This window comes from Nuphar pumila, chromosome 12, assembly GCF_984573655.1.
Source record: "Nuphar pumila chromosome 12, dmNupPumi1.hap1.1, whole genome shotgun sequence".
NCBI lineage: Eukaryota > Viridiplantae > Streptophyta > Magnoliopsida > Nymphaeales > Nymphaeaceae > Nuphar > Nuphar pumila.
The window spans coordinates 60,042,714-60,186,892 of NC_143260.1; the positions used below are offsets into that span (position 1 = coordinate 60,042,714).

Here is a 144,179-nt window from a genome sequence, read left to right on the forward strand (position 1 = left end):
ATCGGTCCTTCCCAAAAAACCAATCTTCGAATTTGTCCTTTCGAAACCCGATTTAGCATCGGTCTTTCCCAAAAACCAATCTTTGAATTGGTCCTTCCAAAACCCGGTTTAGCATCGGTTCTTCCCAAAAACCAATCTTCAAATTGGTAATTCCAAATCCGGTTTAGCATCGATCCTTTCCAAAGTCCAATCTTTGAATTGGTCCTTCTAAACCCAGTTTAGCACTTGGTCCTTCCAAATCCGATTTAACACTGGTCCTTCCCAAATCCAATCTTCAAATTGGTCCTTTTATAAAATCTAACCTCGCATTGGTTATTTTTCCAGTTTCTGTATGTGTATTGGTCATTCTTTTGAATTCAATTTTTATATTAATTTCAATTCCCAATTATTTTGAGAGCACCGGTCTCTTTCAAAAATTCAAGTCTCAATTTAAAAACAAGGTTCATTTTCAAAATCTAGTGCTTAAACTGGTATACTTTCAAAACCCAGTACTCGAACTGATTTATTTTCAAAATCCAGTGTTCAAACTGGTACATTTTTTAAAATCCAGTGTTCGTGCTGGTAATTTTCCAAAACCCAGTGGTCGTGCTGGTAAATTTTCAAAATCCAGTGGTCGTGCTGGTAATTTTTCAAAAACCCAGTGTTCGTGCTGTTAATTTTCCAAAACCCAATGTTCGTGCTTGTAATTTTCAAAATCCAGTGTTCGTGCTGGTATTTTTTCAAAATCAAGTGTTTGTGTTGGTAAATTTTCAAAATCCAGTGTTTATGCTGGTAAAATTTTGAAATCCAGTGATCGTGCTGGTAGTTTTTCAAAACCCAGTGCTCGTGCTGGTAATTTTTTAAAAACCCTAGTGTTTATGCTGGTAATTCTTCAAAAACCTAGTGTTCATGCTGGTAATTTTTTAAAACCCAGTGTTCGTGCTGGTAATTTTCCAAAATCCAGTGTTGGTACTGGTTTTTTAAAAAAAAAAAATCCAGTGTTTCTGCTGTAATTTTTCAAAACCCAGTGTTTGTACTGGTAATTTTCCAAAAACCAGTATTCGTACTGGTACAAACATAATGCTTGTACTGGTTCATTTTCAAAATCCGGTGTTCACGCTGGTACACTTTAAAATTCAGTGTCCACATTGGTCTAGTTTTCCTTCAGGATTCGAGTTTCAACTCAAATTTTCTTTCCTTCTAATTGATCTAGTTTTCCTTCAGGATTCGAGTTCCGACTCGAATTTCCTTTCCTTCTAATTGATCCAGTTTTCCTTCAGGATTCGAGTTCTGACTCGAATTTCTTTTCCTGCCAAATTGATCTAGTTTTTCTTCAGGATTTGAGTTTCGACTCGAATTTCTTTTCCTTCCAAATTAATCAACTTTTTCTTCAGGATTCGAGTTCCGACTCAAATTTCTTTTCCTTCCAAATGGATTCAGTTTTCCTTCAAGATTCGAGTTCCGACTCAAATTTCTTTTCCTTCCAAATTGCTCTAGTTTTCCTTCAGAATTTGAGTTCCGACTCGAATTTCTTTTTCTTTCAAATTGATCTACTTCTCCTTTAGGATTCGAGTTCCGACTTGAATTTCCTTTTCTTTTGAACTTTTCAGTTTTTCCTTTAGGATTCAGGTTCCGACTTGAATTTATTTTCCTTTAAATCCAAATTGGAGAATTTTTTTCTTTAGGGTTCGAGTTTCGACTCGAATTTCCTTTCCTTCTGAAATTTTCCAGTTTTTCCTTTAGGATTCAAGTTCTGACTCGATTTTCCTTTCCTTTAAATCCAAATTGGATAAATTTTTCCTTTAGGGTTCGAGTTCCGACTCGAATTTCTTTTCCTTCTAAATTTTTTTAGTTTTTCCTTTAGGATTCGAGTTCTGACTCAAATTTTCTTTTCTTTAAATCCAAATGGGTCTAGTTTTTTCCTTCAAAGATTTGAGTTCAGACTCAAATTTTCTTTTCTTCAAAACCAAACTTTCTAGTTTTCCTTTAAAGACTCGGGTTCCGACTCAAATTTTGCAATTTTCCTTACAGGATTTGAGTTTCGACTCGATCGTTCTTTCAAAACCAACTTTTGAGTTGGACTTACCTTCAAAATTCAGCATTGCACTAGGACTTAATTTTTCCCTTCCTTTAAATCCAAATGGGTCTAGTTTTCCCTTTAAAGATTTGAGTTCCGACTCAAATTTTCTTTTCTTCAAAACCAAACTTTCTAGTTTTCCTTTAAAGACTCGGGTTCCGACTCAAATTTTCTAGTTTTCCTTACAGGATTTGAGTTTCGACTCGATCGTTCTTTCAAAACGAACTTTTGAGTTGGACTTACCTTCAAAATCCAGCATTACGCTAGGACTTAATTTTAGAATTCCAATTTTGTATTGAATTTACCTTTAGAGTTCAGGTTCGTGTTGGACCTTCATCCAGAATCTCACTGATGTGTCAACTCGGCTATCAAGCAATTTCTTTCACCAAAGATTCCAAGAATATTTTGCCAATTTATCATTAAATATTTGTTGATTTCAAAACCTTTATTGAATAAAAGAATTACCTCAAAATTACCTTCAGTATTACTTCCAAAAGGACAAAGCTTTTGTGAAGAAGGATTCAAAATTCAAAATCTTTCTATTGGCCAACCAAAAGGATGAAGAATAAATCCTCGATATGGCCAACAATGAAAATTCAATGTTGTTGCAATGCCATAAGTGATCGGTATTGGTCGTAGTCAATGACACATTTTTAAGGATCATTCTTGAAAAATAAGGCAGTCAAAATATCCTGGGTAATACAAAAAAGTTTACTCAATTTCCATATCTCCTCAATCACTTAAGCTCTAATTAAATATCTGCAAAAGGGATCTCTCAATTGTCGTCAAGATAAAGATGAATTATGCGAGTTAGACCACCGGGGCCAAAAAAGATTTGGATCATCTCCAAGATGAAGGAGTTTGTGACGAACCCTTTCAGGAAAAGTTCAGATCACCGCCAAGTTGAAGGTGAGTGTGATGAGCTTCCCGACAAACCCTAAAAGATATTTAATTTCGGCTATCAAGAGATTTTCAACCAAAGAGCCAATACCGTCAAGATAATCCCTAAGGCAAAGAAGGATCAGAACATCTCTGAGTTGAAGGAGTTTGTGATGTACCCTTCCCAAAAAAAAAAGAGAGAGAAAAGTCAGGACATATCCAAAATGAAGGATGATGTAATCCTCAAAAACCCAAGAAAGCTCCAATTCTGCCAAAAAAAAAAGAGTGCAAAAAGATCATCATGAGAAAAGAATCCCAGGATATCAGATTGTCAAATCTGCCAAGAATCCTCTTTAAAATTTATGAAATTTTATTATCAATATTCTTTCACAAATTGCTTTCATAATATCAAGAATACTCTCTTTTCTGTTCATATCAAGGAAATTGATAGCCTCCTTGAAAGAAAGTCAATTGCAAGTAATTTGAATTTGAATCTCGATTCTACGAAGTAAGCCCAATTGGAGGTAATACTTTGGGTAGAAAAGAGGAAATATTTTCATACCAATATACATCAGTTTCAAGTATTTTGAATCAACAAACAATTTTTAACATTTTGGCAAAATTTTCTTACTATCTTGACATGAAGTGAAGAGCTCGATGTCTATCTTGACACATCTTGGTATCACCTTTTACCTCCTTGAGAGAGTTACCTTTATCGTCTTTCGCATTGTTGAAAGATTAGCCTTATCTCCGAAAGGATAGCCTTTGTCATCTTTGGGGTTGTCAAAAGAATCACCTTGTACCTTTGGATCACCTTTGTCAACTTTAGCGTTGCTGAAAGAATTCATCTTTTGCATTGTCGAAAGAATTCATCTTTTGTGTTGTCAAAAGAATCACCCTGCTCCTTTGGATCACCTTGTCATCTTTCGCGTTGTTGAAATAATCGCCTTGTTCCTTTGGATCGCCGTTGTCATCTTTCATGTTGTCGAAAGAATTCATCTTTCGCGTTGTCGAAAGAATCGCCTTGCTCCTTTAGATCACCTTGTCATCTTTTGAGTTGTCGAAAGAATCGCCTTGTTCCTTTGGATTGCCTTGTCATTTTTCTCGTTGTTGAAAGAATCGCCTTGTCCCTTTGGATCTCCTTTGTTATCTTTCGCGTTGTCGAAATAATTCATCTTTCGCGTTGTCGAAAGAATTCATCGTTCGCGTTGTCAAAAGAGTCATATTATTCCTCTTTAAGAAAAGTTGTCTTATTCGCCATCCAACTTACCATTTTCTATCTTCCCGGTCAGGTTAAGGGTCAAACTTGAGCCTCATTCTGATGAGAAATTTCAATTCCCGGTCAGGTTAAGGGTTAAATCTGAGCCTCATTTTGATGAGGTATTTCATCTCCCTGTCAGATTAAGGGTCAAGCCTGAGCTTCATTTTTACACAAGGTATTTCTCATCCCATCCAGGTTAAGGGCGAAAACCTGAATCTCACTTCTTTGAAGTAAAATTTTCTTCTTCATTCTCCATTTCATATCTACCATTTTCCATCAGGGTTGATTTCTTCACATCCAGTCAGATTCTTCTAACCGGGGCATTTTTATAGCCCAAATTTAGTGTATTTTTCGTTGCCACTAAGCTCGTCCTAAAACCAACTTAGTAGCAAAGAGGTGCATCTGTAAACACCCCAAATTTTTCTCATCCATTCTCGAACACACCCCTTGTGCAGTGCCAACCCTGTTAGGTCAGTGTAGGAGTCCAACCCCAAGTCTGTGTCAGAGAATCCCCTAGGTCATCCTGAACCCCAATCAATTGGAGTCAACCAAGTTCATTGGTCAGTTTAGAACAGTTAGAATATCAGTCATTTCAAGCTCATGTAAGCTCACAATGAACAAATCATTTCCATTTCTAACCATTCCTGCCAAAATGGGACTATTTCTTTAGAAATGAACTCATTTCTCACTCAAATCCAAGTCAATTGTCTCTGAATCAGTCATTCACAGTCAATCTTATTCCCCAGAGTCTAGCATGATCTCACCAGGAGTTCAAGTGCTTCAGTTTCAGTTCAAATCTACTTCTAAGTGTCTAGGAGCCCATTTCAGCTCATTTAGCTGAAATTGAGCTGAGTCTAGTCAGTTGAGCTACTGTTCGAGCTTCAATTTTAGTTCATCTCAGTATTACCGATCTTTATCCTAGCTCAAGCCCAACTCTGGTTCGTGATTCACTTCACTCTGGTGACCATTCCGTACCATTTCTCTAAAAATGGTAGTTTTTCTTGAAAATTTAGTCGGAGAATCCAGTTGAGTCAGTGTCTTGTCAGTTAATTTGAGTTCTAAAACCCTAGAACCCAGCTCTATCTAGCTCATTTTAGTTCAAATTAGCTCAAACCCCAATTTTCAATGTCACTCTGGTCCGGTAGAGCCCGAAAACCATTTCTTGAACCATTTTGCAAATTTTATCAATTTTAACACTCTTCAAACTGGTACAAGTATCAATTAAAGTCCAATATCCAAAATTCTTCATCCAGGGTCTGCATTTCGCATAGCATTTCATGTCATTTCTCATCATTTTATATCATTTCATAACATTTCATACCATTTCATTTCATTTTCAAATTCAAAAACTCCAATTTTATAAATTCCAATCCAGATTGAGTTTTAAAAGTTTTCACAACTCAATTTTAAACCCTGGGTTTCCAAAATAGACATTTTTACCCCCAGGATTCTAAATTTGAAAATATTTTCTCAAGAAAAATAATTTGGATTTCTTTCAAACTCAATTTTTCAAATTCTAAACTGGATTTGCTTTGCAATGGGGTATTGAACTTCAAATTTCGAGCTCATTTCAAAAATTGCCAAAAATAACTCATTTCGTCTAGAAATTTTCTAAAAAGACCATTCTACCCCTAGGATTTCCAAAATGAATTTCAAATTTGAAAAGTGAGCCCACTTTGAGATTGTTTACCTACTTGTATTTTCTTTTCTTTTTTAAATATAAACATTTTTTTGATTTATTTTATCATTTTTTATTTTATTTATTTATTATTATTTCTTTTCTTTTTTTAGAGGTGGTACCCACAAGAGGGATCGACCAGCCCCCTCTAACTTCCTCTTCTTACCTTTCTTTCTTCCTCTCCTTTCCTTCTTCTTCTTTCTTTTCTTTCCTTTTTTTTTCTTCTTCTTTTCTTTCTTTCTTCTTCTTTCTTTCTTTTCTTCTTTCCCTTCTCCTTTCCCATTCACGTACAACACTCAACCCCTTCCTCCTTTTCTTCTCTCCTTCCTCCTTTCTATTCTCCTTCTTCTTTCCTTTTCCCTTTTTTTCTTCTTTCCTTCTTCCTTCTCCTTTTCTTTCCTTCTTCTTTTCCCTCCCTTTCTTTCTTTCCATTTTCCTATTGTCCAGCCACCATAAGGAGGCCCATTCACGTAAACCAGCCTCTCTCTCATTATCTCTTTTGAAACTTTAGCCCTATTTTATCAAAACCTAGGTTTTGGTTTCAATAAAAAAGAAAAAGGAAAAGAAAAACACTACACGGCTGGGCTTTTGAGGAGCAGCCCATCTCTCTCTCACGCTCTCTTCTTCACCACCTCTACTTCCAGCTTCCTTCATCACCTAACTGCACCAACCAGTTGCTCCAACACCTTGAAGAGAACGCCCAGCCATTGCAGCCCCCTTTGTTGGAGCCACAACCACCTCCTTCAAGTCCAGCTGATCCACTCCACCAAGGTTGCAACTGCAAGCTTCACCATCTTCAGCACTACTCCAGTCGACATCCAGCTCTTCCTTCAAAGCACCTCCAACGCCTCCATTGCAGCCGATTCCTACCCAAATCCAAGGTAAGCTCCTCCCACTTTTCTAGTTTTTCTCGAAAAAAAAAGAAAAAAAAAAGAAAAAAGAAAAGAAAAGATTCATTGTATTTCCTTTATAAATATGTTCATTTTGTTATGTGTTGCACACCAATGCTACATACATGAGATGATTCATCCGGTAGATGGATCAGTTCTCTCATGTTAGTAGCCAATATCAAAATAGAGCATAACCCCTTATCATTTCTCATTTTATTTTCATTATCATGTAGTTTTTATGTTGAATTTAGAGAAGTTTTCGATTTCATGAGCATTTAATTTTTCTTTTATTGATATTTAATTTAGGTTGATTTATGCATCGAGTCCAGTTATGATCTTATATGGAGTTTTTTATTAAAAAAATCCAAAAAATGCATGATACTTTTAGTCACTTGTCTTTGTTTTTCTGCTGAAAGTTTGGATTAATTCGGGTTTAAGAACCCTCTCAAACAAATCGGATCCCAAACTTAAATTTTCTCCTTTTCGAAATTCCAATTTCTGTTTTAGCAGACAAAAACCTCTAAGATCTCCTAGATGAACGATTCAAATTTTTCTCAAACAAATACAGTGAGTCCCTGTTAGAGTCTACTATTTTCCAGTATTTTTTTAGCTTTTTCCAAGTAGTTTTGATTCTTGCTAAAAATCGATTTTCCCAGACCTTTGGGAAAATCTCACTTTTTCCATGTCAGGGTCTAGACCGACCCTAACGTACTGTGTCTGTTCAACACATAGGCTGGATGCAAAAACTTTCAACTTAGAAGTTGTTTCCAACTTTTTCCTCTTTCGTTTCTCAAAATGTAGAAATTTTTAAAATAGTTTAAGTATTTTTCTCGGAATTAATTTTCTTGTCTGTAGGATTCCTATGTCTGAGAATTTCAAAGATTCAGGTCTCTGATAATCCTCTGCTCTCTCCCAAACCATAACCCAAATCCCAATACTATAAAAATAGAAAATCTTTCTCTATTTGTCTAGGGCGTTTTTCCAGAATTTCATATATTTTCTCATCTTTCTGTTATTTTCCCCATATTTTCCTGAAACCTGTCTGTCTGCCCTAAATCCTAGAGTCGCTGGATTCTGATCCAAATTGTCAGAGCTATCAAGCTTCGACCATAGGTAAAAACCAGAATCTCCAAAAGGAAAAAATATTTTCCTAACTGTCCTCTATCACCCCATAAAATTTGGAAAATTTTTATGGAATTTTAGTACCCTAAATCCAATTTAGAATCAGCATTTTAGGAAAAATTTTTATTTTTAGGATTTTTAGTTATTTTTCATATTAAAAAATAACAAAAAATAGATTTTCGAGCTTCATTCTATTTTTAGGGTTAGTCTAGGTGTCCATGCCAAATTTGGCTCAATTCTAAGTTCATTTTCTTTGTATGTTAGTTTACTTTTAAATTTAGAAGCGAAAATCAAGTTAAATTCGATAATTTATAATATTTTGGCCATTTTAAGGTTTTTATCATGTAAATAAGCATGTCATGCCATATTAGGGTTAATTTCAATGTCATTTGCATTTCAATTTTCCATTTTTACAAAATTTATTTCAGAAAACCCTGGTTTCAAGGCCATAGTCTGGTTATTAGGGGCATTTTGGTCATTTTGACCCCAATTTCGAATTTCCAAACTTCAATCTTCCAAATTTTGGTGCATATCATCATATTTCATCATATCTCATCATATCATGTTTAATTTTATTTCATTTGATTTTGAAAATTCCAAATTTTACAAAAATTCTTTCAGAAAACCCTGGTTTCAAGGTCATCAGGGATATTTTGGTCATTTTTACTGCATTTTCGAATTTCCAAGTTTATTTTCCAATTTCATTACTTATTTCTCATGTCTATATCAAAGGGGTATGAATTTGGGTTTATATCTGAATAATATCCGATAATTTCCAATATTTTTGGATAAATTCAGAAAAACTTATATTTCTATGCTAACATGTTTTCTAGTTTTGCAGGAACATTCAAGAAGAAGACTTTTATTTGCGTATTTTATTTCAATTCAATGTAATATCAAGTTGTAATAATTAAGAATAAGAGTTACTTTTCAACTTAGAATTGGACTGCATTGCATATAGTTTAATTTCTGCAATTTTCAATATCTGATGCATGATGCATAATATTTTCCAAAATCACTATGGTTGACACGAATGACACGTGCACAAGCTCTTAGGGATTTCATAAACTCGATGGGATTCATATTTATGACCATAGTCAGAATACGAAGAAAACCAAGATTTATGATCTTTGTATTAGCCACATTCAGTCTACACTTAGGCTAACTTTAAAAATGCACTGCATTTCTCAAAATTTCAAAACGATTTCTCAATTCCTCGATGAAATATATTTCAAATTCTTATTCATTCATTCAATTTGCACCATTTTCAAAATCATATTCCAATTCTTTTTCAAAAAAATCAATTTTCCAAAAAATTTCCAAGTCTTTCTCAGGATTTGATTTTCTTAGAATTCTAAATTTTCAGATGACATTTCAAAGTATTTCCCAAGTTCAAATCATGATTTCCCAAAGTTTCTACATTCTCAATTTCATTTTCAAATCCCAAAATCGATTTTCTCAAAAACTTTAAATTATTTCTGAAATTGATTTTCCTAGAATTCTCAAATCCTATTCAGAAATCGATTTTCTTAGAAAAAGCTATTCTGATTTTAAAAATTGATTTTCTCAGAGTTCTTGTTTTCTTGAGAATCCATTTTCCATTTCAAAAATCATTTTCCAATGAATTTTCTGATTTTCTCTAGATTCTCAAATCCATTTCCTCAGAAAAGCAATCAAAATCTCAAAATCAATTTCCCCAAAGTTCAAGTTTTTGTTGAGAATTCATTTTCCGATGCAAATTTCTAATTTTCAATGATTTTCCCAAGAATTCCATTTTCAAAACACTTTCTCAAGCATTTTCCAAGTACATTTCAATTTTCCAAGCAAACAACATCCTTTTAAAACTTGCATCTTTTCAAAATTTCATAGCACATGCCAAATTCTCTGTGCATTCTAGGAAAATAGAGCATAATTTAGATAATTTAACTTAGTCAAAGCACACATTTGATCCTTGGTTTGATTACCTCTGGTAAAGGCGCTAGGAACGGTTGAACCTCGTATCGACAGGCGGATCCCATTCCACGGAATTTTCTCGCAAATTTTTAAAACGGAGGCAAGTAATTTTTAAAACCATTTTCAAAACTTTGGTCGAGTTTGACTCACAAAATCATTTCTCTCACTCTCGTAGAGGGAGTGAAATTTTTTTTGTGATGATAATAGTATCCACTACGTCATAACCCACAACCTACTCTCAAGCTATAAAAGATAAGCATTGGAAAGATGTCATGCTCTCAGAAATACAAGCTCTCAAGGAGAATAATACTTGGTCACTTACTGAACTTCCACCTAGAGTGAAACCAATAGGGTGCAAGTGGGTATATCGTATAAAGTATAAATAAGATGGTTCTATTGAACACTACAAAGGCAGTTATGTTGCAAAAGGATTTACTCTTGAAAGAAGGTCTTGATTATCATGAGACCTTCACTCCAGTTGCCAAACTTATCACCGTTAGATGCTTATTGGCACTTATGATACAACCCTCACTGAAAATGACAATGAAGAACCAGTAGAAGCAAGCCGTGCAAGTCAAGAAAGGTTGGACTGGTTCAGTCAGCTAGTTAAGCATAAGGACCAGTAGGCACAACATGAACAAAACAGTGAATTGCAGATGGGTTAGCAAGTACAACAGGTCAACAATGATGCTGTTAAGAGGAAATTAACATGTGCAACAATTTTCAGCTACACGGTTTCAGAATGGAAGATAAGGCTGACACCAACACGTTTTAAAGCAAGAGCCACCCGAATCCATTTTGACACCATTTAGTGTTCAACCTATAAATAGCTAAGTCCTTTGTTGTTTTAGGATTCTATCATTTTTTAGTAATTGAAACCTTTTGTAACGTGAATAGTGAATCAATAAAGCTTTCTTTTGGCTCCAATTGGAGATCGGCCTCCTTGTGAGGAATAGGCTCTTCCTATATCACTCGTGATCTAGGAGAGATAATCCATATCACCTCATCTTCTACCGTCTATCACTTCAGTTCCATTCTTTGAAATTCTTTAATAAATTGAATTCAAGAGTTTAGCGTGTTCTTACGGAGTGCATCAGCAATAGCACAACCAATCGGCTATTGAAGATTGGCCTCCGATGTATCTAAGAGTTCTGTGGACCCTTGATCATCGAATTATTTTTTGCAACTAAGTGCATTCTTATCTCACACTTGAATTCTGTTGTAGCATGTACTGCTATATACTTGATCCTTTGCAGTTGAAGTACATCGCTAATCATATCGCAACTACCGCAATTTGAAAGGAGATCACGCAGCTGAAGGAGTCTCTCAATCTCCAGTGAAAATGAGTGATCACTCACTTCACTGAATTAAATCTATCAGTTTAAGTGCATAGATAAACAAAAAATACTTGATTGTTAAAATATGAAATCGTTTCAGCCACCTATTTCTGTGACAGATTCAAACGAGGCCTGAACGACGTGAAGAGTGATCAACATTTTGCTGACAGTTGATCATGAGCAGCTGTTGCATTTTGTGCAACATCAAAAGTCTGTAATAGTTCATAAGAGGAATGCCTGAGAGTGAGATAAGAATTGCTTATGTCCACGCTAATAAGCACGTGCCTGCGAGTGCAATCCTGATTGTGCCTGTGAGCGTCGAGTCATATGATGTCTGTGTCTGAATAGAATTGCGACTGCGTGCATTGAGCAAATAAATATCATATGTGGACCTAAGAAGGTCTGAGTGCCTGTGTGCACTATCTTAGGTAGTCCAAGGCAGTGAAGATCCTAGCGAGGGCTTATCAACTGGTATTAGAGTCGTTGCCACCTAAAGCGATGTCGTTCAAAGAGGATATGCTAGAGCAGCTCCAGCAATGCTTGGATGAGAAGCATGAGTTGATCATAGCTCGTACCGCATCAATTGAAGGGAAGTTAGATTAGTTCAACAATAAGCTTTCTATTCTATAACAAGATTTATTAGAAAAACTGGCGAAGATCATGCTCCAACTGTGTGCAGTGGGAAAACAACCTCTGATAGAAGATCCAACAGAGAAATAGGCTGCACCGGATGAGGACCCTTTGGTTGGAACATCCGAGAGACAAGCACATGAAGTACCTCACACACAGGCTGGGGTACCGTTGATGTTTGATGAGTCCAATGAATGGACTATGTGGAGCACATAAGGCGCAAATGCCTCTCGGCATTGCACACCAGTGCATGAAACATTGGATAAAACACTAGACGCGCGTAGCATGGCGTAAAGTGAAGACGTGCAACATGCATGGTATTGGTAAGCATGACATATGCTACGTGGTAGACGTGTGCAACGTGCATTATGTGGCAGATGTGTGTGATGCGCACTTCACGACAGATGTGCGTGATGCATGCTACGCAATATATGCGCATGACAAACGCTATGTGACTGACATGCATGAAGCACGCGATAAGCGGGGTGCACGTGGTGTGCACAATACGCATGGTGGCATTGACGCGCTTGGTGTGCGAGGCATGTGTGATGCGCAGGATGCACATGGTGCAGGTGAAGGCTTAGCCATAAGGGGCTATAGGCGTGAAGTACCATTGCATAACGCACATGGCTCATTTCATAATACTGGCAAAGCGGTGCCTACTTATGCAGTGTGTGGCAGTGTGCTGACCATGCACAGCCCGCATGGGCAGAATGAGTGCAGACAAAGGAATCCCATGGATGCATCCTTTCCAAACAAGACACATCTGAGAGACGAATATATACACGATGAAGATATGCATGCTTACGAAAATGTGACAGGGTTTATGAGCCATGGTAGAACTCAAGCACAATTTGAAAACCAAAATGAGGTAAACTTTTTTAGATTGGTAAAGCTTCCTTTCCCTACATTTTTGGAAAAAATCCCATTGAGTGGCTTTACAAGGCACAACAGTTTTTCATAAGCCACAACGTGAGGTTTGAGCACATGGTAAGATGCACCATTTTGAGCTTTGAAGGAGAAGCTCTTAGATGGTTTTGATGGTTCGATCAAAGGAATGAATATCCAACTTGGGATATTATTGAATAAGAAATCATCAAAAGGTTTAGTTCTACACCTTTCATCAACCATGGGGTTGAGATAAAACAACTTCGTCAAATGGGAACCGTGTAAGAATATTAAGCTTAATTTGAAGACTTATGCTCCTTATGTGAAAAATAGAATGAAGGAGCACTCTTGAGCTCTTTCATAGGAGGACTTAAAGATGTCATTCATCATGATCTCTTGGCTCAAAATCCTAAATCACTTGAGGATTGCTACCTTCAAGCATGCATAATTGAGGAAAAACATAAAAGAATAAATGGAGTGCACAATAGCTCATAAAATTCCACTTCAAATTCCAAATTCATTTCAAGATTCACATCTAATAAGGGAGTTAAGTTTAAGGGTTTCAATAATCCTAAGGTAGAGTGCATATCTCCGGAAGAGGAGAATGAATTAAGAAGAAAAGGTTTATGCTTCAAGTGCAAGAGCAATTGGAAGCCCGGTCACAAGTGTAACTCTTTCAAATGCTTAATAGTGACTATGCATGAAGGAGAGAGTGAATCGGAAGAAGAAGAAGAGATCATGGATGAATTGAACCAAGAGGAAATTGATGATAATCAAGGACCAATTGGTCAATGCTATGCTTTGGGAAGCAAATCTGCTCCAAATTTCATAAGAGTATCTGACACCTTATCCGGCAAGAAAGTTGAAGTGCTTATAGACCCAAAATTTTGTAAGAGAGGACTTGGTGTCTAAATTTAAGTTTAAGCCACATGAACACCCAAAATTTGTTTTCATGCTGGGAGATGGAAGCCATCTCAAGTGTAGTCACCTTTGCACGGATGTTGAGCTTAACCTCCAAGGTTCTCATTTCAAGCTTGACTTGTTTGTCTTGCCTATGCATGGAGCTGAAGTTGTACTTGGAATGTGTTGGATACACTCACTTGAAAGTGTCACATAAAATTTTACTAATATGGAGATGACATTTACCAAGGCGGGATAACCTATGAGCTTGAAAGCTAATAAAACATTAAAGGGAGAAATTGCTGATAGCCAAGAAGCACACAAAATCTTTCAAGCTACTCATATGACTTTTATATGTTTGGTACAACCACTTGCATCTAAAGAAGAGTCTAAGCTAGAAGAACAAGTTTCATCAGATATGAATGATTTACTTGAGTCATTCCAAGATGTGTTTGGAGAACCTAAAGGGTTGCCTCCTTCATGATCTCAAGACCATCATATTTCTCTTGTGGAAGGACAAGGGTCATTAAGTGTACAACCATATCGATATGCTTTTGCACAAAAAAGTAAAATTAAAAAACTAGTGCAAGAGATGCTTGAGAGTGACATCATTCACTCAAGTTCAACGGCTACTCTTCGTCGGTTCTACTTGTATGCAAGGACAATACATGACGATTTTGCATCGATTATAGAGTACTAAATGAAGTGACTTACAAAGACTGGCATCCAATTCTGGTCATTGATGAATTATTGGATGAATTGTTTAGTGTCAAATATTTTTCAAAACTTAACTTAAGAGCTGGTTATCATCAAATTAGAATTGCAAATAAGGACATACATAAGACCGCTTTCCGCACACATTATGGTCATTATGAATTCTTAGTCATGCCGTTTGGGTTGACAAATGCACTAGCTACTTTCCAAAGAACTATGAATGACATATTTAGACTAATGTTAAGCAAGTTCGTGTTGGTCTTCTTTGATGATATTTTGGTCTATAGTGCCAATTGAGAGGATCATCTCAAACATGTCAGAATTGTGTTGAAGATTTTAAGGAAACATATTTTCTTAGCCAAGCAAAGTAAATATAGCTTTGGACAAGTAAGTGTGTCATAACTTGGGTATATAGTTGAAAGTAAAGGGGTTAGTGACGATCTGAAAAAGATCGATGCTGTGGTTAGTTGGCCAACTCTACACACCATTAAAGCTTTAAGAGGTTTCTTGGGTCTCACCAGATACTATCACCAATTCATTAGACATTATGGTGTCATCGCTCAACCTCTCATGGTTTTTTTAAAGAAAAATGCTTGGGAGTGGAATAGTGAAGCAAAACAAGCTTTTCTTAAGCTTAAACAAGCTATGGTAGAGGCATTGGTTCTTGCCTTACCCAATTTTGACAAAACTTTTGTCCTTGAGACCGATGCTTGTGACATTGGTATTGGGGTCGTACTTATACAAGAACAACATTCCTTGGCTTATTTGAGTAAAACCCTTTCAGGAAGGAGCAAAATCCTTTCTACTTATGAAAAAGAACTCCTTGCTATTGTCTTGACTTTAGAAAAGTGAAGGCCTTACTTACTTGGTAACAAAATGTTGTGATCACCTAAATAGGTGATGATTCTGCCTTCACCGGCAAGATACTCGAGTTGGGTCGAAAGACCAGAGTATGTAGAATGGGTCTTCAGTTAACTACCCCTGATGTACTCATTCAAACCGTTGACTCCTGTCAGGAGAGAGGACGGGAAGGTACAAAAACTTCGATGGACAAGCCATTAATGGCAGTTACGAGCAAAAGACTCGCCTTCCCTAGTCATCAGAGTTAGAGGAAGAGGACTACCATAATTATCCTAGGTGGTAGCCCTTCATGTTCAGGATGCATCCATTGTTTATGCTGCTTTGGGGATTTCTCTCTTGGTCACCGATCGTCCCCTTAGGTGCAGACTCAGTCAGCTATCCGGGTTATCATAAAATACACAACATAATAAACCCCTGGATCAGTTTAGATTGTTTCTAGAGTCGTGCCTTGTGCGTACCCGCTTGGCCAGTTAATATCGAAACATAATTTAAATCCGATCACACAATTTGTTGAATTATGCACGTATGAAGGTTATAGTGTGCAACGAGTTAAATACTTATGGAATTGTGTGTGTGGTTGATGTATCATTGTATTTTGCTAGTTAAATTTTGTAGGCAGTTCTTTGTTTGTAATAGTTAGCCTACTTGTGCGAGTAAAATGCTTGTAATAATTTTTGCATCGTGCTTATGATAGTTTGCTCCATGACTCTGCTAAAAGCAAATTGTTATTTAATTGTCTGTCTACTTGACATATTAAATTATTCTGCTTAATTATGTTCTATATTGTCCTGTCTATGCACCTACCAGTTTTTAGTGAAATTGACCCATTTTATGAGCAGGTAATGGATAGGTAATACAGTATGCGATGGCGTGATGAGATTAAGATAGAGCTATTTCCCTGACGTTTCGCTTCTGAGGACATGTTGGTAAAATTGGTATGAAGTGTATTTCAAAAATTCTCTTTTAATTAAACTTTGAGTTACTAAAACTGTTTTAGTAATTTTTTATTTTGGGTTCAACAAACATAATGAGTTGTAAAATCTCATGAACAAATTCTTAATTATTGAAAATGCATTTTGAAACCATTTGATTTCAATAGTTGTGCGGAATTCGACAAAGAAAAGTTTATGCTGGAAGGCGCTCAAGGTCCATTGACTTATGGTTTTAAAAATATCATTTTTTACTGAAGTACTATTTAAACTCTGATAATCGTATGATTTTCAAAGCTTTCTAAACTATTCTAAAAGTTACAAGTCCTGGATTTTGGGGCGTTACAAATTAAGCGTCGATGAATTACTCATAAAAATACTGGGCTAATCCATTATTTTCTGAAAAATTCAAAAAAATTATGGACTGTACAAAACCCTCTTAGGTTGATCCAAATTTACTTAGTCTTAAACCAAACCCAAAATCAAAGATTTTCTTTTCTGTTTGACCTAGGTGCTACTTCAAAAACCCATTAAGGACTTGGACCTAGTTACAAAATATTTGGATTCACTTAAACTTAATTGGATCCAAAATAGTTTTCAAGTGGATTTTTTTAGCTTGGCTCAAAGTAAATATTTGGATCCATTTAAAACCTTTTTAATCAATCAAAACTCAATATGATCTACATATTCCATTTGCTTGGATCTTTAGCGCCATGCATATCAGATATCCATGTTCAAGTTGTATCAGTTAAATGGTCTACACAAATTGAAAGAAAAGAAAGTGAGATCAGACTCGAGGTGGGTCTTCTCCAACACGAGAAGAATGATACAGGAGCAAAGCATGGCCGGCCGGGTTTAAGAACCATTTGGATTTATTTATTTTTTTAGACTTTTGTTTTATAGTTAGGTATTGGATCTATCTCAAATCCAAATTAGATTAGGGTTTTGGATTTAGCCTATAAATATTTTTTGTAAAGTGTTTTATTTTCAGAATTGATGAATGAATTATTCAATAACTTTTTTTTGCTGCTCATTTTTCAAAGATTCATAATTTAGTATAACTATAGACTGATGTGTATTTTGTAAGCGTTATTTTAAAACATTATTTTATCATTGAAATGTTTTAGAAAATCACCCATCAAGTAATAATAAACCGACTTTCCACGAATGTGGCGAGTACGGGTCGAATCCACAGGGAACGGGATACATTCGCATTAAAATCTAAAACTTCAATTTATTAATATCACAATTTTTTACAACTACATTAACATTACAATTCTAATTAAATGACAATCAAAAAATGAAAATGAACTGAAACATGGTTGCTAAGTCTTCTCTGGATCACCAGGGGTAATTCAGTCTTTTCACCACACGTGCATCTGCACTTCATATTGTAAATACACCTGTAGACCTGTTTCTAACTTATCAACCTATAACAATGAAAATAAAGAGTCAGTAAATAATCACTAATTAATTCTAAGTTACATCTAAAATTATTTCTGAACTAATTATTAAATTAAACTACAATTAAAAACAAAGAAAACTAAAACTATAATTTCTAACTAAACTAACTAATTAAATACATTCTAACTAGTCTAACTGATGTTAATTCACTAACTACATGCTAGGAAATACTAAAAACTACGTAAAATCAAGCAACTAGCTAAATGACTCTTTTGTCCCTGAACAGTGCAAAATCGGATTCAAATAGGTTTTCGCAAACAGGAACTATGAAGGAGCAAACTAAGCTCGATTCTAAGTATTTCTCTTTTGTTCTCTTTCTGACAAACTCAAGAGTCTGTCAAATTTTACAGAATTGAAAAACTCATTCAGGAACTCCGAATATAAGTGTTTCAAGTTCGATACAAATTCTAGAACCATTTGGCCCAAAATCTAAAATCGCGAAAAAACTAATTTTGCAAAACGCTTAAACGGCAAACCAAATCAACTCTGAATGAGTTGATTTTTGGTTTGCACACAATTAACACACTAATGAATAGCATAGAACAGTAATTTCAAGAAAACTCAGAATATTAGCACAGAATATAACTAGTGTAAGTCTGAGAAAAAATCTGGTTTTTACTTCAGTCCACTATTCATTTGAACTAATTCAATGTTTGCACTATGTATTCAAAATATATGTAATATCAGTCATTCACAATCCTAAGACTAACATAGAAGTCAGTGAATGACCTCAATTAAACTAATTACTCAATTATTACAAGAACTTAAATAGTTTAGTTCTAGATTAAATCTAATTTAGACATTATACTAACTACCTTAACCTATGCTACCATTAAGAGTTAGAATAATCTACTTGATTAACTTAATGACATCATCTTAATATAGGCTAATTACATAATCCTAATAAGCCAATTGAATCTACAACTACGTTTATATTAAAGCTAAAAACTAGTTTAACCTAATGAGGAGTTCACATAATCTAACTATGTTCTAAACATGACCTCACTAATTTACACAATTAAAACGTAACAAACTACATATATTCTAGGCTAAATTAGGCTAATAATTAACAGGCAACAACACTACTTCTAAAACTGAAACAAACAATAAACGACTAAAGGGCCAGTTACATTACACACATAAATCAAAATTACATATAAATCATATTCAAAGAAAAGAAAAAAGTTAATCTAATGTAACATTAACCTATTCTGTAACATTCTAATTAGACTTACTACGTAACTATCAAACAATTACCTAAATGTTGATAACATAAACAATCATAGTTAGGACTATGATGCCTAAATCAGGTGGAATAAGTTCACCCGATTTTGGGCTTTTTACCTTCTTTCTAACACACACAACACGCGATAATAAAACAACACTAAAAACTAATTAAACACCTAATAAAACACGCCTAATCTTCACTGTTTTATTGAATTGAACTCTGCACTCCACGGTTTCAGTCGGCTAGAAGTAACCCAGCATATTTCAACGCAAAATAGGAAAATGGATTCTAATTGATTCAAACACCTCAAAAACATAAAAACAACGACTAAGACTCGATTTACATACTGGTTTCAAGCATGGACAGCTATGCTAAGGCTTGAAAACAGAGTAAACAGAAAAAGAATGCAGACCATTCAAAATAAAAACAGAAAATTGCACACACATTGGGGATTTATCTAAAAGAAGGTGAAGAGGAAGACACACCTAATTCCGGACGTCCACAATTGGAGGGGTAGATGGGGAGCGAACTTTGCCTTGAAGATGTGCCGAAGTAACCCTTGTTGATGTTGTGCTATACCCTCTTTTCTGCAGATTCGCTGGAAGGGGCAGGATGAAGACTCCGAAGGTGGTGTGAAACTTCAATGGTTGAGATGATACAGAGAGCCGACGGGGAAAGGGGCGGCTAGCCATGGAAGGGTAGACGGCGCCCTTGCCATAGATGGAGTGCTCCATTGCTGCCTCAACCTACAAAAATGCATCATGGGGTATTAGTCACAACAAGGGGAAAATCATGGGAAGTTCTGAAAAAGAAGGAGAATGAAGGGAAGGAGGGTGGCGGCTCCAATGGAGCTGCGTTTTGCTGCAACTCCCACGGATGGGAAAGAAAATGGCTGCAAGGGGCGGATGGGGAAGACAATGGTTGAAGAAGAATTGAGCCCCTAGGGCACAAAATCCTAGGCAAAGATGACTTTCTTTGGGCGTCTTTTGAGCTTTTAACGCATAGACCCTCTTTCTGGCAATTCCAGAAAGAGGATTAAAAGGAAAATATTTTCTAGGTGCCTAGCATGGAGGGGGTTTTAGCAAAGATTTTCTAAAAATTGTGAATGGGTTGAGGTGGGTTGGATCATGGAAATTTGGCATTGATCCAGGTCTCAGATGAGCCAATTGGATCCATTTTTTACCCGGTTCACCCGAGTTCTGACCCGCTACACTGTAAATGCGATAACTTTCTCGTTTTAAATCCGATTCGAATGAAATCCGAACCGTAGCTCAATGACATATAAATGCACCTAAGTGTGGGTTCTAAACCTATAAATAATGCATTTATGCAGTAAAAATATATTATGATTATGTGTATTTAATGCATCATCATATATCATAGGCTTCTTACCAAATCCTGCATCGAATTTGCATACTTAGCCCAAAACTTAACCTAATGAGATAAATTGAAATAATAAACTAAAACTTAGTAAGCCTCAAAGGGTTTGGCACAGTTGAAGGAACCTTGCCCACTAGATGGGTTGTTGGGATTCCATCACCATGAGTGTAAAAAAAAGCCTTTTTTTAACGAGGGCAAGAAATAAGCCCTGGCTCAGACAGAGTCAGACGACTCCTTGGGAGCAATGGGTGCACCATGGGGTTTACACCGTCAAGAAGGCAACTCTAAGTACATCAGGCAAAGCCACTGCGACTAAGTCTGATCCGAAGGGTAGTTTCTCTATCTTTCATGGAAAAAAAAAACTAAAACTTAGTACAATACTAGGTTTCCTAACCCTTAAGGGGTCATTCCAATGGTTCTCTATATAGTCATGAATTTCTCAGGTTGGGGATTGTTAATCTATGTGTCCTAAGTAGGGGTGTGGGAGAGTAGGGTTTGGTTCGAAACCTCGTGGAACCAGACTTGGATCTGATTTTTGGGTATGGTATTGGGTCTGAAACCGAGTTTAATCAGGTCTACTATAAGAAAAACTATACCCGGACCCGATAAGAACTACATGAACTAGATGTTGGGATAAACCACCGTGAGTGGTGGTGGTTACCCACGATGTGGATAGCATCCCACCTGAAGTTGTTCTTTTCGATAAACTCACACAGAATCAGGGAGAACGGTTACGCAAACCGTTCTCACTCTGTGCCTATAAAAGGGATATTATGAGTGACCCCCAAATAGGGTATATACAGGGGAAAATGAGAGAGACAACATGTTTTCTTTGCTTACCTTTCCATTCAGAAGTTTTTTCATACGAGTGAGGGAACATGTCCTGCTCACCGACTGCATACGGCAGCCTACGCTCGTGGAGGATCGCAGTCCAGCTGAGGAGAAGCCTTCCTCTACTCCAGCCACCACCAACGGCTTTCCCTCCTCTGGTCGCCACAGCCTTCCATCGATCCCGACTCAGCAATGGCGGCATCAGGTATATCTTCCCCCTGCAATTGCATTTTTTACACAGAATCTGATTTCTTCTGTGTTTTTGCGCAGGCCAGCTGATCAACCCAATAATGGTTTTGGGCCCACGCTTGCATTGTTGCACCTATGCCCATCAAACCAAAGTTTTTTTCGGCGGGATTGTCAGCTGACGTCTACCCGACAAAACCCCCCTTTATTGTCGACCTTCATGGGGTTGACCCTTCTCTTTTAAGGGTTGAAAGGGGTTTTTGCATCTAGCGGGTCCAGGCCTGCGATCCATCGCCCTTTTTTCCAGTGATGTCGGTTGTGACGTCGTTCTCTTCCCAAAAAAAAATGACTTACCTCCATTTTTTGAGTGTTCAGTTGGGAAGGATGTCGTCGGCTCCTTATCTTCTTCCTTCTTCTCTGTCAGGGCAGTGCAGAGCCGTCAGAGCCGTCAGTGGCGACTGTCGAGTCGCCGGACCTATATTTTTTTGTCGCGGTTGTTGTTGCCCCATCGTCGAAAGCTAGTGACCATTGAGCCACTGACGGTGGTGGCTGCCTATTTCATGCCGCTTGGGTCATTGACAATCGTCTGATTGTCAAACCGTCGGAGCCGGCGATGGCGATCTACATCAGAGGAGAGAGAAGGGAAGAGGCGAAATAGGTTTTATTTTAAACCCTATTTTATGTTTTAGGTTTTATTTTAAACCATTTTCAGGTCTGGTCCAAGTTTGGATCCGGACCCGCCCCACCCGAACCGATTCATAAGGCTATTTGGATCAGATCCAGGATTCAAATGGGGGACCCAGTTTTGTAAGGATTTATGACTCGTAGAGATTTGGGTCCGGATCGGGTGTATAACTGGATCTGATCCATATTACCTAATTTGATCCATAAAAGCCTCTTTGGATTGGATCGGATTCAGTTCTTGGGTAATGGATCCAAAATCCATATGACCCTGACCCATTATGATTTTGGATTCGAGTCAGGTCTGTGAAATTCGTTTTGGATTTCTGGAATCCTACACAATCCACTAAGTTCTTTTGGATCGGGTTACGGTTCAAACCAGATCTGTTGACCCGTACTGACTCATGATATCGATCCAGGTTGGATCCGGATATGAGGCTATGGGTCTCAGAACCCAAATCTGAATACCTCTGAGTCTCTAGATCAGATCTGGGTAATCTGGATCTGGTTCTGTCTGTGATAGATCCAGAATCCGGTTAAAACCAGATTATATGGTTCTGGATCTGACAGCATGACAGAACCAGATCCATTGCACTATAACAGTGCATGAACTGTTTCAGTCAATTTGGATTAATCCTGAACTGATTCAGGTCTCTCTGGAACCGATTCTCAGTCATCTGAGACCGGTTTAGTGCTACAGGGACCGGTTCAGACTGTTGCAGACCCGATACAATATGTTTTTAAAACGATTCAGAGATTTAATAACTGGTTCATACGATTTTAGGACTGATTCAGGGGTTTTATCACTGGTTCATGAGGTTTTAGAACCGGTCGAGGGTCTTTTGACCGGTTCTTCTAGTTTTAGAATCGATTCGAGAGTCATTTGACCGATTCTTCCAGTTTTGGAATCGGTTCGGGGGTCTTTTGACTGGTTCATTCAATTTTGAGACTGGTTCAAGGGATTATGTCACCGATTTAGAGATTTTATAGTTGGTTCATAAGGATTGAGAACTGATTCAATAAATTGGTGACTGATTCAAGTTTTTATTTTATCGGTTTATCAATTTTTTGATATGAAAATTGATTTTTTTCTTTGGTCTATGAGCATAAGCATTAAGTTACAACATATTTAAAGTGTTATTTTATTATTTTATGAATATTCAATATTGGCATTAAGGATAGTTAGATGATTTAGTGTATTCATGTCACTAAAGTGACTGAATACACGTATGTTGTCAAAAAAATTCTAGTATTGTCATACAGTTTTAGCCAATATAAACATTGTACTTAGATTCGTGAAACGATAAATGACCCAAAGAAAGTTTTATCGTGTTTGAAATTTAAGTAGGGTAAAATAAGATAAATGTGTTGAGATACATCGCACATGTGTATCCAAAGGTACCTTGTGTTAATGGTCTAACGTCACAAGAACCTTAGTTTTATCAAATATGATCGGTATGCGAAGTGGTTTCGCATGTTGGAGCTCTTACCAAAGTAAGGCTTCAATGACCCCCTACACTCACCTGAAAATAAGCATATTAAGGGTCTTTATTCATTCATTTTTTCTATTAAGTCTTGTATCGTATGAATGTCTTTTGATATATGTCTTTTGTCATGCAGTTTCTAGTCCTGTGATTTTAAATGGCTTTAGTTGTATTCCCTTTCTAGATGGATCAAACTTTAGTGATTGAAAAAAGACTGTTCTTTTTACATTAGGGTGTATGGATTTAGATCTGACTCTAAGAATAGATGAACTCGCTGCCCTGACTGATCAAAGCACTGCTGAACAAAAGAGTGCTTTTGAGAAGTGAGAGTGTTCAAATAAGTTTAGCCTATTACTTTTGCAATCTAAGGTGGCTAAGAATATTTGCAATGCTATCCTGCAATGTAGGACAATGAGAGAATTTTTTAGTGTTATTAAAGCACAATTTGTGAGTTCAAACAAGGCCAGAGCCAGTACTCTGATGTCAAAGCTCATATCTATGAAATATATTTGATAGAAAACATTTGCCAATACATTTTGAAGATGAGAAACAGTGTCTCAGTTGAATGACATGAAGCTGACCATTTCTTATTCTTTGCTAGTGCATTTAGTTCTAACGTCCTTACCCTTAAAGTACATATCTTTCAAAATCTCTTACAACACATATAATGATGAATGGACATTTAATGAACTTATGTCCAAGTGTGTTGAAGACGAAGAGAGATTGAAAGGAGAGAAAGTGCAGAGTGCACATATGGCTTTTCATACACCCAAGATAGGACCAAAGAAGAATGTATTCAAGAGAAATGCTAGAAAGAAGCCAGCAGGGGATAAAACATACCAAGGTAAGCAATCCGACTCTGCTCCCATAAAGTGTTTCTTTTGCAAGAAGAAGAGACACAGGAAGACAGATTGCATAAAGTACAAGAAGTGGTTGGACAAGAAAAATAATTTGCCATTTATTTCTCATGAATGTAATTTATTACAAATTCTTAAAAATAGCTGGTGGATTGATTCTGGTGCTACTGTTCATATTTTCAAATGTCTACAGTTGTTCCTGAGTATAAAGAAACCAACAATGTATGAGAAGAGCATTTATTCGGGAAATAAGATGTGTTCGCATGTGAAGAGTGTTGAGACTTGTAGGATTACTTTAGATACAAGCGTAAATTTGGATCTTCATGATATTTTTTATATTTCATCATATAGTAGAAACTTAATTTCAATTTCAAAATTGGATAAAATTGAATATTATTTTAAGTTTGAAAATTTCAAATTATTCATTTATAGAAATTTTATTGAAATTGGTTCTACATCAGTTTATGATGGTTTGTATAAATTGAACGTGAAGATCCAAACTCAGGAGTCTTTGAATTCTGAATATGCATTGGTTGAGAATAAACGTAGCATGATTAATGATAAATCCTACATGCTTTGGCATCGAACGTTGGGTCATATCTCTGAAAAGAGAATAAAGAGGCTTGTAAATAAAGGGATATTGAAATCTCTAGATTTTACTGAAAATGACCCATGTGTTGATTGCATAAAGGCTAAGCATACAAACACATATAAAAAGGGTGGCAAACGCAGTAGTGAGATATTAGAGATAGTCCATACAGATGTATGTGGACCATTTACCCCTGTTACATAGGCGAAAAATATTTTGTCACTTTTCTTGATGATTATTCACGATATATGTATCTCTACTTGATCTTTGAAAAATCTGATATTTTTCAGATGTTCAAGGAATTTAAGAAAGAAGTAGAGAAACAAACCGATAAAGTTATTAAAATAGTCAGGTCTGATAGAGGTGACGAATATTATGGTAGGTTTACTGAGATGAGGCGAAGGGAAAGACCATTAGCATGATTTCTCAAAGAGGAAGGCATTGTGCCTCAATATATCATGCCTGATAGTGCCTACCAGAATAGTACAGCTAAAAGAAGGAATCGTACGCTTAAAGAAATGGTCAGGACCATGTTGAATTATTCAACACTTCCCATGAAGTTGTGAGGTAAAGCCTTAAGGACTGTTGTGCATATTTTGAATAAGATTCTTACGAAATATGTGCCTAAAACTCCCTACAAGTTGTGGACAGGTAGGGAACCATCACTATCTTATATGTACATATAGGGATGTCCAGCAGAAGCTAAGTTATATAACCCCCACATTAAAGCCTTTGATCCAAGAACAACCAGTGAATATTTCATTGGTTATCCAGAAAGATCAAAAGGATACAGGTTTTATTGCCCATCTCATTCACCATAGATTATTGAAATGGATAAGGCAAAATTTCTTGAAGATGGTTCAGTTGGACTAAGTGCACTTCAAAACCTTGGTTTTGAGAAAATACAGGATCCAGTCTCATCACCTCTTAAGGAAAACACTAAGAGATACCACATTATTATTCCTAATAATAATGTGGTTGATCACACAGTTGTTGATGCACAAATCCAAAGTGAATCTATTGTGGACAATGCGGAAGAGCATGAACAAGATGATCAGGTTCAGTCTGAGCCTGAAAAATGACCTATTTAGATATCCATAAGAATTAGGAGATCTGTCATACATCCTGATTATGTAGTGTACCTTCAGGAGCCTGGTGATTTCATAGATATAGATGATGATTCGTTGACCTTTATGGAAGCTGTGAAAAGCAAACAATTTACACACTGGATAGAAGTCATGAAAGAAGAGTTAAACTCTATGGCTAAGAATCGAGTGTGAGATCTTGTCAAGTTACCTAAGAGAGTAAAACCCGTAGGGTATAAATGGGTCTTTAAGACAAAAAAGGACTCCAAAGGTAACATAGAGAGATATATAGCAAGATTGGTTGCTAAAGGATTCACCCAGATGGAAGGCATTGACTATAATGTGACATTTTCTCTTGTCTCAACTAAAGAGTTAATGAGAATAATCTTGGCCCTCGTAGCTCATTATGACTTGGAGCTACATCAGATGGATGTAAAAACAATGTTCCTCAACGAAGATCTAAATGAAGAGGTATACATGGATCAACCTTTTGGTTTATCTGAAGATGATTGTTTGGTTTGCAAGCTTAACAAATCAATATATGGACTTAAACAGACCTCCCGACAGTGGTATATTAAAATTTTCTAAGTCATTGTGACTTTTGGGTTTACAGTGTATATACCTTAAGGAAAGTGGGAGTAAGTTTATTATATTGATGTTGTATGTGGATGACATTTTGCTTGCAACCAATGATATAAAGTTACTTTCAGAGACAAAACAATTTCTTGCATTACATTTTGATATGAAAGATATGGGTGAGGCTGCTTATGTTCTTGGCATTGAGATCCGTCGAGACAGAGCAAGAGGTTTTCTAGGCCTCTACCAAAGTTCCTACATAAATAAGGTGTTAAAACGATATGGGATGGAGAATTGTTCTCTTAGTTCAACACCCATATCAAAAGATGATAAGTTGAGCCTAAAGGATTATCCACAGGACGATATTGACAAAGCACAGATGAGTGTTTATCCATATGCATCAGTTGTTGGCAGCTTGCAATACACGTAGACTTGTTCACGATCAGATATCTCTTTCGTTGTAGGGGTGCTTGACATATTTTAGTTTAACCCAGGCATATCCCATTGGAAGGCTGCCAAGAAAGTCTTGCAATATTTGTAAGGGACAAAAGATTATATGTTGATGTATCATAAAGTTAATCATCTCGAGGTCATTGGTTACTCAGATGCGGACTTATGATGATGCCTTGATAGTAGAAAGTCTACTACTGGGTACATCTTCTTACTTGCTAGGTGCGCGATCTCTTGGAAAAGTGGAAAGCAGACGACCACTGCTGCTTATACCATGAAGGCAGAATTTATAGCATTGTATGAGACTACCTCGCAGGCCATATGGTTGAAGAACTTCATATCACAGTTAAAGGTGATCGATTCCATTGAGAAGCCACTGAAGGTCTACTATGATAATGAAGCTGCAGTGTTCTTTTTTAATAACAATAAAAGTACTACATCATGTAAACATATGAAATTAAAGTACTTTGTTGTTAAAGAAAGGACAGAGAATCATCTAGTGCATATTGTTAATCTTGGTATTAAAGAGATGATTGTTGATCCTCTTAATAAAGGGCTGGCACCAGGATTATATTCCAAACATGTATTGAGGATGTGCTTGTTAAACTCTTTTTGACATATAAATAAAGTGATCACATCCAGTTCATTGATTCTTATTATTACTTGTTTGTTGTTAATCTCATAAGGATTAGATATTCAACTAAGGATCTATGAAATAGATTATAAAGGCCAATCTATTCATCAAGTCTTCATCAAGTCATTCCCATAAAGTTTTTTGGTTAAGGGTTTATCGTCGAAACAAGTGGGAGAATGTTGGGATAAACCACCGTGAGTGGTGGTGGTTACCCACGATGCGGATAGCATCCCACCTGAAGTTGTTCTTTCTGATAAACTCATACAGAATAAGGAAGAATGGTTACACAAACTGTTCCCACTTTGTGCCTATAAAAGGGGTATCATGAGCGACCCCCAAATAGGGTATATACTGGGGAAAACAAGAGGGACAACATGTTTTCTTTGCTTACCTCTCCATTCAAAAGTTTTTCCATACGGGTGAGGGAACAGGTCCTGCTCACCGACTGCATACAACAGCCTGCGCTCGTGGAGAAGCCTTCCTCTGCTCCGGTCGCCACAACCTTCCATCGATCCCGGCTCAACAATGGCAGCATCAGGTATATCGGCCCCCTGCAACTGCATTTTTTACACAAAATTCGGTTTCTTCTGTGTTTTTGCGCAGGCCAGCCGATCAACCCATCATCAGACCCGATAAAATAATATTTTTTTATCATTTTTACATTGAAATTTTGCAGGTCTTAATGAAAACCAGGGTTGGGCTCGGGTCTGGTATAAAATTTCACAAACTATACCCGAATCCATGTATTAATCGAACCTTTGGGTTAGGACCGGGTCTTAATCGGGTCTTCTTATTTATCACCATATGCAGACCCTACAGTGTTTGGCCCAGGTAAACCAGACCTGTTGGCACCCCTAGTCCTAAGCATAGAGACAAAAGTTTAAAATAGCAACTTATCGCCAAGATTCTTCTCATGAGATTTGGAAAATTTTCATTTCTCTTAATTTTTTTGAGAAAATATCTAATAAAAATAAATTAATGAATATTTAATAAATATAAAAAAATTAAACATTTTAGAAAATGATATGAGTTTAAGGTCTTGTCCAAAATTGAAACTTCAAAATAAAATAATTTAAACGTTAGACTTTAGGAGACCTTTCCTATTCTCAATGCATTTAAAGCTTTTAATTTCCAAGATAGATTTTAGGAAACTATTTTTTATTATCAGTACTTTCCAATGCTGCTTTGAAACTCATTTTTTTGTTTTTGGTGGATGAGAGGAAGTTTTATTACTATTAGATGGGAGAGATAGAGAGAAATATGAATTAAAAGATAGTTTAATGAGAAACTTTTCACTTAAAAATAATGTTGTTCAATGCTTTTTAAATGAATTTAAAGCAAGGGTCTCTTTTTTTTATTAAATCTAGCGATAAAACATAAATATTGTGATAGAAACATGATATTTAGGTTTTGTAAAAAAATATATGATATTTTGAAAATATCACAAGAATTTAAAGTTTAAAACGCTAAGATAATATATCATGTTTTTTTTTGTGATATTTTCAAAATATGGCCGACATTTGTCAGTATGCATCCACCCCTTTTCCTCGTGAGAGGGGAGTAGCCGATGACACGGGCTGAACTGGTTTTCACTTGATTTTGGCCCGTTTCACAATATCATCAACCCAAATCCGCCCCGAAACCCATTTGAATCCTCAAACCCTAATAAACCCTCTTGGGTTGATCCAAATTTACTTAGTCTTAAACCAAACCCACAATCAAAGATTATTTTTTTCATTTGACCCAGGTGCTACTCCAAAACCCATTAAGGACTTGGACCCAGTTATGGAATATCTGAATTTACTTAAACTTAATTGGATCGAAAATGGTTTTCAAGTGAATTTTTCTAGCCTGGCGCAAAGTAAATATGTGGATCCATTTGAAACCTATTTAAATCAATCAAAATTCAATATGGTCCACATATCCCTTCTGCTTAGATCGTTTGTTGATCAAATCCCACTAGTGCCATGCATATCAAATATCGAGTTGTATCAATTATATGGTCTACACAAGTTGAAATAAATTGGAAGAAAAGAAAGTATGATCTTACGCGAGTCTTCTCCAACCTAAGAAGAATGATGTAGGAGCGAAGCATAGCCGACCGGGTCTAAGAATCATTTGGATCTAATTATTTTTTTAGGATGTTATTAAATTTAAATTAAATATTAGATATTTGATTGACTTTTGTTTTTTAGTTAGATATTGGATCTATCTCGAATCCAAATTACATTAGGGTTTTGCCTTTTGTCTATACATAATTTTTGTAAAGGGTTTTATTTTCAGAAATGACGAATGAATTATTCAATGATTTAAAAAAAAATGCTACTCATTTTCAAAGGTTCATAGTTTAGTATAATGGTAGATCGTAGGCTTCTTCCCAAATCCAACATCGAATTTGCATAAGTAGCCCAAAACTTATCCTAATGAGATAAATAGGAATATAAACTAAAACTTATTAAGCCTCAAAGGGTTTGGCACATTGGAACAAGCCTTGGCCACAAGACGGGTGGTCAGGATTCCATTCCCATGTGTCAAAACCTCTTTGCTTTTAAGCTCTTGCTCAGCCGAAGCCAGCTGGCGGCAAGGGGTGAATCACGGGTTTACACTGTCGGTTGGAAACATTGTGATATAAGTTAAAAACAGAAAAATCTCGTTTTTCAAAAATTTGCAAGAATTTGAAATTTTTTCATAAATCTAGCGTTTTTGTTCGCCAAAATCTCGACAATAAAAAAATATAAAAAAAAAAATTATAAGAAAATATTAATACAAATTATTTAAAAATAAAAATACACAGTTTTTCACAATAAATAGTTATTGAAAACATAAATATCACATTTAAATTGCGGTATTTATGTTTTTTCATAAATCTTGCGATATTTTGAAAATCTGGCAAGAAATTTTCTCACGATATTAACATGATATTTTTCATAATTCTCAGGATATTTGCGACAAGCTGAGCCGGTACAACTAAGTCTCATCTAAAGAATGGCTTCGTACTTAGTACAAGTCTAGGTTTCCTAACCCTCAAGAGGGTCATTCCCGTGGTTCTTTAGGTAGCCATGAATTTCTCAGGTTGGGGATTCTTAATCTCTGTGTCCTGAGTATAGTGACAAAAGTTTAAAATAACAAATTATCACCAAGATTTTTCTGGTGAGATTTTGAATTTTTTTTATATATCTTGAGTTTTTTTAGAAAATATCAGATACAAGTAAATTAATTAATATTTAATAAATATGAAGCAAAACAAAATTTTAGAAAATGATATGGGTTTAAGGTCTTGTCTAAAAATTGAAACTTCTAAATAAAATCATTTAAAATTCAAAATATGGGTGTAATTTACACATTGGACTTTAGAAGACCTTTCCTACTCGCAATGCATTTAAAGCTTTTAATTTTTAAAATAGATTTTAGGAAACTGTTTTCTATTATCAACACTTTCCAATGCGGCCGTGTGGATAAAGTAGTTTTTATGTTTTTGGTGGATGAGAGGAAGTTTTATTACTATTAAATGAGAGAGAGAGAAAGGGGGAAGAGCGATGAATTAAAAGATAATTTAATGAGAATTTATTCACTTGAAAACAATGTTGTTTAATGCATTTTAAATTAATTTAAAACAAGTAATGGTCTTTTTTTATATTTTAAATCTCGCGATAAAAACGTAAATATCGTGATAAAAATGCGATATTTATGTTTTGTTAATAATATCACGATATTTTGTAAATATCGCAAGATTTTAAAGTTTAAAATGGTAAGATAATATATTATTTTTTTGCGATATTTTCAAAATATCTCGGATATTTGTCTGGTCCTAAGCATCTAGACTTGGACATCCAAAGAGAGAATACCCAAGTGCACAAATTGTCGAGCTTCATCATCAACGGGGAGGTTCTGCCTGATCAAAGTTCGGAATGTGGTTTGATGAACAATGGGACATTTAAGTCCGAAAAACGTACGTTTCACATTAATTCATCATTTATTTTAATTGCTTGAGTTAGGTTTTTAAATATATACTTATCACAACTTTATATTTTATTGCACAAAATTTTTAAACTTGTATGCCTGTATGGAGAGTCGAACTTTGCACGTCCAAACCCCGTTTGGGAGGATCCAAATTTGAAACGGGCCAGAGCCTTCTCATCTTGAAAAGGACGGTTCAAACTCATGGTATGGCTTCCATGTCGCTTTTCGAAATAGAGGTTTTGTAAAAGTATTTTGTTTTTTAAGAATTTCCTTATGCATAGAGATATAATTAATTAGAACTGTTTCTAGTCCTCAGGATATTAGCTTTATCGAGATGCATGTGTGTTGTAACTACTGAAACTGTGAATGAAACGTGGTGGAGTTTTGTTTTTTCTGAAGGCCTCGTTGAAGATGATTCAAGAAGATGATTCAATTCCTAAGGATGAACCAGAGTTGTAGGGGAAGCGGGAGCAGGAAACGAGGCACTTTCAAAATTTTAAGAAGTGAGAAGTGCAGGATGACTTGGAAGCTAATCAGGAATAGTCTGGAAAGCAACCTAAGAAGCAAGGGGGCAGCAAAAATAGAGAAAAAAGTAAGAAAAAAAAAACACAAAAATGAAAAAACAAGAGGCGAGCTTCCCCTAAATAGGAAGCGCGCTTCTCATTTTTTTTGGCGCTTTCCCGCACGTTTCGGAAGCACCACATTTCACCGGAGAAGGGCTTCCCCATATAGTGGTGCTTCCGGTAACCCTGGGATGAACTTCCTCCAAACACTGTCCCAAACATTTTGACAACCTGTGATCAAAAGGAACTTGGGAAAGTTGCTGTAACTGCTCCACCACAAGGGCTCTGCCTCATTCTGTCAAATGCAACCGAGAAATCCTCCTGCTTCCACCTGGTTTCTTCTCCTATCAGTTTTTGCAGGACTCAACTGAATGAAAAGGTTCAATTTTACTAATGCGACTGCTACTTGTGGCACCAATTTATTCAATTGAACAGAAGAGTCTTTGTTATGTTCTCTGGAGGTAACATATTGCCTGTATACCAACCAAAATTCAGTCCCCAAACCACAGCTGAATTATCGGATGCTTCATTCATGCCATTTTTAAGAGATACATTGCATAAAATGACACAAATCAGAAAACTTGTGGTATACAGTATCCCTTTTATTGCAACACTTTAAGCTTTCAAATTCTGTTGAGCTTTTGCACAAGGTGTGATTCACCTCACTGATCTGGCTCTTAGATATGGGTTGAACTAGAAAAAGATGAACAATCAGGTGGCTAAGGTAGCAGAACGTCAAAATCACTAAGAGTCCACTCTGCCATCTCATCTTTGTCACTGATAAATATTTCTGTTCCGACATCCAAAGACGTCCATATTCTTCTAGCCGGCGGTGTTCCTGGGTCCTGGAAAAGAAATAAAGGATGTGAACTAATGGAAAATATTCCAGTTCAAAAGCCTTTCTTCAGCAATTAATTGCATCAAGCAGCAAAATCGAAAAATGGAGAATTTACAACTGATAAATGTATCATATTCATGCAGTATGAATGCATGAATATGCTCAAGCACAAGTTGCAGATTGGCGAGCACTTCTTCGAGCATGTATCATCAAGTCAGATTGATAACAAAAGATTTCATGCCATTTCCTAGGAAATTTCATCTGATAACTTTCTGCGAAGGAAGAAGGTTCACCTGATAAAAGTAGAGTCTTGAGGAGAGGCCACCAACATCCAACTCCCATGTCCTGGGGTCCCCAATCCAGCCTTCCCCTGGCTTTGAAGGATAACTATATGCTGCCCATGCCGGGTGGGGCAATATCTGAACCAATTCCTGTGCCTGAGGATTGCTGTAAGGATCACAGGTGCTGAAAGGCTTCTTTAAGTACTTGGCATTTCCAGGGCCACAATAGTAGTGGTAAGCAGAGTATGGGAAGTTGGCAGTGTCAGTCCTGTGAATCTTGGTGTTATTAGGAGTGGTATGGAAAGGTGGGCAGGCCTGCAAATTTGTGGGGGTGCACCATGCTGGTGTTTGTGGATTGATGATCATCTCACTGTATCTGGTTACGTCGGTAAGAACATCCCCATTACAGGGAGATCCGTCGTTTTTCCAACAACTCCCAATATCCATCAGGTAAAACTGGCTTTTAGGCCCTCCTCCTTGCTTCACATCAAGTGTTAGCCGAACCTTGAAATTGGGTGACTCTGGAAGCTGAGACAGGACAGATGCATTTCAATTGAACACTTAAAGGAAGAAGAAAAGCAATAAAAGCCATCTGTACTTTTGGTTTTTGTTGCTTTATTTACATGGGTGATGATCAGTCATTATGCATCAGTATGTTAAACATTGGCTATTGGCCAAGAATATATGTAAGCTAGTTGTCTCGGAGAACAGCATTACGTGAAGAAACAGGAGAATGTGATGTTGAGGAAAAACCAGTCAGGGCGTGACATTTAGCACATGCAAAGAAAAAAGAAAAGAAAAGAGAAAAATTGAAACTTGAATATTGGTTGGAGTAGGATTTTATACAGGCAGATGCATGCAAAATGGATAAAGGTACAGGGTTCTCTATGAGGGTCCCTACTATCTGCCCTGACTTTTGTATATGGTTAAATTGGTACATCATATCCCCTCATGTACATGGCATGTGTGATAAAATGTGTGTGTGTGTGTGTGTGTGCGTTTGTGTGTGCAATCATGCACTGGGGTGCACCCAACTGTGCCTTTTCTAAAGCCTTCTTGATTAATTATTGGTGCAAGGTGAAAAGAAGAGGTCTATTGAATAGCAATGCTGTTTATATCCCATTTTGAGTCTGAAAACGTAATGAACCTCTCTCTCTCGTTTATACACAAACACAAAGATGAAAATATGACATGAAATATTTCTTTTTTCAATTTTTAATATGGAATTGTCCCTTGCATTTTATTTCTGCCAAAATAAGTGTATTTCCAAAAATTTCTTTCATGCAATAGTTTCGTTTACAATACAATTTTGTAAGCCTACAAAGAAAACAATCAAGGTTATGTTTGAAAACTGGTAGCAAGGACGAAAGTTAATGCATTTGGTAAAAACTTGGTCAAACTAGTTTGGTGGTGGACGTTTGGAAAGTAGTAGCTGGTGTGAGAGTGTTTATGCATTTGGGATGGGAAGTGAGGTCCTCGGCTCTTTGTATTTGCATTAATGAATGGATTTGATAACTACCACCTCCTAGAGGTGGTAGCTGCCAGCAGCTGCTATTTTCCCAAATGCATGAACTCCTCCCGACTATCAGTTTCTGCCAGCAGCTGCCATTTTCCCAAATGCATAAACTCCTTCCGACTATCAGTTTCCACAAGGAGCATAAATGAAAAACACTATGGCATCACTCTCTCTTTCTCTCGTTTATACACAAACAAACACAAAGATGAAAATATGACATGAAATATTTCTTTTTAATTTTTAGGAAAATTTTCAAACACGCACCTAAATTTTCAGTCATAATAAAAAACAAACCTAAGCTTTCAAAATTGTCAAAATCACACCTAAACTTTCTTATGGTTAACTAAAACAGCCCAAGGTTAAATTCCGTCAAGGTTTCGGTTAAATGTGCATTGAAATTACAAAATTTCCCTTACCAAGCAGCTTTGAAAACAGAATTTCAAAGTTTCCCAAGTGCAGAAATGAATTTTATGACCCAAACTTCTGCCCACCAACACACTCAGTGCCAACTGTTCTCAAGAGTGAATCAGACTAATCCTATAGCAAATAGAAATCTCGTGACTCGAATCCTAGCAGATGTGCACCTGCACGAACCTTCACTGAAAGCCCCCATCTTCATCCTACGCACATCAATCAGGGAGTCCCAACGCCAAGAGCAGTGAAAGGGAAGATTTTTCCAGCAAGTGTTTGGTGTTCGGCAAGCAAAGGGGGATTCAGAAAGCCATTGCTCCCCTCCTAAGAGAGAGAGAGAGAGAGAGAGCTTTCCTGTTTGTAATAACACCTATTCGTATGATGGGTAGTGACGGAATGGGGAAGATTGAACGAACCTTGTGGGGAAGACTTATCCAAAGGCAATCCATGCTGAAGACAACTTCGAGTCTTCAATGATGGAGATTGTGAGAGAGAATGAGCGTGGGAAACCAAAAAAAAATCCCATTGTCTGGAGGCAAATCAGTAACTTCATCCTGTTAACTGAAGTTTAGTTAATGTTCACCCAAGTTAAAATGACAAATATGTGTCTTTAATTAAGAGCGATTAAATTTAGGCGTGTTTTCAACCATATCTAAAACTTAGCTGCGTTTTTTATTATTGCCAAAACTTTAGCTGTTTTTTTTTCTCTTAATTTTTAATATAGAATCGTACCTTGCATTTTGTTTATGTAAAAAGAAAACTGTACTTCCACAAATTTCCTTCATGAAATAGGTTGTCTTTTAATACAATTTTGTAAGCCTATAAAGAAAACAATTGAATGAAAAAACCATAGGGCACCTCTCTCTCTCTCACACACACACACACACAAACACATATTTAAAATGTGATGGAAAGTATTCTTTTTAATTTTAACATAGAACTGTTATTCCAAAAATTTGTTTTATACAATATTTATCCTTTATGATACAATTTTATAATCATCCTTGATATGAAGTGGGATTAGTATCAAAGCTGCCGGCACTGGTTTGAAATACTTTCGTGCAAGACCTCTGTCTTTCCATTATGTGTATGTGCGAGAGAGAGAGAGAGTCTTTTTAGACTTGTAGACTAGTAAGTTCAGTTATGTGTGCGTTTTTTTGTTATCCCACAGACCAGTGGATTCTGCCCAACACGAGGCCAGGGCATTCACCCTTCCTTCCATGTGCCTACCATGAAATAGGGATGGACGGGTCGCGAGTCCTATCTTACATGAAACAGCTGCCCCTCTGTATTCATCGGAGCAGGCCCTTACCACCATTGTCTAATTCATCCTTGATTATTTATTCAAAGAATACAAATAATAAGAATTAAAATAGCAAAAGAAGAAGTCTATTGAATATCTTAAGAGATTCAAATACCAGAAATTTAGTTTTTCTTTTTCTTTTTGGTGTGTGTGTGTGTGTGTGTGTGTGGTGTGTGTGTGTGTATGTTGGGGGGGGGGGGGGGGGGGGGGCGCGGGGAAGCAGTCACTGAGAGGATGTTTAGGTACCCGCTTATCCGGAAAAGTGAAGAAAATGTGAGATATTGCATTGTAAGCCAATGCATGCAATATCCCAGCTTTTTCATGGAGGTGCCTCCCCCTTTTCCGCCCCCCAATATCCAATGTTCCCTACTGTCAAATCCTGAAAAAACAAAGACAACGATACGTCTCTTCTTCAAGTAGACATAAACAGCATAACTCAAGGAGGAGAGACTAAAATCTACTGTACCATTGCTTTGGAAGCTAGAGGGAATCGGATTGAAAAGAGAGAAGAAAAGTTTACCAGCTCCATGGATAAGAAATTTCAAGCTTCATAACAAAATGTAATTTTTTCAGGCCCACCATAGAAAAACAAAAACGGGGTTCTCAGGCTACTTACAATCTTGAGCATCCCTCTGGTCTCATAATGGTATCCTCCAGAAAGCCCACTTGTGGCATCTGCTCTGAGATATAGCATCAACCATGGGTACTTCTTGGATGTCTTCACCCTATGACTAAATACCCAACTCCCAACCCCTGCCTTTTTCTCCCAAACCACCTCATAAAATGAATTGCTGCCAAGCCCACCCCTCAAATCTACATCCAACTCATAGCTACCGTTGAAGCTCCCTCTCAAGTTCTCCTCATCTACAAAATGAGTCTGCTCATGATAGAAAAGTGGTTGGTTCATGCAGCCTTCACCAAAGCAAGGGAACCTTGGAGTTTGCTTGAAAGGCCCAACTCTTTTCCCATTCTCAGGACACAATCCGGCCGTTGTATCCAAATTCCCACTCTTGAGCATCACCATCCAAAACTGCCATGGATTTGATGCGTCTGAAACTTCACATTTGGAGCCCAAGTATAGTTCCTTTCCCACTGCATACAAGTCTGCATTGTTCAGAGCTTCAGGTGTCACTCCCGGAAATGGTGTTCCCACCCCAAGTCTGTTCTCTTCTTCTGTCACCTTATGAACAATACACTCACCTACAAAACAAGAAACAAAGGTGTTGGATTGGGAACATTATTAATGTTGAACTTTACCGTCTCTTCAACACGAAGAAAACAATGAACCTTTCTTCCTTTTCAAATGGTTTAATCCGTTTGTGGCCTTACTAGTGATGTCAAAGCAATCAGCAGCTCTAGGACTACCCATCTTTGGAGCCTCCTTTCCCACTTCATTGCAGAAGTTCCACGCTTCAAAGGCAACTCTGAGTCCATCCCTTGTCATTCCAGGGTCACCAACTGCTGATACATACTGCTGTGAAGCTGAAATCGTTGGCAAAAACAGGATCTCTAGGAGGAAAACAAGGATGAAGATCTGATTTTCCATAGATGTTTTCTAGGACCAGGCTAAAGATGGTGTACCACCAATCAGGATTTTATTCATTTACACGCATTTACAATTTGCTAAAAGCAGATGCGGATGACAAATTTCAAGCAAGCACAGATTTGGTGCAAGTCGAGACCCAAAGTTCTGTTTGTTATGGGTATAGTTTTTTGTGGACCGGTGCCAACTGTAAAGGGGTTGAGTTTGGCATGTTCCCCTTTCTCTCCTTGTCAGTTGTGTTGGGACAGAATTCATTAGCTGGGCTGTTTTTTCTGCTTTTTCGCCTTTACTGGTAGTCCCACATTGATATGCAGGAAAAGTAGTGTTTATTTGGTTCCAACGAGAAAAAAAAAAGGTGAAAACTATTAGCTCATTGTGTATCCATTATTTAATTTGTATATATATATATATATATATATATATATATATAGAGAGAGAGAGAGAGAGTTATTTGGTGTGTCTCATCCAGTACAGAAAGAAAACAAAAATAGGCCGGTATGTGTCCAATAAAGTATATGTGCATTATTAGTTCGCAAGAGAGAGAGGGATGCTACTTTCGCATGAAAGAAAAAAAAAGAAAATGAGAACATAAAAGAAAAAGAAAAGAAAATGAGAACATATGCCGGCCCTTCTATTAAATAACATGTGAGCGCATAATCATTTCTTGGTATTACTCATGATAATGGTGCATTGGAGGTATTCCTTGCCTTTCAAGAGCCCAAGGCATAAAGGAAATGCCTCAACGGGTTGGGTTTTGGCAGGGACTCAGATGGGGGACAAACCTATATCTGATTTGAGATGCTGGTATCATGTATGGATCTGGATTCTATAAGAATTACATAAACCAGACCCTAAACATATAAAATAATACTTTTTATCTATTTTACATTGAAAATTTACTCATCTTAGTTGGAACTTGGGTCGGACTCAGATCTAGCACAAAATTTCACAAACCATACCTGGCTTATTAACGAAACATTTTCATTCTGTCCAATCAGCCTCCTTATTTATCACCAAACTCTGATCTTACAGGATTTGGCTACCTATTGACGCACCCTATCAGTCAATATTTTCGGCCTATCTTCCTGCACCGAACGATGTTTTTGACATACCACTAAACACGAATCTAGCGGCCTCGTGCATCTTGTCCGTGAGTAAGGACAACCACTGCAAGCAGCAGTACTTGTCGCGTGGTCGGTAGGGGGAGTGGTACAACTGCTTCATTAATTACAATATCGGGGTTCAGGATCACGTGGTAACCTGTCCAAATTCAACTGAAGCCTCAAGACAGTTCATGGACTTAAAAGCCGCTGACCCAACATTAACTTGAAGCATAGGGCACTCAGGCTATGTTTCACTTTTTTAATATATTCTTGGGGCTTTTTTATTGCATGTGACTGTCTTTCTCTCTTAAATTTATGTTGGCAGGGTAAGTTGTAGTAAAATATTGTTCAAAAGAGATTTACTTTTCAAATCTCATTACATTGCATTGATTTACTTTTTCAAATCTCATGATATTTTCAAAATGTCATTTTCTAAATCTCACCTTTGAATTACGTGTCAACCAAGTTTACTTTAGAGGTTCCGTGCCAAAATTTTGTTATATTTGATTGCTTTTATGGTACTATACAAATGAGACCCACTCAGAGAATCACATGATCCAAAACTTGTTTTTCTAACAAATAATGCTTACAGATTATATTTATAAGGGTCGGATCAACTAAAAAAGTTTAATAAATTTGACAGTCTAAAACTTCTATTAGGTGGGAGTAGATACTCAGGGAGCACCCTATCATTACCACATATATATAAAAGAAGCTCATGGGCCAGCCCGTTAGTCTGCGGGCTTCCCCGGCCTGACCCGATATTTTGTCGGGTTGGGCTTTATTTAAAAAATTAGGCCCATGCCCGAACCGTTCAGGTCGAGCCACAAGCCGCCCAGCCGGTTGTCCAGACCTACCTACCTTATTGGTATGCTAAAAAAAAAAAACCTGACTTTTCTACTACTAGGACATACTGGCCCTTCTATTAAATTGGCGTTAAATTAACTATGGTTAAAAAAAAATCACCACGTTTAACAGCCTATGTTACCTTTATTGTTGGAAATTACTTTACAAAAAGAAGCTACAAAAGTGACATTCAAGGAAAACGTTAAAGTCTTATTTCAAAGAGTTAATTAGAATTAGGTGATATAAAATAGTAACTCAGGCAACCATCTAAACAATTTCTTCGTTTATCTTAAATATTTGAAAATCGAGGAAGCTAGATGTAAATTTGTCATGAGTTATGTGCCTATATATAAATTACCCAACTATTTTCATTTAAATCTTTCTCGATGAGTTTTTTTTTTTTACAAGAATTTCATTTAAATCTTCTTTACCATGACAGAAGATCCCATGACTACGATAGTGTGCTGGAACAATCCAACTGTCACGTTGGACTGAGAGCGGTACGCTAACAAAGAAAATTCTAAAGCCAGAATGCCAATGTATTGCATAATGGTACACATTGTACACTTATGTCCCCATACAATCAAACGGCTCGAAGGTTTTGAAACATTTATTTTCCACAATGTACAAGTACAACCATCCATCCTGCTTTCAGTGTTTGTGACTACCCAAAGCTATATCGCGGGGGCCTTTAGCTTCTAAGCCCGTGACGTCATTGAAAACAAGACGCCAATTGACAAAAAAAAAACGTCTGAATTTTCTAGGTCAGTCAATTGTTTGTCAAGAGCAACACTTTTGATTCTTTTTTCTTCTCTTCTTTGCTCATGTTCGTTCCTTTTTCTTTTCTCTCTAGCACGATAGACTTCAAAGCAGATTCTTTTTTTTTTTCTTTATTGTGGGAAACTTCAAAGCAGATTCGATGTCTCAAAAACAAAGAAAATGATAAAGTCTATTAACACTATATATAAGGTTGCAAAAAGGAATTGAAAAGCATGCAGGAAGCCAATATAGAGAAACGGGGGTTTATTTGTACATGTGAAGTGAGAAACGAGAAGTTAATAAGAATCATTTAAGAAGTTTTATTAGAATTGTATAAAATTTAAGGAATTATAGAAAACATAGTCATTTAAGATTTATTATTCAATTTAATTAAAAAATAAGTCAAGCATTATAAGAATCACAATTTGTTAATTATTTAAATAAGTTATTTTTTTAGTAAAATTCATTTCTTATGTTGAAAATCTAATGATCTTCCAAGTGTGCTTATAATAAAGGGACCGCATTCCAGAAGAGTGAACCTTCAAGTTTTCAAATCGGCTTGCCAAGAAGCCAGCTTACCAAGATAGAAGCTTCTGCAAAACACGGTATTTCCTGGGTAGAATTCTCAAGGAAATTGTGGACTACCAAACTTACCACTTAAAACCCATGCACTCCAAGGCAGTGTTTGATACACTGGACAAACTCCGCTTGGGCAGAACAAGCGGTGTTTGTCTGGTACTCACCAGCCACACCCCCTGCGTCCCAAGCTGACACGCTGCCTGGGATGCCATTTGTGCTGTCCAAAACAGCTGCATTGCAGTGTATCGAACATGGGACAACATCTGGGCAGGGACAAGTCTATCCCCGCACATCCTAAACAGTCATGCATTTCAACGGAGACTTCTTGCCTGTCAAGTGCAGTTTTCAGTGCTCAACGAGGCACTATGGCAATCTGGCTAAAGTCCCAAGCACACAGGAAAACATATTTCCTTTCTAGTTCACCACGCTGCTATTGTCTGCCATCTTACCCAACACCCTGGATCCAAATGCACCCTATTCAACATCAACGATCATGTCAACACAAGATGATTTTCTTTTATTTTCCTTACAGGATAAAATTGATTCCACTGAACATTTAGCACAATGACAATACAAAATCCAAAGAAACTACCTAATGCTCAAAGAACCTTAACTCAACCATGGCTTCTTGCTGTTTTGTTGAATACCAGGCAACAGCTTTAGCTGAACCAAGAACTTGCAAGGCATACTCAAATGCATAAATCGACTCATCTACACGAGGCACACATGCACCATTCCTAGAATCTAACATGACTGTGGAATCAACTCGGAAACTGATAGGGCCCACAATCTGCAAAAGATCAACAGCAAGTCCAAACCAACAATTAAAAGGAACTCAAACAGTACAAATCTCTTATGAATTATTGTTCAAAAACATGCCTCCTCGAATGGATCATACATAGCCCGTCTGGCATATAACAGAAAGTGAGAAATGCTTTCTAATGTTTTAAGAAAGACTAATTACAGAACAAAATAATACTCCTACACCTGGCTCAGATGGGCAACATTTCGGGACCAGAACTTTAGGTGGATGGTGGCAGGGAAAGGAAATAAGCTAGGCTTCTGGCAAGAGGCTCAGGCAGCTAAAAGATTCGCTCAAGCTTGTTTATTTAATAAACAAAGCAAGCTAAACCTTAACTAAAGGTTCATTTAGCTATACTAACCAAGCTCAAGCCTGATCTTAAGCTCACTAAGAGCATGATAAGCTCATTAAAAACTCTACAAAAATATTAAAAGCTCGATATGTATATTTTGTAGCGTTTAGAATCTTGGACAGGTGACAGCTTCAAATCCTGTGCTCTCAGTGATAATCACAGTTGAAACAAATAAAATTTTTATTGTTCATGGAGTTGACTCGGCTCGAACTTAGCTAAGCTCAACTAAGTTGAGCTTGAACTTTCACATTCAAGCTTGGCACAATGCTAAGGCTCAAGCTTCACCTGGCTTGCTTGCAGCCTTACCTGGTGACAAAGTTAAGGCTGACAAAAACCCATCTGACCAAATAAAAATTCCAGAGGATTACTTCTACATTTTCTGTATTTTCTTGAGGGTAAAAATAAATTCCTGAAGACCTTCGCACAGTAACATAGTAAAGAGAGAAAAATTGCACACCTGCTGTTGAAATGAAAATGTAATATGAGGGGAGACAGCACAAATTGCTCCCAGATCTACTTGTTTCTTCTTGTAAACGTCATGTAGTAGATGAGTAACACCTCTGAGAAATGATGCACCAGAAGAGATTTCCAGACGAGCACCGAGTCGGGTAAGGTCCATGAATAGCTTCTGAAAATTTCCATACTGACCTGTACAGGAAAGTGATGCAAATGTGTCAGCTGATAAAAGAGAGTTCCTCCATTCAGCAAGCAAACCAAAGTCTCCAGATGTCCGCATTTCATTTGCAAGTTCTATTGTAGAGCTGCCACCAAAAGATGCACTGATAACACTACCTGTACGAGGCACAAAGAAATTATGATATTAAATCCTTCTTATTGTCAATTGATTATGAAGGGCAGAAAAGTATCTAAAGCAAGAAGCCGCTCACATTGTTCCTTGCATAAGAGGAACCAAAGTTAAATGATGATTAATGGGAAGGGAATTGAACAACAAATTTTCTGCAAAGGTGTAATATTTCTAGGGACCTGTACCTACTAAATACCTTGTGAAGCTGATATGGTAATTTACTAAATAACAGGAAAAACAATTTTATTGAAGGGTAATCATAACGTTTTTATTCTAATTTTCAAGGGACAAGGTCAGCAAGGGAATGACATGGGATACAACTTTCCCTTAACATAGTTGCATCCTCTAGGGGGCAATACAAGAAAAAATAGAATCACCCAGAAGAACAGGTAGCAACAATCAGATATGACAGATACCTTTCACATGGCATTAGAGCTTCAAGATTCTCCAGTTCCCACAAACTCTAAGATACGTTTGTGTTACGACTCAAGATCGCTTTACACCAACAATCTGATAAATACAGCCTTGACACATTCTAGATGGATCTGTATCACATTCTTCAGAACCATATGAAGCCATTCAAATTTGATTTTTCTTCATCCACAAGAGTCTACTAATACTGTCACAGATGCCGACTCATTGGATACCATAATGAGTGCTTTTGTATGATAAGTTCCTTCTCAACAAGATTTTTCTTACAAAAACTCAAAAGGTTGAAGAGTCTAAAGCTTTTGCTGTAGCAGTTAAAAGTTAATAAGTGGGTTAAGGCCTTAATATTTGGGCTCAATTCTTCACGTCCAATGTGGCAGATGTTAAAATATATATATATAATTTTGTTGTAATTAGTAATGTCCATCAGGGGCATTTTTAGTCTTTTTCTTTTTGTATCTAGGTCTGTCCTATAGGGACAGTTTAGTATTTATTTTTGTTTTTTATATTTTTTGTAATTGCCTTGTTTTTGAGGGGCTCTATGGTCTTTAACCATAGAGTCGTTGGGAGTGCTCCCAACGACTCTATGGGAGCTCCCAAGGCTTCTTGCCTTTGTTCTCCATGTGTATAAATAGGGACAATTTGTCTCCATTCTTGTTAACATTCTTTTAAAGCATTCTACTCAATAAAGATTATATTTTTTATGTTTTATTGATTTGACTCTTTGAAGTCTTGTATATGCACTTTGTGCTTGTGTAGTGCCTTAGTGCTTTTGTATTATTGTTTTTCCGCATATTTCATTACAGGATTGTTGGTTGACTTTTCTATCAATTAAGAACACGGTTGGCTTGAAATGAGTTTCTAAAATCAGGTACACAACTAGCATAACCATTGAATGCAAAAAGCATATCGTTCCTCAAGCATACAAACGAGAAAAGTGACTTAACAACAATGAGACCTGCAATACTGTACAGCACAGGGTACGTCAGACAAAGATGCTAAAAATGTTCTCTACAAAGGGACAACAGGAAAAAGCATATACTGCACAATAAAGGAGCATGCAAACTTCAAAAGGACATACAAGAACTGATAAAAGGCATGGTTCATAAGCTTATCCAAGGAATATATTAACAAGCAGCCTACTTGAACATATTTATGCTGTCAAAATCTTTAGACAGGTTTCAAACATAGGAACTTGGTGATCTCAAACATCTCCAATGAAAAGAACCCAACAAAAGGCATGATATCTAGAATTCAAATGGTCATGCTTGAGCTTCTAACCAGACAGAGAGTGAGATATTGCTAGATTTTCTAAGCTCAAACATACTATGAATCAACACCCCACAAAAGATAATTAAAAGAAACTTCTCTAAAATTTGCAATAATATCAAAGAATTTTTAGGGTCACCATAATTGTCACAAGCTTTCTGTTTGGCGCAACTGAATGTATGTGCAGCATGGAGTGCATCTTACATATCAAAAAATTTGATGTGTGCATGTAAAATCGGATAAATTGTGCATGACCGTGTGTGGAAAGGTAGAATGTGAGAGCGGGCTAGATGAACGTCACTGAGTGGAAAATGTGATGTTGAATTGTAACATGTGGCATCAGTTGAGTAGTGTGGTGATGTGCAATGGTAGCATGGTACATAGCAGGCAGTGATATCATTGCCCAGCCAGCAGCCAGCATTCTGTGGTGGCACATATCAAAGCAAAAAGATGAACTCTAGAAGAGAGAAGTTGAGAGGAAGAATAAAAGGAAAATTCGTTACACGTTAAAAATGAGAGACATACAACAATATAGGGGAGACTTTCCCTCTACCTCACTAGAAGACAAAAACAATCAACTTTACTCCTAACTATGCCAAAATATAAAACTACCCATATAGCACACAAAATAGTGATATATATTACATCAATCTTAACACTCCCATTTAAACCTGAGATGATGAAAGAGGAATCATCCCAAGTTTGAAAATGAAAGAGCTAAAATGCAAAGGAACAAGACTCTTAGTAAACACATCAGTAATTTGATCCTTAGAGCTCACGTGCTCAAGATAAATGACTCCATCTTCATAGGCTCTCCTTGTAAGGTGACAATTTATCTCAATATGCTTAGTCCTTTCATGAAACTCTAGATTCTTTGCGATATGAATGACTCATATTGTTATAATACAAGGAGGTCCAACCACAAATGGGAACCCTAATTCCCCCGGCAGCCATATGATCCAGATAATCTCAATTATAACCTGTGCTATGGCTTTGTACACTTCCTCAGTTGTAGATGAAGCAACTCTTTGCCGCTTTTTACTTTTTCATTAAATTAAAGAGATTTCAAGAAAAATGCAAAATCCTATAGTAGAGAGATGATCTCGAGCAAACCCTCTAAAATTTGCATCACATAAGGTTCTAAGATTTGTAGAGGAGGACAAACAGAAGAACATCCCAAAATGCATAGTGTCTCTTATATATCTAATGATCTAGAGCAAGGTTGCCAGATTAGGAAGCGGAAGCGAGAAACGATATGGGAAGCGGAAGTGAGAAGCGATGCATTTTAAAATGTATAGGAAGCGGGAAGCGATAAATAAAAAAAAGAAATATAATAATTGAATGTGAATCATAATGAAACACAAATAAAAACTAAAATAAAAGTGACTAATATTAAACTTCATGATTTTTTAGTGTAAGAATTAAATTTTTAACAAAATCTAAAAATGATGATTACCAATTTAGAGAAAGCACGTGGAAGTAAGTGAGAAGAGTGAGAGAAAATACATAAAAAAACAAAAAAAGTTGAGTAAGAGAACATATAAGATAAATAAATGAAGTGTGTGGAAAGCATAGGAGAAGCGTGGGAGAATCGAGGTTCTCATCAAGTTTCGGAAGCGAGGAGTATCGCGCTTCCGAAGCGAGTTTTCGGGAAGCGAGCTTCCCACCTATCTAAGAAGCTTCTGGTAACTCTGATCTAGAGTAGAACTGCAAGGTGTCCTGACCTAGAAGAACTCATGAATTGGCTAACCACATGAGTTGCATAAGTGATATTTGACCTGGATATGATCAAGTATATCAAACTCTTAACTAGCTTCATGTACACAACTGGATCCTTTAGCTCAAATGCATCTGAAGCCCTCAATTTTACATTTGTTTCTATAGGAGAACTAACATTTTTACAATCATCTACTAGTCTCGCCTTTACAAGATCAGTTGAATACTTATGCTGAGACAAGTAAAGTTCTCTCTTTGAATATGCAACTTCCAAACCAAGGAAATATTTCAGATATCCTAGGTCATTCATTTAAAAAATGCTAGTCAACCTCTTCTTGGTATCATCTGTAATGAAGTGCCAAATGAAAAGAGCAACGTCTCCAAGTGAAAGCACGGAAGCACGCACATACACAAGAGGCCACTAAAGGGCAAAATAAACAACAAAAGTGGTTAAGCACAAAAAGAGATAAAAAAATATATTTCACTTCATTGAATGCTTCACTAGAAGCTTGACAAATACATGGGGCTGTGCCCCTTATTTATACACAGCAAGGGACCCAAGGAGGGGCTCCCATAGAGTCGTTGGAGCCCCTCCAACGGTCATATTTATGACCGTTGGAGGGGTCCAACGACTCTATGTGGACCCCTCTCCAATGAATAAAAAAAGAAATTAAAAAACAAAAAAGAAAAAGACTAAAAGGAAAAAGAAAGAAAAAAGAAAGCATATCAAAGATATGCGTGTACAGGTGAAATGACAGAAATACCCCTATCGGGTTTTACAAAAATAGATATATATATATATAGATAGACACATAGACATATATATATATATAATATATGTGTATGTGTTGTAATCTATATATATATATATATATATATAAATATACATCATATTTTAACACCCCCCTCAAACGCATGGTGAAATCACCGAGAGTTTGCTGAGGAAGTAGAAGCGAGGCGAAAGCAAAGCTTTGGTGAAGAAGTCCGCCAACTGATATTCGGTAGAAACATATGGGAGTTGAATGGTGCCTCGTAAAAACTCATCTCGAACATAATGTCAGTCCATCTCAATATGCTTTGTCCGTTCATGAAAAGTGTGATTGCTAGCAATATAAATGGAGCTCTTGTTGTCACAACACAGCTTTGAAGGAGTTGAGAGTGAGACACTCATATCTTTAAGCAGACTTCTTAACCATATAATCTCAGTTGTGGTAGTGGCCATCGCACGATATTCTGCTTCGGTAGACGAGAGAGAAATTTTACGCTGCTTCTTACACCTCCAGGAGATAAGCGATTCCCCAAGGAACACACAATAACCTGTGGTAGAAATACGATCATCGGGGTTACCCCCCCCAATCAGAGTCAGTATACGCAAGTAAAGTAAGAGGTGAAGAAGAGGATAAGAACACTCCCTTAGTTATGAAATTTTTTAGATATCTGATAATTCTCATAACTGCTGCCATGTGAGTAGTGGTAGGGGCAGTTTGAAATTGGCTTGCACTATGAACTGCATGAGAAATGTCAGGCCTGGTGATAGATAAATATGTTAAGGATCCAACCAATTGACGATAAGGCGTGGGATCTGCTAAAGGAGTGCCATCATTGGCTCTCATCTTGGCATTAATCACTTCTGGAGTCTCCACCCTTTTGTCATCAGTCAGCCCAGACCTAGCAATAATGTCAGAGGCAAGCTTCATTTGAGATAGGACATACCCCTTGGGGGAGTATGCAACTTCAATTCCTAAGAAATACCTTAGAAAACCCAGGTCAGACATATCAAAATTTTTCTTAAGAATATTCTTAATAAGATCAATACCTTTCTTATCATTACCTGTGATAATCATATCATCAACATATAATAACAGAATTGTTATATACTCATTAGAAGATTTAACAAACAAAGCAGTATCAGTGTAACATGAGGAGAAGCCATTATCAAGAACTACTTTGCTAAAAAGATCATACCAAGCTTTTGGTGCTTGTTTTAACCCATAAAGAGCTTTGTTTAATTTTAGAATATTACCTTTCCCAATTTCAAGACCCGGCGGAGGATCCATAAGAACTTCTTCACATAAAGTTCCATTTAAGAATGTATTTTTAACATCAAGTTGGTATATAGGCCATTGTTTGATGGATGTTAATGCAATTAAGGTTCGTACACTAGTCATTCTGGCCACAGGAGCAAAGGTTTCTTCATAATCAATCCCATATTCTTGGGCGTAGCCTTTTGCAACCAGACGCGCTTTGTATCTCTCAAGAGACCCATCACATTTGGTTTTGACTTTATATACCCATCTACACCCAATTGTTTTTTTTCCTAAAGGTTGAGGAATAATGCTCCAGGTTTGGGCCTTGTTAAGAGCCTCTAATTCGATTTTCATAGCTTCAACCCAATGTGAGTGATCTATAGCTTCCTTGAATGAGGTAGGTTCGTGATACGAATGTATTAACATGAGACAGGCCCTATAATTCGGAGAAAAGGATTCATAGGACACAAATTTTTGTGGTGGCCTACTAGTACGAGAAGATCTCCTAGGTAGATTGTTGTCAGTACATTCTTCTAAAGAGAAGTCTTGAGAGTATCTGTCAATAGCAGGTTGATGTTCATTTCCTATCCGCCGGGTATAAACATTTGTATCATTAAGATTTTCATTTTGGGAAATATTATCATGTTGTGGTATAGCATTATAATGTGAAATTCTATCACAAGTAATATCCTTAGGAGACTCAATTCTAGGAGCTAAGTCAAATAGAAAAGAATAATCGATGTCTTCATTATATGTGTGGATATCAAAACCATTTTGTTCTTCAATAAAGTTTACATTTCTTGACACATATAATTTATTGTTTCGAATATCATAGCATCTATAGCCTTTTTGATTCTCACCATAGCCAATGAACACACATTCAATAGCTTTAGGTGACAACTTATCTTGTCCTTGACTAAGCACAAAACATTTGCATCCAAAGATTCTTAGTCTATTAAAATCGGGAGTAATTTTAAATAATTTTTCAAAGGGCGAAACATTTTTCAAAGAAGAAGAGGGCATACGATTCACAAGATATGTTGCGGTAAGAAGAGCTTCGGCCCAAAAATTTTTAGGAACATTTTTAGACACAAGAAGAGTTCTTGTGGTTTCGATTAAATGCCTATGTTTCCTTTCCGCAAGACCATTTTGTTGCGGAGTTTTAGGACAAGATCGTTGGTGTAAAATTCCATTTGTTTTAAAATAATTTTGAAAATCTTTAGACATGTATTCTCCTCCTGAGTCGGATCTAAAAATGGCTATATTGTGATGGAATTGATTTTGAACAAGAGCGTGAAACTCTTTAAAATTAGTGAAGACATCGGATTTATTTTTGATAATATAAATCCATGTGTATCTAGAAAAATCATCAATAAAAGAAACATAGTAAGAGAAGCCTCCTTTGGACATAACGGGTGCCGGTCCCCATACATCGGAATGCACAAGTTCAAAAGGCCTTTTTGACACAAAATTGCTATGAGAATATGGAAGAGAGTGAATTTTCCCAAGAATACAATCATTGCATGTAAATGTATTTGTATTACAAAATTTTTCCAAAAATGGAAAAAGGTACAATTTGGAAATACTAGGGTGTCCGAGTCTCTTATGCCAAGTCTCAATATCTTTGGATTGAACATGATTACAAAATGATTTGGATGGCAAAGACAAAAAATCCATATAGTAAAGGTCCCCTCTTCTATGGCCTTGCCCAATCCGCTTCCCAGACCGGAGATCCTGCACATAGCAATGGGTTGGTGAAAACGAGACATTACATTCAAAATCGGTAATTTGAGAGACGAAAAAAAGATTTAAATTAAGTTTTGGGATGATCCGGATTTTGGGAACAAAAAATTCTTTGTTTTGGTCATAAATTTTCTCTAGGTTTCCAAATGTTCCATCGGCGGTGGATACATATGATTTAAATTTATTGAGACTTGGTTTTGATAAAAGCGATGCATTTGGAGTCATATGGAAAGAGGCACCCGAATCAAGAATCCAAGAAGTCATACCTGGGAAAGAAGAGATGGCGGCACCGGAAGTGGAAGGTGAGGATGATGATGTAGAGGCGTTCATCTTCATAAATTGTTGAAGAGTTTCGGTTAGATGAGCGATGGAATCCTTTATGTCACCATCCTTCTTAGAATCTTCATTGATGATTGGAGGAGTTTCTCCCACGGAAGCCACCTTCTTCTTGAATTTAGGGCAATCGGGACGAATATGACCCGGTTCATTACAATTATGACAAATGATTTTTCTTCCTCCACCACCATTATTCTTCCAAAAATGTGGTGGTTTATATGGTCTTACATTGTTGCCGGATCTAGACACGGCATGCACTTCATCAACATCTCTTTTCAAGGCTAAGCGGGTTTCTTCTTGACATAAATCGGCCAAAATATCGCTTAGAGGAGTAGAAGCCCTATGAAGTAGAGATCCTCTAAGTTGTTCAAATTCGGGACGAAGCCCATGAATAAATTGAAAGAACCTCTCTTTTTCCATTTGCTCGTCTCATAGCAATAGCACTCCCTTCCCATTGCGGTTCGAGAAGAACAAGTTCATCCCATAAAGAGGATAGGGCACTATAGTAGTCCCTAATGCTCATATCACCTTGCTTGGTAGCTCTTACCTTTTCTTGTAAAAAGAAATGTCTAGCAAGGTCCCTTTGAGTGTACATACCTTTCATGAAAAACCATGCTTCATTAGCCTTTTTGAATTTTGCAAGATTTGCACAAATCTTCAATTCGACATTATTCATGAACCATGCTAAGATTTTAGCATGTTCACTTTCCCAATCTTCCATTTTAGAAGAGTAATCAAGAATAGCCTTTTCCTTTTCTTCTTCATTCAAAGCTTTTTCTTCACCTCCTTCAAATTTAGTTAACTTTAGTTGTGGTTCCGGAATGGTTCCACATACATAACCCCAAAGCTTTTTACCTTTGAGATTATTCTCCATAGCGGCCGCCCACATGCGATAATTGGTCCCATCCAACTTGAATGAGAGATCGATCTTTGCATCTTTGTTGGCCATTAGAAGAGAAAAATTATAAGACAAGAGAAAGAAGAGGTATTACTTGTCAAGGGAGAATCCGATGAAGCCTTCTTAACCAAGGCTCTGATACCATGTAATGAAGTGCCAAATGAAAAGAGCAACGTCTCCAAGTGAAAGCACGGAAGCACGCACATACACAAGAGGCCACTAAAGGGCAAAATAAACCACAAAAGTGGTTAAGCACAAAAAGAGATAAAAAAATATATTTCACTTCATTGAATGCTTCACTAGAAGCTTGACAAATACATGGGGCTGTGCCCCTTATTTATACACAGCAAGGGACCCAAGGAGGGGCTCCCATAGAGTCGTTGGAGCCCCTCCAACGGTCATATTTATGACCGTTGGAGGGGTCCAACGACTCTATGTGGACCCCTCTCCAATGAATAAAAAAAGAAATTAAAAAACAAAAAAGAAAAAGACTAAAAGGAAAAAGAAAGAAAAAAGAAAGCATATTAAAGATATGCGTGTACAGGTGAAATGACAGAAATACCCCTATCGGGTTTTACAAAAATAGATATATATATATATATATATATATATATATATATATTTATATATAGATAGACACACACACATATATATATATATATATAAATATACATCATATTTTAACATCATCCACCTGTAAAATTGTCTATGAAAAGACAATACACATACGAGCACAAAAAATATAGAAAAGATGTGCACGAAGGCACTCTCACAACACTTGAACAAATACGCAAAAGCGTAAAAATAATAAACATGCACAATGGCATGTATTTTATAGAAGGAACCGAATGCTTGAGACTCTCAAGCTTAGGAAAAACAAGAGGGGATCACCCCTATTTATACAAGAAGAAGAGGGTGCAAAGGGGCTCCCAAAGGAGTCGTTGGGGAGCCCCCAACGGTCACTTTTGTGACCATTGAGGACCCCCCAACGACTCTATTGGGGGATCCCCAATGCACCTTTTGTGAAAAGGTGAAAAGAAATAAAAATAAAAAAATAAAAAGAAAATATACAACATATTCCTATTGGAATATGCGCAAAAAGGAAATTTACAATAATACCCTTATCGGGTGAACAAAAAGAAAATAATATATAAATATATATTCTTATATATATAGAGATACATATACATATAAATATTATATGTATATGTATCTCTAAGTATATAAGTATATATATTTATATTTACATCAACGATTTTAGGAGGAGATACATTTTAACACCACCTTCTGCAAATCATCACCTGTAACGATCATATCATCAACATATAGAAGCAATATACACTTTGAGAAGAAAATGAAACAAACAAGGTTGGATCATAATAGCTTTGCTCAAAACCAAGATATCTAACAACCAAGCTAAACTTCTTAAACCAAGCATGAGGTGTTTGTTTGAGTCCATAGAAAGCTCTCCTCAATCTACAAGCTCTACCTTGTGAATCTGAATACCCCCATGACAACTCTATGTACACCTCCTCATCCAAATCTCCATCCAACAAGAAATTTTGCACAACTGCCACACATTTTATTGACTTATTGCAATAACCGCAAGTAGGGTTCTTATAGTGGTATATGAGCAACAAGTGCAAGTGTTTCAAAAAAGTCAATCCCAAACTAATGACTGTAACCCTTTGCTACAAACATCACCTTGTATCTTTCAATAGATCCATCTTCTCGGACTTAATCTTATAAACTCATTTACATCCCACAACCAGAGTTACCGGAAATAACTATGGACTAGGGGAAGCGTGCTTTGGAAGTGCGAAACGCAGCGCTTCCGAAATGCATGGAGAAGCGCATGTTCAATTTAGGAAGTGCATCCTCCTTTAAAGGGGTACACATAAAACATGACGAGTTTCCCTTTTTTAAAAAAAAATTAACACGTGAAAAACAAAAAATAAAGGAAACATTTTCTTAATAAGGGGGCAAAATGGACATTGTACAAAACCCATGAAAAACACAAAACCGAAAGAGGCTTAGGGTTTTATTTTTTTCACCTATCATCCGACTCCTCTCTCTCTCTCTCTCGAGTTTTCGGCCACCGACTTTCGACAACCTCCAGAAAATCTGGCGACCTCCACCGACGTCCAACGATGAATTTGTTCAGGTACGCTCTCCTCTCACTCTCTCTATCTCGATTCTCTCCATCTCTTCTCTCACGCTCTCTTGCATGACTGCAACCCTTTTAGCTGAGTGCATACTCAACCAGTGTGTTGGGTGGCCAGCCAAAGGCTTAGCAAGACAACAGTCCACCACAGTCTCCTGTTTGGCAGCTGCCCTGGCCGCTTCCATCGAAGTTGCAACCGGTGCAGCCCCATATGCATACCATAGTGGTGTCGGGGATGACACCAATGGTCCAAGGCTTGCTGGGGTTGAGCTGGAGGCCGTCGGGAACGGCAGCAGCCCAAAGGGTGTAGAGGCATTGGTTCCTTATCTCATAGTTGGCTCCATGGGTGAGAGAGGAGAGTGAGATGAGGGTGATGAAGAGGGGGAGAAGGCTCAACATGGATTTGTGTTTCTCTTTTTTTGCTGGAATGGTTTTTGTCCAAGCCTAATCGGCTGCCACTATTGGGCTGCGTTTAGCTTTTTTTTTAAGTCCAGCCGACTGCCAATAGTTGGGGTTCATAGCTGTTGCTATGTACCTCGATGACTTGACTCGCAGTTTGGTGTTCAAAAAAAAGAATTTTCCTACTGCCTAACACTATTTGGATGCATGTTTATATATGAGAAACATGCTGCCAATAGTGTTTTAGAGTTGTCCTCTATACGGGGCAGCATAGTGTTAGCCCGATGGTTATGTTTTTGTAACCCGAGCATACCCGAATTTGGTAAGGATGTTGTTGGTCATATATGCTCATAAAATTGAATATCTTGTTAGCATGAAGGTGCATATTATGAACACATGAATTTTGAAGTTAGTTTGATGTTGCATCTGTTAGAAAATGACATATATATGTATATACTTGAATATATATATATATATATATATATATATATATATATACATACTTTTCGTAATACAAGAGTATGTATATGTATATATATATATGTATATAACTATATATTTAAAGTATATACTTATATTCTTGTAATACTTTTTTATTTATTTATTTTTGTAATTTTATTTCTTTCTTATTTTTTGTCTTTTTGTCAAACAGTCATAATTGACTAGAGCTGTTGGACTGTCAAAACAGCCAACAGCCTTTTTGTCAGGTTCTGTCAAACAGTCAAAATGTTGACTGTTTGAATAGAGTTGTTGGGCTACTCCCAACGGCTCTAATTAGAGCTGTTGGGAGTAGCCCAACAGCTATCCCAACAGCTATTTTAATAGCTCCTCTCATGTAACCTCTCTATAAATAAGGGCATGCTGCCCATTGTAATTAATTACAAAGGTAGAGGGTTTTACCTCTCACATATTCAGATTCAAGTGCATTTATGCACTATTCTTATGTTTGTGCTGTGGAGCATTTTGTATGCTATTTTGGTTTACCATATTGGGTGAATGTATGTTTTGTCAAGTTGTTTGTAGACTTGATTGTGTGAAAGACTCTTTACATGGTATCAAAGCTTGGTGTATGATCAACCGTGCATTGGTGAGCTGCCTCGTAAAGCGTGTCTTCTTTCTTTCGTGATTGGTGGTTCCTTTTTTTCTTTGGATTCATCATGGGTGAATTTTTTCCGCACAATACAAGCAACTCCAACTTCATTCCGCCATTCAAACTTGAAGGAAGCAACTATAACATTTGGGCGGGACACTTGGAGACATTCATCAAGGGTCAAGGTTTGTGGGGATTTGTAAGAGGTACTATTCTTGAACCCACTCCCAAAATTACATTAGGTGAAAATGACGTTGAGACTAGTCTTGAAGAAAAAAACAAAGCCATGGAAGAATACTACAAAAAATTAGATGAATGGGAAATGAAAAATGCCAAAATTCTTTCATGGATGCTTAGTGGAGTTGAGACAAAAATTGCCTCAAACCTTTTGTGTTACAAAAAGGCAAATGAAGCATGGGAATATCTTAGAGGTATGTTTACCGAAAAAGATATGGCTCACAAGTATTATCTCCAAGAAAAAGTTAGAAACATTAAACAAGGAGATAAGAATATAAGAGATTATTTTATGGAGTTATCTTCCATTTGGACCCAACTTGCCCAATTTGAACCCAAATGGAAAGGAAAGTGTATAGAAATGCGGAGAGTTCAAGTTGAAGAAGAGAGACTTTTCGCTTTTCTCTATGGTTTGAGACCCGAGTTTGAACAAACAAGGGCCTCCTTGCTATCATCTTCATCACCTCCTCCTATTCATGAGATTCTCACTAAACTTAGTGGAGAAGAGACTAGGCTAAACATGAGTAAAAATGTTAGTGTGCTTGCTACTTCTAGCAATGGTCAAGAAGAGTATTGCGCACTTGCCGCATCAAAACCAGGACACTATATCAAGCCATATAAACCTCCTCATTTTAATAAGAATCGAGGAGAATCAAAAATCATTTGCCATAATTGTAATGAGCCCGGTCATATTAGGCCTCAATGTCCTAGATACAAATATAGGCCTCAAGAAAAGCGTGTTGCGGCTGCACCATCAAAACAAGATGAAGATACTTTGAATCTCAAAGACCTCACCAAATCATTATCTCAACTGACGGAGGCATTACAACCACTGCTTAAAGGATCTACCTCAGGAGCGGCCATTGCAACCTCTTCTAGTCCTGGTATGTGCTCTTGGCTTCTTGATTCAGGAGCTTCTTTTCATATGACCCCACAGATCTATACTATCCAAATGTCAACCTAATTCAAATGCATCATTTGTTTCCACTGCCGATGGTACTGCCTTGGAAATAGAGGGTGTTGGAATTTTTAAAAATGATTTGTCAAAACATAACAACTTTTATATTCCGAAAATAAGACTTATACCAAAACTTCATCTTAATCTACTTTCTGTTTCTCAAATCTTGGATCATGGATGTGATGTCATTTTCTCATCAAGTAAATGTTGGGTGCAGGATCGCCAGTCCGGGAAATTGATTGGGGAAGGTTCTAGGCAAGGAGATCTCTATTATATGGATTTCCTTTGTATTCCAAAGGAATCATTTTGCAACACTGCCCAAACAAAAGACATACGGACTTGGCATCATAGACTTGGGCATCCAAATATAAGAAAATTAAATTTTGTACCTATTACCAAGAATCTTTGTAAAGATAATTTTGAATGCAAAGAATGTTTACTTGGTAAAATGAAAGTCTTGCCTTATGGTCAAAGAACTTTTTACTCCTCAATGCCTTTTGAATTAGTTCATTCGGATGTATGGGGTCCTGCTCATGTAGCCTCTAAAGGCGGATTATCCTACTATGTTGTGTTTATTGATGACTTCACTAGATATTGTTGGATTTACTTTCTTAAGTATAAATCAGATGTATTTGCAACCTTCAAAACATTCCATAACATGATTAAAAATCAATTTGAAAGTAAACTCAAAATTCTCAGAACTGACTCTGGAGGAGAATACTTGTCAAATGAGTTTAAACAATTTTTAGAAAATGAAGGAATTTTACATCAAAGATCATGTCCTAGAACCCCACAACAAAATGGAGTTTCAGAAAGGAAACACAGACATATTATGGAAACTACAAGAACTCTTCTTATTGCTAAAAATGTTCCAAAAAATCTTTGGGCTGAAGCTGCATTAACCTCAGTATATCTTATAAATAGGATGCCTTCCAAAACTTTATCTAATGAAATTCCTTTTGAAAAATTATTCAAATATCAACCTGACTATCAAAGACTGAGAATCTTTGGTTACAAATGTTATGTTTTGAATGATAAAGGAGATAAACTATCTCCTAAAGCTATTTCCTGTGCGTTCATTGGTTATTCAGAAACACAAAAAGGATTTAAATGTTATGATACCAAAAATGATAAACTTCTCATTTCAAGGAATGTTAATTTTGTTGAAAATGAAAGTGGATTTGAAGAAAACATGTCGGAAGACATAAACTCTGATTATTCTTTCTTGTTCAAACTATTGTCTAATGATGAAAATATTTATGTAGAACCTCTTATTGAAAATAGAACAATAGTTGAACCAATAGTATACACTAGAAGAAATCGAAATGCATTCAATGAAGGTGTAAATCAAAGTAATCATGAAGCATCAGAAATTCCTTCAGAACAAACCACTATTCGTAGATCAGAACGAACCTCAAGAATCCCAAATAAATTTGTGTCTTATGATTTATTCTCTCCTAAACATAGAGCATGTCTTATAGCTATTCACTCATATTTTGAACCCTCATGTTACAATGAAGCAAAAAATTTACCTGAATGGATAAAAGCTATGCACATAGAATTAGAAGCTCTTAAAGATGCTAATACTTGGGAAATTCTGGATTTACCTATAGGAAAAAAGACAATAGGTTGTAGATGGGTTTTTAAAGTAAAAACCAAAAGTGATGGATCCTTGGAAAGGCATAAAGCCAGATTAGTTGCCAAAGGATATTCTCAAGAATACGGAGTAGATTACGAAGAAACTTTTGCTCCTGTTGCCAGGATGACCATTGTTCGAATGCTTGTAGCTATTTCAGCTATTAAAAATTGGAATATATTTCAAATGGATGTTAAAAATGCATTTTTAAATGGGAATCTCAATGAGGAAGTATATATGGATATTCCACCTGGATTAATAATTCCTTCAGGTAAAGTGCTTAAATTAAAAAAGGCATTATATGGCCTCAAACAAGCACCTAAAGCTTGGTTTGATACTTTTAACAATGTTATTACAAGGTATGGTTTTAAACCATGCTATACTGATACAGCTTTGTTTATCAAGAACTCTTCTGCTGGTATTATAATTTTACTTTTATATGTTGATGATATGTTAATTACAGGTAGTGACAAGGAGGGAATCAAGAAAGTAAAACAATTTTTGAAAAATTCTTTTGAAATGACAGATCTTGGGTTTCTAACATACTTTCTTGGTATAGAAGTTTCATACTCTAACCGAGGATACATATTGTCACAAACAAAGTTTGCTTCAGATATTATTGACAGGTCAGGACTTTCAGATGATAAAGTTGTTGATACTCCAGAGATTGTTGGAATGAAAATGCGAGCCGATGATGGAGTTCCTTTGGACAATCCAACTCCCTTCAGACAGCTAGTGGGATCTCTTATGTATTTAAGTATTACAAGACCAGACATAGCCCATGTTGTACATATAGCCAGTCAATTTCAACATGCTCCAACATCAGCTCATATGAGTGCAGTCATGAGAATTATTAAATACATCAGAGGCACTATAAATAAGGGAGTCTTTTTGTCCTCTTCTTCCTCCTTAGATCTTATTGCATATTCTGATGCTGATTGGGGAGGAGATCCAAATAATAGGCGCTCAACAACTGGTTTTTGTATATTTCTAGGTGAATCTTTGATTTCATGGAGGTGCAAGAAACAACAAAAGGTGTCATTATCATCTACAGAAGCTGAATATAGAGCAATGGCAACTACTACTATGGAAGTCGTGTGGCTCAAACAACTGATTTCAGATATGGGGATTCACCTTCAGAATCCTACAAGATTGTGCTGTGACAATAAGAGTTCGATATACATTGCTCGAAATCATACATTTCATGAAAGAACTAAGCATATAGAGATGGATTGCCATTTTGTTCGTGAAGAATATTTGAAGAAGACTATTGATCTTCCCTATGTGACATCAGAATATCAACTTGCTGACTTCTTCACCAAGGCACTATGCTCACCAAGATTCAACTTTTTACTTGACAAACTTTCGGTGATTTCACCATAAGTTTGAGGGAGACTGTTAGAAAATGACATATATATGTATATACTTGAATATATATATATATATATATATTTATATATATATATATATACATACTTTTCGTAATACAAGAGTATGTATATGTATATATATATATGTATATAACTATATATTTAAAGTATATACTTATATTCTTGTAATACTTTTTTATTTATTTATTTTTGTAATTTTATTTCTTTCTTATTTTTTGTCTTTTTGTCAAACAGTCATAATTGACTAGAGCTGTTGGACTGTCAAAACAGCCAACAGCCTTTTTGTCAGGTTCTGTCAAACAATCAAAATGTTGACTGTTTGAATAGAGCTGTTGGGCTACTCCCAACGGCTCTAATTAGAGCTGTTGGGAGTAGCCCAACAGCTATCCCAACAGCTATTTTAATAGCTCCTCTCATGTAACCTCTCTATAAATAAGGGCATGCTGCCCATTGTAATTAATATACAAAGGTAGAGGGTTTTACCTCTCACATATTCAGATTCAAGTGCATTTATGCACTATTCTTATGTTTGTGCTGTGGAGCATTTTGTATGCTATTTTGGTTTACCATATTGGGTGAATGTATGTTTTGTCAAGTTGTTTGTAGACTTGATTGTGTGAAAGACTCTTTACAGCATCAACATAATCATGTGCATGCTTGAATGATATGCATGAGATAAAACATGAGAACAAAATGTATGCTCCAAGCATGCGTTCATATGCATATGTAAAATTTGTTTACATGTACATTCATATTGTGTGTAATTGAATGTACATTTGTAGACATGTTTGGATAATTGTGTGATCGCATGCTTATTGTGGTTTTTGCATGAGATATACCAGTGGTATGATGTGAACCACTGTAGGCCATGTGGGCTACGAGCAGGTGTTGCTCTAAGTCTTATTTTATGCATTGCAAAATCCATTTGAAACTTATTGATTTTTGAATTAATTGCACTGCTAAATTTTGTAACGAGCCAAAATCCAGTGTTGTGTTTTGCATATTGATTTGCAAAACGAATCTTTTGCAAAGAATTTGTCTTTTGATAAAAAAATAAAAAAGATAAAATATTATAATTAATGTTTTCTTCCTAGATGTCCCTTTTACAGTATGAGAATCTTGGATGACGATTTTGAGAAACCGTGAGGATACTAAAACTTCATGTGCGATTGTGCTCCTGAACCCGATATGGTGGTTCGCCTCATGGTTGCCAGTTGAGGAAGCGGGAGCGGGAAGCGAGGCACTTTCAAAATTTTAGGAAGCGGGGAAGCGTGGGACCACTTAGGACCGATTCGGGAAGTGTCTCGGAAGCGACCTAGGAAGCGTCTCGGAAGCGACCTAGGAAGCGTCTCGAAAGCGAGGGGGAAGCGAAAAAAATAAAAATAAAAAATAAAAAATACAAAAAAATTGAAAAAAACAAGGGAAGCGTGGGGGAAGCGAGGAGGAAGCGTGGGGGAAGCGAGGGGGAAGCGTGATGGGAAGCGCACTTCCCATTAAAGGGAAGTGCGTCCCCCATTAAAGGGAAACGCGCTTCCCAAAAAAGGGGGACGCTTCCCCCCACGCTTCGGAAGCGCGAAGTTTCGCGCTTCGGGGAAGCGCGCTTCCCCTTTTAGCTAGGCGCTTCCGGTAACCCTGGTTCGCCTCCCGACAACAGTTTTAGGGAGTTTTCACCACTTTGCCTGGGGGTGGTGTGTAGACATAGTTGTTGTTATTGGTATACCAAGATAGTGACATCAGTGAATGTTGATTTTCCTGGTGTCCCGAAATTAGATGTTGATTTCTAATGTTCCAATAGATGGTGTTGATTTCTGATATCGGTCAAAGGCCAAGTATGAAACCCAGTAATAAAATACAAAATACGTGCTAAGCTACAGCTGAGAACCTATCTTTAACTTCAGAAATTTGTTGTGCCTGTTTTGAGTATCCGCGGGTTTTAATGAAAAGTGTTGTGTGCATTTAATAGGGACATGCAAACAAAAGAAAACTTTGATAAAAATTTAATAAGTTACTCATGCATGTGCATTGATATCATGCATATTTACTCTTGTGCATTAGTTCATGCAATTTTACTTGTTTATTTCCCTGTTAGCTATTGTCAATGCATGATATTTAATCTTGAATGTCTAAATAGCTATTGAGTTGTGAGATTATTATGGTTATGTTCCTCAAAAAATGTTGCATGAATTTGATTTATGTTTTTTTTTCCTATTTAGATCTTTAGAGAAATTCGTACGCAGGATCTTTGATTCTAACCTTGTGTCCTTTATGTTTTTTTTTTCACAGGCCCTGAAGCCCAGTGATGAGGACGTCTGCTATATGGGGCTTACGAGGCTGCGTGACTACTTTTTGATATTTTCTTTGGGACAGTGTGACTCCATTATTATTGATATTTATTTGATTATATTTTTAAACTTTAATTATTGATGAATAAAGTTAATTTGTTGATTATTGGGTTAATGTAAGATCCCTTGTGGTATGGATTGTATTATGTCTTTAAGGCCCCGGATCTCTGGGTATGGTTTCCGCAATTGTTTTAAAAAATATATTTTTCACTTTTCAACGAGGATGAGTTGGAGTCCTTCCAGAAGCTACTCAGGGAGGTTCAAGAGTCCCTTTTGTGGGAAAAGCTACATGGCAAGTCAAAGATTTGAAGAGCAAAATATTCGTAAGGGCAATAGAAAGAAAGATTTGTTTCCAACATAAGAAACCTCCAAGGAGCTGACTGGGCTAAAAGTAGTTGAATTTGCTGCATCTCCTCAAGTAACTGAGAATGAACAACCTGCTGAGTCAAAAGAAGTTGCTGCAACTAAGAGGGTACATCATCATTCTCTAAACCCATCCCACTCACCATACCACTAGATCTAAGGTAGAACCCATGAACATCTCCAACTTCTTTTTTAAGGTTAGATCAGTATTCTTTATGTGTCAACTATTTGCAATAGTGACATTTCAGATCATTCATGTCACCTCTACATGCACCAATTGATGCTGGCCCCATACCTACATGTCCCATAAACCATCTACTAGCTGTCATAATCGATTTTCCTGAGAGAGAAATGTCTAAAGACTTCATCTTAGTCTCGTCAACAACAAGCTCAGAAAGTGCATGAGTGAGAGTAGACGAGGTGGTTCTGTGAAGCATTGCACTCCTGACATTATCCTTGTCTGTGCATAGGGCCATAAGAAGCTCAATCACGTTTCCTCTCTTAGCCTTTCTATCTATTTCTATGCAGGTTCTAAAGTCTATTCAAGTGCATCCCATATTCACTGCATCTCGGCATAGAAGCCTAGCATAGATTTGTTTTCTTGTCTAAGAGATCTAAATGCTTGTACCAACTGGTATTGTCTATACTAATTTTCTTGCTTATATAATTTTTCAATAAAGAACTATGCATCCTTGGCTTTTTGAAACTTAGCAAGATTAATTGCAATCCCATGCTCCATGAACTGAGAAGCCACAATCTCACCTTAGTATTGTTCATCCTCTATTCTTGTATTTGCTTGCCATAATTTCCACCCCAATCTTAGGTCTCTTGCTTGTCCTATAAAAAAGTCTCTAAGACCTCTTCCTTCAATAGTTGCCATCATGAGTCCAACCCAAGAGTTGTAATTGGTGCCATCTAGCCTAATTGGTCCATGCTTTTTTATTTCTACTCTTTTCAAAAGAAATTATCCAAGAACACAGCAATCAAAGCAAGAAAACTACTGCTAACAAACTAATTTCAACAAAAAGCAGTGCAGCAAACAAGTTCCACAATAATCGCCAGAAAGCAACCCAAGTTCTAGCTTACTGTCCACTAGAACTCAACCAAAAACTCGTCATATATTTCAAAATATCTACTAACTTTGGGCAAACCCTAGTTTCCCCATCAAAAATGACCAAATTGGAGTGAAATCCAGGCCTCAAAACTCAAAATCCTGGACAGAATTGACAGATATTCAAATCTGTCCAGAAAAACTCATCCAAGACCAGAAAATAAGAAAATCTGTGGAAATTTTAATATTTAACCAAATCATATGATACTTAAATCAAAATTTTTCTAAAACCATTATCTGTTGAATCCCCAACTCAAAACAAGTGAAATAAACCATCACAGATCAGGTGTCACCTCAAATGCTGATGTCAGCCTGGTTCCACCAATCATAAGGTCAAACTTGCAAAATTGACGGCTAATATACTCAATCACTATGTCACAGGGATTCGGCCAACCAGATGCCGCACCTGCGTCGATGCGACGCGGGTGCGGCACCCGGTGCGGTCAACCCGACCTTGGGTGCGGTCAACGCACCCAGGGTTATTTTTGTCCAGTTTTTAGACTAAAAAAAAATTCCCCGATGAAAAGGGTTGCGAAGAGGAGGATTAGGGCAAAATTTTTTTTGCCCTAATCCTCCCTTCCTCTCCTCCTGAAGCCGGACCCCGACGCCACCGCTGACCGCTCCGCCGGACCTCTCCAGGTATGCCCCCGACTCCCTCTGCTCTCCTCCTCTCCTCTCCGTCTTCTCTCTCTCCCTCTTAGAATGTCGAGGAGGGGCCCGACGTCGTCGTGGCTGCGAGCGGTGCTAATTTGCCACGAGGTGCTTGGGTGCTCGGCTTCTCAACATGTCCATTGTGCACATGGTTGTGTGCACGGCTTGTGCTTCTTGGGTCTCTGTGTTTGCTTTCCCTTTGCCGCAGCGGAATCGTGTCCCTACTCGGTGCTAACAACTCAACTGCAAGGTTCCTTGTGCAACTTGGCAAAGGGCTCGGACATGTGGTTTGGCAGGCCACACTGCAGCGTGCTGTTGTTGTTGGTTCTCTTGCCGCTATGTGGGCTTTCGGATGTTCGGTATGTGTCGGCTCAGGTGGGGAGCCGAAACGGCTCTCCTTCCTGTACTGCTATTTTCAATGTCGGAATCAGCAGATGACGCTTCGCAGTTGCGCGGCCTTCGGTCCAGTGCTGCGATGTTTACGAGGGATGCTACCTGGTTGATCCTAAAAATTATATATATATATATATATATATATATATATATATAAACCCAAAATCTTTTAAGATCACTACTTTGTTCTCGGAAACAAGGGGCATTCACAATATCAATGAATCCAAATCATCATTGGAACAGTTAAATACATTAGAGTTAAAGATTAAAGATCAAGGAACTAACATTCAATGCTTAGGATTTAATATCATGCTGACATTTCTTGAAACCTGTCAGTGAATGACATTGTTTGTTCTTGAACTGAAGCTGCACACAGTTCAAGCCAACATGTAGGATATGTGCGTGTGCTCTGAAATGAAATGGGGATCTTCGAAACACGAGCTTAGATTAACAAGGGCAAGTGTCAAGAATGACACTAAAGCATAACCCTTAAAAAGGGTATAACTGGAAAGAAAATAAAAATAAAAATGTATTCTTTATTGATATGAAAAACCAATTGCTTAAGAAGCATTAGAATTAAATACAAAAGGGGCTGCACCCCTTTGTATACACAGCTGAAGGAGGACCCAATAGAGCTGTTGGACACAGTCCAACAGCTCTATTTAGAGCTGTTGGAATGTGTCAGTCCAACAGCTCTATTGCTAGTCAAGTCTGGACAGGACTTGACTAGCAAGTCATTCTAGTTCAAACTGAACTAGATGACATAAAGACAAAAAATAAAAATAAAGGAAAAAAATTACAGAAAAGAAAGAAATGAAAAATGTATTTATATATATATAATAATATAATATTATTATATATACATATATGTACAGTTTTACATTTTAACACTCCCCCTCAAACTTACGGTACAATGAGCGAAAGTTTGTCTAAGAGAAAGTGAAATCGAGGAGCAGCGAGAGGCTTTGTAAAGAAGTCTGCTAACTGATATTCTGAAGTGACATATGGCAGATCAATTATCCCGTGTAGATATTCCTCTCTGACGTAGTGACAATCCATTTCGATGTGTTTGGTGCGTTCGTGGAATGTTCTGTTACTGGCAATGTAGATCGCACTTTTGTTGTCACAACACATTTGTGAAGCCTTTGTTGCTTCAGCTCCCATGTCAGCAAGCAGTCGTCGGAGCCAAACTACTTCCATGGTCGTGGTTGCCATGGCTCTGTATTCAACTTCGGTGGATGAGAGAGATACCTTCTGCTGCTTTTTACACCTCCACGAGATTAATGATTCCCCTAAAAAGACACAAAAGCCAGTGGTTGAGTGTCTGTTATTGGGATCACCTCCCCAATCAGCATCAGTATATGCAATTAAATCAAGAAAAGAGGAGGAAGATAAGAAAAGTCCTCGTGAAATAGAGGACTTGATGTATCTGATAATACGCATGACTGCTCCCATATGAACAGAAGTAGGAGCATGTTGAAATTGACTTGTTGTATGAACAACATGTGCTATATCTGGTCGGGTAATGGATAGATAGGAAAGTGCCCCGACAAACTGTCTGTAAGGAGTAGGGTCTGCAAGAAGTTCTCCATCATCAATCTTCATTTTAACATTAACAACTTCTGGAGTATCAACTTTCTTATCATCAGTAATATCAGACCTGAAAACAATATCAAAAGCAAATTTAGTCTGAGATAATAAATATCCTCTAGGAGAATAAGCAACTTCAATGCCTAAAAAATATCTCAACAAACCCAAATCAGTCATTTCAAAATGAGATTTAAGAAGTGTTTTGATTGTTTCAACTCCCTGTTTATTGCTTCCGGTGATGATCATATCATCCACATAGAGAAGAAGCACAATGATCCCTGCATCAGAATTCTTAATAAACAAAGCAGTGTCAGTTAAACAGAATTGAAAACCAATATCAATCATAACACGACTAAACCTATCATACCAAGCTTTTGGTGCTTGTTTAAGTCTATAAAGAGCTTTTTCTAAGCGAAGGACTTTACCCTTAGGAATACTTAGACCAGGAGGGGGTTCCATATATACTTCTTCAACTAGCTTTCCATTTAAAAAAGCATTTTTGACATCCATTTGAAAAATAGACCATTTTTTTATAGAAGCTAAGGCAATTAAGGTTCGGACAGTAGTCATACGAGCCACCGGAGCAAAGGTTTCTTCATAATCAATCCCATATTCTTGGGCATAACCTTTGGCTACTAAACGGGCTTTATATCTTTCAAGAGTACCATCACTCTTGGTTTTAATTTTATAAACTCATCGACATCCTATAGTTTTCTTCCCTGGAGGAAGATCTTGAATATTCTATGTAGAAGCCTTTTCAAGTGCATCTAATTCAGCTTTCATGGCTTCTATCTATTTGATATCATTTTTTGCTTGAAAATATGTGGATGGTTCTTCATATGAGTGAATTAAGATGTGCGATGCCATGTAATTTAAGATAATTTTGAAAATCTGTGGATAAAAACTCTCCCCCTGAATCTGTGCGAAAAATAGTAATATCATTTTGAAACTTGTTTTTAACCATATTATGAAAAGTTTGAAAGTATGAAAATACTTCAGACTTATGTTTGAGAAAGTACATCCACGTATGTCGGGAGAAATCATCGACAAAAATAACATAGTAAACAAATCCTCCTTTAGAAATTACTGGTGCAGGACCCCAAACATCCGAGTGTATTAATTCAAGTGGTCTTGAAGAGAAAAAGGTTCTGTTCTGAAATGGTAATCTTTTCATTTTGCCGAGAATACAATCTTTACAATCAAATGATTCAGAGTTACAAAATTTCCCTAGATTTGGAAAATGTTGGATTTTGGCTATATGTGGGTGACCAAGTCTCTTATGCCACAGTTCCAACTCTATTTTTTGAATATTATAACAAAAAGCTTTCTTCGGCATTTCCAAAAAATCCATGTAATAGAGTCCTTCTCTATGGCCTTCCCCAATCAGCTTGCCTGACTGACGATCCTGTACCCAACAACCATGAGAAGAAAAATAAATATTACACCCATAATCAGAAATTTGAGATATAGATAAAAGATTTAAATTTAATTTGGGAACATATCTAATTTCTGGAATAAAAAATTTTTTTGTTTTATAAATTTTTTCAAAATTTTCTATTCCTTCTATTTCAAGAGAAGTCCCATCAGCAGTAAAGACCTTTGACACACTTGTTTTATTTTTAACACATTTGGATAGACTTTGATTATTTGGGGTCATATGAAAAGATGCACCAGAGTCAAGAAGCCAAGAAATTTTACCTAGATCAGAAAAAGATGAGGCTGCTGCGCCGGTTGAAGCTTCAGATGAGGAAGAGGCACCTTTGATGAGAGGCTGAAGAATCTCCATTAGTTGGGCCAGGGAAACTGGTGCATCCTGATCTTTAGGCTCTGATCCAGCAATTGCAGCTCTTTTTTCTCTCAGCTCCTTAAGTTTGGGACATTGTGGCCTGTAGTGTCCCGGTTCATGACAATGATGACAAATAACTTTCTTCTTATCATAGTCACCATTTTGTCGGTTAAAGTGAGGAGGCCTATATGATCGAACATGATTCCCTGGTCTAGACACGGCTAAAACGGAATCATCTTCAATTTTTAAAGAACCTTTCCGGAGACGATTTTCTTCCATTGTTAACTCTTCAATAGTTTCAACAATAGAAGGAATTTTTCCCCGGTGAAGTAGGGTCAATTTAGTGGTTTCAAATTTCGGCCTTAATCCAGTGATAAACTGGTAAAAATGTTCAGCATCGAGTTGTTTCTGACGAAGCTCGATGTCTTCGGCACAATGCCACTTTGGTTCAAAAAGGGAAAGTTCTTCCCAAAGTTCGGACAACCCATTGTAATATTCACGAATAGTTTTGTCTCCTTGTGTCATCATTCGAACTTTTTCTTGGAGGTTGCACACGTGTGCAATATCTTTAAGGGAATACATATTCTTAAGGTATTCCCATGCCTTATCGGCATGATCAAATTTGGCAAGACTTGAGCATTTTTTAATGTCAACGCTATTGATAAGCCATGACATTATCTTCGCATGAGATATTCTCCATTCTTTCCATTTCTTCTCGTAGGAGACAATAGCCTTGATTTTCTCTTCTTCCGATAGAAGGACCTCTTTATCTCCCTCTTTTTTAGTAAGAGATAGCTTAGGTTTCGAATCGGAACCATCCACAATCCCCCATAAGCCTTTTCCCCATATATGGTGCTTCATGATTGAAGCCCATGTTACATAGTTCGTATCGCTTAATTTCATAGGCATGATGGTGACTTTATCATTGTCATCCATCGATTACAATGAGAGAAAGAATAGGGATAGAAGAGAAACAAGAAGGAAAATGAAAAAGAAAGAAAAGAAAACAATACAACAAGATGTGAAATCTTCTCCAATGAAGTGATAAAACACTTCTCTTCAAGTGGCAAACACTTTTGCAAACGGGCACGGAAACCGAGGCAGCTTTTCTTCAAGATTTAGTACTTCCGCGGCTCTGATACCATGAAATGAAATGGAGATCTTCGAAACACGAGCTTAGATTAACAAGGGAAAGTGTCTAGAATGACACTAAAGCATAACCCTTAAAAAGGGTATAACTGGAAAGAAAATAAAAATGTATTCTTTATTGATATGAAAAACCAATTGCTTAAGAAGCATTGGAATTAAATACAAGAGGGGCTGCACCCCTTTATATACACAGCTGAAAGAGGACTCAATAGAGCTGTTGGAATGTGTCAGTCCAACAGCTCTATTAAGAGTTGTTGGACTGTGTCAGTCCAACAGCTCTATTGCTAGTCAAGTCTGGACAGGACTTGACTAGCAAGTCATTCTAGTTCAAACTGAACTAGATGACATAAAGACAAAAAATAAAAATAAAGGAAAAAAATTACAGAAAAGAAAGAAATGAAAAATGTATTTATATATATATATAATAATATAATATTATTATATATACATATATGTACAGTTTTACATTTTAACATGCTCATGCGTGGAGTTGGAATGCTTATATGTGTGGAAGAGGGGGGAAATGTTCTGTAACTTATTGTGGTTTATTAAAGAAATACTAGTTCATTTATGCTCATCCATTGTAGATATCTGTTTACGTTATCAATCCCATCATTGCTGCTTTCATCTGTATAGAATGAAACATTTTATACAAATCCTATTTCACATTATATCTATAGTTCAGGTATTGTGCCCTCATGCCCTTTTCTCTTCAGTCTGTTTCTCTTCCTTTCCTTCTTTAGATCATTTTATGAATATCTGAGCTCATGTAAGAAATTAGAACATTAAATATAATTACACGATACAACCAAAATCTTCATGTAAAATTCCATCATGTCAAAGACTAGAAATAAGTTAATTTGTCAGAAAGAAAGCAGATAGTTACCAATTAGTCCAGATGCTGCAACATGAGGATCAGCTAAAAATACATCATATGGCTGGACCATTTTCAACTTTCCATTTTTTCTTCTCCAAATATCAAGATTCTTTTGAAATGAGCATGCAGCTTTTGCACACAAATAGGGCAGCAAAGCAGGAGGTATGCTGCTGGTCTTATCACCATCAAGTTGCTTAGGAAGTCCAGTCCTATGATCCACACATAAATGGTAACTTAAACCAGAATCAGAAGCAACCGAAGCAATGTCAACAGCCATTGTCAAGGGCACATCCCAGTAGGTTCCAGCCTTATCAACAGAAAGCCTAGGCCATGTCATCTCAAGCAATAAATTGTGTAGCGGAAACTGCATTTAGCCAAACAATTATGTCCTGTTCAAGCAGCAATGTTCACAACGAATTGTTCCGGTAAAAAATGCAACATGTAAAAACATACAGGTGCCCGAAAGGAGCATCTCCTACACCCTCGTGCATATAAGATTTTACACGAAGCATCTCAAAATTATCGATTCAGCATTGACCAACAAAGGACAAAATTTGGAGATAAGTTCATAAGAGCAAATGAGATATATCATGTATTTATAGTCAAGGTACTCAAACTATAAAATAAAGTATAAATGTTACAGTTCTCCAGAAGCAACAGAATAGAGCTAGTTGGCACAACCTTGAATTGAGAGAACCATCGTGTAATGGATAAACCAACAATTACTGGCAAATTGGCGTCTTCTTCTCAGCGAAGCAGGGGCTCTCACTCTCTCCATTACAAGTAAAAATTGAACAGATTATTTCTTTTTATTAACAAGATTTTAAAAAATGAACAGATTATTTATTTTTATTAACAAGATTTTAAAAATTGAACAGATCATTTCTTTTTATTAATTTTTTATTAACAAGATTTTAACTTTAGCAAATGTTTATAGGATTTTAGTTTTTTATTTTTTATCTCAACGAAAATTTTAATCTCAATCTTATGTATAAACCCATTTTTTTATCAAAGCCTGGCTGCATATTTTTATATACATAATAAATATAAATATATGTATGAAAAATAAAAAATTGACGGATACATTAATAGTACATCAACTTTGCAAGAAAACAAGAACAATCAACTTGCCTTGTGATGGAAAAGTGCCTTATTCCGTCGACCTTTTTTGTCATTGTGTATTTCTGAGCTCAAAAGAAATGAACTACTTGGTGTAATCAAGAAATCTGAACAAAAGCTGAGGGCATATAGTGATTTATCACTTAGGTGTTTCCATATTTTTTGATGTCCAAAGGGTTCCATAGGATTTTGTGCTGCTTCCTCTTTCACAACAGAAAATAGTTTCTGTAAATTTAACTGGCCTAAAATAGTGGCAAGCCTGCATAAGTAAACAATCTTTTGAGTAACTTCAATCTGAAACAAAATAAATTAATAATACGCTTTGCAATAATGAATCCTACATGCCATAAAAAGGAAACTCAAATTGGGATATTTAATAAAAAAAATCATCTGTACATAAAGCTGAATTGGACATCCAAATGTGTGAGCAATGAAAAAGTACTATAAATTGTAAGTGACCATGCCTGAGACAATGTGTGTGTGTGTTAGAGAGAGAGAGAGAGAGGTGTCCACCACCATTGATGAAGCATGGAAATGCACTCAATTTTTCACCAATATTTTTTTATTTTAAAAATTATGACCATACGTATGCGTTCTATGCAATCAAATTAGTAGGGATCGGCTTTTGAATCATCTGATTCTGACATGTAAGTAGGTTTTCTAAGGGTTGAAAATCAACGGCCCACAATTTTTTAAATTCAAAATGTTATAAAAACATATTTTTTCATTGAAAAAACACAAACCAAGGGCCGATTCTTGGCAAAGCTGAACACATCCATGTGAGATTTCTTGGAGATCTGTCCCTACACAACACACAAGAAGAAAAAAAACACAAAGAGAAAGCTCACTGTAACTGGGTGACGTCTTTTGATATATATATATATATATATATATATATATATATATATATATATATGTGTGTGTGTGTGTGTGTGTGTGTGTGTGTGTGGCTGTTACATGCCCCTCTCTCACACGTTTTGACATAATGCATATCGGGTTTGGAAATGGATCCAAAACCCGTGTATATTCTAACACACACCCTCAAATTGAGCGTGGTCGATGACCATGGACAATTTAGATTTCAGAGTCCAGTGATGACGGACTGTAAGAGCCTTGGTAAAAAGATCAACCATCTGGTCCTCGCATCGAATAAAGACTGGTTGAATTTCTTTGGCTTCGACATTTTCCTGAACAAAATGTTGATCAATCTCTACATGTTTCATCTTACCATGTTGAACTGGATTAGTAGAGATAGCTACCACACTTCTATTATCATAATAGAACAAAGAGCTGGATATATGTTGATGCAAGCTTAACAATACTTGTTTAACCCATACAACTTCCGCAGTAACAACAGCCATAGCCTAATATTCTGCCTCTGTACTTGAGCGGGCAATAGTTTTCTATTTTCGATTAGCCCAAAAGGCTAGGTGTGTTCCCAAATAAACAATATAACCAGTCACTGAACGCCTTGTAAGAGGATCATGGGCCCAATCTGCATCAAAATAGGCTAAAACCTTAATGGAGACACGAGGGCTCACCGAAGAAGGTGAAAGATATATGAAGCCATCTGAAAGACTGCCCTTAATATATCTAAGAATCCTCTTCACCGCTTCCATATGATGCATATGAGGCTTATGCATAAATTGAGAAACTTGATTTACTGAAAAAGCCAAATCTAGAAGCGTGAGGTCAAGTATTGTAAGGCACCAACAATGCTTCAATATTTTTCAGGTTCGGGAAAATCAACATCATATGAAAGACTATTATCCAACTGAGTTGGAATAGCCATGGGAGTGAGTATTATACTTTTGCTGTGAAAGAATAAGACAGTTTGATTGTTGATCCACCTGCACACCCAAGAAGAATCGAAGAGGGCCCAGATCTTTTATGTGAAATCTACTATGAAGATTGATTTTAGTTGACTAATCTATGCATGATTGCTGCATGTGATGACTATATCATCCATATAAACCACAACGATTGTGATCACAAATTTGTCATGATGCACAAACAAGTAGTAGTCACAATGATTGCACTCAAAACCAAGAGAATGAACAACATTGCCAAATATATCAAACAGTGCTCGTTGTTGAAGCTTGGTTTGAGAAAAGAAAAAAGTCTTTTCACGATTAGCCCTAATCACCCTTAAGTAGTGATTAGGGTCAATAAAGTAAATTACAAAAAGTGCCATTAAAAGTTAAAATATAAACAAAACCACCCGATAACTTTTTTGATTTCCAATAAACCCCTCACGATAATAACTCTCAACACTCCCCCTCAAGCTGGAGCATAGATGTCAATCATGCTCAGCTTGTTACAACACTTTGAGAATTCTGCGATAGGAAGAGGTTTGGTAAAAACATCTGCTACTTGATCTTCCGAAGAAACATGAACAATTGATATATTTCCCATTTGAACCATATCCCGAATATAATGGCAATCTATCTCAATATGCTTAGTCCTCTCATGAAATACAGGATTATTAGCAATATCGTGGCTGCCTTGTTATCACACATCATCTTCATAGGCAGAGAAACCTTTATACCCAATCCGGTAAGCATAGATTTTATCCAAATCATTTCAGCAGCAGTTTGTGCCATACCCCTATATTTTGACTCAGCACTTGATCTTGCTACTAGGGCTTGTTTCTTGCTTCTCCATGAAACTAAGTTGCCACCAACAAAAACACAAAATCCTGTAGTAGATTTCCTATCATCAACCGACCCTGCATAATCAGCATCAGTATACGCAACCAAATCAAGATTTGCCCCTTTTGTAAACAATAGACCTTTTCCTGGAGATGTCTTCAAGTATTTAAGAACCATCATAGCTGCCTCCCAATGAACTTTTCTTGGTTTATCCATGAATTGATTCAACTTGCCAACAGCAAATGATATGTCAAGCCTAGTTACAGTAACATAGAGGAGTTTACCAATGAGAGTCCTATAGGACTTGCTATCAACTGCCTCAGATTGCTCGTCATACAAGAGTAGTTTAGGATTCATGGGAATAGTGGTTGGTTTTGCACCAAGCATCCCTGTCTCCTGTAAAAGATCAAGCACATATTTTCTCTGAGAAAGAACCATGCATTCTCTATTTCTTGCTACTTCGATTCCCAAGAAGTACCTGAGAGGACCCAGATCCTTTGTAATAAAGTATTTCTGCAGATATGCCTTGGTGCTTGAAATCTCCTGCTCATTATCTCCAGTTAAAATTATATCATCAATATAAACAACCATAATCACAAAACCTTTAGAGCTATTCTTTATGAACAAAGAATGGTCTGATGGTGACCTCTGAAAACCAAATTTAGACATCACCTCAAACAATTTGTGAAACCATGCACGCGGGCTTTGCTTTAGGCCATATATTGCCTTTTTTAGTTTGCACACTTTGCCACACTCCCCCTGTCGTTCAAAGTCAGGCGGTTGTTGCATGTAGACCGTCTCAGATAGATCCGCATATAGAAAAGCATTCTTCACATCAAGCTGAGTCATACTCCACCCATGATGAACAGCCACAGAAATAACTAAGCGTATAGTGCCCATTCTAACAACGGGAGAGAAAGTCTCAAAGAAGTCCACCCCATATGTTTGGGTGTAGCCTTTGGCAACTAGACGAGCTTTGTGTCTCTCCAGAGTACCATCAAAATGGTATTTAATAGTGTACACCCACTTACAACCAACAATGTCTGCATCAAAAGGAGGATCGACAAGCTCCCAAGTCCCTTGAGAAATCAAGGCGTCCATTTCTTCTTGCATTGCTTGTTTCCATTGAGGATCTAATAAAGCCTGTTGATGATTGATAGGCCTGAAGATGACAGATAAAGCATATAGAAAGTTTTGCATGCTCTTTCCAATCTTGTCTGTGGACATAAACTTTGAAATTGGGTGCAGAGTACACTGACGCGTGCCTTTCCTCAGGGCTATGGGCAAATCATTTTCAGTCTCAGGATCTGCTCTACGATCATCAGGATAAGCAATAGAATCATCAACATGATCAGGATCACTGACTGCAGGAGAAGAAGGTGATAAAGGGCCACGAGAGGAGGCTTGACGGCGAGTATACACCAATGGAGGATCATGGAACCAAGTTCAAGAGGGATCAGAACATAATGAAGGCAACAAAGGAACTTACTCCAAAGGAATGTGAGGAATGGGTAAGGGAAACGATTTGGACATATCAGGATTCACACGAGACGCGCACGACGAGAAGTAAGGAATGGTTTCAAAGAATGTAGCATCCGCACTGATATACTCTTTACGAGCAATGGGGTCAAGACATTTGTACCCTTTTTGGTTTTTTGGATACCCAAGGAAGACACACTTAGTTGCCTGTGTAGCTAGTTTGTCCCTAGTAGGTCCAAGTTTTTGCACAAAACAAACACAACCAAATACCTTAGGAGCAACTTTGAACAAAGAACAATCAGGATAAAGTTGTCTGATAGGAATTTGGTCATTAAGAGCAGTAGAAGGCATTCTGTTAATAAGGTAACAGGAAGTAAGAAGGGCATCTCCCAAAAAAAAAGCTGGCATGTTTGTTTGAATCATAAGGGTTCGAGTTACTTCCAAAAGGTGTCGATTTTTTCTTTCAACTATCCCATTTTGGTGGGACGTATAGGCACATGAAAATTGAGGGCAAATCCCATTATCCCAATAAAATTGTAATAGTTTGCTAGATTTGAATTCAAGAGCATTATCAGTGCGAACAATTTTAACAATGAAACCAAATTGAGTCTTTATTTCAAGAATAAAAGATTGGAGAATACACAGGACTTCAGATCTCTCCTTTATTAAAAAGACCCAAGACACTCTAGAGTAATCATCAACAATGACAAGGTAATACTTGGACTGAAACCTATTAGGAACCCGACTAGGCCCCCAAACATCAACATGAATTAGATCAAAAGGACTTTGACTAGAACAACTCTGACTTAAAGAAAAGGAACTACGATGATGCTTGCTCAACTGACATGTTTCACACTGAAAGGACGTTGTAAGAGAGACCTGTGGAATGACTCTTCGAAGCTTAGAGAGAGAAGGATGACTCAATCTGAGATGCCATTGGTAGGAATTAGAACTCGATTTCACACACGAAGTTGCTACTCCAACTGGTTGTGTAAGATAGTAAACACCTCCCTCCTCATGGCCTCCACTAATCTTCTTCCCAGACAGCAAATCCTGAAATACACAAGAACCCGGGTCAAATATAACTCGACAATTTAGTTCTTTTGTAAGCTGGCTTACGGATAATAAATTCTTAGGAAACTGTGGAGCATGGAGAACATGTTGAATTCGTAATGTAGGGGTAAGATGCACATCTCCTTGCCCCACCATTGGGGATAATCTACCATCTGCCAATTTAACATGACGAGGGAAAGATGTATGAACCAATGTAGAGAAACTATGTGAATCTCCACAAAAGTGTCGAGAGGCGCCAGAATCAATAATCCATATCTTACGCCATCATCCACCTGAGTACCTGCAGAGCATGCCACATCAGTCACTACAGTAGAGGCAGACACAGATGCAGAACTCTGAGAAAAAAGTTGATCATATTTTGCACGACTGAGAGTAATTGTATTGATTGAAGTAGGCACATGTTCAGTGATGGAAGAGACAACCTGAATTGTTGCTTTGGGGAACGATAATGAGCTCTAAGGGTGACTTTTAGGGTTCTTATCCCAACAACGATCCTCAAGGTGCCCCTGCTTGCCACAATATGTACACTGAAGCCTGCTACGACCTCCACTGCCTCTTCCACGACCTCTGCCTCTGGAAGAACTAGGTAAACCATGCCCTCATCCACCAGTGACGACAAGAGCTGAAGTCTGAGAGTCCCCATGAGGCGGAAGAAGGGTAATAACAAGACGGCTTAACCGGTTCTAGGCATCAGCTAGAGTAGGAATCTCAGAGCCAGTAAGCATTTGCACCTTAGCTACTGAGTAATCAAGAGATAATCCTGATAGAAAACGAGCCACCATAGTCTGCTCCTGATGAGTTTTATGATTAGTGCAGCAGGGAGGATGAACAGAGTTGAGCCTTTCATAGGCTGATTTAACTGATGCATAATATTGGGAAAGATTCTGATCACTCTGCTGCAGCTGAAATATCTCTTGCACAACTTGCAAAATTCTACTGACATTTTTGTCTTGAGAGTACGTGTCATGTAATGAATCTCACATCTCCTTTGCAGTAGAATAGTAAATTAAGCCGTATGCAATATGTGGCTGAACACTGTTCATAATCCAAGACATAACAATGTCATTATCTTCCTGCCATGTGGCATATTTCTCAGTTTTCTCCGTTGGTTCCTTTTCTAACAAAATATGTTTTCGACGATGTCCTGACACAGACATCATAAAAGTCCTCGACCATCTTTCATAATTATTGTCGTCCAACTTTACAGACGACCCATAAGAGAAGGGATTGGCAAAAGCTTTGTACTCTGCAAACACTTCAGACCTTTGTTCACCATCACTGGACTTTATTTCAGCCATGGTATTCACCGCTGACAGTAGCTAGCCAATGAGGAGGATAATAATAATAACCAGAAAGTATTCACGAGCAATCTGATAGTAAAGACCCAGATTCCAGCTGAAATAAAATCCTTGTCTTGCAATATATATATATATATATATATATATATATATATATATATATATATATATATATCACAGACGCCACCAACAAGATAATAAATCTGATCACCACTATAAAATTTAATTCCAGATGACGAAAATTGATTTCAGATCTGAACTTCAACAAAAATTAATCAGATCTGATTAAATCTGATTCCAACGACAGCAAGCACTACAGATTTAACGCCTACCACATCAACACGACTTTGATATGAGCAAATCTGATTCCAACGCCAACAAGCATTACAGATTTAACGCCTACCACATCAACACAACTCTGATACGAGCAACAGTAAGTCAGTCACAACATTCAGATCTGATCCAACATCAACGCTCCACGCTACATGACATCCAGTTACTGCACAATCTCAGGTCTGCTCCACCCAATCACAGAATGATTGTTGATCTGATGCAACACGATTATGATGCCAGATCTGCTCCACGCAATCTCCACATGATGGTAGATCTGATGCACCACGATCCATCAATATTACTGAGGCGTCATCAACAAGGAACAAAAGAGGAACCCATGATCTAGGGCGTCTGATCAGATCTGCATATTATGCAGAACTAGTCAGATCCCAGGTCGTGAGATTGAGGAAAGAACCTAAGGTTCGATCAAAAGAAAGATCGAACAGACTGGATATAGGCTAGAAGGAGAGAGGAAGAAAGAAAGAAACTATGATAAAGAGGGAAGAAAGAAATTCAGCCTAGGCGTCAGATTCTCCCAAGAACGAGAGGCCCTGATACCATGTTGAAGCTTGGTTTGAGAAAAGAAAAAAGTCTTTTCACGATTAGCCCTAATCACCCTTAAGTAGTGATTAGGGTCAATAAAGAAAATTATAAAAAGGCCATTAAAAGTTAAAATATAAACAAGACCACCTGATAACTTTTCTTATTTCCAATAAACCCCTCACGATAATAACTCTCAACACTCGTGAAGCTTGTTTTAAGCCACATATAGCCTTTTTCAGTCTAAGAAAAATATTTTGAGCGTCTCTCCCAAGATAGACAGGTGGATGCTCCATATATACTTCTTTACACAAATCACCATGGAATAATGCATTTTTAACATCTAAGTAGAATAAATCTTATCCATTAGATACGGCAAAAGATAAAACAATACGAATCGTTCCCATGCGAACAACTGGACTAAAAGTTTCATCCAAATCGAGTCCATGTTCCTAAGTATATCATTTAGCTACTAACCTGGCTTTAAAGCGCTCGATGCTACCATCAAATTTGCGTTTAATTTTGTACACCCAACAACAACTTACCACGTTTTTATTTACTGGTCAAGGAACTATTTCACATGTATTGCACTCATGAAAAACTGCTATTTCTTCATTCATAGCATCCGTCCATCATAAATGACAACTAGCTTCAACAAAGGACTGTGGCTCTTGAAAATCATCAAGTGATGCAGCATATACTTGAAAGTCCAAAGAAAATGACCCATAACTAACCCATTTATAAGGAGGATGCCAAATCCTACTGGACATGCGAGTAGGGTGAGGTTGCTGCTGAACGAAACCAACGAGTAGGGTGAGGTTGCTGCTGAACGAAACCAATGTTTGCTACATTATTTAATGGCTGAAATGGGAAACTGCTAGTAGACTAATTGGAGGTGTTGTTGTCAACCAATGAGGGAGGATATACAGTCGGATCAGCAGTGGAAGTAGTGGGCTGAATGGGTTCGGCAGTTGATTTGCTATATTTTTCAGGCTGCTGTCCACCTTTTCTGCTGTAAACCTGTTTAAAATTTTGAAAACGCGGTTGTTGTTCATGTGATGGCAGAGTATTATCAGCAACAACTTTGTCAGTGGTGATTTCGGATGATGCAGCCCCATAAACATCTTCATTAAAAACAACATGATGGGAGATAAGAACCTTAGCATCTATATCCCATGTATTTTTCATCATACCCAATAAATTAACACATAGTTGCTCTAGGAGATAATTTATTTCACATCGAACCATCAATATGGACAAAGCACCGACATCCATACACACATAACCAAGAGGGTATGATCCGTACAACAAAGAATATGATAACTCACCTACAAGGTTGGATAGAGGCATTCTATTTATCAAATAAACGGTTGTGTGAAAGGCTTCTGACCATAGGTAAGGCTTGAGGTTAGCATCATACATTATAGTCAAGGCGGTCTCCACAATATGGCGATGTTTTCGTTCAGCCACAACATTTTTTTGGGAGGTCCTTGGACAACTCAACTCACGTTGAATGCCGTTATCAAGCAAAATTGTGTGAACTGAGTGGACATGAACTCACCACCACCATCACTCCGCAAGGTTAAGATTTTTCGAGAAAATTGAGTTTCAACATACATTTTGAATCTACGAAAGACATTTAGAATTGAATCCTTGGATTTTAGAAAATATATCTAAGTGAAACGAGTAAAATCATTTATGAAAATTACATAATACTTGGATTTGGATAAGGATACAACCGAAGAAGGTCCCCAAACATCAGAATGAATCAACTAAAAAAGAAAAGAAGCTCCCTTATTAGATCTTGAAAATGCTAGGGCAGCAGCTACAAGATACCTAAAGCAAGTTGGAATCGGTACCGTAGGCAGCCAATAAGTAGGAACATATTGCCAATAACAGTTGAAACACATATGACCCTTCCTTCCACACATCTGACATACCAAATTCGCTTGATTAGTAGAAGAATAAGAGAATATAGGAAATATACTAGTCTCACGGCCACCAGAATTGCGTCTACGGTCGTGTCTTCTTCCTTAAGAGGTGTTGAAAGTATGTATTGCAACCATTACATCATGACTCACTTCATCCTTCTGGGACCCAGATGATATGTTAAACATCGCTTCATGTTCCAACAACATAGTGCGCATTCAATCAAAAGGCAGGAGAGAAACCGTACTAGTATAAACTGTGATAAACATATTATATTCCTGCCCAAGGCCTCTAACAATTTTTGTGCATATATTCGCATCTGACAACGAAGAGCCTATGACTACAAGCTGATGGACCAAAACCTTGATCTTGTTGAGATATTAAGCAATATGTGAATCTCCCCTTTTTAGATTTGTGAATTCTGCCTTCAACTGATAAATCCTAGGAGTAGAAATCTCTTCATATCATTTATGCAAACTATCCCATAACTCTTTTGTTGGAACTCCAGATGGAATGTGAATAAGAACTTCACGGAAAAGAGTGGTCATGATGAAAGCTACTGCTGATTGATCATTCCTGTGCGATGAAATAAAATTTGGATTTCTGACCATGTTTTTGGAGGTTGTCCCTGCGCTTTTATCATGCTTTGAGATTATTTTGGGAACGAACTCCAAGGGTATCTAAATCAACCCATCAAGGTGCCCCATCAGATCATGGTTGCTGAGGAAAGGAATGATTTGTTTCTTCTAGGTAATGAAATTGGAAGAATCGAGTTTCTTAGTGACTAGGTGACTGAGAAATGAAGCATTGATTATGACCATCGGAAGAATAATGGAAAGAAAAGAAAGGAGTGACAAAAGGAATAAATAAATGGCTGATAGAATAGATAATTTGTGCTCTATGTGAAGGATTTTTCCGATCTTTTTTTTTCTGAAGATGGTAAATCAGAAAGGAATCAGAGAATAATCTCTGGTAATATTGATGTGCAAAAGAAGCCAAGAACTGATGACATATACATATAAAATATAAAGTCTATATGTATATATTTAATACTATCGACCTTTTTTCTAAAGGTACATGTCAAATTTGATCTGATGTGATGGTGAAAACCAGAATCACGTCAGATCTGGTCTGACGTGAGATATAAAGGAGAGAAAACTCAAGAACAAGATATAATAAAGAAAAAGAAAAAAGGTTTGAGAAACAAAAAACGAGAAAATCGAGAGAGGAGAAAATCAAATCTGATTAAGAAAATCAAATCTAATTGGAAAGAGAGAAGAAAATTTTCAAGAGGATAAAATCAAATCTAATGTGATCTGACAGAAAATACCTTTTTTCTTTTTTTTGGTAGAGATTTGACAAATGAAAAATATGAAGGAAGATATCAAATCGATTTCTCCTCTTTTTTTCTTTTTTTTTTGGAGATCGATTTGATTGATATCAGATCTAGCATTTTTTTTTATTTGAAATATTGATAGATCTGATTGACAGCAGCAGATCTGATAAAAGGAAGGAAACAGACCTATTGATGAGATCTAAAGAAAGAGTGATGTTCTAGAAGGAAGGAAGATATGCAGCCCAGATCGATGAGGGTTACCTCTTATGGCGCTTTGATACCATGTGAGATTTCTTAGAGAACTGTCCCTACACAACAAAGACAAGAAGAAGAGAAAAACACAAAGAGAAAGTAGTGAAGAATAACACGAAGTCTCACCCTAACTGGGTGACGTATTTTGATATATATATGTGATTGTTACAGTTACAATAATGCCCCTCTCTCACACGTTTTTACATAATGCATATCAGGTCTGGATATGGATCCAAAACCCATGTATATTCTAACAATCCGTATGGTCGAATAACTAAAAAATGGTGTCTAATATTGGTGCACTCAGGGCGTGCACACCTGTGATCATCACAAAATTGGGGTGTTCACAACACCTAAGCCACGCACACCCTTTCTAAGTCCACTTATAGTTGCACTGTTGTAGTACAAGTTTTTGAGCTTTAGTTTGTATGGACTTTGGTCCTAACATTGTGTAATGTAAATTGTAATTGTAACTTTTGCAATGAATTATGAAAACTTTTTGATTTTTGCATGTAATAGTATTTTGTTTTAAGTTTTAACTAATTCTATTTGTAGCTATTAGATTTATCAATGGCTTGATGAATTGATGACCTGTCATGATGATACTTTGAAGTTCTTGAGGATCAGCGGTGGCGTGGGACTCTAACATATAGGTTATGTGGTTTATTGATTTGTGGAGGCTGCATCGCATAAAGCAGCACATTGCTCAGATTCCTGGTTGGTCAGTGCGACCATGTCACAGAGCTCCAAACAATGCACAGGCTAAGATATAAGCAATATGGGTGAAAATAAATATAAGGAAACATGCATTACAAGCATTGGCACATGCCAAGGGTCTTCATGCACTGGCAAATGATGAAGATAATGAGGAGCAACAGAAGCCACAACAAAATGTTATCTTTGATGAAGAACATGGAACATTTGATGATGAAGATAGGTGATGATCTTTGTTGTTTTGACTTTTGTCTCTAAAACTTTTATGTAATAAAATCTCATAACATCTATATGCACATTTGTGTTATTGATTCTATGTAGTAAACTACTGAACTTTGCTTGTTGTTAATGGTGGATCTATGTTTAGTTGATTTTAATGCTTAAATATTTTTTTTCTTGTATTCTATGATTTTTTAAATCTTTTTCAAATTTTTTATTTTTTGTGATTTTTTATTTTTTACAAAATTCTAAGTGCCATTTTTTCCTGTATGTCATGATACAGTACAACATGGTGCAATATGCCCGTATCCCTGACCCTCTTGGTTCCAATATGATTTTTACAATATTCTGCATTATCGCCCTAAGGGCCTTTAATGTACTCCCCAAGAGCATTCTCTAATAAATGAAGCAAATCCAAGCATGTTAAGATGACTCGATCAAGGCCAAAAAAAAGTAAGGAAAAGCCCACCATTACATGCAATTCAAGCCCACAACCTTGAGTGACTCCCTGTCTCAAGCCCAATTATAGTTGCATTGTTCCAGGATAAGTTTAGACTCAAGATCCATTTGAGCTTGAGAAATAAAAGGTTGCTCAGGCCACAAGCCCTACAATTGGCAATCCCAAGATTCCAACCTTACCAACAATCCAGAGCCACTCCAACACATTGTGAGGCAAGGGATTTTGCTGAGAAATCTTTTCTAGCAACCCAACGATAAACCCACTTTATCAAACCATGAGGCAAAGATGAGCAAAAAAATCTTGAAAGCCCAGCCTGAACTAAAACTATGGCATCCGTCACAAATTTTGAATTTCACATTTTCATCCGTATTAATTTTTCCTCAAGCTTAAGTATTCTCCAAAATGGTTTTGGAACCTGTCTTGGACATTCAATATTCCTCAAGTAGTTCACTTGTAAGTCAATTTACACCTTTTTTCCATAACGTGTCCTACTTAGCTGTAATCAAAGAGATACGGAACAACTTAGTAGCGAAACAATTCCTCACATTTCAAACTCCATCCATACACACACAAAAAAAACTGTCAACTGATAATGCTTAAATTTAGACAGTGGTTTCTCATGCAGACCTGTTAACATATAATTAAGCACCATATTCATAATGCATACTCAATATTTTGATTATTCAAGAATGGCATTTCACCTTTATTGTGGACATCATACATAATGAAAGATATATAAATGAGCCACATTCTTGTCCATTGCTGCAACCATTTCAAGTAGAAGGAATTGGAAAATAATGGTTCAAGCAACTAGTTGTTTTGACATTATAGCCTTTGGACCTCAATGACATCTCAGAGACTCAATATTATATTGGCCATCCAGTGTTTAACTTAGTTCAGTATGCTAATTAGAAAAACAGTAACATCACATAAACTAATGTAAAGTATCAATCATATCCCCAAGCAACAAAATTACTGGGTCTTCAAGGGCACTAATCCTTAACACCAATTTACTAAAACTTGACTCTCTTACTATCTAATTGAAAATTTTATCATCTTTTATCGTTGTATTCCGTAGAGAAGAAGCTACTTTCACTACAATACAAAGCATAGAAAGAAAAGTGAGAATGTGCAGGTTCAAAACCCCAATCGAAGTATATCAACAAAGAAGGGAAATTTTTCCCAGAATTCAAACTAGAGAAATAAGAAAGACACCACTGATTTAACAGAGGCAAGTTGGTTCTTGGTACCAATTCTCTCCAAAGGGGAGGGTGATAACTCTTTGAAATGTAAGACCGTCGCCTCCGGAACGAGGGTCGCCGGCGTACGAGGGGACAAGGGGAAGAGACATGAAGCGGTGAAAGAAGTCCAACTGCTTGGGCCTGGAGAGGACGCTCCCTCTGGAGAGGCCCAAAGGAAGAGGGTGCCCTGGAACGGGCTTGGCCACGCCGTCGAGAGTCACGGGCGTCGAGATGTCGACGTCCCAAGAGCCGGCATCGGCTACCCATCTCAGCTTCTTCATTCTTTCTTCTTCTTCTAACCGAAGAACCACGACCAACAAACGAAATGCTTCGGGTTTTCCTTATCTCCCTCTCTGTAACTGGCTGCTGAATCAGTGCCAGAGAGAGAGAGAGAGATGTGAGCTGAGCAACACTGACAGGGAGCTGAGTCAGTTACCGGGTTGCTAGACCTTGAGCCTAGCGGTAGCTCTAGCGTGTTAATGGGTCGGATTTGACCCGGGCACGACCCATACCAAGCCCTCCAAGGGGGAAGCAGATCAGGTCATGCTGAAAATGAGCGTTTTCGCTCATGCTGACATCGTGGCCATCCGATTTGCATTTGAAAAAAGCTCAAAAGTCAACAAAACCACGTGGCATTCATCCAAAATGCAAACAGACGGCCACGATGTCTGCATGAGCAAAAACGCTCATTTTCAGCATGACCTGATCTGCTTCCATGATGGTATATGGATCTGTTCCATCATTTCCTTTTGCAGTTGGATTTCTTTCATGTACACCAATGTATGTATAGAGGATGCATGTATAATGACCCTGCAAAGGAAAACAATTGGATAACAAAGGTGGGAATTGGAGTTTGATGATGAGGGTATCACATATAACTTTTATAATGCTCTTAAACAAGGGTTCAGTGTTGACATATACGGATGGATGTCGAATAAAAATGGATCGTTGACCTGTAAAGATTTGGCATGCTACAAAGAAGGTTATGGCAAGAAATGTAAGGGCAACAACAAACACAAGATGTGGAGAGAAGTCACAAAAGTGGTTACAGTTTTGTAACATAATTTGAGCCTACACATAATCATGCGCCCACTACTCCAACTAAGACTCGCTTATTAAGGTCTCATAAAAAGTGATAGTTCTTAACGTTGTTACAGATTTGGTAGATGAGGCAGGCATAGCACCTAAAGCTCCATTTAGGTTTTCTGGAAAACAAGTAGGAGGTTATGAGAAGTTGCCTTTTAGTCCATTGGATCGCAAGAATTATTTAAGAAGGTGCAAAAATTCATTAAGAGTTGGGGATGCAAGAGTAATGCAATATTTCAAGGATAGATCCATTGATGATCTATTATTTTTTTTCCTTAATATAGCTTGATCTTCATGACCTCATAACAAACATATTTTAGTCAGTTGCAAGGTCAAGAATTGATTTTGAGTATGCTAGGCCATTTGGACCATTTGTTGGTTTAAATCATCACCATCATCAAACTTTGTTTTTGGTGCAACATTATTGTGAACAAATCACTGAAGCCTTTGTATGGTTGTATGAAAATTTCCTAAAGACTATGAAAGGAATGCACTTTGGTGATTTCAATAGAAAATGATGCTGCAATGGCAAGTGTAATTGCTATTGTATGGCCAAAGACACCATCGATTATGTTTGTGGCATATGTTTCAAAATAACGCTACACACATAGGCCATATATACAATTCAAACAAGGACTTGAAGTCTGACTTCAACTAGTAACTAGTGTATGTTTGAATGTAAAGATGATATTATCTTTGTTTCAGAATAAGGAAGGATATTGCAAAATTTTGATCTTGCAGACAATAAATGGCTAGCAAGTTTGTTCACAATAAAGATAAGTGGCATTAGCTTATGGTTGAGAGCATTTATGTGCAAACATGATAAGCACATAAAAGAGAGAGCATGAACAATTCAATAAAAAGGAAATTGTCATAAAGGTTAGACTTGTTGCAATCTTTTGAACATTATGAAGACTTGCTAGTTGATCGAAGACATGAATTGCAAGGAGATCAAAAGTCAATCTATACTACTACAACTATGTTATACTCAAATTTATTGAAAGAAGTTGTGAAAGTGTATACACATACTGCATTTGAAAAACTCAGAGAGGAAGTAATAGCATGGTCAAATTGGGATATTGAAGTTGATAGCATAGATGGATTAATATACAAGTATAAGGCCACCTCGGAGAAGTGTATGAAGGAAAACTTGGTTTCTTTTGATTCATCAAGTTCAATTCTTTGTTCTTCTTCTATATGTCACATAGGTGCGGGTACGGGTACGGGTACGGGTACGGGTGTGGATGTGGATGTGGCGATGCGGCACTTTAAAAAAACTTGGGTGCGGGGGAGGATATATATATATATATATATAATTTTTATCAGTTTTAAGTTAACACTACGTGTATTTGTGTGAATTTTTGTATTTTTATATATAATTAGAGAAGGCATACGATAGAGTACCTAGGGACGTTCTCTGGTGGACAATGATGAAGAAAGGTGTTTCTCTCAAGTACATTAGTACAATTAAAGATATGTATGAAGGAGTAGTAACCAATGTCCGCACTTGTGGAGGGGTGACAACCAATTTTCCGATAACGGTTGGGTTACATCAAGGATCTGCTTTAAGCCCTTTCCTATTTGCGATAGTGATGGATGAGCTTACGAGATCAATTTAAGAAAATATACCGTGGTGTATGTTGTTTGCTGATGATATTGTTTTGATTGATGAGTCTAGAGCTGGGGTTAATGCTAAGTTAGAATTATGGAGACAAACATTGGAAGCTAGAGGTTTTAAGTTGAGTAAGAGTAAGACTGAATATATGGAATGTCGGTTTAGTAAGCAACGAACTAGTGATGGGAGTGTAGTGAAGCTTGGTGAGCAAGAAATACCGGTGAATGATTATTTCAAATATTTGGGATCCATCATTCAAAAGTATGGAGAAATTGATGGAGATGTAAATCATAGGATAAAGGTTGGGTGGATGAAATGGAAAAGTCCAACTGGAGTGTTGTGCGATCGTAGAATGCCATTGCGTTTGAAGGGAAAATTTTATAGGACGACTATTAGATCTGCTTTACTATATGGTACGGAATGTTGGGCTGCCAAGAGACATCATATTCAAAAAATGAGTGTAGCTGAGATGTGGATGCTTAGATGGATGTGTGGAAATACAATAAAAGATAAGATTCGGAACGAGGAGATACGTAAGAAGGTAGGTGTTGCACCCATTGAAAATAAGATGCGAGAGAATCGTTTACGGTGGTTTGGACATATTCGGCGAAGGCCTAATGATGCTCTAGTTAGAAGGTTGGAGAAATGGGAAAATATATTAGTTAAAAGAGGTCGGGGTAGGCCTAGGAAGACTTGGATGGAGATGATAGGAAAGGATATGAATGCTTTGAACCTCACCGAGAACATGGCATTGGATAGAAATGATTGGAGGAAAAGGATTCATGTGGAAGACCCAAAATGAATTTCTTTTTTGGTTCATATCGCTGACCCCAACTGTTTTGGGATGAAGGCGTAGTTGTTGTATATATAATATAGATAAAAATGGACTTGATTAGGGTTAACATAATCTACTTTTGGATAGAAATGTACGTCAGTGTGGTTAACTTTACCTAACACAAAGAAAGTTGTGTCCAAGTGTCGCACCCGCTTGGGTGCGGGTGCAACGCAGGTGTGGTGCCCTGTTAGAAGAGTTTGTGTGACATAGTTATTCTTCTATTCAAGACATTGATAAGTCAACCTTTGCCCCTAATCCTCAAGTTGTAAATACTAAGGATGTGATATATGATAATTCAAAACCGCATGTATTTGAGTATGATGAAATAACTTCAGGAAAGGTGAGAGACATTAAGAGGAAGGTTAATATGCATTCACAGGAAAAAAAGGCTTCTTAGAGAAGAAAAAACAAAGAGGTAGAAAGCCTAACAAACAAATGGCTTCTTTTGATACACCAGTTCAATAATCTCCTTTTCAGGTAATCAACCATGTATTGATATTTTTTTTGAAATTACTTATAATATAAAACTATTTATCATAATTTATAATAATATACTAATATTTTATTTATTTTTTACTTGGGAAAACACTAGACATGAAATGCCATGGGCGATTCTTATCTATGTAATATTAGTGCTGGCCATGTGAGAAATCCAAGGTATGTACTGGATATAATATCTTTGAACTTATATTGTATTTTATCTTGATTAAATTATTTATTATTGTTAGCACTTCTAGCATAATTCTTAATACGCTTCCTCAAATATGAAACAGGACATCGACATTTGCAAGTTTAATGGAACATTAAATTAGATTCATAGATGTTCATGGTTTATTAGTTAACGTATTATTTTGAATTTATTACCTACATAAATGTGTTATTTGCATGTTGGAACAAACTCACTAAGGATCAACACAATAATTTGAAAAATACATGTGTATGGTCTTATTTGGATATAAACTCTTGTTTCAAGTTCTTTATATTCTTAATTGTTTTTATTTAGGCATGTTCCCTAGCAATTCCCTCAATATGCAGAGGAATTTTGGCTAAAGAGGTACAATGGAATCATCACAAGAGGCATTTTGGCTAGAAAAGGAGGGAAGATGCAATATCACCTCAACATCAGATATAGTATCAGTTTGCAAGATGCTTGATTCATATTTCATGGTTAGCTCATTTTACTAAGTCAAAGAATGGACTATTATTTTGACTAGCAGTTGGCTAATTTGCTTGATGTTAGACTATATTAATTACATAATGGTATAATGGATGCTTCAATGAAGCTGTTATATTATGTCATTTTACTATCATTTAAATTATCAGTGGTTGTTTGCACTATGATGACAGAGATTTTGAAGGCTAAAGTGACTAAAGTAATCAGGACAGGGTGTAGGGACCTTTATTCACAGATGCAGAATTGCAGCGGGGGTGAAGATGTCACTGTTATGCTCAAAATCGCTAGAGAGTCTACACTCTCAACCCTTTTAGAAGTTTTGATGCTTTTAGTAACTGTAAGCATTACTTTCTATGAATGCTTGTATGATTCTTTGTATGATTCATCATATTTGTACCATACCCTTTTCACTGCATTTATAGTTGTGAAGAGTTCAAGTTTTTGGGACACACTCCTGAGAGAAATCCCTTCATCCCCTAAGATATACGTCTCTTGCATTTGAATATTGTGACTGTTGGAATGGCCCCTAACAACTACCTTATGGCTACATGGCCTTACATCTTCCACTTGGCCATAAGGGATTTCTTGTGTTTATATGCTTATGTTACGCCACTGAAGCCGTACATGATACTTCAAGTACAAGGTTTTGATGATGAACAAGTGAAATTAACTGCATTTCAGCTAAGGCGATGAAGAAAGATGACAAGCATTGAAGAATTCAATGAAGAATCTTTGAAGACTAGTGTGCAAATGTTAAATTTATTTAAAGTCTTAGATTCTTGTAAGAGCCTTAGAGTGCATATTTCGATTGCATTTCACCTAAAAAGTCTTTAGAAAAACTTTTCTAAAAGAACCCTTCATAAAAATCTTTTTAGAAAACTCTTTTCTTAAATTTTCGTGTTTATTAGTCGACTAATAGACTCACCAGTCGACTACCCCTTTTGCGCCATATTTTCTAAAAAATCATTTTTATCAAATTAGTCGACTGAAGGTTTTATCAGTCGACTGGACAAAATGTCTGTTTTCTGGAAAATTTAGCAGCAGTCGACTAATGACTTTATCAATCGACTAGACAGAACATGTGTTTTCTGGAAATTTAGCAACAGTCGACTAATGCTTTTATCAGTCGACCGAACAGAATGTATGTTTTTCAGAAGATTTTAGCAGCAGTCGACTAAAAGGTTTTTTAATCTACTGATGATATTATCAGTCGACTAATTTTATCTCTAGTCGACTAAGTTTCAAAAGTTCAGATTTTCAAACAGCTCGATTAACAGATCAGTCGACCAACGATAACTGTCAATCTACTAATAACTAACTATTAGTCGACTAACTACTGTTCGAGTCAACTAATTTTGTCGTTTTTCCTAAAACTTTAAAAAGGTGTGTCTTTTCATTTTTCAAACATTTTGATCGTTCAAAATGGACTGTTTTGACACCCTTTCATACCCTCAACGTATGAAAACTTTCAACTATAAATATAAGTGCATTTTAAACTCAAAAGCACTTCAATTCAATCAATTTGAATTAATTACTCTTTGCTTTTTACTTATATTCATTTTCTCACTCACGTGATATTTTTCACTTCAGATTTTCACTCAAATTCTTTTGAGAGATAGTGAATTTGTGAGTAGAGTATTCCAACAACATCAAAAGCCAATTGCATCCCATTTGCATTCATAAGAAGGGCTCATAGGTTGTGTTGTAAGTTGTTACTTATTTTATTTTCTGTAAAAGGAAGGACTCCTTGGTTTAAATGAGTTGTTTGCTTTCAGTAGGTGTGTTACTGGAAGAGGGACCAGATTTGGTCTGTATATGATCTTGTAGTTACACAAGGTTGATAGTGGAAATCTCAAGCTGGTTTTATAGGTCGAGAAAGACCGAACCAGGATAAATTATTGTGTTCTTTGTGTGTTTGCTTTGTGAATTGCACAATCCGTCAAAATTCCGCAGATAATTTTTAAAAGCACTATTCACCCCCCCTCTAGTGCTCATTGCCTCGATCCTACTGCACTTTCATTTGGTATTAGAGCAGGTTTGCCATTATTTTGATTTTATCATCATCTAGTATGAAAACTACATCTCAGCACAAAGAAGGATGCTCCTCTGTTTGTCCTTCTCTCTTTGACGGAACAAACTATGGATACTGGAAAGTGAGAATGACAATATTCTTGCAATCCATGGATCTTGATATTTGGAGAGTTGTTTCAGATAAGTACCAAACTCCATCAACTGATTTCAGCTGATGGACCGATGAAGAAAAGAATACTGCTTCACTTAATGCCAAAGCTATGAATGCATTGTATTGTGCTGTTGACAAGGTAGAGTTCAATCACATCTCTCAATGCTCTACAGCAAATGAAATCTGGCATACTCTTCTCGTGATTCACGAAGGTACGTCAAAGGTAAAGGAATCTAAAATCGCTTCTTTAGTTCATAAATTTGAATTGTTTAAAATGAAGCAAAATGAATCTATATCGGACATGGTAACAAGAATGACAGATATAACTAACACTTTGAAATCCCTTGGAAAAGAATATTCACAAGTGGATTTAGTCAGAAAGATCCTAAGGTGTTTAACTCCTGAATGGGAGAGAAAAACCACAGTTATTGAAGAGGCAAATGATCTAAACACTCTCACTCTTGAAGATTTGGTTGGTAACCTAATGACATATGAAGTCCAACTTCAAGACAGACAAGAAGAAAAACCCAAAAAGAAATCTCTTGCTTTTAAGGTTACTTCTAACTCTGAAAATTTAGAAGAAGATGAAGATGGAGATGAAGATGAAGATATTGCCCTCATTACAAGGCAATTCAGAAGATTCGTCAAAAAGGGAAGATTTCAAAGAAAGGTAAAGAAAGTAGATTCTTTCAATCCAAATGAAGTCAAGTGTTTTAATTGCAAAAAGGCTGGACATATCAAGAAAGATTGTCCTCTTCTCAAAATCAAGTCCAAGGACCAATTCAAGAAGAAAAAGGCATTTCAAGCATGTTGGGATGATAGTGACTCCTCTTCCGATGAAGAATCAAATGAAGAAGTCGCCAACATGTTCTTTGTAGCACAAGAAGATTCGATAAGTCAATTTGAATATAATGATTTATTAGAAGTATTTAATGACTTATATGCTAAATTTAAGAGTCTAAGTTCTAAAAACAAAGAGTTAAAAACTAAAAATTCAACTTTTGACTCTCAAAACAAAGTGTTACTTCAAGAGATAGAAGATCTCAAGAAGGAAAACTCTTGTCAAGCTTTTGAGATAAAAGAAATTGGAATTAGAACCAATCTCTTACAAAAAGAAATAACTAGTATAAAAGAAAAATCAAATGATCTTCTTTCTATAGTGACCAAATTCACAAATGGTCAAGAGAATCTAGAAAGACTTCTTGGTTCTCAAAGATGCTCGGTTAATAAAACTGGATTGGGATATAGCTTCTTTGATACTCAAAATAGACCAAACTATGTGGTGAAGAATCAAAGACAATATTCTCAACCATTTGTTCATAGAACTAAATTTTCCAGTTCTAATAGAAATGCATCTAATCATGGAACTTATAATGCTTATAAGCCTAGACATGATTATTTTAGAAATGCTAAATCTTTTTATAAAAAGAATATTTGTTATCAAAAGAAACCAAAATCCAAATGGATATGGGTCCCTAAGACTAACTCTCATGGACCCAAAAATAGAAATGGGTCAAATGCTTTGTCTTCTAATTTTGTTGTAGGTACACAAAATAAGGAGCAAATGGATATTGGACAGCAGTTGTTCCAAACATATGACTGGAAGGCCGGAGTTATTTTCCACCCTCCAAAGTAAGGATGGAGGAACCGTCACCTTTGGTGACAATAACAAGGGAAAAGTAATAGGTATTGGTAATCCAAAATTTTCCTTGATAAAAAATGTTCTTTTAGTAGATGGTTTAATGCATAATTTATTATCCATTAGTCAATTATGTGATAAAGGTTTTCTTGTTTCTTTTGAACATGATTTATGCTTAATTTTTGATTTTTAATCTAAAAAGATCATTTTTAAAGATAAAAGAAGGAACAATGTGTATGAACTTTATCTAGATGAGTTACCCACTTTTAATAAAAAATGTCTTATTGTTTCAAATGAAATTCAATGGTTATGGCACAAGAGACTTGGACATGTTAACTTTAAAATTATTTCCAAGTTATCCAAAAATGATCTTGTAAGAGGCCTACCTAGAATACCATATAAGAAAGATCACTTATGTGATGCTTGCCAAAGGGGTAAACAAATCAAGAGTTCTTTTAAAGCAAAAGATATAGTTTCAATAAAATGTCCTCTTGAACTTTTACATTTAGATCTATTTGGACCATCTAGAATTCAAAGTTTGAATGGTAGCAAGTATGCTTTTGTTATAGTAGATGATTATTCTTGATTTACATGGGTGATTTTTCTAAAAAGCAAAAATGACACTTTTTCTGAATTTTCCAAACTTTGTAGAAGAATTACAAATGAAAAATCTACATCTATTATTAAAATTCGTAGTGATCATGGTGGTGAATTTGAAAATGAATATTTTCTAAAGTATTGTGATTTACATGGTATATCTCACAACTTTGCTTTTCCTAAAGCGGCTCCACAAAATGGAGTTGTTGAAAGAAAGAATAGAACTTTGCAAGAATGTGCTAGAACCATGCTTCAAGATAAAAATTTACCAAAATACTTTTGGGCTGAAGCTATAAATATAGCATGTTATGTTTTAAACCGTGTTCTTATTCGACCAATCTTACATAAAACATGTTTTGAATTATATTATGATCGTATACCAAAGATCTCATATTTCAAAATTTTTGGTAGTAAATGCTTCTTGTTAAATACCAAAGATAATCTTGATAAGTCTGATTCAAAATCAGACAAATCAATATTTCTTGGATATTCTTCTAGAAGTAAAGCTTATCGTGTTTTTAATAAAAGAACATCTTGCATTGAAGAATCTTTACATGTTGCATTTGATGAGAATTGTGAGCAGATTATACCTCTAAGCGAAGGAGAAGAAGTAATACTTCAAGAAGAACCTTTGATAGAGAGTACTTCTCAAGATAATGTTCCTCTTCAACCGGTTTGGAAAGAAGTTCTTAATCATCCACATGAACAAGTTATTGGAGAAATAAAGAGTGGTGTCCAAACTAGAAGGCAATTAGAAAAATATATTGCAAATGTTGCTTTCATATCTAAAATAGAACCAAAGAATATCAATGAGGCTTGTGATGATGAATTTTGGCTTTTGGCCATGTCTGAAGAACTTAACCAATTTACTAGGAATGATGTTTGGGATATAGTTGATAGACCAAAGGATCATCCAGTAATTGGAACAAGATGGGTCTTTCGAAATAAGCTGAATGAAAATGGCGAAGTCATTCGAAACAAAGCAAGGCTAGTAGCACAAGGCTATAATCAAGAAGAAGGCATAGATTTTGATGAAACCTATGCACCAGTGGCTTGATTGGAGTCAATTCGAATGATGCTTGCTTTTGCTAGTTACATGAACTTTAAGTTATATCAAATTGATGTTAAGAGTGCATTCTTAAATGGACACTTCAATGAAGAATTTATGTAGAGCAACCTCCAGACTTTGAAAATGAGAAATATCCAGAAAAAGTCTACAAATTAAAAAGGGCTTTGTACGGACTTAAACAAGCACTAAGAGCGTGGTATGAAAGACTACGAAATTTTCTAGAAAAATCTGTTTTTTTCATTGGTCGGGTAGACTCCACTTTATTTATTAAAAATCTTAATTCAGATATTCTTATTGTGCAAATTTATGTTGATAACATAATATTTAGTTCTACTAATGATTCTCTTTGTAAAGAATTTGCTAAAGCTATGCAGAAAGAGTTTGAAATGAGCTTGATGGGTGAATTAAACTACTTTCTTGGACTTCAAATAAAGCAAACTGAAGAAGGAATCTTCATCAATCAGGCTAAGTATACAAAAGAACTTCTTAAGAGATTTGGGATGGACTCATCGAAATCAAGAAGAAATCCTATGAGTACAACTACTTCTCTTGATAAAGATGAAAATGGTAAAAATGTAGATACTAAGCTCTACAGAGGTATGATCGGATCTCTATTATACTTAATTGCTAGTCGACCTGATATAATGTTTAGTGTTTGTATGTGTGCAAGATTTCAAGCTAATCCAAAGGAATCTCATTTAACTGTAGTAAAACATATTCTTCGATATTTGAAAGATACTTCAGATTTTGGTTTGTTTTACCCAAAACCACCTTCCTTTGATTTAGTTTCATATAGTGATGCAGATTTTGCAGGAAGTAAATCTGATCGCAAGAGTACTAGCGGAACTTGTCATTTCTTAGAAAATTCCTTAGTCTCTTGATTTAGTAAAAAGCAAAATTCAGTGTCACTCTCAACAACTGAAGTAGAATATATAGCAGCTAGTTTAGCATGTTCACAAGTACTATGGATGAAACATACCTTAACAGATTTTGGTTTGAATTACTCCACAACAACTATTTATTGTGATAACACTAGTGTTATAAATCTTTCAAAAAATCATGTTCAGCACTCAAGAACTAAGCATATTGAAGTTAGACATCATTTCTTAAGAGATCATGTGATAAAAGAAGATATTTCGTTAAATTTTATATCCACTAATAAACAACATGTCGATATTTTCACTAAACCACTTAAAAATGAAGATTTTATGAGAATTAGGAAAGAACTAGGCATTTGCTCGTTTTTGGATTTATAAAATATTGTTTTTTTTTATAAAATCTCAAAATCGCACCATATTAGTCGACCGATAAAATTTCTAGTCGACTGATGCTTTAAATTTTTTAGAATAAGTTGCATCTTATTAGTCGTCCGATAAAATTTTAGTCGACTAAAAAAATTTTAAAAAATTTTAACTGAAGGGACCCGATACCCCTTGATTTTTTTTCACCCGTTTTTTTTTTGGCATCATTTCATTTATGCACCTTTTCATTTTTTTTAAAAGAAACGAAACCCTTAAAACAAATTCCTCTCTCTCTCTATCTCTCTCACCCTTGGATTTTTTTTCTCTCTTTCTCTCTTCCGAAAAACCCTTAGAGTGCCGTTCGAACCTCTCCTCGCTGAAATCCTCTGGCCGTGATAGGGAAACGCCAGAATTCTCTTGCAGTAACCGACGCATCTTCAGATCTCGCCGGAATCCTCTTGTTGTGACGGTGCATCTTCAGTCCTCGTCGGAATCCCCTTGTGGCAGCCTCCTCGCATCTGCCATCATCCATCGCAGACTCCTCCTCGTCTATTCACTATTTCTGTTGCATTGGTTTTCCTTCATAACGCTAGACAACATCTTCCTTCTGTCGGACGTCATTTGGAAGCCAACATCATTCTCTGCAACTAATTTTTTTAGGTGAATCTGTTTTAACCATGCCTCGTTCAAAGACTGTATCTACAAAAGGTTCTCCTTCTCCTACACCTTCTTCAAGACATGGATTTTCTCTCAGATTACTCCAAAATCCTCTTTTATATGATACTTTTGGATCGATTTCTGCACTACCTATTTTACCATGCCGAAATGTACTATTTCATCTGTTTTATCGTTACAAAATAAGAGAATTATTTCTAGAAATTTCACATCTTTTTAATGTCTGTGCAGACACCCTTCATTATCCTTTTATGATTCACTTGTTTTACACGAATTTACAAATTGATCATGAAACTGGAGTTCTTTCCTCTCTTGTTCGTGATGTTGAAATTGAGTTTGATTCTAAACTACTTGGAGAAATCCTAGAAATTCCACCTTCAAACACTCTTTTTAATACTGTTGAACTAAATGATGAAAGAATTTTTGAATAAATTCTTCTTTCCGGTGCACCTCATTGTCCTCTTTTTAAAAATACTAATCTTTAAACTCGTGCACGCATTGCTGGATGAATCCTTCCCCACAATGTTCTACCTAAAACTGGTTCTTTTGATTACTATTCCACAGATCTCTCTATGGCTCTTTATGTTTTATTTGGAAATATTTCTGTAAATTGGGCCAATGTGTATTTTACTAATTTGTGGAAACAAAAATCATTTCTTCCTTATGGATGCCTTCTAACTCGTATTTTCAGACATTTCAAAGTTCCCTTAACTAATGAAAAATATATTGAACAAAAGGAGTTCTTTGATCAAACTATTTTTAAACGATTGAAAATTAAATATCTGCCTCCTTTAAATGTTGATCAAACTGAACAATCTGATCCTACTGAACCATCAATTTTTAAACCCTCACCATCTTCTGCGACACCTTCATCTCAAGCAAAACGAAAGAAATTTTCTACAAGTCAAGACAATGATGAAGTTTTGCAGCGACTGGAAGCTTTGGAGTTGCATCAACGCACTTTTCGTGAAGATGTGACTCAACAACTTTCTTCGATTCAGAAAGATGTTACTGCAATCAAGGACTTGCTCAACTCACTTTTCTGATCTTTATTTTTTTTCTTTACTGAACTTTAATACTTTATGGGTTATAATATTTTAAACTTGTATTTACATTTTGCTTATGCTATTTCTGCCCTTACTCTTTTTGATTATGACAAAGGGGGAGAAAAAAGATAGAAAAGATAGACCTTGTATGAGAAATGAGAAATTATATAGAAATTGCATATTGCATTATGACATGAAAATTACATCATGTGAAAGCATTGAAAATTGCATTTATGAAAAATTTTTAAAAATGCATGACGTAATGATGGAAATGCAATCCAATCAATATGTGATATATGTGCTTTGAATGTACTAACTTTTAATGTTTTGCAGCATATTGATAGGGGGAGTAAAATCTCCATCTATGCATCTAAATGCTTCATATTTGATTAAGTTTGTCATCATCAAAAAGGGGGAGATTATTACGCCACTGAAGCCGTACATGATACTTCAAGTACAAGGTTTTGATGATGAACAAGTGAAATTAACTGCATTTCAGCTAAGGCGATGAAGAAAGATGACAAGCATTGAAGATATCGATGAAGAATCTTTGAAGACTAGTGTGCAAATGTTAAATTTATTTAAAGTCTTAGATTCTTGTAAAAGCCTTACTTAGTGCATATTTCGATTGCATTTCACCTAAAAAGTCTTTAGAAAAACTTTTCTAAAAGAACCCTTCATAAAAATCTTTTTAGAAAACTCTTTTCTTAAATTTTCGTGTTTATTAGTCGACTAATAGACTCACTAGTTGACTAACCCTTTCGCGCCATATTTTCTAAAAAATCATTTTTATCAAATTAGTCGATCGAAGGTTTTATCAGTCGACTGGACAGAATATTTGTTTTCTGAAAAATTTAGCAGTAGTCGACTAATGACTTTATCAGTTGACTAGACAGAACATTGTTTTATGGAAATTTAGCAGCAGTCGACTAATGCTTTTATCAGTCGACCAGACAGAATGTATGTTTTTCAGAAGATTTTAGCAGCAGTCGACTGAAAGGTTTTTCAGTCTACTGATGATATTATCAGTCGACTAATTTTATCTCTAGTCGACTAAGTTTCAAAAGTTCAGATTTTCAAACAGTTCGATTAATAGATCAGTCGACCGACGATAACTGTGAGTCTACTAATAACTAACTATTAGTCGACTAACTGTTGTTCCAGTCGACTAATTTTGTCATTTTTTCTGAAACTTTAAAAAGGCGTGTCTTTTCATTTTTCAAACGTTTTGATCATTCAAAATGGACTGTTTTGACACCGTTTCATACCCTCAACATATGAAAACTTTCAACTATAAATATGAGTGCATTTTACACTCAAAATCACTTCAATTCAATCAATTTGAATTAATTACTCTTTGCTTTTCACTCGTATTCATTTTCTCACTCATGTGATATTTTTCACTTCAGTTTTTCACTCAAATTCCTTTGAGAGATAGTGAATTCGTGAGTAGAGTACTCCAACAACCTCAAAAGCCAATTGCATCTCATTTGCATTCATAAGAAGGGCTCATAGGTTTTGTTGTAAGTTGTTACTTATTTTATTTTCTGTAAAAGGAAGGACTCCTTGGTTTAAAGGAGTTGTTTGCTTTCAGTAGGTGTGTGTGATCGTCGCAAAATTTTTCCTCTCTTGATATTTCTCTCTCTTCTTTTTCTTTTCATTTCCAACCTCTATTTCCTCCTTTTTGAAGGGAGAAAAAAAAAGACAGAAAGAAAAGAGAGAAAAGAAAAGAAAGAAAATAAGAGAGAGAGGAACTCTTTTACGGGGTCTCACTTGACCTTAATTTTTAAAATATTTGAGAAATAACTCACCTCCGTTTTGAAAATGTTTGCTGGAAAATGGAGAGACGGGATTCGCTCGTCGGTACGAGGTTCGACCGTTCCTGGCGCCTTTACCAGGGATAATCGAACCAATGATCAAATCTATGCCTTTTGCTTTGCTAAGAAATTATCTAAGAATTTATTCTAAGTCTAAATGCACAAAGAATCATGCTTGTGCAATGCAAATATGTATGCTCTTTTAACAATGATTTTGGAAATCTCCAAGTGTTTCTGATGAATAGAGTGAAGAAAAGGTTTCTAACTTAGAACTTAAGATTTAAAGTTCTAAGTTTTTGGAGTAATGAGAGTTTGAGAAAATGAATGATTTTGAAGCTAAGATAAAAGGGAGAAGAAAGGAAATTTCAAAGTCATAAATAGATTTTGAATTTAGCATTTTGAATCAGGATAGAGATGAAATTTGGAATGTAATTTTGAATTTCAGTTATAAAGCTTGAAATCAAAATAAGATTTGAGAAATCACAATAGAATTGAGAAATAGAATTGGTTTTTGGATTTAAGATAAACTTGGAATGAAATTTAGATTTGGAGATAGAATTTGATTCGAAATTTGGAGTTAAGAATGGAATTTGAAAAAAAAGTTTGGATCCTAAATAGAGTTGAAATCCAAGATGAAATTGAATTCTGGATTTTAGAATCTTAAATGGGAATTGGATCTGAAATCTGAGATCCAATGGTGGAAGTGGATTCTGGATCCTAAAATGGGTTTTGGACATGAAGTCTGAGATCCAAAGTGGAATTGGGTTCTGAATCCTAAAAATGAATTTGGATCGAAAATCTGAAATCCAAAGTGGAAGTTGAATTCTGAATCCTGAAATGAAATTGGATATTGGATCTGAAGTCTGAGACCCAAAGTGAATTGAATTCTGGATCCTAAAATGGAATTGGATCTGAAGTCTGAGATCCAAAGTGGAAATTGAATTTTGGATCCTAAAATGAGTTTTTGGATCTGAAGTTTAAGATCCAAAAGTGGATATTGTACTTGGAAATCTGGATCCAAGTTGAGATTAGGATCTAACTTTGAATTTTAAAATTAATTTGAGAATTTAAACTTTGAATATATAAAATAATTTCAAAGTCAAATTGGACTTTGAAAATGGGATAGAATTGATAATTTGAAATAGAAATTGAAGAAGAGATATTCACAATCACTTGGATTTTAAAAAAGGAATTTTGAAAATATGATGCCACTCTATCCTAAATGATGAATGAATTTAAAAGATCTCAAATTGGATTTTGAAAAGCTACTCCATTCTTTAAATGAACTAAGAATGAGGTTGAAGATATAATATATCTCTCACTATGGTCATTGAATATATTATATAATAACCACATTTAAATTCAAGTGAAGAATAAAATACATTTTTTTATGCTTTTATAGAGTTTAAAATGAAATTAATTCTCAACATACCCTGACTATGGCCATTAATATATATATTGAATCAATTTTCAATTAAACTCTGCTAAAAGAAGAAAAATATTTGAAAATATGATGATTTTTGAAGAAGATCTAGTGTGGATCTAGTGTTATTTTATAAAAGATAAAAATCCTAAGTTTTGTTTACATCCTGACTATGGCCATTGATGTAAATCATCAACTTAGAATTAATTACCTCTTACGAAATGGTGCATGTGCCATTCGTGTTGCCATTTGTGAGAATTTGAGAAATAAAGGCAAAATGCATGAAAACAAACAATTCATGATATTTACAATGCTCATTCATTCTATCTAAAATAGGGAATGTAAATTCTTATTCAGATCTAGCTATTATAACACATAAAATCAAATTTACAACTCCAAATAATGACCTTTTCCACATATTTCCTGCAAAGCAACTGGGTTAATATGAAAATGGAGGAAAAATTGTACATATCACATAGAGGTCAATGGTAAAATGCTCATATGCCCAGATATATATGATGGAAAGATGGAAAATGATATATATATATATATATATATATATATACATGCATATATATGCATATGGGTATATATATATATATATATACATATATATATGTATACATATACGTATATAGACATGTATATGTACATATATCTGTACATATATACAGAACATCTAAAATCAATGAGAGCCTATATATGAAAGGACATTAAGAATTTTTGCCTTGAATGAATGATAAAATGTGCATTTATACAGTTTGTTTACTGTATGATGAATGACATGCTATGCACACGCATAGTGATTCAGCAAATGTGAAAAATTAACAGATGTGCAAGCATTAGAGAAGAGGCCTGGGCATTGGCGGTGGATGCTGTCAGGTAGTGAAGGCAAGGTTGCAATGAAGGGACCATATAGATGAATGGCGGCACACAACTGCTGAGAGTTGCGTATATGCTGGAAGGTAGTGACAGGGTATGCAACAGGTACTATGAAGAGTGTTAATGTGAGCATTGGGTATGCCACAAGTGCTAAGCACAAGTGCAGCATGGTGCTGTGTGAGCAACATAACGGGGCTGCTTTGCTGCAAATAGCAGCAGAGATACTATAAATGACAGCAGAAACTTCGATCGGATCTTGTTGCTGAGTGGGAGTTGTTACTCGGAGAGGTGTACCAGATGCAGAAGGACCATAACCATTGCTAGGACATAGAAAAGATGGGTGTGTGATGTGAGGAGACCCCCTGTGCAGGCTTATAGGAACTTGATTGTATTGGAAAAAAACAACAATTCAGAGGTGCTACATTCGGAATTGTGGAGTTTACTAGAAGAATCTGCTGAAGGAGATCCTTGGGAAGGGAATGATACAGAATTGGCATTCATCTGAGTCGACAAGCCAGGTGGCTGTAAATGACTGCAAGAATGGATAACCACGGGAGGGATATAGGTAAATGATAATATGCATGAATGTGCAAAATGTGAAATGCTATGCTAGTGATGAGGGATATGAATGGTGTTGCAGAGGTGCAAGATACTAGTGGCTGTAAGTATCACCACAGATATTGCAGCATGTCATGATCATGACTGATGAAAGAGGTACAGGAAGGAAACAACATAGTGGATGGAAAGGTTGGTGACACAATGGATATTCTAATGAGTGGTAATGAATAGTGATGAGGAAGTGTGAAAAGGTGATTACAGATGTGGCCTATACACCTGACAAGTGAAGCAGTAGTTGTACTGCTGAGATGGTGATGTGCCCAAACGTTGATGAAGTAGATGGATAACGAAGAGGGCAGGAGCAGATGCTCATGTGAACTATGACAGGTATGGCAATGATATGGTAGGGTGGAAAGTACACAGGTGGGCTGATGTTATTATCGCAAAATTTTTACTTTTTGCGAGTCAAACTGACCTTTGAAAAAGATTTTGAAAATAACTCGCCTCCGTTTTAAAATGCTGGAAAATTCCGTAGAATGGGACTCGCCTGTTGGTACGAGGTTCGACCATTCCTGCCACCTTTAACAGGGGTAATCAAACCAAGGATCAATCTACTGCTCTGCTCTATTCAACTTGTCTAAATTATATTCTAATTTCTAAATGCACATAGAATCAGGCATGTGCTATGAATTTTCTGAAAATGCATATTTGAAAACATGATGTTTGCTTCAAAGATTGGAAAATATATGGAAAATGAACTCTTTGAAAATCGTGAATCATGATTGAGATACTATATTTGAGAAAATGAAAATCGATTTATTAAGAAATATAAGGATTTTGTGAAAATCGATTTTGAGAAATGTGACATAACTTTAGAAAACTTGATTTCTTTGAATTAGAACTTTTAAATTGAAAATATAACTTAGAAAAATCGAATTTGGAACTTGGGAAATACTTGAAACATCATTGGCAAATCCATATTTTGAGAAAATCGATTTTTGACTAAGACTTAGGAGATTTTGAAGAAATTGATTTCTCTGATTTGGAATTTGAATTGGAATTGGGAAATACATGAAATGAATGAATATGATTTTGAGGAATTGAGAAAATCTCTTTGTATTTTTTGAGAAATGCAGTGCATTTTGAAGTTAGCCTAAGAGTGTAGGCTGAAATGTGGCTAATACGAAGATTACAAATCTGGGTATCATTCGTATTCTGACTATGGCCATAAATACAAATTCCACCAAGTTTGTCAACTCCATAAGAGCTAGTGCACGTGCCATTCGTGTAGACCATAGTGAATTAATAAAATGTGCATGAATGATACATTCATCAGACATTTAATATTTGTAGAATTAAACTATATGCAATGCAATCCTAGTCTAAGCTGAAATTTAAATTCTTATTCCAAAGTTTAATTTAATTTACATCACTATTGAATTTAAATACAAGAAAAATAAAATCTTCAAGGTACCTGCAAAACTAGAAAACTTGGTTAATGAAAATATGTTGGCTTTTCTAGGTTTATCCAGTAATATCTAGAAATTACTGGATTTTGCTAGATATAAGCATTTTTGTCACGATTCCCTTAAATCAAAATTGATAAAATATGAAATAAGATTGAATAAATAAGGAAGATAAGATATGAAATTTCGAAATTGAGGTCAAAATGACCAAAATACCCCTAATAACAAAACTATGGCCTTGAAATTAGGGTTTTTAGAAAGATATTTGGTAGAATGCAAGTTTTGAAGTTCAAATGAAAATAAATCAAACTAAATATGCTATGACATGATTAAAAATATGAAAATTAGGGTTAGGGATTTCGAAATTTAGGTCAAATGACCAAATTGCCCCCGATAGCAAGACTATGGCCTTGAAATCAGGGTTTTTAAAAAATATTTTGGTAAAACTTAGGTTTTATGCACTAAATGAAATCAAATGAACATCAAATTTAACATAAAGTATCTTAATATGAATATGAATATGAATATGATTAAATCCTAAAAATATATGCTTATACACGAAAACCCAAGAATATAACAAATTTTGTGATTTTTGCAGTGTTTTGGAATTCTTCGGGTACCCTGTTTTGCAATTCAAGCCATTCAAGCATCAAACGGATTCTAAAAATCCTCAAAAATGGTACCTGCACTTGTTATAACCCTAATATCAAATTAGAATTATAAAAATATTTTTTTGGCATTAGTTTAATCCGAAAATAGCATCAAACCCTAAAAATATGCTATTTTTGACCTAGTTCACCAACCAGTCTCAGTCCAAGACCCGAACCAGGGATCAAACCTCCATGGAAATCTATGAAATTTTACAGAGAACAAATAGACAGGAAAACAGAACTTTTCTTTTTTACAGATCTGAAAAATCCTTTAAAACCAGGGAGATATCCATCCGACAATCCGGACTTGAATATATTGATTTTAACTTTGGTCCTCACTGATACTTTCAATTGAAAATTCCGGGATAAATAGAAGTACTCATTAAAAACATCTGATATTTTAACAGTGAATATTTTACATAAAAATAATAATACTCACTTTTTATAGATCATGAATCGGATCTGTATTTTGGGATTTATAAACAACACAAGTCTGATTAGGGTTTTGGTAAACCCTAACGAGTTTTAAATTGAAAATCAGAATCTCTGACAGAGGAAAAATACTAAACAGCAATCAAAAATTCTAAAAATTTCACAGTAGCTAGATCTAATCAATATGAATCCATGGCACTTTACAGATCTAAAATCGGATATAAGATGAGAAAAATATCATCATAGCAAGTTACCCTCTTGATTTTAACAACGATTTTAAAGTTTTAAAAACCCGACTTGATGTCTGATTTTTCTGACAGGGTTTTTGAATCCCAAAAACTTTGATTCTTTTACAGTAGTTCGTTTACACATCCATGTATCACATATAAAAAAATCAGATATTAACAGCAAGTACTTAAATCCGAAATAGTATGATCTTTTCTGTTCTAAACTAAAAACACACAGAAATCTAAAAAAATCTAATAAAACATGCATTAACTAATAAAAACAATAAAATAAACACTAAAACAGTAAAAAAAATTTATTTCTATGCTGGAAAACGTGTAATAAACATGAACAAACAAATAAATAAATAAAAATTAGGGAATCAATGGCTGGAATTTGATATTATCTTTAAAAGCATGGATTTAACCCATTAAAAGGGTAAATCACATGTTTTATTGGTTAATAATATAAAAAATAATGCAATAAACGATTCTAATGGATTAGAATCATGGAAAACAACATGGAATAGAGTTAGATCATCTTCTTGAATTGATTTTGGGGTTCTTGGTTGAAATCCATGGTTAAATCCATGAACACAAGAGTTTCCATGGTGAAATCTATTGAAAAATCATAAAAAAATAATAAAAAATAATAAAATAATATTAAATAAACTCACCTTAAGGCTGCAGCTGTAATGGAGGAAGGTGGAGGTGCTGGAGAGGAGAGAGAGGCCATGAAAATTTGAGAGAAAAAGAGCTCCCTTTTTCCCCTCTAAAGACCCCTTTTTATAGTTTTTCAAAACCCATGTAATTAGGACTAATTAATACCTAACTTTGACTTTTTCAAACTCTATCTAAAACCACCAAGGGAGGACGATTTTTTGTGGTTTCCTAACCCTAAATGAACTTTAACTAAACCTTAATTAACACCTAATTAAACCCTAAAAAGTCCAATTGTGGCACCACCTAGTATGGACCCACATTTGGTTTTTAAAACCTGAATTTAAAACCTTTAAAAACCAATGGTTTAAAACTTAAATAAAATGGATTTTTAAAATTGATTTTGACTCCTCTAAACCCCTAACCTAACTAGGACAATGACTAACCCTAGTCTAACCTTGACTTCTTCAAATGTGGCGCCACCCCGAGTGGGCTCCACTTGAATTTTCAAAAATGATTTTAAAACTTGAAAGTGAGAGGTTTTTCAATAGAGATTCAAAAGTAGACTTGAAATCAAAAGTTTTGAAATGGCATAGGGTCCTAACTAGGTCAGAACTCCTCTAGATATGGTGCCAACTGAGTGGGTCCACATCGATTTTTGAAAACTTTGAAATAAACACTTAAAACAACTTTGAAAAGAGGTTAAAATCAATAATTGAATTTCAAGATTTTTTGAAAATAGAGTCTCAAGCGAACTGGAACTCCGGGTTAGAGTCCTAGATTTTTAGGACTCTGTGATTTTGGTTTTTAAAAGCCAAATGAAGGAGTTTTTGAAAAGATTTCATCGAAAATGGTAAAACAAGTCAAAAAATACAGTCAGGGTTAGACTCCTAACTCAATCAGAACTCTGAAATAGAGTCCTGAATTAACTGAACTCTACAAAATGAACTAATTTTTGAAAAATAAATGAAAATAAATAAAAATAGAAGTAAAAACAGACTCTAGAACAGACTCCTGACTGGATTAGGACTCTGGGACAGAGTCCTGATCGGACTGAAACTCTAGATTTTTTTGGTATTTTCTGAAAAACAGTTGAAAGAACTTGTGAAAACAGTTAAAATAATAACAAATATTGAAATAAACCAGAGTTCTGATTCAACTGAGACTCTGGGGACAGAGTCTTGATTGAACTAGGACTCTCAGATTTTTGGATTTTCTGAGAAAACAAATCAGAGAATTTTGAAAAATAGTTAAAAACAGGATGAAATCGAAGTTTTGGTTCAGAGTCCTGATCTGATTAGGACTCTGAGAAAGAGTCCTGATTCGATCAGAACTCTAAAAATTTTGGTTTTCTGATAAGCAAATGATGAAATTTGGGTAAAGCTTTTGAAAACCAGTGAAGATGAAGTATAAAAAACAATTTTGGATAGAGTCCTACTTCGATCAGAACTCTGGGGTAGAGTCCTGATTTTATCAGGACTCAGATAAAATCTCAGAATTTTGAAATTCTTTGATAAAAGTGTAATAGTTTTGGTAGATTGAAAGATTTCTGAAAGATTGAAATCAAGATGCTCATATGCCCAGATATATATGATGGAAAGATGGAAAATGATATATATATCTATATACATGCATATATATGCATATGGGTATATATATACATATATATGTATACATATACGTATATAGACATGTATATGTACATATATCTGTACATATATACAGAACATCTAAAATCAATGAGAGCCTATATATGAAAGGACATTCAAAATTTTTGCCTTGAATGAATGATAAAATGTGCATTTATACAGTTTGTTTATTGTATGATGAATGACATGCTATGCACACGCATAGTGATTCAGCAAATGTGAAAAATTAACAGATGTGCAAGCGCATTAGAGAAGAGGCCTGGGCATTGGTGGTGGATGTTGTCAGGTAGTGACAACAAGGTTGCAATGAAGGGACCATGTAGATGAATGGCGGCACGCAAATGCTGAGAGTTGCGTATATGCTGGAAGGTGGTGACAGGGTATGCAGCAGGTACTATGAAGAGTGTTAATGTGAGCATTGGGTATGCCACAAGTGCTAAGCACAAGTGCAACAGAGTGCTGTGTGAGCTACATAACGGGGCTGCTTTGCTGAAATGGCAGCAGAGATATTATAAATGGCAGCAGAAACTTCGGTCGGATCTTGCTGCTGAGTGGGAGTTGTTACTGGGAGAGGTGTACCAGATGCAGAAGGACCATAACCATTGCCAGGACATAGAAAAGATGGGTGTGTGATGTGAAGAGACCCCTTGTGCAGGCTTATAGGAACTTGATTGTATTAAAAAAAAAAGCAATTCAGAGGTGCTACATTCGAAATTGTGGAGTTTACTAGAAGAATCTGCTGAAGGAGATCCTTGGGAAGGGAATGATACATAATTGGCATTCACCTGAGTCGACAAGCCAGGTGGCTGTAAATGATTGCAAGAATGGATAACCACGGGAGAGATATAGGTAAATGATAATATGCATGAATGTGCAAAATGTGAAATGCTATGCTAGTGATGAGGGATATGAGTGGTGTTGCAGAGGTGCAGGATACTAGTGGCTGTAAGTATCACCACAGATATTGTGGCATGTCATGATCATGACTGATGAAAGAGGTACAGGAAGGAAACAACATAGTGGATGGCAAGGTTGGTGACACAATGAATATTCTAATGAGTGGTAATGAATAGTGATGAGGAAGTGTGAAAAGGTGATTATAGCCGTGGCCTATACACCTGACAAGTGAAGCAGTAGTTGTACTGTTGAGATGGTGATGTGCCCAAACATTGATGAAGTAGATGGATAACGAAGAGGGCAGGAGCAGATGCTCATGTGAACTATGAGAGGTATGGCAGTGATATGGTAGGGTGGAAAGTACACAGGTGGGCTGAGTGGCACAAAGGAAGTGTTGGGAATGAGATAAGATGGTAAAGATGAAGATGCTAGGTGTGGCTGGTGATGTCAAGCAGTACACTTAACAGATACAACCAATCATGTTTGCTGCGAAGTAAAGGTGATGATGGGATTGAGGCTGGAGATGTGGTGTAGATGATTAATTATTGTACATTATTAATCATTAAGTAAATCTAATATCAAAACAACGACATCAGCTAATTTATAAAGAAACTAATTAAATCTCACTTTAAAGCAACCAAATACTCTAATTATGAAACAACTAATAACTAGCTTAATTATCAACTAACTAATTTCCTAACTAACCAACTAACAATTCTCTTAACTAATAGCTAACAGTTTTACTTAACTAACAACTAATGATATCTAATTAACTAACAATGAAGATTATATTGAAAATCAGTAATTAAAAAAAAGATAGAAATCACGATGAAAGTTAATCAACAATCAGCAAGTAAAAAGAAAGAGAGAAAGAAATCCTGTTAAATTCAGCAGTAACAAGCAGTAACAAATCCGATTAGCAAGATTCAGTTAATGACGCTCCACTGAGCTCAAACAATGAAAATCGCAGTACATTTGAGACATCCAAATCGCAATGAGATTAAACATTCAAATCATTTACCGAGACTTCAAGCAATAACAGAGATTAACCACAAATCGATTCTAAAGATGAACAGAAAGTCGTAACAACGATCAGCAAATTGATTTCAAAGACCAACAACAAATAGTGAAATATATTTCATGATGGCTTAAGAAGGAAACCACCAGTTTCTTACCGATAGACGTGAATCTATTCTGGCTTAAGCAGAGGATTCCAGATGGCTTGCCTGATGCGAGATTGTTGGGTGATATCAGTGAAGATGTGGCAGCAATCGCCTTATCAGAAGCTACTGTTGTATTCACGGGGATTGCTGCTGGTGGAAGAGCCTACGACTTGGGCACTGAAGAGGTAGCAGGAGGGATAGGACTTGTGGTCGAGGCTGAGCAGGCGAGCTTCCTTCCTGTGCAAAAAGATTATGCTCTTATTGAACATGTCAGCAAAAAGAAACCATCCTTACTGATTTTTGTCTCATCTTTCAAGACCTTTCCATTATGAATCAACAACTGCCGAACACTTGGAAAGTTATCTTTTTCTTGGATGTTTCAAAACTCTGAAATGAATTTTGTAAATGTCTACGAAGTTGGATATCTCATCTTCTGAAAGTCACGAATTCCCAGTTCCTGTAGAGGCTTGGAAGAACTTCCTATTTCATAAGCTTTGTATGAATATCAAAAAAAAAAAAACGACTGGATGATCATCTTTATGAAGAAGTTCCAACTCTTCAGAAAGAACTTGCTAGCTTTGTTGTTAACCCCCTCCCTAGCGCAAGATGATTTCCATCATTTTGGGGCATAGTCTGACTGTCAAACTAATTGGAATTCAATCCAACATAAAACGAACTTTCAACAACGTTAACTGTTATATATATAAAAAAAATGTCAATGAGTTAGATAGGCCATAACCTACTTTCTTTCATGGTCTGAACCAGGGGAAGCAAGACAATGCACTCATCGAGATGCAAAGATATAAAGAGCTGTACTAACGATTCTAATAAACACGGAATAATATCAACATGAAAGAAAAAAATGATTGCATGATTACCATATGATGTAAATACACAGTGATCGGCACAATCAGGTGATTCTCAACATATTATGATGTAGCAAACCGGGGAGACCAAAGTATTCGATGAAATCAACACAATCAACAAATATTTGATGATATTGATATTTTGAACAAGGAACAAGGTAAAATGCAAGTCCAAAATGTAACGAAAAAGTGATCGATAAAGTGAGAATGAAATGAAACAACAATGGATATGATGTGCATTTTAAAACCAATATGCATTAGGGTAAGACCATCATAAGACATACTACCCAAATATCAAATGGATTCGTAGAAAATAAAAGGGTGATAAAACCCAGAGAGAAGCAAAAAAGAATTAGATGTAGGAATCGATAGATTCAGTTTGCTGTAGCAATGGAGGGGGGTCAATCCTGCTATATGCAGGTCGATCCCACCCGTAATGCTAAAAAAAAGAAAAAAAGAAAAAAAGAAAAGAAGACAAAAATCAAAACAAAAGAATGAGAAAAAAAATCTGCAGAAGATCTGAGTAAAAGGAAAGGGGAAAAACAATAATAACAATATTCAAAATATGATGAATCACGGGAAATGGAGAGAAAGGAGTCACTTACCTTCTGCTATAGGGATTCTGAACGATAATCTTTGAAGCAGGTTGCAGGGGTCTGGATTAACAAAGGTCGAGCAGGGAGGAGATCCTTCCCTTCGTGTTCCAGTCGGCTTGATCAAGTTCTTGCTACGGTGGATTGAGGTGGGAGCTTTGAAGGGAGTATAAAGAAGCAATCTATTGTGGGACTCTCGTGGTTTGGTCGTTCTTTTCAACCGATGAAAAAGTTAGAGAAGGGGAGTGAGAAGAAGAGGAAGAAGGGGAAATCGAGCAGGAGAAAACTGTGGTGGGGTGAAGGTGGATGAAGGATGAAGAGAACCTTCGTGCCTTTTTAAAGATGACAAGGAAAATTCTGAAAGGGAGGAGTTCGTTGAAGATGGGCGGCTGGAGGAAGAAGGTGCGCGATGGAGGAAGTTGTTGACGATCTGCGACTGAAGATCGTGATGGTCCAGAGATGGCTTCAGAGAGAGGGTGCACCAGAGAGAGAGGGTTTGGAAGAGTTCGTGAAGGGAAGCCGCGAGAGGGAGAGTCCTGGAAAAAGCTTGCGTGCGAAGCTTTAATTGTGAAATTTTCTGATTTTCCAAAAAAGGCTCCCTCAACAAGATTTTTCATAAAAATGGTTTTAAAATAAGGTTTTTAGCAAAATTAGCTTTTAAAAAGCTTTAAAACCATTTGTTTTTCTCGTAGTTTTTCCATTTTTTTTGGTATTTTATGTTATCTTTCATTATTTTGCATTTTTAGAATAAAATCCAAAAGTTTTACGAGAAGACAAAAATTAAAACTATTTTTTTTGTTTTTTTGCAAAATATTTACAAAAGGGAATTTTTCTGAGAATTAAAAGCTATTTTGAGAAAATTTCTTCAGAAAATGGGTTCATATCTAGATTTTGAGAAAATATTCGAGGTTTAAAGCCTCGAATCGAGAAATACAGAGTTGGGGATCCAACAGAGTGCCGAATGAACTGCCCGAGCCATTCAAAACCATTTTTGGTATTTTTGTAATTTTTAATTTGGAAATCGGACAACGAGGCTCAAATTTTAGATTTAAAACACTGAATTCGGATCCGGAATTGAATTTGAATATATCAATCTGGAATTTAATCCAGAAAATCTGAAGAATGACTGAAATTTAGCTTTGGTTTTCTTAGAAGATGGAGCCAGGGGAAAAAAGAACATTTTTACAAAACTTTGAAAATTTTGGGGTGTTCACAGATGCCCCTCTTTGCTACTAAGCCGGTTGAAAGCCATGCTTAGTGGCAAAGATAACACTCCAAATTTTGAAAATGCCCCAGTCAGCAGATCTGAACTGGGTGTGGAAGAATTAATTTGAAAATATGACTTCTCAGGCTTAGAACCTTATCCTGAATGGTTTTAGGGAGACGAAATCCTCGAAGATGATATGATTGAGTAGAAGATGAGGAAATCGTGATGGGAATTTGGATGAAAATCCCGAAATGGTGGAAATAAAAAATTTTGATCAAGTCTCATGGGTGAGACAAGATACACTTTTTGGAATGATTCAGGTTTAGCCCTTAATCTGGATGGGACGAAGATATATCAAAAATGTATTGAATGAGGAAAGAAATATATGAGGACCTTAATGGGACATTTTTGGAAAATGTCTCGTGAAATGAGGCTCAAGTAGGATCCTATCCTGGATGGATATACAAAGCATGGGTTTCTTGATGGGAAGAACCATGATGGGACTGGAAGAAAACATCTCATCAAAAACGAGGAATCTCGTTGAAATGAGACTCAGGTTTAACCCAAACTTAAGAAGGAAGATACCTCGCGAAGCAAGGTTCAGGGTTAACCCTTGATCTGAATAGGAAATTTACCATACAGATTTCTCAAATGGAAAAAACATGATGGGACCTTCGAAGTTTGGACAAACAAAATCTGAAAGAGGTTTTTGCAAAAGGAGGAAAATAGGGTTCCCTAAAGCTTTGAAAAGGGGAAGAAATGGGGCATCTCATTGCTGAGACTGAAATAACTTTTGAAATCAATGACCTCTCGCAGAAGGTTCGGGTTTGACCCTTAACCTGAATGGGGAATCTACCATACGAAATTCTTCAATGAGAAAACCGTGATGGGACAAGAAGAGATACTTCAACTGAATGAGGCAACTTTTCCTGGAAGATATAAACAACGCTAGGTTGCATCAAAATGGGTATCGAATTTTTATTTCATTCTTGGAATAGCTAAAAAAATTTGCCAATAAGATAAAATTATGGTTGACTCAAATGCTTGAAAATGTACATGTATGTGCAAAAGATATTCCCTCTTTACCTAGAGTATTTTCTCTATTGAGGTTAACTCCTCCATCCTAAGAGTCAAATTCAAAATTTTAGCGCTGATGATTTTCTTCAAGGAAGCTATCTATTTCCCTGATATGAGAATAGAAGAAATATTCTTAATTTCATAAAAGCAAGTAGTGAAAAGATATTGATAAAAGAATTTTGCATGAGAAAAGATGACTTTTGGCAACTTTGGCAGTTTGATATCTGGGTGTTTTCCCACGATGATCTTCTTGCACTCTTTTTGAGTCATTGAACTTTCTCGGGTTTTTACATCATCCTTCATTTGGATGTTCCTGACTTTTCTCTTTTTTTCCGAGGAAGGGTACGTCACAAACTCCTTCATCTTGGAGATGTTCTGATCCTTCTTTTATCTCAAGGATTCTATTAATGACATTGGCTTAAAAGGTCTTTAGATGATATCAAAAATCAAATATCTTTTAGGGTTTGTTGGTAGGTTCATCACACTCGCCTTCATCTCGACGGTGATCTGAACTTTCCCTGGAAGGATCCGTCACAAACTCCTCCATCTCGGAGATGATCCAAATCTTCTTTGGCATCGGGGGTCTAGCTCGCTTATTCGTCTTCATCTTGACGACAATTGAGAGATCCTTTTTGCAGATATTTGATTGCAACTTTAAATGAATGTGAAGACATGGATTGAGTGGATTCTTTTTATAGCTTGAGATATTTCCACTGTCTGATTGCCAGAAAGTCTTCTTAAAACATGCACCATAGCCATGATCAATATCAATTCGCTTTTGGCTTTTTAACATCATTGAAGATTTCTTTCACTAATCATACCGAGGACATTTCTTACATCCTTTTGGTTGATCAACAGGAAAAGATTTGAATTTTACCTCTTTTCGCAAAAAGTTTCACCCTTTTAGAAAGAAATATTAGAGGTAATCTGAGGTGATTCTTTTGTGTAATAAAATATTGGAATCAACACCCATTTTAGCAAATTGGCAAAGTTTTTGAGAATCCTTTGTGAAATAACTACTCAATATAGACTTTGATGCGACCTTTAGCCGAAGTTTTGGAAGAAATAACATGAAAATATTGGTTTTATCACACAACATTGGCTCAACAGGGACTCAACCTAAGAGCCGTAAAGAATATTGGATCAGTAGGGATTCATCCTACATATTGTATTTTTGAAAAATGAAGTTAATTTAATAGGAATTCAACCTAAGAATTTGCGAAAGAATTTTTGACTATTAAGAATTTATCTATAGAATGAGTTTGGTTTTAATAAGAATTCAACCTAAGAACCGTAAAAGAATATTTGATCGATAGGAATTCGACCTACAGACTGAAATTTAAAAAACAAAAACAAATTTTGGTTTAATAGGAGTTCAACCTAAGAACCGCAAAAGAATATGGGCCAGTAGGCATTCAACCTACATATGAGAATTTTGAAAAAAATGAATTTGGTTCGATAGGAGTTCAACCTAAGAACCACAAAAGAATATGGGCCAGTAGGCATTCAACCTACAGATGGAAATTTTGAAAAAAATGAATTTGGTTCAAATAGGAATTCAACCTAAGGACCGCAAAGGAATATGAATCGGTAGGAATTCAGCCTACGGATTGAAATTTTGAAGAAAACGAATTTGGTTCAGTAGGAATTCAACCTAAAAGCCGCAAAAGAATATGCATCAGTAGGAATTCAGCCTACGGATTGAAATTTTGAAGAGTGAATTTGGTTCAGTAGGAATTCAACCTAAGAGCCGCAAAAGAATATGAATCAGTAGGAATTCAGCCTACGGATTGAAATTTTGAAGAGTGAATTTGGTTCAGTAGGAATTCAACCTAAGAGCCGCAAAAGAATATGAATCAGTAGGAATTCAGCCTACGGATCGAAATTTTGAAGAGTGAATTTGGTTCAGTAGGAATTCAACCTAAAAACCGTAAAAGAATATGGATCAGTAGGAATCCAACCTACAGATGGATTTTTGAAAATGAGATGGTTTCAGAAGGAGTTCAACATAAAGATTTACTGAAGGAAAGTTGGTTAAAAAAATGAGTAGAATCTAAGGGTCGTGATCAGCAGGAACTCAACCTAAAGATCGATTTAAAAGAATGATCCTAAAGGAGATTAAAATGAAGATTGAGGGCCAGTAGGAGTTCAACCTAAGGGTCGTGGATCAGTAGGAGTTCAACCTAAAGACCGATAGAAGGAATGTTCCTAAAGGATTTCAACCTAAGGACATGTGAATCAGTAGGATTTCAACCTAAAGCTCGTTGATCAGTAGGAGTTCAGCCTAAAGATCGATGGAAGAAAAAGGTCCTAAAGGATTTCAACCTAAGAACATGCGAATCAGTAGGATTTCAACCTAAAGCTCGCTGATCAGTAGGAGTTCAGCCTAAAGATCGATGGAAGAAAAAGGTCCTAAAGGATTTCAACCTAAGGACTGCGAATCAGTAGGATTTCAACCTAAGGCTCACTGATCAGTAGGGGTTCAGCCTAAAGATCGATGGAAGGAAAGGGTCCTAAAGGATTTTATCCTAAGGACTGCGAACCAGTAGGATTTCAACCTAAAGCTCGTTGATCAGTAAGAGTTCAGCATAAAGATCGATGGAAGGAATGGTCCTAAAGGATTTCAACATAAGGACTGCAAATCAGTAGGATTTCAACCTAAGGATCACGGATCAGTAGGGGTTCAACCTAAAGATCGATGGAAGGAAAGGTCCTAAAGGATTTCAACCTAAGGACTGCGAATTAGTAGGATTTCAACCTAAGGATTGCAGATCGGTAGGGGTTCAACCTAAAGATCAATGGAAAAAGGGGTCCTAAAGGATTTCAACCTAAGGACTGCGAATCAATAGGATTTCAACCTAAGGATCGCAAATCAGTAGGGGTTCAACCTAAAGATCGATGGAAGGAATGGTCCTAAAGGATTTCAACCAAAGGACTGTGAATCAGTAGGATTTCAACCTAAGGATCGCGGATCAGTAGGGGTTCAACCTAAAGATTGATGAAAGAAATGGTCCTAAAGGATTTCAACCTAAGGACTGCGAATCAGTAGGATTTCAACCTAAGGATCGCGGATCAATAGGGATTCAACCTAAAGATCGATGGAAGGAAAGGTCCTAAAGGATTTCAACCTAAGGATTGCGAATCAGTAGGATTTCAACCTAAGGATCGCGGATCAGTAGGGGTTCAACCTAAAGATCGATGAAAAAGGGGTCCTAAAGGATTTCAACCTAAGGACTGCGAATCAGTAGGATTTCAACCTAAAGCTCGCTGATGAGTAGGATTTCAGCCTAAAGATGGACGGGGTTGAGAAGGAATTTCGGTTCAAGAAGGGATTTAACCTATGAGTCATATTGGTTTGACAGGGGTTCAACCTACAGGCTTTTGATTCTATAGGAATTCAACCTAGAGATCTCAATTTAAGAAGAAAGGATTCAACTTGTGGATTGAAATAAACCATCATAGTTATCTATATATGGTCTGGTTTTTAGGATTAACCCCTTATTCTGAATGGGGAAGAAATAAATTTTTGGCAAGAATTGATAAAAGGCTTGATAAAGAATCAAAAGAATCAGCAAAGCTTGAAAAATTGATGAAAAAAAAATTTGGCAGAGATTAATGAAGCGTTAAAAGAGGAAGAAAAACATTCAGGACTATCCCTTGTTTTGAAGAAAGAAGGAGCTCGTAGGATGAGGTTTCAGGTTTATCCCTTAACCTAAAGGAAAAAAAGAAAAGAAGGAAAAAAAAACCTCATGGGAAAGAGGCATCAGGTTTATCCCTTAACCTGAAAGGGAAATTTTTGAAAATAAGAATTGACAAAAAGAATTCATAAAATGGATGAATAATCAATAAAAATGAATAAAACCTGGTAAAACTGATAAAGATTGATAAACAAAAAGTTGATAAAAGTTGAGAAAAGGAGTTTGATCCTGCCTGCATGTGGGATCTTTAAAATGAGAGAAGAATATGAGAAAATCATTTTTTGGAAAGAAAGATTAACCGCGAGAGCTGATCTTTGAAAGGGGATCATTCACGAGAGATCATCATGAGGGTTAATTTTTTGAAGCAATGATTTGAAAACCAATTTTTAGAAAATATGATCAACACAAGGGTTGATTTTTGAATGTGATGGATTGAAAAACCAATTTTGGAAAATATGATCAACATAAGGGTTGATCTTTGAATACAATGATTCGAAATCAATTTTTAGAAAATATGATCAACACGAGGGTTGATCTTTGAATGCAATGATTCGAAATCAATTTTTAGAAAATATGATCAACATGAGGGTTGATCTTTAAATGCAATGATTCGAAATCAATTTTTAGAAAATATGATCAACACGAGGGTTGATCTTTGAATGCAATGATTAGAAATCAATTTTTAGAAAATATGATCAACACGAGGGTTGTTCTTTGAATGTAATGGTTCGAAACCAAATTTTGGAAAATATGATCAACACAAGGGTTGATCTTCGAAAAAGGTCAGACTAAAATATGAAAAATTTTCATGATTTTTGAAAGACCCTCATAGGTAATATCATTTCTCTCATGAATGATGTCAGGATTGTCCCACGTTTTTTGAAAAGAATAGGAATCTGATGGCAAAAGAATATTTTGAAGTGTAAATGAAAATTTAAATAATAAAAGATGCCTCAATATTGCGAAAAGAAATAAGAATTGAACCTCAAAGATAGTGATGGAAATTGACATTTCATTTATAAGCAAAAATTGATAGCAAAGACTGAAATATTTACAGGTAATTTTGACCAAAAGGTCGCAAAAGACTCGGGCTGACTTGCCCTTATAGGATGGTTTGGTAAAGAAGATGGAGGATAACAGAAAAGACTCTAGTATCATTGGCTTTTTGAACGATCTGGAAAAGGCTATGCCAGGACGGTGGGTTGCTCTTCAGTTTTCTCTTCTATCAGAAGGTGTTTATCGATGCAGTCCTGGATGATATTTTTCAGAACGAAGCAGTGCTCTGTGTCGTGCCCCACTGCTCGGTGATACTTGCAGAACTGTTCCTTGAAGCTGCCCAAGACTACTGGAGGATCAGCAACTTTTGGCAGACGAATCATGTTCTTTGTGAGCATATATTCCAGAACCTCATCGAGTATCTGCTCCAAAGGGGTGAATTCGCGGTCAAGACTCCAATCTTTGCGCTTTGGTTTTTCCTGATTCTTTTCTCGCTGCTGAGAATTGGGTTGGGAAGGCTTATTGTTGTTGGAAGACCTTCCTTTTTGACGTCTGAATCCTTCTGAATTGCTGACATGATCATCCTTGTTACCCTTGTTGTCGGATGAGGGACCAGCGGAAAGAGTGAAATGGACTTTCTTCTTTGCATCTTGATTGCCCCTTGCCAGGGTGGTACCGTCATAGACTCCGTTATCTATTCCCATCTCGAGCCATTCAGCTCGCTCAGTCAACTCAATAAATGACTTGGAAGGGTATGGAAAAATGAGGCTTTTTCAGGGGTTGAGAGAAGTTATTGAGGATGAGTTCAAGGGCATGCTCTTCTAAAATGGGGGTTCTCATCTTGTTGCAGGTATCTCTCCACCTACGGATAAAATCTATGGCCTTTTCCTTGTCATCCTACCTTAAATTGCATAAGTGATTGAGGGTTGGCGGTGCCTCAGTATTGAACATGAATCTCTCTACAAACAGATTGACAACTTTATCGAAATCTCGCAGCTCGACAGGGTTGATGTGCTTCGCCGCTACGCCCTCCAAACTGCAAGGAAAGCACAAGAAGAGGACCCGATTGTCTTCACTGAACCGGGCACATTCGGCGAAGAACATTGCGAGATGGGCCTTTGGGTTGCCGGACCCATCAAACTTAATAAACTTTCGGGGTAGATCTTCCAAGTTGTTGTCCCCATCTAAACCGAGGTAGAAGTCCTGTCTGGTATATACCCTCTTCCCCTTATCTCGAATCTGCAGATCTTTGACCATCTTAGTCAATACCTGAATTGAATCTTCTGTCGGGACCCCATCTTTAAGTTTGTTGACTGATTCAGGTTCTTCTGACACTTTCTTGGGCTGTCACAGATGTTTTGGGATGAACACAAACTGTTCTTCCTCGGAATCCTCTTCTGCTGATTCTGTGCCCTCAGATGTGTTGTCCTGCTGGACCCTCTTCTTGTTAATCCTGACATGCTTCTTTACTGGCTTTCTCTTGGTCTTGCTTTTAGAGGATGTCTTCTTTGAACTTGCCCCAGTTTGCTCAGACATCATTTTTGCCATCATCTTTTGAAAGATCTTATACATTGTCGTGTCAACATCATCTTTCTCTGAATTATGTTTTTGGGACAATCTGAAAGAGTTTATTTCTTCCAATTCGCTGTCATTGTGCCGCTGAGCTGCCCTTCTTCCCGCTCTTGTTTGAACTATGATGAAATGTTTGATGTTTTCTGAAGAAATAAATGAAGGGTTCAGGACAAAGAATTTTTTGAAACGAAGAGGGATAGTGAAAGAGAATTTTTAAAAGATCTCTCGATAAAAAGGATTTTATATGGAGAAGGTAGAATGTACGAAGAAGAGTATCTTGAAGATAAATGACAAGACCTTGAATACTTTTGAAAAATTACAGGCAGGATCAAAAGGTTTAAAATAAATCAGAAGAAAGGAAAGAAATATGCCTGGACTTTTTGAAAGATAGGAAGACTTAAAAGACATGTCCAGGTTTTTAAGAAATGAAGGAATAAAGAAATGAGAAATATACAATCCTGGATTTGAGAAAATAAAAGAATTTTTATGAAATACATATCCAGGGTTTTGAAAAATAAGAATTTTCAAGATGATATCTATAAAAGAATCAATTTATACAAGCAATAATGCACAGAATAGTACTCCCTAGAAGCTGACTCTAAATGCAATATTTTGAAATGGCTTGTAGGACCTTAATCCTAATTCTAGGGTTCAGATCATCTGATTTCAATCAAGATACGCTGATATACTCAAGCCGAAGCTCGAAGTACGTGGCATAGAATTATTTCTCCGGTTCTAAGGTAATGGCTTCCCAACATCCTTGAGCACCTACCGATATACCTCAGACTATGGCCCTTAGGTACGTGGTAGGGGGGCGAGAACCCAAATAAGTGGTCCAGTTATGAGGCTCTCTCCCGAACTATGGTTCAGTGAGACAACCCAGCAACGTGAAGACCGGGACAATATAGGTAGGGATGTTTTCAAAAAACATGATCAACATGTAATAAAATCAGAAGGCTCTAATGCAAGTCCTAAAGAGATAGATTTAAATGAATAGAAGCATACACTTGCATACATTGTTTGCATTCAATCCCTAGAATTAAGGAGAGTTGTATTTTAGACCTAAGTCTAATGTGAGCATGGAATAATCTCCTCAATATGGTCCTACCAAACCATACTTAAATCCTATATGCAATAATGTCAGCTTGGGAGAAAGTCTAGGCTCCTAAGGTTTGCATGGAAATGAAGCTGACATTTGAAAAATAAAGACTTAGATAATATCAAAGCAAAGCAAAGGCATAGATTCAACCGGACGAAGATGAGTCCCATCTCGGTCGCCAAATCTGTGATCGTCGCAAAATTTTTCCTCTCTTGATATTTCTTTCTCTTCCTTCTCTTTTCCTTTCCGGCCTCTATTTTCTCCTTTTTGAAGGGAGAAAATAAAAGATAGAAAGAAAAGAGAGAAAAGAAAAGAATAAAAATAAGAGAGAGGAACTCTTTTACGGGGCCTCACTTGACCTTAATTTTTAAAATATTTGAGAAATAACTCGCCTCCGTTTTGAAAATGTTTACGGGAAAATAGAGAGACGGGATTTGCTCGTCAGTACGAGGTTCGACCGTTCCTGGCGCCTTTACCAGGGGTAATCGAACCAAGAATCGAATCTATGCCTTTTGCTTTGCTAAGAAATTATCTAAGAATTTATTCTAAGTCTAAATGCACAAAGAATCATGCTTGTGCAATGCAAATATGTATGCTCTTTTAACAATGATTTTGGAAATCTCCAAGTGTTTCTGATGAATAGAGTTAAGAAATGGTTTCTAACTAAGAACTTAAGATTTAAAGTTCTAAGTTTTTGGAGTAATCAAAGTCTGGGAAAATGAATGATTTTGAAGCTAAGATAAAAGGGAGAAGAAAAGAAATTTCAAAGTCATAAATAAATTTTGAATTTAGCATTTTGAATGAGGATAGAGATGAAATTTGGAATGTAATTTTGAATTTCAGTTGTAAAGCTTGAAATCAAAATAAGATTTGAGAAATCACAATAGAATTGAGAAATAGAATTGGTTTTTGGATTTAAGATAAACTTGGAATGAAATTTAGATTTGGAGATAAAATTTGATTCGAAATTTGGAGTTCAGAATGGAATTTGAAAAAAAAAGTTTGGATACTAAATAGAGTTGAAATCCAAGATGAAATTGAATTCTGGATTTTAGAATCCTAAATGGGAATTGGATCTAAAATCTGAGATCCAATGGTGGAAGTGGATTCTGGATCCTAAAATAGGTTTTAAATCTGAAGTCTGAGATCCAAAGTGGAATTGGGTTCTGGATCGTAAAAATGAATTTGGATCAGAAATCAGAAATCCAAAGTGGAAGTTGAATTCTGGATCCTGAAATGAAATTGGATATTGGATCTGAAGTCTGAGACCCAAAGTGGAAATTGAATTCTGAATCCTAAAATAGAATTGGATCTGAAGTCTGAGATCCAAAGTGGAAATTGAATTCTGGATCCTAAAATGAGTTTTTGGATCTGAAGTCTGAGATCCAAAAGTGGATATTGTACTTGGAAATCTGGATCCAAGTTGGGATTAGGATCTAACTTTGAATTTTAAAATTAATTTGAGAATTTAAACTTTGAATATATAAATGAATTTCAAAGTCAAATTGGACTTTGAAAATGGAATAGAATTGATAATTTGAAATAGAAATTGAAGAAGAGATATTCACAATCACTTGGATTTTAAAAAAGGAATTTTGAAAATATGATGCCACTCTATCCTAAATGATGAATGAATTTAAAAGATCTCAAATTGGATTTTGAAAAGCTACTCCATTCTTTAAATGAACTAAGAATGAGGTTGAAGATATAATATATCCCTCACTATGGTCATTGAATATATTATATAATAACCACATTTAAATTCAAGTGAAGAATAAAATACATTTTTTTGTGCTTTTATAGAGTTTAAAATGAAATTAATTCTCAACATACCCTGACTATGGCCATTAATATATATATTGAATCAATTTTCAATTAAACTCTGCTAAAAGAAGAAAAATATTTGAAAATATGATGATTTTTGAAGAAGATCTAGTGTTATTTTATAAAAGATAAAAATCCTAAGTTTTGTTTACATCCTGACTATGGCCATTGATGTAAATCATCAATTTAGAATTAATTACCTCTTACGAAATGGTGCATGTGCCATTCGTGTTGCCATTTGTGAGAATTTGAGAAATAAAGGCAAAATGCATGAAAACAAACAATTCATGATATTTACAATGCTCATTCATTCTATCTAAAATAGGGAATGTAAATTCTTATTCAGATCTAGCTATTATGACACATAAAATCAAATTTACAACTCCAAAAAATGACCTTTTCCACATATTTCCTGCAAAGCAACTGGGTTAATATGAAAATGGAGGAAAAATTGTACATATCACATAGAGGTCAATGGTAAAATGCTCATATGCCCAGATATATATGATGGAAAGATGGAAAATGATATATATATATATATATCTATATACATGCATATATATGCATATGGGTATATATATACATATATATGTATACATATACGTATATAGACATGTATATGTACATATATCTGTACATATATACAGAACATCTAAAATCAATGAGAGCCTATATATGAAAGGACATTCAAAATTTTTGCCTTGAATGAATGATAAAATGTGCATTTATACAGTTTGTTTATTGTATGATGAATGACATGCTATGCACACGCATAGTGATTCAGCAAATGTGAAAAATTAACAGATGTGCAAGCGCATTAGAGAAGAGGCCTGGGCATTGGTGGTGGATGTTGTCAGATAGTGACAACAAGGTTGCAATGAAGGGACCATGTAGATGAATGGCGGCACGCAAATGCTGAGAGTTGCGTATATGCTGGAAGGTGGTGACAGGGTATGCAGCAGGTACTATGAAGAGTGTTAATGTGAGCATTGGGTATGCCACAAGTGCTAAGCACAAGTGCAACAGAGTGCTGTGTGAGCTACATAACGGGGCTGCTTTGCTGAAATGGCAGCAGAGATATTATAAATGGCAGCAGAAACTTCGGTCGGATCTTGCTGCTGAGTGGGAGTTGTTACTGGGAGAGGTGTACCAGATGCAGAAGGACCATAACCATTGCCAGGACATAGAAAAGATGGGTGTGTGATGTGAAGAGACCCCTTGTGCAGGCTTATAGGAACTTGATTGTATTAAAAAAAAAAGCAATTTAGAGGTGCTACATTCGAAATTGTGGAGTTTACTAGAAGAATCTGCTGAAGGATATCCTTGGGAAGGGAATGATACATAATTGGCATTCACCTGAGTCGACAAGCCAGGTGGCTGTAAATGATTGCAAGAATGGATAACCACGGGAGAGATATAGGTAAATGATAATATGCATGAATGTGCAAAATGTGAAATGCTATGCTAGTGATGAGGGATATGAGTGGTGTTGCAGAGGTGCAGGATACTAGTGGCTGTAAGTATCACCACAGATATTGCAGCATGTCATGATCATGACTGATGAAAGAGGTACAGGAAGGAAACAACATAGTGGATGGCAAGGTTGGTGACACAATGAATATTCTAATGAGTGGTAATGAATAGTGATGAGGAAGTGTGAAAAGGTGATTATAGACGTGGCCTATACACCTGACAAGTGAAGCAGTAGTTGTACTGTTGAGATGGTGATGTGCCCAAACATTGATGAAGTAGATGGATAACGAAGAGGGCAGGAGCAGATGCTCATGTGAACTATGAGAGGTATGGCAGTGATATGGTAGGGTGGAAAGTACACAGGTGGGCTGAGTGGCACAAAGGAAGTGTTGGGAATGAGATAAGATGGTAAAGATGAAGATGCTAGGTGTGGATGGTGATGTCAAGCAGTACACTTAACAGATATAGCCAATCATGTTTGCTGCGAAGTAAAGGTGATGATGGGATTGAGGCTGGAGATGTGGTGTAGATGATTAATTATTGTACATTATCAATCATTAAGTAAATCTAATATCAAAACAACGACATCAACTAATTTATAAAGAAACTAATTAAATCTCACTTTAAAGCAACCAAATACTCTAATTATGAAACAACTAATAACTAGCTTAATTATCAACTAACTAATTTCCTAACTAACCAACTAACAATTCTCTTAACTAATAGCTAACAGTTTTACTTAACTAACAACTAATGATATCTAATTAACTAACAATGAAGATTATATTGAAAATCAGTAATTAAAAAAAAAGATAGAAATCACGATGAAAGTTAATCAACAATCAGCAAGTAAAAAGAAAGAGAGAAAGAAATCCTGTTAAATTCAGCAATAACAAGCAGTAACAAATCCGATTAGCAAGATTCAGTTAATGACGCTCCACTGAGCTCAAACAATGAAAATCGCAGTACATTTGAGACATCCAAATCGCAATGAGATTAAACATTCAAATCATTTACCGAGACTTCAAGCAATAACAGAGATTAACCACAAATCGATTCTAAAGATGAACAGAAAGTCGTAACAACGATTAGCAAATTGATTTCAAAGACCAACAACAAATAGTGAAATATATTTCATGATGGCTTAAGAAGGAAACCACCAGATTCTTACCGATAGACGTGAATCTATTCTGGCTTAAGCAGAGGATTCCAGATGGCTTGCCTGATGCGAGATTGTTGGGTGATATTAGTGAAGATGTGGCAGCAATCGCCTTATCAGAAGCTACTGTTGTATTCACGGGGATTGCTGCTGGTGGAAGAGCCTACGGCTTGGGCACTGAAGAGGTAGCAGGAGGGATAGGACTTGTGGTCGAGGCTGAGCAGGCGAGCTTCCTTCCTGTGCAAAAAGATTATGCTCTTATTGAACATGTCAGCAAAAAGAAACCATCCTTACTGATTTTTGTCTCATCTTTCAAGACCTTTCCATTATGAATCAACAACTGCCGAACACTTGGAAAGTTATCTTTTTCTTGGATGTTTCAAAACTCTGAAATGAATTTTGTAAATGTCTGCGAAGTTGGATATCTCATCTTCTGAAAGTCACGAATTCCCAGTTCCTGTAGAGGCTTGGAAGAACTTCCTATTTCATAAGCTTTGTATGAATATCAAAAAAAAAAAAACGACTGGATGATCATCTTTATGAAGAAGTTCCAACTCTTCAGAAAGAACTTGCTAGCTTTGTTGTTAACCCCCTCCCTAGCGCAAGATGATTTCCATCATTTTGGGACATAGTCTGACTGTCAAACTAATTGGAATTCAATCCAACATAAAACGAACTTTCAACAACGTTAACTGTTATATATATAAAAAAAATGTCACTGAGTTAGATAGGCCATAACCTACTTTCTTTCATGGTCTGAACCAGGGGAAGCAAGACAATGCACTCATCGAGATGCAAAGATATAAAGAGCTGTACTAACGATTCTAATAAACACGGAATAATATCAACATGAAAGAAAAAAATGATTGCGTGATTACCATATGATGTAAATACACAGTGATCGGCACAATCAGATGATTCTCAACATATTATGATGTAGCAAACCGGGGAGACCAAAGTATTCAATGAAATCAACACAATCAACAAATATTTGATGATATTGATATTTTGAACAAGGAACAAGGTAAATTGCAAGTCCAAAATGTAACGAAAAAGTGATCGATACAGTGAGAATGAAATGAAACAACAATGGATCTGATGTGCATTTTAAAACCAATATGCATTATGGTAAGACCATCATAAGACATACTACCCAAATATCAAATGGATTCGTAGAAAATAAAAGGGTGATAAAACCTAGAGAGAAGAAAAAAAGAATTAGATGTAGGAATCGATAGATTCCGTTTGCTGTAGCAATGGAGGGGGGTCAATCCTGCTATATGCAGGTCGATCCCACCCGTAATGCTAAAAAAAAAAAGAAAAAGAAAAGAAGACAAAAATCAAAACAGAAGAATGAGAAAAAAAATCTGCAGAAGATCTGAGTAAAAGGAAAGGGGAAAAACAATAATAACAATATTCAAAATATGATGAATCACGGGAAATGGAGAGAAAGGAGTCACTTACCTTCTGCTATAGGGATTCTGAACGATAATCTTTGAAGCAGGTTGCAGGGGTCTGGATTAACAAAGGTCGAGCAGGGAGGAGATCCTTCCCTTCGTGTTTCAGTCGGCTTGATCAAGTTCTTGCTACGGTGGATTGAGGTGGGAGCTTTGAAGGGAGTATGAAGAAGCAATCTATTGTGGGACTCTCGTGGTTTGGTCGTTCTTTTCAACCGATGAAAAAGTTAGAGAAGGGGAGTGAGAAGAAGAGGAAGAAGGGGAAATCGAGCAGGAGAAAACTGTGGTGGGGTGAAGGTGGATGAAGGATGAAGAGAACCTTCGTGCCTTTTTAAAGATGACAAGGAAAATTCTGGAAGGGAGGAGTTCGTTGAAGATGGGCGGCTGGGGGAAGAAGGTGCGCGATGGAGGAAGTTGTTGACGATCTACGACTGAAGATCGTGATGGTCCAGAGATGGCTTCAGAGAGAGGGTGCACCAGAGAGAGAGGGTTTGGAAGAGTTCGTGAAGGGAAGCCGCGAGAGGGAGAGTCCTGGAAAAAGCTTGTGTGCGAAGCTTTAATTGTGAAATTTTCTGATTTTCCAAAAAGAGGCTCCCTCAACAAGATTTTTCATAAAAATGGTTTTAAAATAAGGTTTTTAGCAAAATTAGCTTTTAAAAAGCTTTAAAACCATTTGTTTTTCTCGTAGTTTTTCCATTTTTTTTGGTATTTTATGTTATCTTTCGTTTTTTTGCATTTTTAGAATAAAATCCTAAAGTTTTATGAGAAGACAAAAATTAAAACTATTTTTTTTGTGTTTTTGCAAAATATTTACAAAAGGGAATTTTTCTGAGAATTAAAAGCTATTTTGAGAAAATTTCTTCAGAAAATGGCTTCATATCCGGATTTTGAGAAAATATTCGAGGTTTAAAGCCTCGAATCGAGAAATACAGAGTTGGGGATCCAACAGAGTGCCGAATGAACTGCCCGAGCCATTCAAAACCATTTTTGGTATTTTTGTAATTTTTAATTTGGAAATCGGACAACGAGGCTCAAATTTTAGATTTAAAACACTGAATTCGGATCCAGAATTGAATTTGAATATATCAATCTGGAATTTAATCCAGAATATCTGAAGAATGACTGAAATTTAGCTTTGGTTTTCTCAGAAGATGGAGCTAGGGGCAAAAAGGACATTTTTACAAAACTTTGCAAATTTTGGGGTGTTCACAGTGTGTTACTGGAAGAGGGACCGGATTTGGTCTGTATATGATCTTATAGTTACACAAGGTTGATAGTGGAAATCTCAAGCTGATTTTGCTTGGGGACTGGATGTAGGTCGGGAAAGACCGAACCATGATAAATTATTGTGTTCTTTGTGTGTTTGCTTTGTGAATTGCACAATCCGTCAAAATTCCGCAGACAATTTTTAAAAGCACTATTCACCCCCCCTCTAGTGCTCGTTGCCTCGATCCTACTGCACTTTCAACTTATTCTCAACCGGAACCTTGCATACACACTTTTTGAGTGATCTTTACTCACTCACCACTTAGACATATTTGAGTATCATCCGACTCACATGTTTAGTGAAAACATCTTCAGTGACTGCCTTAGTTAGCGAATCTGCTACCATGTCACTTGAAGGAATATAGTCCATTGCTATTTCATTTTCATAAGCATATCATGAATATATTGATATTTAACTTCAATATGCTTACTTTTAGAGCTATCAACTCCTTGTTTGTATTAGTCTTATAACAACTTTATTGTCACAATAAAGTTGAACTAGATCTTTTGAAATATCCAATTTTAACTCATTTAGAAAATGATTTATCCATACACCAAATGTGAGCTTCCTGGGTATGTTGTGCCACACACCCTTGTTTCTTGCATAACCATGCAATTGCCCCACCTTCTAACATAAATATATAACCAAAGGTGAACTTTTCTTCATCTCTATCATTAGCAAAGTCAACATCTGAGTAGCCTACAAGCTTTAAACTATCTGACTGATATAATAGCTTGAGTTCCTTAGTTTCCTTTAGATATCAAAAATTTCTCTTTACTGCTTTCTAGTGAGAGAGCCTAAGATTACTTTGATATCTACTCACTAGACTTATAACAAAACTCAAATCAGGTTTAGTGCAAAGCTTTGCATACATCAGCCTTCCAATTGCCTGAGCATAAGAAACATTCAACTTTTCTTGTCCATCTTTTGGACAATCATTCTTACCTAGTTTTTTTGGCATTTTACTACAAAAGTATCCTTTGCCTTGGTACTTTTCATTCTAAAGAAATATTTTTCCTGACTTAGACATAACAATCTCGATTATCTATCTCTTTTTATTTTAATTTCAAAGATATATGAAGCTTCACTCATTTTCTTCCTTTCAAATCAAGAACTTAACCATGATTTAGTTATATTTATTATGTCTATGTCATTTCCTGTAATTAATATGTCATAAACATAAAGGGATAACATAATAAACTTACTCCCACTATTCTTGGCATATTTACAGTGGTCCAGACTATTTGCCTCATAACCCAATTTGGTTATAGCATTATGAAAAGTCAAATACCACTGTCATGATGACTGCTTAAGTCCATACAAAGATTTATTTAACTTGTATACCTTATCCTCTTGACCCTTAATTTCAAAACCTTCTGGTTGTTGCATGAAAATAATTTTATTTAATTCACTATTTATGAAGGTCATTTTCACATTCATTTGATATAGGTCAAGATCAAAATAAGCTACCAATGTTAAAATAATAAGAATAGATGTCAGTTTGTCTATAGGAGAGTAAGTTTCTTCATAATCAATCCCTTCTTGTTGAGAATAGCCTTTTGCTACTAATCTTGCCTTGAATCTATCAATAGATCTATCTGCCTTAGTTTTTTCTTGAGAACCCACTTACTACCAATTGCCCTATATCCACTACGCAAAGTAGCTAGTTCCCAAACTCCATTCTTTTCTATAGAATCTAACTCATCTTTTATTGCTTCCTTCCATAGTTTAGACTCATTAGAAGCAACTGCATCTTCAAAACTCAAGTTGTCAAGAGTTTCATCCAAATCTATGAAATAACATAATTCCTCACTTAAGAATATATAATAATAATTCAAATAGGACGAAGGAGTTCTTGTTCTTTTCTGTCCAATTATTAGTTATGAATTTTGCTCATTATTCACAATTGGATCGTTATACTCTAACTCTAGACTTGGTACCCTAGGATCATTTATGATATCAAGAAAGATGCCATCATCTTCAAGGTCAAAATTGCTTTCTTGAGTTTTCAAGAATTCTACATCTATATACTATATAAATCCTTTTTCAGGATTATATAGTCAATATCCCTCTGATCTTTTTTGGTATCCCATGAAGATGCATTTGATAGTTTTGTTATCTAACTTGTCTCTCATTTGATTAGGAATCAATACATAAGCATGTGACTCTTACTTTCGCAAATGACTCAAGGTTCATGTAGTGTAAGCTCTACAACCTTAGAAGGAACCTTATTTAAGATATACATTGCAATGCAAATTGCTTCTCCCCAGATCTTTTTGGAAAGATTTGTATGTGCCAACATGGACCTTGTCATATTCATTAAGGTTTTATTCCTTCATTCTGCTATGCCATTCTATTGTGGTGTATAAGGCATAGTTGTATGAGGAGTTATATTATTATCAATATAGAAGGTCTTAAAACTCATCAGAGTTATATTCACCTCCTCTATTAGATCTAATAACTTGAATTTTTCTTTCTAGTAATCCTTCAACTTCATGTTTATATGCCTTAAACTTCTTTAGAGCTTTAGATTTCTTAGAGATTAGGTATATGTAGTCATATCTTAAGTAGTCATCTATAAATATGATGAAATATGATTTTCTTTCATGTGTTTCTATTGTTAAAGGTCCATAAATATCTTTCTGTACCAAAACTAGTAAGTCACATGACCTACTTCCCTTAGGAAAAGGTTTTGTAGTAATTTTACTTGATACACATGGTTCACATTTTTCAAATTCTATATTTTTAAGAAAAGGTAATAATTTCATGCGAATTATTCTTTTCATTTTATTGACATTTACATGTCCTATCCTTAAATACCATAAATATGCATCAACATTAAATGCACAATCAATATAACCAGAAATATTCATTATATTATTTATAGAAGGAGTTACATTAAGATGGAAGAGACCATAGTCAGCATCATAGTGACCCCTGAGCTTCACTTTTCCAATTTCCCCAATAGTAACCTTGTCACCCTGGAAGCGGATTTCAAAGCTTTTTTTAGCAAAATCTCCTACTGTTAAAAGATTCTTTCTCATGGAAGGTACATAAAGTACATTTGTTAGTAGGAGACTGATCCTTTCTACCTGAAGCCTGTAGGCCCCTATCCCGACCACATCACTATAGGTGTTATTTTCTATATACACCTTAGGAACTCCAGGCTTTAATTTCTTCATCTCCATAAGTCCTTCATTTGTCTTAGACACATGTCACATCATCCCTAAATCAATCCACCACCCTAGGAGATCACTATCTGCGATCAATGATTTAGACACAATGCATACTAATACTCGTTCTTCATTTACTTTCTTTCCTTGATTCTCTTTCTTGGTTCTATTTAAGCAATTATTCTTGAAATGCCCAACTTTTTCACAAGAGAAACATGCTCTTCTAGTTGCAGTCTTGGAGTTTTTGGTTTGCACTAGATGCTTCTTGTTGAATTTATTCTTCTTAAATTTATTGAAGAATGTGCCTTTAGGCTTGAACTTGTGAGAGGTTGCCTAGAAGGATTCTTGGGTATTCATAACTTCTCCCTTTTTGTTTTTTGATATGTGCTCTTGCTCAAGGGATAATTATAGAGGAAACTCAGTTAGAGTAAGGCTTTTCTTGTTTAATCTCATGGCAATTGACACTATCTTCCAAGTTGAAGGAAGGTTGTTTAGTATGGTGGAGATTTGCATGCGCTCGAGAATATCATTTCTAGCTATGGTTAAGTCCTTAGCCATTACCAGCATTCGATTCACATGATCAACTACGTTGTCTAACTCTTTCATCTTACAAGAATTGTATTATTCTAGAAGAAGTTGAATGTGGGTTTCTGAAGTCATATCATACTTCTTTCTGACTTCTTCCATCATTCTCTTTGCAGTGTCAAACTCTTCAAACACTCGGATGAGGTCATTTTGCATAAATGTTAAAAGAGTTGCTCGAGCAAGTTGTTCATCTTTGATAAACTTATTATGAGATTTCTTCTTTTCTTCACTCGATTTATTAGTTTATGAAGATTTTACATTGTTTAATACATATAGGGTCTTGTCATGTGTTAATAGATATTTCATCTTCCTTTTCCACATTCCAAAATTCATCCCATTGAGTTTTTTAATTTTGGATAACTCAGCCATGACTATTCTATTTGCCATATTCCTAATTATAAACAAATATTAGAATTAATAAAGCTTATTCCAACTAATATTTGTAAATGTAACTAGTTTTGATCCTTCTAAACTAGTTTACCATGCAATATGGTGTTTAAGTACGAAAGAAATTCACAAAAATTACTAAATTTAAGCACTATTTGACAAAAATAAGTAGCAAGTGGTTTTCAAAAACTCAGAATCACTTTTCTACAATTTCAAAAAATAATATAAGAGGTTATGTGTAAACAAAAATCACAGAAACCTGTTTCTGCAACTTGCTGAGTTAAATAGAAAGTTTTGACTCTCTTTCTATAATATCAGAAAAGTTTAGAGGCCCTGTTCAGCAAAAACTCAATAAAGAAGAACACTTTCTGAAAATTTTAAGCTTATTAGAAAAGATAAACCACTTTTCTGCAATTTTTAGAAAGGCATAAGCCTTTTTTTAAGCAAAAATGAAAACATAAATCTCAAAAAAATATTTCTGAGTTAAACAGAAAGATTCAACCCTCTTTCTATAATTTTAAAAAAGATCAATAGCCTTTTCATAATTATTCAGCAAACTATATATATATATATATATATATATATATATATATGATTTGTTTTGAGTTAAAAAAAAGGAACCACTTTTCTGTAATTTAAAAAAGTCGGTATACTATTTTTTGTTTTTCAGAAAAACAAACCCTTTTTCTGAATTTGTAGAAAATTTTAGGTTTAAACTGATTTTTTTTTATTATTTTTTTATGTAAATAGGGCTTATGCATTAAAATAAAGGGGGAACCCGATTAGGGTTCCCCTTTTTGTTTTCTTTTTCTTTTGTTCTGAGAAAGGGGAACCCGCCTGAGCAGCGCTAGAGAGGCATCAAGTTTTTCGATGCCCGATATTCCGGCAAGAAACGATCACCTCCTCCGGCCTATCCGGCGATGCCCCGACTCTGGCAAGGTGAAGGCCTTGTTCCCCTTCTTCTTCTTCCCTTTTTTCTATTTTTGTTTTGTTGTCTGTCTGCTGTTGTAGGCAAAAATTTGGAGTCGGTTCGGTGGCAACACACCACACCCAATGTTACCCAGCTACCAGTCCGACGACAGCACGCCATACTAGACTAGGTGACCAGTGATCACACAGGACCTTAAAAGGCCTCCACCGGTGAGCCTCTGTAGGCATTTTCCATTAGGTAACACCTCTCAACAAAGAGAGAGGGAGAGAGGAAAGAGAGAACCAAACCCTCTTCCTCTTCTCCTTTTTTTTTTTGACACTGTGACCACCAAGAAATCAGGTGGTTTGGCGCATAAAGAGAGAGGGTTGGAATGATCGGGCCACCACCAATGTCTGATCACCACTGGTGGTGGTTTTCCTTTTCTCTACCATGAAAAAATCAAAAGGCCCGAAGAGGGCCAAACCCTTTTCCTATTTTTTTTTCAAGTTTATGCAAATCGGAAATGCTTGGTTTGCCGATTTGTCTAAATCAGAAAAATAAAACAATTGACCTCATATTTTGATTTTTAATTTTTCTTTATGCACCTTTTTCTGGTGATGAGTTGTTGGCGTCACCGACGTTCAATTTTTGCGTCAACACACCTGCACACAGAGACTACTACCAACACTGTTAGGGATCTGTCGAACTTGCACTGATACCAATGTAGAGACTTTTATGCACTGATGTAGAATTGCAGTGGGGGTGAAGATGTCGTTGTTACGCTCGAAATCGCTAGGGAGTCCACACTCTCAACCCTTTTACAAGTTTGAATGCCTTTAGTAATTGTAACCATTACTTTATGTGAATGCTTGTATGATTCATCATATCTGTACCATACCCTTTTCACTGCATTTATAATTGTGAAGAGTTCAAGTTTTTGGAACACACCCATGGAAAAATCCCTTCATCCCTCAAGAAACACGTCTCTTGCATTTGAATATTGTGACTGTTGAAATGGCCCCCAAATGGCCATATGGCCTTACACAGGGACAAATAAAAACATGACTTTTAGTAACCTTGTCAAAGCTTTTTTGGACATGCATGTTGATAGATCATTGTAGCAAATTACTTGCCTCCAAAATTTGGCACTTTGTATGATATGATGGGACCCTAACTTTCAAATTGATTTTGAAGACACTTGACCTTTGATAGATCCTTTAAAATCTAGCGCACAAAATGAATATAGCCACTGTAGACAAGTGCAATGTGTGCGAGTAATATATTTCACTATGTTCTACACTGTTACAGGCTTAAAGGAGGTTTTGTCTAGCCTTTGGCTAGGTTACAAGCTCCCGAATGAATATATCAACAATACAAGTAAATCTCCTAGCTGCTAGTGCAGTAATGCTTTACAAGTCATCTCTTTGTATCCATACTTACATTGTACTGTGTAGCATTGAGATGAATCATCAACATAAGAATTAGTGGAATCTGTATGTCTCTTGCAACACTAGTCTGGCACATAGGGAGATTGCACTATGCTAAAGCATGCTTCACGCATAACTTGACAGCGACCCTTCGATGCATAGTAGTGCATAGCGCAGAAGTTGTGCGTGATGCTACCAAAGCGCGAGATGCGTGACGCTGCAGAGATGCGGAATTGCATGGTGTGCATTGTGCGTTAGGCAGTTACATGCAGCAAAGCACATGGTTATGGCTAGCGATGGTATTGTAGAAGTCTGTGCATTGTGACGCGTGGCTCACAAAAACCTAGGCACACTTCGTATGCGGTGTGGCAATGGTATGCATTAGTGCATGGCATGAATGAGCGTGCTACAACAATGCACACTACCTTAGGTCTCTTAGCTATGCACAAGTGTGCGACAACAAGGACATCAGTAAAATGACTAGCTTACACACGAGCAGAGTGCGGCCAGTCCAGATGTTGTCACCCAAGCGATCCTGGGACCTGCGGACTACGGGCGCTAAATCGGCCAAGCAGAGAACCTCCCTTGGTTGTGGATAGAGGTCCTTCATGCTTAGGCATAAAGCTTCCCTTCGTTTGCCATAATCATCATAATCCTCAGTTGTTCAGTTTGAGCGCTGCACACTTTATATCTTCACAGTGGCGTTGAGGATGCAAGAAATCCGTTGTGATTCGTCGGATGTGCGATGAGCCCGATCAAGACTTCACACACTTTATCTTTAGCTCAAATCCAACTCAATTAACATGTAACTATTGAAATTGGCCCAAAGAGATATGCTCAGCATATATCCCAAAATATCCCTGATTAAGGGATTCAAATGCTCTAAGGCACCAAAGAGAGAAAATCTCTTCCCAAAAGACCGAAGTCTCCAAATTCTAATTCAAGGTTCAAAGATTTCAAAAGTTACAATTGAATGCCAATGGTGCATGTTTATAGGCCATACAAATCCATAAACCCACTTATAAGACCACAAGTTGTTTCGTCTAACTACCTCAAGTGGTCCCATGCACTCAAAGCTCTCATGCATTGAATCTGGTCTGTTGTAGTAGTGCCCAAGGCTCCCATGCACTAAACCTGGCCGACTGAGGTGGCAAGTCTGTTTTGCATAATTTCCCAGGCCATTAGACATTGCTGACTAAGGTGTTGCAGTGGCAAGGTGCTGACACTCATGTGTGTTCGACCTGGTCATCCCACCTATCGCAGTCCGATGTGGAAACCTTGCAGGTTGCTGTGTCACACGTTTGGTGACTAAGCGATGAGCAAGCATGCTACGATGATTAAACCACTCGCTGAATGAGTCTTTCCATAGAAATGCTCACGCTGGCACTTAGCTTCTACAGACTTATAAGTTTGTTGTGGCAGCATCTGTTAGTTGCTATGTCTCTTGGCAAATATATTTCACTTTGGGTCGCAACATTCCACCACCACTTCCCTTACCTTTGTCCTCAAAGGAGAACTGTTATAGTGCTTCTTTTTTCTCTTCTTGTTAGCCTCTATTTTTTTTCCTGAATACATTCAAATACCACTTAATCCTCATCACTGAACCTCCTTAGGAGATATCTTCCTTCTGATGACCTTTTTGTAAAACTATAACAAGCGTTGCTTGTGCAATAGTGCATAAATTAGACAAGGAGTTAATTGCTCAGTCAGACACATTGGAGTATACAACTAGGGTAACTTATGTTGACGACAATGAAGAATTATGTGCAATCATCATGCAGTGATGTGATGCACCGGCAACTCACTGTATTGCGTGGGCTGAAGAGTGAGGCACTATAGTGCTCTGGAGTGCTTGATGATGCATAAAATATATATCATTTTCATATAATATTCATGTATTTTCACATGTTTTGAAGGATTAAAACCCATGTATTGGTGTATTTAGGTACAAAAAGGTCACAATTCAAATTTCACTCAAATCAGAGTTAAAATGGAGAAAATATAACACTTTTAGGGTTTTGGAGTGGTTTTTGAGGCAAAGCGGATCCAGATCTGACCCAAGAGCTCGAATTTGAATCATGGACTAAATCCAAACCTTAAAAATCCATAAACCATGTATTCTAGAGTTGAATCCTTGAATATTTTTCGAAAACCTCCTCTTTAGCAAATCTCTAGGTAGTTGGGTGTAAATATTGAATATTTGTGCATTTAAGTAAAAGCTAATGAATTTTTAGGTGGTATTTAGAATTAGTAACATTTAGGTAATATAAATAGCATTGAAAAAATGGGTCTGACATTTTTGGAACTTTGAAATTGTCGCCCTCTCTCTCTCTCTCTCCCTCCCTCTCTCTCTCACACGCCTCCCCTTATGCGTGTGTTCTTCTTCTCTCCTTTCATTTCTTGTTTTTGTTATTCTTTATGTGATGTGTGTGTTCTTTTGCAGGTGTTGCAGACTATGTCGAAGCTTGCCTCGGTGGTGTGCTATCTACACCAACACGGATTGGCCGTGCCTCCTCTCCATATGGCTTTCTTCTTCTCTTCAACCTTCCCTCAGCTTCCAGGTGGGTGCAACAACGTAAAGGAATATTGCAGCCCATTAAAGAACGTGTTGGGCACGATTTCAAACTCCACCAACCACTCTTCCTCCCCCTTCCATCGTCGGACAACCCTGGAGGTTTGTCTTTCTCATCTCTTTCTTCTAGACTAGATCGAGTTAACCATTGTGTGTCGAGTTGTGTCGTGTTTATGTCCAGTCGTAGGTCTACCCTTTTGAGGTTATGTCAGTCCAAAGTTCATCTTTTTATTGTTTAAAATTATGTTAAGATCGATTTATTGTGTAAGCAAGAATTGATTTTGAATCTGATTTATTTAACCAATTGAATTATAAACTATCGATTTCAATTAGTAAGCATTTATCAGTTGAATAATGTATATATATATATATATATATATATATTTTAGGTAATCAAATTCTGGTTTTTCTTATATCTTTGACAGATCTGGGCATGATCCAGTTGCAACTAGATCATGCCATTAGTCGTTTAATTAGGATCATTGACATTGAATAGAATAATGTTAGCTGATCTAGGGTTAGTAATTCCATTCTGTTAATGTTAAGTCCATAGTTAATTTTTAAAATTAATTTATAACATTTTTTTTACTCTGTTTAACAGTGGGATAATAGTAGGTTAATTTACTTTTAGTTTGTTTGAGTATTTGAAGTAATTATGATTAATTAGTTAGTGTAGTAATGTATATTCGTTAATCTAGACATAGTCGTTTAGGTTAGTATTAATTCTCTAGATTTTAATTTTTAATCATACTAACTTTAAGTCTGATTTTTAATAGTACATTAACAGTAGGATAATGCTAGGAAATTAGGTATTATGTGATTGATTTAATTAGAATAAATCTAATTAGTAGATTAGCTTAACATGGGTCGATATTTCCAAAATTTTTGAGTAGCATAGTTCTATTATAATTTTTTAGTGTGTTTTTAAATGTCATGTGAGCATATACGGTTAGGACAATTAACTAGATATAATATAGTATATTTTAATTAGGTAATCATTCCTTAGGCTAGCATATCATTTTTTGTTTTAGTAAGCATTGACTTTCATTTATGGTTTTCAAAAATCGTGTCTTGTAATTTAGGAAAGTTCTTGAATGCTTTGTTTAGCTTTAGGTATATTGTATAGGTTGAATTGAGGTCAGCTAATCTAGACTTAGGTTAATGTATGTTAGTATAATTGGTCTGTGGGGTTAGCATAAATATCTTTGTAAATTTGTCTTTAATGTGTGTTGACTTTTCTATAGGGTTTTTAAAAATCATATATTGCCTTTAGGTAGGTTAGATATTTTGAATTAGTAGGTTGACAATTCTTTTAAGCCATCACATCATTAGGTTAGCATTTCCATTTTCATTGCATTCTATTCTTTAGTAAGAATTGACTTTGATTAGATTTTCAAAATTCGTGTGGTAAGTTAGTTTATTTCTTTAAGTTTTAATTGCGTGTTTGTTTTAAATTCTTAGGTAGTTACCATATTTGTGAATTATTTAAGTAGGGTAATAGTTAAGTCAATTAAGAGGCAGCCTTAGTAGATGTCTTGCATTTATTTCATTTATTTCTTGTCTTTCTCATTTGTGATTTGGTTTAGTAATAGTCTTTAACTGCTTTCTCAGCTTGAATTAATTTTTATTTTTTTTTGTAAAGTGTATGATCATGCATACATTTTAGGGTTTAATTCATATTAAACTATGCATGATTTCATAGAAAAACACATTAAAATCCCGAGTTTGTTGTTAGTTTTGAGAAAACGTGCAAAAAGAATAAATATTGGAAAATGCTTGAAAAATCAGTTTATTTTGCAATTTAACTCAAAGTTTATCCATTGTAAATAATTTAGAAGGTTAAGTTCAAAAAATAATGTGTTTAGAATAGGTTTAGTTTTTAGCTTTATTAAAAGATAGAGAAATTGAGGCTTTTAGCAAATAATCTTTGTTTAGTAGAGTAGTGTTTAGAATTTTCCAAAAAAATTTAGAGTGGTAGAAATTTTTGCAAAACAAACTGCAAACCCCCTTTAAAATTTCAACGAAGAGGGAAAGAGGGGCGTCTCTTCTCTCATGCGCATAAGCCCTCATCTCTTCCCCTTCTCTCTCATCTGGATTCTTCTTCTTCTTCTTTTTCCCTCCTCTTCTTCCTCTTTCCTTCTTCCCTCTTTCTCTCCTCCGGTGGAGCTTCAGATCCGGTGATGACGCATAAGTGGAGGCCATCCTCCTTCTCAACCCCTCTCTACGGTAAGTGATTTCCTCCCTTTTTTTCCTCTTCTTCTTCTCTTCTTCTTTAATCTTTTCTCTGGTTATCTGAGTTAGCATATTTTCTTTTGATTGTAGTAACAACATCATCCATGTTATAGTAGTAGCCCTTAGTTGTAATAGCAACATTATCGTCATTTGTGATTCACAAATTCATCATCATAACTCTGTTTTTGTAGCAGTATGAGCATTAATACTTAACCTCTCTGCATCCGTTAATACTGGATTCCTGCGATTAATTGTGTGACGTCCAACGATAATCGTTTGCATCCAAAAGATAATCGATCGTCTGATTGATTATCATTTGCATTTGATCGACGATAATCATTTGCATCCGAAGGAAGTATTAGATCGATCGATCGATCAAATAATTGATCTCCGGTATCGATCAAAGTCTAGATTGTTTCTGTTAATTCGAAATTCTGTAGATCTTTATTGATGTTCAATGATCGCCATTGCTATTTGGATCTACAGTGAGTATTATTGCTACTGATAGCCGTTGTTCAATGAGTTTCATTGTTGTCTGGATCAATTCCGTTCTATCAGAATTTTGTTGACCTTTAGTGCTTTTACTGATTTCTGGAGAGGATTGATCGACTATTCTCAGGCTTTCTGGATCAGATGTCTGGATCGGCTTGATTTACTGATTTCTAGATCATGTCTGAGTGCCGAGCTACTGATTTCTGAATCAGTTTGATCGATTGTTTACTGTTTTCCGGTGACTGGCCTGTCTGATTTCTGAATCTATCATCTGATTTTTGGATTGATGACTGATGTTGATCAAGTGATTGTCTGAATGTCGATCGACTGAATTATGAATTGATGAATGAATTCTGACGATCGGCCTGTTTGATTCCGATCAATTGAATGCCTGGTTCTTGTAGAAGGTAGATTGAGTAAATGATTTTGTATGAATTCGATTGAATGCATATGCTGAATTCAAAGTTTATACTATGAGAATTGGTGTGTTTTGATTAATGCAATGACAATTACTTAGTTTCTTTTACTTAGGTGTGCATTTAGCTGATTAATGCAAGTTAAAATAGTTAGCATTTTTTTACTTAGATGATTAGTATTATTACTTTGTAATCATTTACATTAGTGTTTAGCATTTAGTTTAGCAGTATTTGATTTCATTAGTATCAGTTCGATTTAGCATTTTGTTTCCTATATTTTGATTTAGTAATGTGTTTAGCATTTTTTTTGTTAGCTTGTGTTTACTTGTATTCATTCTGTTTAGTATTACTCGTGTTTACTTATCATTTAGCAATTAGATTCATTTAGTGAACATTGCATTCATAGTTGTAATTGCACTCGTTTAGCATTATCATTTCTTGTTTCAAATTAATTTTTAGCATTCATTTAGTGCATTTCATATAATATCGTTCTAGTCTTTCTTGTGTGTTGCTCGTGTGTTGTTGCATTGTGCAGGAAAGCGTGGAGTAAGAAAAAGATATCTTTGGCACACATTCAACATGCTATACGGAGGCACAAGCATATAAGACTATCTTTACATTTTTTTTAGATTAGAATTTATTTTCCATTTAATTCTTAGGTTGTAATAAAACCATTTTAAACCCTCTACGTAGGGTATTCATTTGATGTAATAGCTAAGTAATTTTATTTTCTTATACTTTTTTATTTTGACAATAAAGCATAGTTTAGTTGCTTGTTTGAATGCAAAATATTTCCCTGTTCCCTGAGTTTGACCCGGTCTCTACCACTAGTGAGAACCGGTTTATATTTGGTGTCTGGTTTTCACATTACTTTTCATTAAAAAATCTTTTTAAAAATTAATTTTCTCAAAAATAGACATCAGTGTAATTAGTTTTAGTGAGGTCTACCTAGGGGGCGTGAGCCTCCACTCTTAATTCAAATTCCAGCCCGCCCCCCTTGTGCCCTAATTAGGGTTGTTAAGGTAAGGTAGTTTTAAATTAGCTTTTAACTTTAAGCAAGTTAAATTAATTTTAAATTTAACCTTCACTTTCGAGTTAAATAGTTAGTTATTTTAAAGTAAGTACATTAGTATTTTCATTAATTTAGATACTCAAATTCATGTGTTTTAGTTTAAGGTAGCTTAGTTAATGATGTGCGTTCAAGCCTTGTTTTAGAATTGGTATCATTTCTTTAATGTAATTTAGATTAGTTTAGAATTAAATAATGTTTTTTTAGTAATTAAATTTTGTTATTGTCTTAACAGTCCATAGGCATGAATGATCTGTTATTGTGTGATTTTTTTTGTCAAAGGTGTGTGAATCATATGATCTTCCTTTGAAATGAATTGAAATTTTGAATTGTAATTTGTAGCTTTTGACAATCATTATTTTATGTGGATTTTCTTGAGATTTTAATGCAAAACCAGTTTCATTCTCTTCATTGGTGTGTTGACTGTTTACAAACCAAAAATCAGCTCAATCAGAGTTGATTTGGTTAGATTTTAAAGTATTTTTCAAAAACTAGTTTTTTAGAATTTTGAATTTCGGGACGGGCATGTTTCCATATTTTTACTGATTTTGAAATGCTTACATGTGGAGTTTCCGGATGAATTTTTGAATTCTGTAAAAACTGGCAGATTCTTATACATGTCAGGAATTCAACAAAACAAGTTTATCTAATTTGGACTCCATTTGTCTGTTTGCGAAAACCCATTAGAAAGTGATTCATGTACTATATCAAGGGCAAAACAGATATTTCACTAATTAGTTAGTTTTTTTGTAATTTGTCATATTTTTCTGCAAAATAGTTAGTGTAATTACAGTAGTAGTTTAGTTAGTTTAAGCATCAATTAGTTAGTTTAATTATAATTTATATTTTAGCTTATTTTTAGTTTAATTACAATTTAGTTTTTTATAATTATTTTTAGAATTAGAACTAGTTATATTTTAGTATTAATTGTTAGTTATTTCCATTACTGACTTGTTATTTTATGTTGTTTTAGGTTGATAAGCATCCTACAGGTTAAAGGTTAATTATGTCGAGTACGAGAAAGCTATAGTTGGTGAAATGAAGAAAATGCCTCTATGACGTGGAGAAAGCTTGAACAACCAAATTTAGAATTTGCTGTAGTTAATTTTTATTTTGTGACTTAAGTTGTAGTTGTTTTATTTTATTGTAGATATTTGATATATTAATAAATTAAAATTTATAGAAATAATATTGAATATCATCTTGGTCCCTGTGGATTCGACCCGTACTCACCACGAAAGTGGAAAGTCAGTTTTTATATATTTGGTTGACAATTTTCCAAAGTTTTATTTAAAATTTCATTTTAAAATTACCATTGCAAAAAGTACAACCAAATTTTGGCGCCATTGTCGGGGAACGACGATTGATATTTATTATTTCTAATATTTTAGTTTATTAATATTTAGTTACTTAGTTGTTTTAATTTTTTTTTTAGTTAGTAGGATTAGTAAGTGAATATAGGTTTTCACTTAGTTAGTATATATAGGATTCACGTACTGCTTTTCTAGGATTCACTAAATTGCATGCTTACCGAAGCGAGTAGACTGGTGGGTTTTAGAGAACATAGTTAGTAATTTCCAGTATTTGCTAATTTTGTGAATTAGTGTATATTGTGTTATTTACATTTCGTAGAATAGCTAAATTGTTCTGACTTTGCTTAGATTAGTTTTTATTGTTATTTACTTTATGTTTCTGTGATTTTATTTTTGTTGCGTGCTTAGTTTAGATAGGATAGAATAGTTAGAGTTAGCCGATCCATACACCTGGTCTTAGTACCAGTGTATACAGGGGCGAAGAACTTTAGAAGCTCCACTTCACCCATTTGACCCAAAACCAGAGCGTATCTTGAGAAGATCTAGAAGTCCGGATCGGATGGCGAAGTAGATGGAGCAGCGAATTGAACCCCGTCCTTTGAGGGATTTCTTTATCCCTAACTAGTATACCCAGGCGTCAGCCATTAGGAGACCTGAGATAGGAGCGCCTCAATATGAGATCAAGGCCAACATTATTCAAATGCTACCATCATTCTATGGTCTTGCTCATGAGGACCCATATAGGCATCTCGATGAGTTTTTCAAGATTTGTTCAACGGTCTGAATCAATAACTTCAGAGACGATGCTATGAAGCTAACACTCTTTCCATTCTCTTTGAAGGACAAGGCGAAGCATTGGTTTAAGACCTTGAACCCGGGGCAAATCGAGACATGGATTCAATTGCAACATGAATTTCTTAAGAAGTATTTTTCCATTGGTTGAACGAACCAATTTAGGCGAGCCATCACCAACTTTTCGAAGATGGATGGTGAGCAATTTCATGAGACATGAGAACGTTTGAAGGACCTACTTAGGAAATGCCCACATCATCATGTCCCTAGGTGGCAGATTGTGCAAAGATTTTATGATGGTCTGTCCGAGAGGAACAAACAAATAATAGATTCATCCTGTGGTGGTACTTTTATGTTGAAGAGCAAAGATGAAGCATGGGGTTATTTGAGACATTAGCTGAGAACTCCCTGCACCACACGGCTTCGCCTTCAGCATCTCGTTCAGAGAGGATTGCACCGAGTGGTCCCAAGAAGGGTGGGCTACTAGAGGTAGGTTCTACTGATGCGATTCAGAGTAAGGTTGATATGCTTGTGCATAAGTTGGACCAACTTCTAGTTGGACCATCCCATCAGCAGATAGTGTGCTCTATGTGTCAGTCTGGCATATCATGTTACTAAGTGCCCTTCGGCAACTCAGTACTCTAAATTTGTTCACGAAGAAGTTCATTCTACTCAAGGGTTCGCCAAATTCATGAATGACCCATTTTCATCTACATATAATTTGGGTTGGCGAAACTATCCTAATTTCTCATGGAGAAACCAACAAGCCTCAGTTCCATCCCCTCCATCTCATCAGGTTAGGCCTAGAATATTCACTCAATCATATCAGAGGCCAAATTACCCCCAACCCTCTCCTACCTTTCCCATGGTTACCCCTCAGAAGACAACTTTACAGTTGTCTTTTGAGGAGAAGACTCTTCAAGCATTGCAGGAGGTAAAAACCTTCAATCATAATGCTATGGAGAAATATAACTAAATGCTCAACTCCCATACCCATTCTATTGCCAAGCTTGAAACGCAGATGGGTCAGGTAGCAGATGCTTTAACGAGGAGAACTGAGGGTAGTCTAACGAGCCAACTTTTGATGAATCCCAAGGGCAAGGAACTTATGGCTTCTGATCTGAATATGTCAGACCTCCATT

General features: G+C 36.2%; 2 protein-coding genes and 1 non-coding gene across 4 annotated transcripts; all 3 read right to left on the reverse strand.

Annotated features, from left to right (window-relative positions):
• Positions 1 to 32,472: 32,472 nt before the first annotated feature.
• On the reverse strand, positions 32,473 to 38,123 carry LOC149820960 (uncharacterized). 2 transcript variants are annotated; one of them, XM_089983875.1, is made up of 4 exons: positions 37,703 to 38,123; positions 37,032 to 37,615; positions 33,198 to 33,713; positions 32,473 to 32,911 (listed from the first exon to the last, which is right to left on the reverse strand). In XM_089983875.1, exons 1-4 carry the CDS (start codon positions 37,959 to 37,961, stop codon positions 32,786 to 32,788), a joined length of 1,485 nt encoding a protein of 494 aa, XP_089840001.1. In that variant the 5' UTR covers positions 37,962 to 38,123; the 3' UTR covers positions 32,473 to 32,785. The 2 variants fall into 2 exon arrangements, with proteins under 2 accessions (XP_089840001.1, XP_089840002.1); XM_089983876.1 differs by having other exon boundaries at positions 37,745 to 38,086.
• A 3,618-nt stretch (positions 38,124 to 41,741) lies between these two features.
• PDE320 (pigment defective 320) lies at positions 41,742 to 84,826 on the reverse strand. Its single transcript, XM_089982160.1, has 5 exons — positions 84,411 to 84,826; positions 70,888 to 71,134; positions 69,766 to 70,120; positions 42,857 to 43,191; positions 41,742 to 42,035 (listed from the first exon to the last, which is right to left on the reverse strand). The coding sequence occupies exons 1-5, from the start codon at positions 84,680 to 84,682 to the stop codon at positions 41,838 to 41,840; spliced, it is 1,407 nt and encodes a 468-aa protein (XP_089838286.1). The 5' UTR covers positions 84,683 to 84,826; the 3' UTR covers positions 41,742 to 41,837.
• Positions 84,827 to 143,194: 58,368 nt separating this feature from the next.
• LOC149820962 (small nucleolar RNA R71) lies at positions 143,195 to 143,301 on the reverse strand. The gene has a single exon (XR_016426938.1). It is a non-coding gene; the product is annotated as a small nucleolar RNA R71 (small nucleolar RNA).
• Between the last annotated feature and the right edge of the window lie 878 nt (positions 143,302 to 144,179).

Coding starts and splice junctions, on each gene's coding strand:
- LOC149820960 (XM_089983875.1), bottom strand. CDS start 37,961: ATGGAAAATCAGATCTTCATCCTTGTTTTCCTCCTAGAGATCCTGTTT. Junction 37,616..37,702: donor CCATTTGAAAAGGAAGAAAG/GTTCATTGTTTT, acceptor CTTGTTTTGTAG/GTGAGTGTATTGTTCATAAG. Junction 32,912..33,197: donor CAAGACTCTACTTTTATCAG/GTGAACCTTCTT, acceptor TTTCTTTTCCAG/GACCCAGGAACACCGCCGGC.
- PDE320 (XM_089982160.1), bottom strand. CDS start 84,682: ATGAAGAAGCTGAGATGGGTAGCCGATGCCGGCTCTTGGGACGTCGAC. Junction 43,192..69,765: donor TGCAGCATCTGGACTAATTG/GTAACTATCTGC, acceptor TGCCTCGTACAG/GTAGTGTTATCAGTGCATCT. Junction 42,036..42,856: donor CATTTTCATTTCAACAGCAG/GTGTGCAATTTT, acceptor GATCTTTTGCAG/ATTGTGGGCCCTATCAGTTT.